This window comes from Chiroxiphia lanceolata, chromosome 2 (assembly GCF_009829145.1).
Source record: "Chiroxiphia lanceolata isolate bChiLan1 chromosome 2, bChiLan1.pri, whole genome shotgun sequence".
Lineage (NCBI taxonomy): Eukaryota > Metazoa > Chordata > Aves > Passeriformes > Pipridae > Chiroxiphia > Chiroxiphia lanceolata.
This window is the reverse complement of record NC_045638.1, coordinates 3,108,419-3,252,597: the sequence shown is the minus strand read 5'-3', so window position 1 is coordinate 3,252,597 and position 144,179 is coordinate 3,108,419. Positions and strand designations below refer to the sequence as shown.

The 144,179-nt window shown below is 43.9% G+C and overlaps 1 protein-coding gene across 7 annotated transcripts; it reads left to right on the top strand.

Moving 5' to 3' along the window:
* Positions 1–29,408: 29,408 nt before the first annotated feature.
* On the top strand, positions 29,409–136,209 carry ERG (ETS transcription factor ERG). Of its 7 annotated transcripts, none has more exons than XM_032678194.1 (10): positions 29,409–29,496; positions 102,170–102,387; positions 117,353–117,504; positions 120,466–120,669; positions 121,619–121,699; positions 123,648–123,719; positions 128,844–128,912; positions 129,258–129,314; positions 131,173–131,220; positions 134,151–136,209. In XM_032678194.1, exons 1-10 carry the CDS (start codon positions 29,458–29,460, stop codon positions 134,669–134,671), a joined length of 1,461 nt encoding a protein of 486 aa, XP_032534085.1. In that variant the 5' UTR covers positions 29,409–29,457; the 3' UTR covers positions 134,672–136,209. The 7 variants fall into 7 exon arrangements, with proteins under 7 accessions (XP_032534085.1, XP_032534087.1, XP_032534092.1 ...); XM_032678201.1 differs by lacking the exon at positions 29,409–29,496 and adding an exon at positions 40,528–40,558; XM_032678195.1 differs by lacking the exon at positions 29,409–29,496 and adding an exon at positions 70,616–70,733.
* Positions 136,210–144,179: the final 7,970 nt, after the last annotated feature.

The window sequence follows — 144,179 nt, the reverse complement described above, 5'->3', positions numbered from 1 at the left end:
TGCCCGATGCCCACCTTGTCCCCCAGCCCAGAGCACTGAGTGCCACGGCCAGGCCTTCCTGGGACACCTCCAGGGATGGGGACTACAAACCTCCCTGGGCAGCCCCTTCCAGTGCCTGCACACCTTTTCCAACAAGAAATTCTTCCTCCTGTCCAACCTGAGCCTCCCCTGGCACAGCTGGAGGCTGTTCCCTCTCCTCCTGTCCCTTGTTCCCTGGCAGCAGAGCCCGACCCACCCCCCAGCTCTCCCCTCCTGTCAGGGGGTTGTAGAGCCAGAAGGTCCCCCCCGAGCCTCCTATTCTCCAGAATGAGCCCCCCCCAGCTCCCTCAGCCCCTCCTGCTGCTCCAGCCCCTTCCCCAGCTCCGTTCCCTTCCCTGCACACGCTCCAGCCCCTCCATGTCTTTCCTGAATTGAGGAGCCCAGAACTGGACACAGGACTTGAGGGGCTTCAGCAGTGCCCAGCACAGAGGGACCATCACTGCCCATGTCCTGCTGGCCACACTGTTTTTGATCCAAGTCTGGTGCCATCAGCCTTTTTGGCCCCCTGGGCTCAGGTTCAGCAAAGTTTGGAAATCCTGGGTGCCTTAATCACCAGCACTGAAACAGTTTCAAAGGCAGATTAACCAAAACAAGAGGCAACACAGTGAACACACTGCGTAATGAAGAATATTCATTTATCTGTGGTCACAGACTGGGCACAGGGGTGGCCCTGGGGTGACAAGGGTCCCACTGCTCTGAGCACAGCCTTCCCTAGAGGGGTGCAACTGGTGATGTGCCAGGGCTTGCAGCCAGGTTTGACGTGCCATACACCAGGTTTTCCTCACCACCACACACGGAAGGGCACAGCTTTTACAATTACACCCCCACTTTGTGCGTGTTTATGTGCCTGACATTTGTTTGCCAGGGGGGCAGAGGGAACGAAGGAGGAACTTGGCTTTTAGGTAAACAAAATGTTGCTGCTGTAGTGCTGTAATTACAAGCATTTTAAATTAGGTATTGACAGTCCTTTCTCCACTGTGCCTGCTGGCAGGCAGTGAGATGCCTCCCAGCTCCCGAGGGGAGCCTTGTAGCAGGCTGGGGGAGTAACTCATTAAGCAGTTACTCCACGGTGGTGCTACTCCACATATGGTTTGAGGGGCTGCTGATGGTCTGGAAGACATTAGAAAGTGGTCTGAGAAATGGCTGCGCAAGGAAAGGCAGCAAATAACCCCACGTGGCCACATGCCCGTTCCCACATCGCGGGCAGGTACGTGCCCGTGTCACCAGGTCACCCGGAGTCAGCGAGCCATGCCGGGCTCTGGTTGCCTCCCCCTCCTGGGGTGAGCCCAAACGGGTGGATCTGGAGTAATTCCACGCGAGGGGAACCTTTGCTTGGTGGGGAGCAAGTGTTCCTCCGTTAAGGGGGATGAATGTTCACCTCTCCTTGTGTTTTTGGTGCATGGGATGGGCTCGGGGATGCTGTTTGCACATCCGTGTTTCCAGAGGTAATGAATGCCACTGGGAAACGGGCAGTGCTTGAGCCCATTTCCTTCTCAGTGGGAGGAAAGTAGTAATTCAGGAGACCATTAAACATTGGAAATACCTCTACAAGGTCCCTACAAAGATACACTCCATTTAGATTAGAGTCCCACAGGGCCAATTATCCTGGAAGAACACAAGAACTTAAACAAAAACTGAGTCAGGTATGCTGCCCACCAATGGATTGGAGCAAAAAATGGATGCGAGGGGAAAACACTCCTGTGTATTATGAAAGTGAGAACATTTAGAGTAGGTCTGTGCAATAACCAGCTTTTACTGTTCCCCCAGGATCAGCGTGCACAGGAAATATGTGTGGCATGCTTGCTTTTCCTGGAGATGACAGCAGCCCTTTGGCAACCACTTTGTTCAATACTTATCGAAATGTTGAGCTGTTGTTTTATGAATGTGGTCTGATTTTTCTGGTGCCAAAGCCTTTATGCTTGGCTTTCTACCCTTCCTAAACTTGTCCATTCCCATTCCAACCCTGGATATATCCCCACTAGCGCCAGTTGGTAGCTGTGATGATGGCTCTGTTTTCCTCCACGTCACCATTGGGATGGGGCTTGAAAGAAAGGGAAGCCAACAGAAATTCCTTATGCTCCTTGTGTGAAAATAACCTCTGTGACCCGTGCTGGTGTGTGTGGGTGGCTCTGGACTCCTGGAGATGGAAGGTTAGGGCAAACAAATTTGAAACACTTTGTCAATGTTTTCCAAGAGCGAGCGGAGCAATTTGCACAAGACTGCAAAGCAGAGCTTGATACACTGGGATTGAACCCTGCCTTTGCTTTAGCTGCTAGACCACAATTTTAATTGAACATTTAGCTATTTACAGTTAGACCTGAACACTAGAGTGCACTGAACCTTCAGGCAAGGGATTTTGAAAATGAGTCAGTTTTAAGACACCAGAGCAACATGTTCCTAAAAGTGTTTACTGATGCAAATTGCTGCCTGGTCTTGAAACAGCCTCTTCCATTTAATATCATAAAAGAACTTTCTGAAGAGAAGACACAATAAACAGTCTGAAGCCTAATAGCTGTACATGCAAGGCTGGAAGGTTTTAAAATACTTCTCGCTTAAATAAGACTCATTAACATTGTAACTGATAATGAGAAAAACGCTCTTGCCATTAGTGGTTCACCACTTTGGTTCCCAGAGGATAAAAACAGCTTCGTAAAAAGAGACCGCAGACTGTCCATTTTCAGCCTCGGCACGGGGCAAACGCTTCAGAAAAACACAAACCCCGTAATTTCAGATAATAATTTAGTGTTTGTGCTTGGGGAAACATGCTCGAGATGCCTTTTGAACACTTGGGAGTGTGGCGATGTGGGGCTTGGTGGCCCACGAGCGCTGTGGCTCGTGCTGGGGCAGCACTGGGAGCCCCAGCACTGGATGTCTTTTCCTAGGACACCAGCTCATCCACCTGTTGGGAGCAGTCCATGTGCATCCTCTGCCTTCCAGCCTGCCTTTGGGATGCCCACCTGGGTGGGGAAGTCTTTACCTTTGCCTGGTAATGGCACAGGACTCGACGGGTGCACGAGGACACGTGAGGGTGCATCTGGGATCCTTTCTGCATCAGTCTCAGTGTTTCCTGCTGCAGGAGTAGTTAAGTTTTTTTTAGAAATGGTTAAATTTCAGTCCCAGCTCAGTGTTCTGGTAGGGGAAATAAGAGATACTAGGTCTGGGAGGTACTGGGTCTTCAGGGAGCTGCTGGGACTGGGTGGCTGAGGAGCAGCATCAGTAGCAGTGGTCTCACCTTGTTTAACTCGTATATCAGATGCTCTTTTCTTCAAGGATGGCCCCTTCCCTTTCTTCTGTGCTTCTCCCTCCTCTGGGCAGACCAGGCTGAGCCCTGTCTCTTGCTCAGGTTTCTCACACCCTTGAGAACCATAGGATGGTTTGGGTTGGAAGGGACCCTAAAGATCACCCAGTTCCAACCCCCGAGGAGACCTGGTGTTTCCCCCTGAGAAAGCAAAGTTTGGGGCTCAGTGTTTGCTGTGTCCTGGCCTTGTCTTTAGCAAGAGCAGATGGAGGCTGAAGTGTTTCCTTAGACTCTCTCTGGCTGCAGATACAAAAACCAGGTTTTACTGATGCTTCGTGCAGCCTTTTTACATCGACCACAGCGTTCGTTCTTATGTAAAAATGGAAAGTTCCCCCAGCTCCCCCCATGAAAATGACTGTTGTGCCTTATTCAAAATGAGAACTCAATCAAGGAAGGAACACAGCTGGGCCAATGACAAGAGAAACAGAGCGGTGCCAGGCTGAATTTTTATGGAAATGCTCCCTGAATAGTATTTCCATGAAAAGGCAACTTACTCGCAGATGTAGCTGCATTGCATGAAGGAGAGTGTGTTGTACCACACCCTGAATCTGTCAAGGTCTATAAACTTTTCACATATTTTAAGTTCAGGCAATGGAGAGGCCATATTTAAGACACAAAGGCTTTCTTCTTTATGTCAGTGTAATTATGTTATCCCCAAAGGAAGAAAGTGTAAGCCAGGGGAAAATGAAAAGGGAAGTTTGTGGAAGAAACATTTCAAATATAAAGTTCAAATATAAAGTAAATGGATCTGTCAAAAAGGACATTTTCAGTACCATGAAAAGATTCTGACTTGACATTTCAACAGCATCCTAGTGATAGCAATGACTTGTAGGTCTGCGTCAAGGTGTCTGGTGGTCCTTTTAGTGCAGGAGTGGCTTAAAAACGGCAAAAAACTTTTCCCTGTTGATGGCAATGGGACTTTTCTTATCTACATTAGTAGAAAAAAAGATTAGGGGAACCATATAAAGAGCAAGAGATGAAGGATGATTGATGTTAGTGTTCAAAAAACGTGAGAGGGGAAAAAAGCAAAACGGTGAAAACCTCAGCGCAATCCTGAAACTGCCACACTTACATTTAATTAAACACCTTTTTTTTTTTTGGAGATGTCGTAGCCTTCTCAGTGGGTTGGTTTCCAAATGGCCTGACAGGTTTCACTGTAGACTCACTGGCTATTGGCAGAGCTCTTCCAAAGGTTGATTCTTGGAATCTGTTAATTTTCACTCGTTTCTCGACCTTTTTCATGTCACAGCAGTCGAGTTTAAAATGTGCTGAGAGAGAAGTTCTTGAGACAGCCTTGAAATTTTTCAGCCTATTTCTGCACATTGCTTTCTGAAATAGATGGGAATGCATTTTTTAATTTATGATAGCTTATAACTCGATGTCATGGCTGTTCTAAGAATAATAATCAAGGATTGTTATACTGACTTTATTGTTTACATTTCATTTTGGCACTGCCAGTGATAAGCCAGAGGTAATAATACTAAACATATTCTCCTGTCATCTTCTCAAAGCCTGTCTCCATGGAGTAGAAGATGACTGTGAGTGGGTTTTGAAGATGAAAACGTTTGTCAAATGCTATAATGTCTTTATAAAAGTCTGCAGTGGAGATCCCATTATGGAAAAACTTTGGAATGGCTCTAGCAGTTGGGAGTAGAGATGAGTGAGTGCTGTTTTTAAACAGTATTAGATTTGCCAAAAGGAAAACAAACAAACAAAACCAAAACCCAAACCAAACCAAAACAAAAAAATCCCCAAACTAAAAAGGAGTCTCAGCAGGGGATTATGAAACTGTGAGCAGGTTTGGTGGTGGCACTACAGAGAGTTAGAAGGTGGGCTGTGCGTGGGCTTGGTAGGGCTGTTGCTCCCTCATACTGATGTAAATCAGTTCCCTGCATCCCAGTCAGCTGTGGAATTGTGAATCCATGTTGTTTGAGGACTTTACAGCAAGGAGTGATGGCAAAGTGACAGGGAATCACCTGCCAGCAGCACATGGGAGAGCATCCCCCTCGCTCGGTGACAGTGGGCAGTGTCCTGGCTCCTCTCTCCGAACCTCCCAAGCCCATCCAACAAACTCAGTAATCCACGGAAAAGGCATCAGTAGCAAGTGCTGACATGGGTGGAACACCCCTGGGGATGGAGAAGGGGATCCTGTTACCCCTTGTTCAGCTGCACAGCCTTTCAGGCGGCGGAGAATGAAAGATTAACCCTTGCAAAGCTCTCGTGGCGAGCAGGGGAAGGCAATAAAGCGCTTCTTGCTTCCCTGGGGTTCGGCTTTTAAAAAAATCTGTGTAAGTAGAAGATCTGTGGGGAAACAAAAGTCCAGGTGGCTCAGGAAGTGTTGTGGATGGCAGTGGCTGTCCTGGGGCGAGCAAGGACGAGGCTGGGATCAATCTGCTGCAGGCAATAAACTGTTTGGGCTGAGCCAGAGGAGAGCATCGGAGTGAATTACAGCCTCCTGTTTACTCTGGGACTCTTTATCACCCCTTGTGTACTTGGAGGCAACTTTTCACTGCAAGAAGCAGAGGACATTCTCCTGAAAAAAAGCAGAAAAATCAGTTTCTATCAATGCATGACTTCCTACTCTTGCTGGTTAACCCCCACATACCCACAAACAGAGTCATGCCTCACTTACTTAGCACTAGAAAGGGGATATTACATCTCTAAGGTTATTTCCCCAGTACTTTTATTTTTCAGCCCACAACAGGAAGAGTTCGTAGAGTATATCCAGAAAGATGTTTTTGTTCCCCCACCATGGGTTTCAGTCTCAAGACTGCCAATTAAATTATCCCATAAATCCTCCATTATAGGTAGTAAAACCTAATTTTAGATTTCCTGCCCTCTCCAGTGTCCTGCCTGATTGCTACCAGTTGGACAGAGGCTCAACCTGCTAAGCAGACAATTGCAGGGAATTGGCTGTTCCTTTCTGTGCCACATGTGGAGAACTTTTTAATATCTGGCATTTGGTCATAATTCTCTCTGGCTATTTTCTACCTTTTAGTAGCTCAAATGGTTTTTTTTTTTTTTTGTTTGTTTTTTTGTTGTTTTTTTTTTTTTTTTAAGGCTGAAAAGTAGACATCTGTAATTTATTCTTTGGGCAAAATTGTTGTGAGAGAAAAGGTTGTTACCCTGTGGATTAGGAAGAATGTTAACCTGCCTGCCACCACTAAAACATTAATAACTTAAAATTAGTTTTTATATAATTCCTATTTGAAATTGCTGTATTAATAGAGCTAACACAGTTCTGTGTAAGCAGAAAATATTTCAGGTGGTCTGAATATAAATTCATTCTTTCCATTGTGATTTAAATACAAATATATTATTTAGCTGCAAATGGAGCTGATTTTCTTGAGGGCAGCTCTGTTAACCACATTCTCGTGGAGAAGCATTTATTTTACATACAGGAAAATATGCATGCTAAAAATTCCTATTTTATTCTGAGTATAAATGACTCTTAGCTTCATGTTTTTCTTCATAAGCTTTACTGGAGACAAATACTAAATAAAGTTGTCAGAAAAAGTGGGTTTATTATGCAAATAAGGAATAAGCCCCTTGGTCTTTGGACAAAGGGATATTTACATTCAGTGTTGAGCTTCTGTCACTGGGGTTGAAGTAGAATTCAAGAATCTGTATGTGAGGAAAACAAGCCTAAAACATTATGAGAAATTAACAATTTTCTTTGTCTCTCTGACAGATTGTTGTTGTTAATCTGGTAAAATTCCTGACTCATTCAAATCACAGCTTTGGATACTGTAGAGGTACCTGTGGGTATCTTGTGCCTCCACAAAACACTGTCTGTCAGAATTATTTCCTGTCTGAATAGTTTGGTGATGTTTTAGCAACTCTGTGTCAAATCAGGAAGGTGTGTGACAGTTGACAGGGGACTTTTTCACCTCCAGTGACAGGAAGTTCAGTTCGAGGTACCAGGGGCCTTAATCTCACGGGTATTTGCAAAAGAGAAAAGTAGTACTGGGTTGGAAGGGACCTTAAAGATTCCAGTCCCACCCCCTGCCATGGGCAGGGACACCTTCCACTAGCCCAGGTTGCTCCAAGCCCCATCCAACCTGGCCTTGGACACTTCCAGGGATCCAGGGGCAGCCACAGCTTCTCTGGGCAACCTGTGCCAGGGCCTCCCCACCCTCACAGGGAACAATTTCTTCCTGACATCTGTCTAAACCTACTCTCTGTCAGTTTGAAGCCATTGATATAATCTCAGACTAATGTAGCACAGAGGCTGGACCAGGACTTTCCTTTGACATCCAGCTTTGTTGATCCACCAACTGCCTCAGAATCATAAGATCAATAAGGCAGCAAAAGACCTCCAAGGTCATCAAGTCCAACCATTAATTACCACCGGCACATTCATCACTAAATCACGTCCTCAAGTGTCACATCCAGACATCTTTTGAGCACCTCCAGGGATGATGATTCCACCACCTCCCCTGGGCAGCCCAGTCCGGTACCTGATCACCCTTTTAGTGAAGAAATTTTTCCTTATATCCAATCTAAACATTCCCTGGCACAACTTGAGGCCATTTCCCCTTGTCCTGCCTAAGTCCTTGGCTTGCACAGGTAAACTTCAGCTGAATGTGTTGGTGACAGCCACAGCATGGATGCTTGGGAAGTGTCCATCCTTGCTGGCAGGCAGGACTGGGAGCACAGAAAGGGGGTGGTTCTGTTCAGATGGGCAAATTCATGTTTCTTAGGGATCCCAATCCATAGATACCAGCAATTTGTGAACTGCAGAATGAATCAGCCCCTTCCAGGAGTGCTGTCCTGTGTGGATTCTCTGCTGCTTCTCTTTAGCTTTCCCCTTGGTGGAGGCACTAACTGTATTTCCCTGCTTCACCCAGCTGTTTGATTCCCTCAATCTTCATGGAATACAGTAATTTTAGTCTATCAGCCCCCTGTTAAATTTGAGAAAAAAAAAATGATTCCTAAGCTGATGGGAAAAAATGTCAAGAAACGCTCCTTTGTGCACACAGGGAGATACTTCAAGTCTCACTGCTTGAAAAACTGGGCTAAAAATGGAACCATCATGGTCTTCTTGCTAAATAGATCTTCTCCTCCTCATTTTGTTTATTGTGCTGTGGCTCAGTGTGGGGAGATTATCATTTGCTGAGTGGTGCCTGAAGCACTGTATAAAAAATAAAACATACACAGAGACTAACAAAGAGTAGAAGAAAGGAATTTAGGCCTCCCAGTCACAGCACTGGGGTTGATGAAATATTACATGTATGTTTTCAGTTGTATAATTTGTCCCATTTGGGAACCTGGGAATAGGAGAAGGGATGGTCACAGGCAGAAAGTAGGAAATCATCTAGGTGTTTTCTGTACTGAAGTACAAGAGTGACAGACAGGACCTTTTTGGGGTACAGAGCACTGTGAAGTGCTGCTGAATTTTTTGGATGTGTAGCTGGCTTCAGGAATCACCCCTTGTGCTGCACAATCAAAACTTTAGATGCCCAAACACTGTGCCTATAAAGGAAACCTTGAGATGTAACCCAAGTGACTTAGTCACACCTGTATATCTGTAGACAGCATGGACAAAAAATCCTTGGAAGCAGAGATAGCTTGATTTATCCATGGATATAATCCTGAAATTTAATTGGTGTGTAAAATGTCAGTACTGTAAATTATGGCACCTTCATCTGTGCCAGAGATTCCAGCTCTTCTGTTGAGCATCTCCTGCACTTCAGGGCTTGTTTGTTGTACACTGAATTTCTAATTAAGAGGCAGCAAGAATCATAGGATGGTTTGGGTTGGAAGGGACCTCAGAGATCATCTAATTCCAACCCCCTGCCATGGGAACCTTCCAGGGATGGGGCATCCACAGCTTCTCTGGCCAACCTGTTCCACTGCCTCACCACCCTCACAGTAAAGGATTTCTTCCATCTATCTGACTCAAGTTTCCCCTCTTTCAGTTTGAACCCGTTCCCCCTTGTCCTGTCACTTCAGTTCCTGATGAACAGTCCCTCTCTGGCTTCCTTGTAGGGCCCCTTCAGACACTGGAAGATGCTGTGAGGTCTCCACACACCCTTCCTTCTCTTCTCCAGGCTGAACAATCCCAACTTTCTCAGCCTGCCTCCATAGGGAACGTGCTCCAGTCCCCTTTATCAACTTCTTGGCCTCCTCTGGACTTGCTCCAACAGTTCCATGAGAAGGACATGGAAGAAATGAAGACAATTTGATACCCAGTCCAGTAATACCAGGAATTCTACACTGATTGATTGTACTGGGCACTTTCATACTTATCTCATTTAAAAATATTTGCTTTTTACACTGAGCTGAGAATTTTGCTGAGTATCCAATATCTTGCATGGGAATGCTCTTAATTCTGGGTATCTGGCTTCAGAATTTGAACAAGGCTCGTGTCAAGCCTGTGCTGTCTTGAATATGCTACTGTTACCAGAAAAAAAGTCTCTCTGGTATTCCAAGAAAAGGGGACGTGCTGGGGTTTGCAATTTTAGCATTACAGATTCTTTATTATTAATAGATTAGTGGGGATTTTTCCAAAGACTCCTATGAGTCAGAAGAGCTCCTGTTACTAAATTTCATATATTCATTTATTTATACAACTATACATGAAGTCTTATGGTCTTTTCAGCTCTGAAAGAGCCAAGGTACTGTGAGTGTAAATGCAGTTCATTGAGTCCTGGAGACCATAAATATCTCCTTTAACATCTGATTTATCTTGAACTATGTGCATTGAAAGAAGAGTCTCACCATTAGGAAGGAAGGGGCATATGCTGCTCTTTTGGACAACCTGTGTATTCATACCCAGAGCAAAACTTTGGCAGAGAGTGGTTAGAATTAAACTGTCACCACCAGGGCATTTTTGCTTTATGTTCTACGGGGTTATATGAGTTTTATAGGTTCATTTATTTTGCTGATTAACAGACCAGTCCTGCTCTTGACGAAGTCTCCTGTTTTTTTCATTCCTGTGGCTTCCCCAAGACGAGCAGAAGAGATAAAGTCTCAGGCAGAGGGAAATGTGAGAAGAGGAATTTCAAGGGAGGAAATTCCCCCCTCCCAACATAAATTTGTCTGGACTCCATGACAACATTTTGGGTTTGTATGGTGAAGAGATTGTCCAGACAGATCTCAGCAATGCAAGGTTTCAGTACATAAGGGAGCCAGCTACAGACAGTGCCTTGTGGAGACTCTGCCATGCTGGAAAATCATGGAGTTATGGAATGGTTTGGCTTGGAAGGGACTTTAAAGATCATCCAGTTCCAGTCCCCTGCCATGGGCAGGGAAACCTTCCACTAGACCAGGTTGCTCAGAGCTCCTTCCAACCTGGCCTTGAAATAATCAGTACAATATTGAAGTTATCTTTGTCTTTCCTTGCTGTCTTGCCACTACTGAAGTGGAATAACAGGTAGATATTGTTTTCTTGGAAAACAATGATTGGAGAATGCCTCTATCTTATTTCTTTCAACAATAATAAAAACAAAAAATAGAGAATTAAGCTAATTCTCAATAATTGAATGACAGTAATATGAATGTTTTTGACAAAATGATACACTGTGGTTTTGTCTTCACAAACTAATACATCGAGATGTGCAGGTGATGGGGATAAAGGTGAGGAATATTGTACATAAAAGTGCAAAATGCAATGACAATTTAAAACATTTCTGAAAAAAACCCACCTTGTTTTGAATTAAAGTGGTAAACTAACCCGGGCCTGCCATAAAGGAAAAGGTGTTTTCCCATATCAGAGAGGATTTAAAAGGTCATAATGGTCATAATAACCTTGGGGCAACCTGGACATACCAGACTGTGTGTGCTTCTGACATAGCAGCTGGCCAATGCATTATTCTGCTTTTCCTTTGCCTTTATCTCTTCTTCTCTCCTGTGGAAAACAGCATCTTTTAGGAAACAAAATGTCTCCTTATTGCCTGTACATTCCCTCATACATGTTATGATCTTTTCCTTTACTTGCCTCTCACCTGCTGACTGTGTTAGAGACAGTCTGTGTCCCCGGGGTGTGTTAGATGAGCAGGGAATCCATCTATGAAATTACTCTCGGAATTACCTTTTTTTCCAGTGATTATGGAAAATAACAGCTCAGCGTGGTGGGTGCACTGTTTACCTGTTAATTTGTCTGGGTGCATGCAGGAAAATCAATTTGGCTGGGGCTAAGATTGCAGCAAATTTTATGACTGGTACCCAAGTTCTTGGTTTAAATCCCTAGTCCTGAATAATTTGAGGTTCAGTTACACCAAGTATCACGTTTTTTCTGTAGCTGGGATGAGAAGAGGGAGCATTTGTAGGGGCAGGAAGTTCTCTGTAAGGAGCTCTTGTTCCTAAGCCCAAATTATTATTTTTAAATCCCTTTCATTTGTTTCACAGACATTGTGGGTGTCCACAATTGTGCTTTAAAAAACAAGTAGTAGTTTTTTTACTCTGTGTGCTTCTTTAGCACTGTTGTGAATCCAACCATTGGAAGTGTTGTCCCTGAGCTCTTCCCATTTCGTCCTTTAAAGTTCACAAGTCTCTTTCTCTTATTGGTCCATGAAAATGCTTTTTCCAGGATGTTCTGATGCCAGACCTCAGTCCAAATCCCTGCTGTGGTTTGACTACAGATGAAAAGTCTCTCCTTTTTGGAATATCCTCACTGAGGGGTGCTGGCAGATGGGTCTCCCTCCATCCCCTCTGTAGAAGTGGGTCCAGTTTTGAGTCAAATGTTTAGTCACAGGGTGACAAAGTCTTGTAACTCCATGGTTGAAACATGTGGGAAGCAGGATGCATCCATCCAATCCCTGCTAGGATTTTAACATGATCTGCTTGTGGTTCCATCTGGCTCCATTTTGATTTTCAGAGGATGGGAGTGTGCTTATATTTTTAGGTAAACATCTTCCATTGGATTGTCCTGCCTCAAAGTCAAACTCCCAAAGACTCCAAAAAGCATTTCTTGGATTCTACAGGATCCCACAGCTTGCAATGGAAGATTTGCTCTTTATCCATGTAAAGGGTTTTAAGCTAAGGCAATGGCAACTAAGCCGCAGAACAATTGCAGCTCCCAAGAAACTTATGTTGAGCCCATTGCCTGTTTTCAGCCACATCAGTTAAATTCATTTTACTTATTTAGGTCTGCCAGTTCATGTGCAGACCCCTCCTCTAGTTAACTGCTGAACAAAAGCATGACTGGAGAGGAAAAAGAGTACCTTGTAGCTATACATTAAATATTTATCTCCTGAAGTGTCAGTTTGTGTTTTCTTTATATTCTGTGTCAAGAATTCCATGGGGAAAGAGAATGTTTCTAGATTAGGGAGAGAAGCTGCCCAATTGTAGTTATGAAGATGCTTGATCCAAGCTGGGGATTTGGTTACTGGTTTAAAAGTCTTCCCCCCCCATTTAGTGACTGTGATCCTGGCAGAGACGTGGGGGTTCTGTGGCAGATGGTTGTTATACATCCTGAAAGGACTGGATACTTCCAATATGCTCCGTAAGCCATTAAACGCTGGAAAAGCCTGGCAGACTTTATAGTTTGCATCCTGCCATTAGGGTTCCCTCTGAAGTCTGTCAGAGGGATATTATTCAGCTCCAATTAAAGCTATTCCCCTTCTCCAAATGTGAAACTGGCTTAATTAGTGACTAATTGTTTCACAAATGTAAACTAGGCCTAATTGTTCCTTGCCCCCTGACTGCAGGCCTTGCTCCCTCCCAGCTGAGCAGAACCCCTGTGAGGGCTGTTTTGTCTCCATTAAACTCCACCAGGACAACCATCTGTAGGCAGTGGAAGAGGGAAGATATTTGGAACATGGCATTTTTCCCTGGGTGGTGACCGTGGTCTCCCTGAGGGGGTGGTTGGTGGGTCCTCAGCTGCCCTACAGGCCTCAGAATTGGGATGAAAATTGTCAAATAGCTGTGCTTTGGGCACTTTTTAAACACCAGCTCTGCTCCCCTCCTGCCTTTCTGCAGGGAGAGGAGGAAAAGGATGTTGGGACCAGCTCCTTGAAGCAAGAGGGAATTAATGCAGGATCTGTGGTGTTTGATCTTTGTGTTTTATATCTGAGACTGAGTCAGCTGCTCAATTAATTCCTCGGCAAGGTATGAGCTGCTTGAAGATGAAGCACATGAATCATACACAACCCATCCTGCAAACCCTCTAAAACTAAACTTCCAAATTGCTCTGCTAAAAAATTATGGCACATTGCAACAGGTAGCATCAAAGACGGTGGAAGTGGCAACACTAATTTGTTTTTATCGTCCCAACTATATTTCCATTGGCAGGTTGCACGAAGATGAGTCACAGCTTGGGGTGGAAAGGATAATTATTTACTTTTTTAATTCTAGTGAACAGGCAGAGTCATTGTTAGAGATCTGGTAGCTGACATTTATACACACCTGGCACGTAAAAATAGTGGAAGAAATTGGATCTACATATAAAGGAAATATTTTGCATCACTCAGTTAAATTCTTTGAACTTGCAACTTGCTTTTTCTTTTTCTTTTTTTTTTTTAATTTTCTTTCAGGAGCATGTTTGTTTAAGGAAAAGCAAGACTAATGTTACAGAAAATATAAATCTAAATCTACATACCAGTGTGCCTTAAAAAAGGTCTTTAATGCTGGTATATCTGAATTTTTCTAACGGTTAAAAATTTCAGAGAACACAAAATGAACTTTTAGAGCTGCAGCAGGGCTTGGAATCCCTACAAAAGCTATGATCATACATTAGTTATGACATGGCATATTGGTGGTTGGAAGAACTCACAAGGCCACCACAACCAAATGCTGTTTATTTTTAATTGACTGGTGGATGGCAAAAAGGTATATTTTACAGTATGAAATATTTTTTAAAATATATAAGTATTTTTAAAATATTTAAATATTTTTAATATATTTAAATGTTTTAAAATATTTAAATATTTTTTTATAGTGTGAACTACCTACAATTCCTGTTTTGCCCTCAGAAATGGAATAAAGCCTAATTACCTATTTTAAGGGTTCATATGCTCTGGAAATAATGCCTTAACTTGTAACACTACCTATAGATGTACCAATAGAGATTGATATTAACTGTCTCTTTTTTAGCTGAACTGAATTATGTTAGTACCTGACGGTGTAGCACTGAACAAGAGGTCAAAAGCATGAATGAAAAAAGTCCAAAGTTTGCAGAACAGATACAAAAATAAATTAATATTATTATGGTCTTTGGCTGTGTAATGGGAAGGTGTAGAGAAGGCAGAGCTACATTTCTCCTGGAGGTGTGCAGTAAAAGGAGAAGGAATTGCAATTTAAGTTGCCACAGTGGAAACAGTGACTAGAAACAAGAAAAAAAAAGAATTGCTGCAAGGATGACCACAGCTGGAACAGGTGGTCAGAGCAGAGGTGTAAGTCACAGAATCATCCTGGAATCATGGAGTGGTTTGGGTTGGAAGGGATCTTTAAGATCGTCCAGTTCCATCCCCCTGCCATGGGCAGGGACACCTTCCACCAGCCCAGGTTGCTCCAAGCCCTGTCCAACCTGGCCTTGGACACTTCCAGGGATCCAAGGGCAGCCACAGCTTCTCTGGGCAACCTGGGCCAGGGCCTCCCCACCCTCACAGGGAGGAATTTCTTCCCAATATCCCATGTAACCCTACTCTCTGTCAGTTGGAAGCCATTCCCCCTTGTCCTGTCATTCCAGCCCTTGGAAATAGTCTCTCCCTGTCTTTCTTGGAGCTCCTTCAGGTCCTGGAAGGCCACAATCAGGTCACCCCAAAGCTTCCCTTTTCCAGGCTGAACGTTCCCAATTCTCCCAGCCTTTCCTCATAGAGCTGCTCCATCCCTGGGATCCTCTTGATGCCTCCTCTGGACTCTCTCCAGCAGCTCCATGTCCTTGCTGTGCTGGTTCCCCAGGGCTGGAAGCAGCTCTGCAGGTGAGGTCTCACCTGAGGGGGCAGAGGGGTAGAATCCCCCTTTCACCTGCTGCCCACGGTGCTTTGGCTGCAGCCCAGGACACGTTTGACTTTCTGGGCTGCCCCACACGTGTCCAGCTCATGTTCAGCCTCTCACCCACTAATTCTGGCCTGGGAGATACTCAGAGCTCGACCAGGCTGATCATCCTGCTGTCCTTGGGTCCTCCCCTGGGCAGAGGTTGGGCCAAATGACCCCACTGGTCCCATCCAGGGGTGAGGGGGGATTTCCTGTGTGTTCTAACAAGTGGAGAGAAACTTGCTGCGTGGTGCCTTATGCATTTATATTATCTTGTGGAAGGTTCCATTAGTAAGGAGTACAAAGGTTTCTTAAGGGTTGAAGGGCAGGGGGGGTTGGAACTGGATGACCTTTTAAGGTCCCTTCCAACCCAAACCATTCTGTGATTCTATGAATGAAAATAGAAGCCAAGATAAAACCTGGCCTGCATTGTAAGTTCCTGTCAAACAGAAAGCAGTTTAAAAGGTCACAGTTCAACACCACAGGGTTTTTTTGGTGGCCCTCTACCATCCAGATTGGTTCTCCTCTGCTAGATCTCCATGATGGGTCTGGAGTGCTAAAAACTGAGCAGTTCCTAAGTATAGTGGAAGCTGTGGAGATGTCAAAGGGAGGGCAAGAGGAAAAAAAGAAGGGAATTACTTGCTGTATTAAAACATGCTGATTGATCCTAATGTTGCACCTTTGGGGAAGAGGGGCTGAAACACACACACACACACACACACACACACAAAAATGCATAGGGGTATTTAGAATGAATAAAAATTCATTCTAAACTTGGAGTCTACAGTCAGGTTTGGCACCACCATAAAATCCCAACATTATTATGTGTCTGTGTCTCATAATTTTTTAGCAGAAGAATTTGAGATGGGATCTGTTGCTTTGGAGGCAGAGAACAAAGGAAAAATGTTGATTATAAAAATACTGGAAGAACATTTCCTAGAGAGCTGAGCAGTTTCAGTTGTGATGAGGTATCCTACGTATGGATGACCCGAAAGAAAGGGTGGATGGCCAGATTGGGGTGCAGGCAAAGTGTGTTGAATTCCTGTGGCAAAATTCCCATGCAAAGGCACAGCCCTCAAATACCACCCAGAATGTACCAGTTTCGTGGGGACAAGACATTATTTGCTTTCCCCTGGTAAAGAAACAATTAGAATTATTCCTGTCTCTAAAATTGCCATTTATTTCTGCCCACCCTGGCAATTAGCTGTTTTCTGCAGCAAAGGAATTGTTCCTTCCTTTGGAAGGAACAAACCTCTTCAGAAGTGGCACAAACCTCTTCAGAAGTGGGTGAAACACGTGTGTGCCCAGATAGTGGTTGGGAGTCTGATCCTGCATGGCTGAAATCTGGGATAGTTTTGCTCTTTCCCAGGAATGTCCTGTGATAGTTGTGTGCTTTTGGGAACCATCCTGATGGCAATAAATGTAGCAAGACACTAAACTTTGACCATATTTCTGTAGCGATGCACGGGACCATCTGTCCACCGTATGTCAATGAAAACAACTAATTACAGAATAACTAAATATAAAAGGCCCCTCTGCTTAAGAAAACCCTCCTGTAGCCCATTCCCAAACTTCCCCTTACATCTACGGAAAGTCTGGAGCACGAGCTGTAGTTGTTCTGTTAAATCCCAGTTTGGAATTCGAGCTAAGCAAGAGGGAAACTGCAGCCCTGTCCTTGCAAAGGCTGGTCCATTGTTGCCCAGAGAAGTTGTGGATGCCCCTGGAAGTATCCAAGGCCAGGCTGGATGGAGCTTGGAGCAACCTGGGCTAGTGGAAGGTGTCCCAGCCCATGGCAGAGGGTTGGAACTGGATGATCTTTAAGGTCCCTCCCAACCCAAACCATTCCATGACGATTCTCTGCCTTTAGACGTTAAAATTAATCCCGTTTTGGGGGAGACTACTTTCAAGGGGCAGGTGTGGTTCCATCTGTAACTCTCTGCCCCACCAGGGCCTTCCAAGGTCCTGTTGGAAAAGGGTGAGTGAATCCTGCTCAACTCTCAATCACTTTTCTTCTCCAGATGAAAGTAAAACACCCCGTAATTGTTAATAGTTCTTTTTCACTTGTCCACGTGCAAAACCTGGTGAGTTGCTTTTGCTGCACTTTTTTTTGCCTGCTGTGAATTCAGGTTTGATGAGCTAAATGCATTCCTGTGCCTTCTGTTTTTAAATAGTGTGTGAGGAGGAATACAGGCATTTCCCTTGCAATATATATAGAAATAATGAGTGGTTTTTTTCCATGTGAGATTTGTTTCTTCTCATTTTTAGCTCAAACTTGCATCTTTGCTTAGCACAGGTTCAGTAATGTGTTGTAAATTTAATATCACTGTTTCACACTCACTATTAACAAATACATTTAGATCCATAAAATATTACTTTTCTAAACACTTTCCAGTTTCACAAGTGACAGGCCTATGTTTCATCCAGCAAAGTACTTCAAAATCCAGATGCTGAAAAAATGAGCCTAAAATTATGCATCCAGTCAGTATTAGCTATTTATAGACATTCTTTAAATGCATTTGAAATAAAAAAAAAAAGAAAACAAAGCTGAGAAGGTCACAAATCAAAGCATTATTGAAGATGACTTATATCCTTCCAAGGTACTTTCTTGTTAAAGATATGGAGTATTTCTATATTTAGAATGAATGAATATTTTTTATTGATAAAGTGAGATTCAAGCTGCAATGGAAGTGCCAGTCTTTCTGATATGTGCTTTTGAACAGCTTTTGCAGCTCAAGTCAACACTTGATGGAAGTCACTTATGTCTTAAATAACTCGTGTTTTTACAGCTGCTCTCTTTTGCTTTTTTCTTTTGCTTTCCAACATCTGAACTGAAAATGCCACAAGTAAAAAGAGAAATCAAACCAATAGACAAAAAAAAAGGGGGGGGGGAAAGGATTTTATGCCAAGGACATACAAAAGAAGTAAAAAAAGTAGTAACAGAAAGGAAGGTTGGTCTGAAAAACTACAAAGTCTCTGCTTAGTTTTGTTCTCTAGTCAGGTGATCGTTTCCACTGGAAGCTGGATTAACTTGCTGATATGCTGGAGAAGGATCACCACATGCACTTACACTTTGTCTAAAGAGTGTTTTAAGAAAAAAATGGTGTTGCCAGTCATGTTGGCTGTGTCAATGTTCCCCATCTTTAGGGTGGAGTTTCAAAACAACAGGAATCCCGCAGGGGATTGTGAGGGTCCATCCACGCTCCTCCATCACCCTCTGTATTGTGTTTTCCTTATCTCTTCACAGAGGACTTACCCATTCCTGCTGCTCCTGACATCCCCTGCATTGTCCCCCCTCTTTTGCTGGTGCAGGGGATGCTCATGCATGTCTGGAGAAGGGAAGCAGACACCACAAATGTCTTTGGAAACAAAGCTGTGCTGGAGAAATGTGCTTCAGGCACCTCAGTCGAGTGTTCTTCCACTTTCAGTGAGTGTCCATGGCTGTGTCAGGTCCCTTTCTGGGAAGTTTTCACATATGAGACTGCTTTTCACACTCCTTGGAACACTTTAGGACCACAAACTTAGTGGCTGAGATGTGCCCAGATCCCTGTGGGCATTTTCTTTGGGATAGGGATTGAAGGTAAACTTCAGGAGTAGTTCACATTCACACAGTCTGCTCTTGATTTAACTTGCTCCAGAAAAGTTCTTGTCAAGCCCAATTTAGGGCTTGATATGACCTCTGCTCTCCCTCCAAGCCCAGAATTCCCCAAGGGAACCTGTCAGGGAAGGTGTTCCCACCCATGGAGGGTTAATTTGGCACAATGAAGTGCCACAGCAGAGGGAAAGGGTTGGGATGTGCAGGTAGAGGCTGAGCAATGACAGCAGTTTATCATGGAATCATGGAACCCCAGAATGGTTTGAGTTGGAAGGGACCTCCAAAGATCACCCAGTTCCACCCTCTGCCATGGGCAGGGACACCTTCCACTGGACCAGGTTCCTCAGAGCCCCAGCCAACCTGGTCTTGAACACTTCCAGGGATGGGAGTTCCCTGAGACACCTTCCAAGAAGATGTTCACTGGATCTGTCTCCTGGGTGAGCTCCTCAGGACACTCAGCTGCTTCTCCTCTTTGCAGCACCTTGGACCAACAACAGTGACCCCACATCCACAGGAAAAAAACCCCAACAACATTATTTTACTCTTTAAAACAGTGATTTTCCTCATTAGAACACTGAGCATCCCCCAGAAATCCAAAAGGAGAAAAAGGAGGACAATTTTCCAGGGCAGATTACAGAAACATTTGTTGCATCCCCAAAGTGAGCTCTTGCATGCAACAGATTGAGTGCCAGGACATTCTGTTCCTGAACAGCATATACATTTCTTGAGTATGACAACTGAGGAAATTTATTGAAAGCAGAGAAAATGTGAACTATTTTTCATTTGTTGCTCATTTCCAAGCTAAGTGTTGTTGCACTTTAGTTCTCCCAGAAACTGAATTGAAGGTTCTTCAGATTTTAGATACCGTTTTTATCTGCAATAATTCAGGACTATTCCAGGTTTGACAGAGTTGTTGGATGATATGCAGTAAATAATATACAGGTCTAATGTACTCAGTAATTATGGAGAGTGTATGGTGTATGTAATTTTTGATTATTCAAATTTAATCAAGTAGTTATCCTTGAAAACTCTGTGAGGTGTTCACACCATTATTTATGGCTTTTAAAAATTACTCCTGTTTTCTGCTTATTACATATACACCATCAGTTGGTGCTAGATGCTTAAATGTGGTTGAAAATACGAATGTATCACCTGATTGCTGTGTGTGCTGCAAAACTTACACTGATTCTTGCCTCCCACTTTCCGTGGGCTTATTAGAAACAGATCTGCTGTGAACAAAATTAAAAATAGAGACAGAGGTATCTGACAGATGGAGGGCAACTAGAGCAGCCAGTTTAATATTCTGTACATCATCTGTCCTTTGGGTTCACAGAGATACCTCTGGCCTGGAAAATTCAGGTACCAGAATGGAGAGCAGGATGACAGCACTGGCTGACCCACAAATCCTTCTCAAAAAAAATGGCCTTGAAGTGCAAGAGGCACTGGACAAGGAAAAGGTTGGAGGGGATGATAACAGTCACCATGGGAGGTTGGTGAGACCCCCCTGCAGAGCTGCTCCAGCCCTGGGGAACAGCACAGCAAGGACATGGAACTGCTGGAGAGACCAGAGGAGGCACCAAGAGGATCAGAGGGATGGAGCAGCTCTGCTGGGAGGAAAGGCTGGGAGAGCTGGGATTGTTCAGCCTGGAGAAGAGAAGCTTTGGAGTGACCTGAAGGAGCCAACAAGAAAGATGGAGCGAAACTATTTCCAAGGACTGGAGTGACAGGACAAGGGGAAATGGCTTCCAACTAAAAGAGAGTAGGGTTAGATTGGACATTAGGAAGAAATTCTTGGCTATGAGGGTGGTGAGGCCCTGGCCCAGGTTGCCCAGAGAAGCTGTGGCTGCTCCTGGATCCCTGGAAGTGTCCAAGGCCAGGTTGGATGGGACTTGGAGCAACCTGGGCTGGTGGAAGATGTCCCTGCCCATGACAGGAAGTTGGAATGACATGATCTCTAAGGTCCCTTCCAACCCAAACCGTTCTATAATTCTATGATTCTATATGTAATGTGTTATTGTTGAATTGAATCTTGTTATTTCACTTTCTAAAACACTTTCATTTGCTTTTATCTTTTCAAAAGGAGATACCAGTCTTTCTTCAGCTTGTGGCTTCAGCCTTGAGATAATTTGTTATTAATTCTTTTGTTAACAGTGTGTGCATCTTCCAGCAGATGTCATTTTATGTGCAGCATTGGTTAAAGTGTTTGAAACAGGTTTGAGCTTTAACAATGGGCTGAATATAAATTAGAAACTGCTCTTTGTCACTGTATATCTCTCCTGATGTCATCCTACTTTTCTGCAATGATCTTCTTTGGAAAGCCATAGTTCTGTAGAGCAGTCAGGAATGATGTGGTGGTTACTTCGTGGCCACGGGTCTTGCTCTTTAGGGCTGACTGGTGCCCACCTTCAGCTGAGTGTGGAGTTGAGCTGAGTTTGAATAGTTAAGCACAGAAATCTGACAGGGCACCTCTGGCATGAAACAGAAAGGCAGCAAAGTGCACCAGGTGGGAATTCTGACTTGATCTGGCAGCTTTTCTAGTTGCCTCTGTGGTTTTGCACTTGGAGGGCACGAAGTCTTGAATTCATTCATTAAGTCTCCCCTTGGTATCCCATGTGTGTGTCTGAGTATCCTGTAACAGGATAAGCATCAGGGAGTGATCACTATCAAACACCCTTACATGGTATTAAGATAGACAGTGAAAACCTTGAGCTGTGGAAAGTGGTTGGTGCAGTTAAATGTGTCAGACGTGACTCAAAAGTCTCCTTCCTTTCTGAAGATATTACTTCATTCATGTTTAACCACATTTGTAAGTGGCCTGGACTGAAGAGATAGCATTTGGGGAATTCCAAACTCTTTTATATGCAGTTGGGAGTTTCAGGAATAGCTGCTCTGCATTCCACACTGATATATAATCCTCATTATGGCTTTGAATAAGAACATGGTAATTCGCCAGAAAAATAAATAAAACAAGTTATTGGTCAGAGGCACTATATAGGGAGGACTAATAAAACCAAATATTTCTGGCTGTAGTTTAAAGTTCCTACTGTAAATGAGCTAATTTAGGGCCATATCCTCCCCTGAGATCAGGGGCTGGAACATGAGATAAGCAGTAGCTGCACAGATACTTTTGGGTGGTAGCACAGAAATGTGCCTTCTCCACCAGCTCCACATTCAAAGGGGAGGAGAAGAGGGATTACTGTAGGAGACCTGACCCCTCCAAAAAAAAAAAAAAAGTGGAAGAAAATCCATCTTCCATCCTAATGAACTCCAGGAGGGACAGGCACAGGCACAGATGGCACGGGTATGTTTTGAAGTTGTTGCATCTTTTACCCCCATGGATGTTGGGGTCCTGGGGCATTGCTGTGAGTGCAGAGCCAGCTGTAACCCCCAGCCCTCTGTGCTTCACACACAGGTGGAGACACATGGCTTGTGCTTCAGTTACTGACTTGCTTATTCAACTTGCTGTTGCTCAAGTTGTGGTTTCATGGTCGACTTGAACCACCCCAACCTCGTGTTTGTTCCAGCAGGGGCAAGTCTTGCCCACTCCTTCCAAGCTGTGATGTGCTCCCTCCTGCTCCATGTCATCCCAAGGTATCCAGGGGCACCAGGACTCTCTGCACTAGGGAGCTGGTGCTGCTGGAAGGGAGTCCCATCAGAAAGGGGATTTGCTACCAGTTGGACCAGCACTCTGATCTGACTGACAGAAACAGTGTGAACCTCGTGTGAGGGAGAGAGCTTTTCAGTGTGGTCATAAAACCAAATCCTCAGGAGGCTTTTCGGGAGGAAGGCTGGGTTTTCTTTATTTCCTGAAAAAAAGAAAAAAAAAAAAAAAAAGAAAAAAGAGATTTAGCACCTCTCCTGGGAAGACAGGCTGGGAAAGTTGGGGTTGTTCAGCTCAGAGAAGAGAAGGCTCCAGAGAGACCTTAGAGCCCCTTCCAGTGCCTAAAGGGGCTCCGGGAGAGCTGGAGAGGGACAGGACAGGGGGGAAGTGGTCTTAAGGTGAAGGAGGGCAGATTTAGATTAGATATTAGGAAAAAATTCCTCCCTGTGAGAGTGGTGAGGCCCTGGCACAGGTTACCCAGAGAAGCTGTGGCTGCCCCTGGATCCCTGGAAATGTCCTAAGTCCAGGTTGGATGGGGCTTGGAGCAACCTGGGCTAGTGGAGGGTGTCCCTGCCTGTGATGGAGGGATGGAACCAGATAACCTTTAAGGTCCCTTCCAAACCAAACCATTCTGTGATTAACTTTTTTATGTGTTTCTTGAAAGTGAAAAATCTGGCTTTTTTTTTTTTTTTTTTTTTTTTTTTTGCTGCCAGAATTGAAACCCATCAATCCACCAGCTCCACTCAGCTTTTGGGGTTTTTTCCCACTGATTTTTTTTTTTTTAAATAATGCCATATTATAAAAAAAAACCCACTCAAACTAACAAGAGATGCTATTGGAAAATTATCAATGAGTTACTCTTCTATTTAAATTCCTCTTAAAGAACTGAGCACATCAGTCAGTGCACAGAACATCCCTTCAAGGGCAGTGTGAGTATAAAAAATTTTCATTGAGAGTGGAAAGCTGTAGAAATGTTGGTTCACACACCTTTCCCTATCTTGATTTTCTTCTTCTTTTTTGTTGCTTTGCCCGTGGCACCCCCCTGCAACCACAAAGCCTTACCCTGAGAGCAGACACTCACTGTCTGCAGGTGAACTGCCCTGGCAGAAGCATTTCTTGAGTGAACAGGATCTTTTCCTCAGGGTTTTATTGTCGAGGCTGACAAAACACAGAGAGTTGCAGTGAAATAAGCAAAAAAAACCAACCCAAAATTGAAGTTTTTATACTCAATCCCAAGTTCAACATAGAAGTTTAAGCCTGTGTGGTGCAGCTCTGTCGTGCAATAACTCACTATGGCCCGGGGTTGGAGGAGCTGTGTTTCACACTCTGCTTATCAGTCTACAAATATTGAATTATAAATATTTATGTGGCTTCAGTTCGAGGCCTTTCTTCACTGGATACTGCTGGGTTTTGCTCTTTGAGCTGTCTTCCCCCCAGAAATCCATGTCTGCAGGGCAGAGCGGGGCATGGTCCTGGCAAACCCTGGTGCCAGCAGGAGCTACACTGCCTTCTCCTAAACCTGGAATTGTTAGAGAAGGGGAGGCATAAACTCACCCTGCCATGCAAGAAGCTCATTTGTTTGTTAAGCAGTTCCCAATTCTTCTCAATCTATAAGATTCTTCTGGCTCTGTCCACATCAACTAAGGCAGGATGGGTGAATTTCTGGATTGCTTGAAACAGTGGCAAAAGTCCTGTTTATGAGGATTTCACCTCTTCTCTTCTTAGTCCTGTTCAAGGACTTAATTTAAATAATTGAATAACTAAAATTAATAATTTCAGCAAAGCCCTATGATATGAATAAAGCAGCAGCACTAGGGGAATGACTGCACACTGGTTTTCTGTAAGTGCTCCTTGCAACTCTTGACATGTGTGAGCTACTTCTAAAGTGCAGCAAGCCTAAATTTGGTTTAAATTTGCTATACAGGGGCTCCCACCATAACTGAAATTATTTTAAGTGTCCAGAAAGGCTGAAAACCATATGTAGGGCACCAAAGAAGTGCAGCTTTAACCTCCAGCAGCAGGAGCTTATGCTGTTTCTGCACACCAGGTTGATTGTCCTTCTGCCTGTTGAATATCCCAACCTTTCTCTCTGTTACACCAGTGCTCACCAGTGCTGACACAGAAAAAGAACTTTCCTGAAAAAAAAACAATCCAGAAATGGATGTCTCAAAAGTTTTCCAACAGCTGAAAGACATCAGTTCTTATAAAATACGTGAGCAGTCCAGTTGCATGGCAGAGTGAGGGGGTCAGAGAGTCCTGCTGGCACTCACGTGGGATATTCTGCATAACTGTTCAGGGATTCACCTCCTGTGAGTAATGGTAAACATCCTAAGTTATGCTGGTGAAATTTGGTGCAAGGCCACTGTGTATTATTCATTGTGCAGCCTGTGCTTGGATAACCCTTTAATACTGTCCTTGATTTCAGTGCACCAGGAATCTGGCCCAGTGATTCGGGCATCTTGTTTGCTGTTGGTTAAGCAGCCCTTCATTATCTGGGGTTGGGTACACACTGTGGCTGTATTTTGCATATTATTCCCTGTGCAGATAAGGACTTTTAGCCTGGAGAAAAGGAGGCTCAGGGGAGACCTTTTCACTCTCTACAACTCCCTGAAAGGAGGTTGTAGCCAGGTGGAGGTCGGGCTCTGCTTCCGGGTAAAAGCAACAGGGTGAGAAGAAATGGCCTCAAGCTGCACCAGGGGAGGTTCAGGTTGGACATCAGAAAGGATTTCTTCGCTGAAAGGATGATCAAGCTTGGAATGGGCTTCCCAAGGAGGTGGTGGAGTCTCCATCCCTTGAGGTGTCCAAGGAAGGACTGGATGTGACACTCAGTGCTCTGGGCTGGGGGACAAGGTGGGAATCGGTCACAGGCTGGACTCGATGGTCTTGGAGGTCTTTTCCAACCTAAGTGATTCTGGGATTTGGGCCATATTCATCCCTGTCAGAAGAGCAGCACGGGCTGTGTTTCTTTATTTGCTGCAGCCAAGCTCTGCTCCATGTGGGCATCACTTTGCCAGGAGTTTGACCTGAAGCCTTTTTGTGTCGGCGTTGCTGACTGCCTGGTCATGCTTTCTTGCATTGCAGTAGTGCAGGGTGTAGGACACATCAGGAGGAGCCTGCTGGCTTTTTTAGGTGAGCACATCATGCCAAAATATTTAGAATGTACCTAAATTTCTGTCTGCAAGGTAACATGAGTTCAAAAATGTACATCAGGGCTGTGTAGTGCCCCTGGTATAGAGGGGACGTTCAGCCCCTCAGTAATCTGGCAAAATATGTGTGCATTAAAAGGTTTGATCCTTTTGATATGAATGTAGAAAGGAAGAACAATGCACTCACATCTGGTGAACTCTAGGGCTGTACATAATTTCACTTGATTCATTTGATGTATTTATATAACTCCAAAACCTCCAGTTGCACGTACAGAAAGACAACAGGCTCTAGAGCTTATCTGTCTCCTCTCCTGGGTAGTGCTGGCATGCCCAGCTCTGGCTGGTTTCGTGCAATAACTTGTTTTTATCTTGGTATTTTAATCTGAGAGGGGAATATGTGTCTCCCATCTCAACGGCAATATTGTTACTTCTCGCCAACTCCATTGTTCTTGTGTGACGCTTCGGATGCGTCAAGGGATGGAAACCAGCCCCAAAAGCCAGATCCTGGGGTGAGTGCTGCCCACAGCCTGATGCCAGCTCTCCTCTTTTCTCAGGGGTGTGCCCAGAACATGTGATTCTGGTCTATTGTCCCAGCGGTCTCCTGCCTGTTCTCTCCCAGATCCCTTGGGGAATGCTCAGGACACGCTCTGCCCCCCCCCAGTATTTAACTAAAATACAGTTTATTTGCATTTTGGGGGTACCTGTTGATTGTGGGGTGGGAGTGCACTGAGAAGCATCTGGCCACTACCAGCAGAAGCTTTAGGGTCCATCTTTGGGATGCTCCAGAAGGACTGCTGTGTCCCCACTGTTCGATGCCCTGCCCTGGGGATCTGTCCTGCTAAAGCTGGACTAATAAATGCTAATCTTGACTCAGGACACCAGGAACTGTAAGAAAACCTGCTCTGTGTTTACAGATATATCTTCCCATAGAATCACAGAATCACAGAATGGTTTGGGTTGGAAGGAACATTAAAGATCATCTTATTCCAACCCCCTGCCATGGGCAGGGACACCTTCCACTGGACCATGTTTCTCAGAGGCCAGTCCAAGACATCCTTCCAGGATAACCCTAAATCAGGAAGGCATTTAGGCAAGTGTTTAACTTTCAGTTTCCTGAGATGTCTCTCTAAACCAGGCTTTAGAGTCAGTTTTGGCTCTTGCCTTGGAGTCCTGCCAGCCAGGGGATGCAGGTCAGAACCTACAGCCACGTGCAGACCCTGTCACAGACTGTCAAGCACAAACATGACCAGCATGAAATTTGGGGTGGGGGTGGAGGAGGTTCTGGCAACAGACACCATCTGGTTCAGCAAGTTAGCACCAGATGTCTGGAAGCTTCTAATTCCAGCCAGTAAAGGTGGAGCTGAAATAATTAAAATTATATTTCTGTTTGGGGGAAAAATAAAAAAAGGCAAGGAAAACTGTCACAGATTTTTTTTTTTTAAACCATAATTTCCAGAGGTAAAAAGAGAAAACTCATGCATTTGGCAAACTAGGATTTGTCCCACTTTAGAGTAGCTGGAATTGAATATCCAGGTGAGAAAGAAGAATACACTGCCAAAGGTTGAGTTTAAAGCAGAATTCCCCCTTTTTAGGTTCACAGAAATACGGGGAAAAATCAGATGTCCAGAACAGTTCCATGTGCATCTTTCCAACTCATATTGGACAACATTTGCTCGTCTTTGATTCCCAGACCACGTGGTACAGAGTTGGCAACTGGTTTGCAAATGTTCTCTGTCATCTTGTCTTCCATTAAGAATCCATCTTCTTGGGGAAAGATGGGATATGAATGGGACTGGAAGAGTTCAGACAGCTTGTTTTTAACTCAAAAGCAAGTCGGAGCTCTGAAAGAAAGGTCTGTTTGCCACCCCAGAGCGACACAGGGCATTTTTGGGATGCAGTTCACACCTGTGAGCTTGACACGTGCTTCCTAAGCTAAATCCTGCTTCTGTCAGGTGAACCACGCAGGTCATGGGAGCTCTGGAGAGGCAGGAATCCCTGCCAGGCATTCCCAGATCGGTGGCTCTGTGAGCTGGAGCAGGATGGGCAATCTGGAGGTCCTGCAAGGTGGCCCATGGTTGGTCCTGGAGGGGGAAAAAGCAGCATTTTATTGGGGGACAGAGAGGGACAGAGCTCTGTAGGGAGCATTGGAACCCCTTTCCTTTGTCTGGGTGTTGTTGGAATTGGAGCAGAGATTGAAATAAACAGGGATGTGGCACAATTCCCCTCTTCCCTGGGTGGGCTCCTTTGCTGGGGGTGAGGTAACCACAGTGCTGAGAGTCTGAAAACAGCACAAACATGATCTGACACCGGGTTCAAAGCACTTTTCTGTCCGTTTTATGTGAAGTTTAGCACTTTCCAGATCCCGTGCATGATGTTTCCAAAGCTTAAAATACAAATCCCATAAATCCAGTGAATAACGTGGCAGGCATGGATTTACTGGAGAAGGGAGGGAGGGAACCGAGAGCCACGTCAGCAGCTTCAACCTGAACAACACTGCTGGTGAAATTTTGCCTTTGCTGAAATCAGCATCCATTGCTTTTGAAGATATTTGTGTGGAAAGAAAAACCTTTACTTAAAACCGTGATGTCATTTATCCCAATTGACTATCCACAGATAGCTGAGAAAATAGGGGACAAAATGGGAATTTGGCTTCTTTGGGTGGTTTCTTTAATAGGCCGTCAAATGAACTACTTCGTTTTCATGGATTTGAAGTGGGGCAAAACTGTTTTAAGTAATAAAGGGGAAGTGTACTATGATCTAAATGGTGATACCTTCAATTGCACTTTTTAGAGCAATTTATTTAAATTAAACTTGCGTAATTTATAGATGGTTCCCTTACACCAGTGCTTCTGGGGGGGGCTGCAGCTCAGTGTTAGTCAGTATTTCTCCTAAATCAATAGGTAAATAGGTATTTCTCCTAAATCAGTAGGTAAAATCTACCTGCAACTTGATTTCCAGTGTAGTGCAGATGTGAGAAGAGATAATGAAATAAAAATGGTTAATGCTGAATAAAAATCTCTTTTCTCTGAGAGTCCCTTGCTACTTTAAAAGGTAAGCTCAAGGTCACGGGCAGAAGAAAACATCTTGTGTGAGAAATGGGAATTTCCAGGCTTTTAGGGAGAATGGAGTAAAAGATTATTTTAAATAATATTCCTATTCCTGAATTTTCCACATTTTCTAGTGTCTTGAGTTACCAATCCCAATTTACTAGCAGTTGTTTGATGTTTGAGTTACTGAGCAGGACTTTACATTATTTACATTACATATTGTTATTTTAACTGGTTTTAATGGTTTTCCACCCCCTACCCATGCAGACAAATGCTCTCCACCTGCCCCAGCCTCTCTGTGCTGTATTACTGGACATGGACAGGGGATTCCAGAACATCCAAGTGCTGTTAATTGAACGGCTGGACCAGATTTGCAGCTCTTGTGATATGGTGCTTATTTATATCAACTCCAGATCTGTCCCAGTCCTGCTGCACGTTTCTAAATTGGGAATTGTGGAAATCCCCGATATCTCAGATGAATAATTGGGCTGTGCAGGGGCAGAGCACATCCCAGGTTCTTATTTCTTAATTACCCATTACGAATAAAGACCATTTTCCCATGAGGATTTCAGGGCTGACTGTTTTCTCCTGTATGAAATATATCTTAGACTCTACATAAACAGGTTTTCTCAAAGCTTCAACTGTACTGATTCTCAGGGAGGTCTGGGGAAGGAAAGGTGCTTATCTTATGAAAAGATAAGAGATTTCTATTGAAAACAAACTTTTAAAATGTAATGATACGACTTCTGTTTCTTTGGTTGTGCAGCTGCCTTGGGATCTGAGCTCCTGGTAACCACGTTGGCCTGTTAAAGGACATGATTCAGACTGTCCCAGATCCAGCAGCTCACATCAAGGTTAGTTTCCTGTTTATTGTGTGTCCTCAGATGTTTGGAGAGTCATAAAATTAAAGAATATGTATTCATACCCCCTGTTTTCTTACCTGTTTATAAATTGTGCTGCTGCCCAACACTGGCTCTTTCATTCCTCAATATTTACATGTTATTGTCTGAGTCAGTGCTTCAGTCTTTGTTGCTGACACCTGTGTGATCTGCTGTGAAGCCTGTGGATATTTTAAGGACAACTTTTTCTAAAATTAAACCTCCTCGACCAACCTTTAATATTTGGTGTGCTTGATAAAAATATACCTACCTGAAAAATGTTGAGTTTGTGTGTTCCTGGTTCCGCTCCATGAAAGCCAGTGGCAGACATTTGGTTCAACTGAAGAAGAAAAAAGAGCATAAAGCAAAAATTCAAACAAGCATCCCTTTGAAAAGATTCAGTGCATGGTTTAAAATGCCTTAAAACTGGTTTGCCACATTTTAGAAGGAGCTGTACTGTTTTTACTGTATTGTTTCTATTATTATTATTATTATTATTGTTGTTGTTGCTGTGTTTGCTTATACTTCTTCACTGAAGACTTGGAACTGCTGGACTTGGCAGGTGTAGCTGGTGATGTGTTGCTGAAAAAAAGTAGTTTTGAGGTATTGCACAGAAATTTCTTCAGGAACTGTAGTGATAAGACCAGTAGTAATGGGTTCACACCGAGAGAGAGTGGGTTTAGGTGGGATATTGGGAAGAAATTCTTCCCTGTGAGGGTGGGGAGGCCCTGGCACAGGTTACCCAGAGAAGCTGTGGCTACCCCTGGATCCCTGAAAGTGTCCAAGGCCAGGTTGGACAGGGCTTGGAGCAACCTGGTCTAGTGGAAGGTGTCCCTGCCCATGGCAGGGGGTGGCACTGGGTGATCTTTGAGGTCCCTTCCCTCCCAAACCATTCCATGATTCTATTCTAAGTAGCATCTGAGCCTCACAAAGTAACTGCTCTGGGGGACATTGTTCCTGCCTCATTATCCCATCATCTAGAGGTTTTATTTGGAAAAGTTTTCCTGGCTGCTTCTAGATAATAACAGTAACTTTTGCAAAGTAAAAAGACACTCTTACAGCAACGTCTTAGATGGGAAAAGTCATCAGATCCTTCGGTACAAACAATATGATGAAACTGTGTTTTTCTCATTCACATTGATTTTGCCATCTGAAAGTGCTGCTGGTGTAGTAACACTGCTGTAATCAAATAAACAGATCAACCACACTGGGCTGGAAGTGAAAATTTTTCTTTCATTCTTTCTGAGTGCCTTTTTGTCTTCTGTCTTTCCTTGAAGTTACATTTTCTGCAACTTCTTCCACGTAAATTCTTCTCAGTTGGCTTCCACCTCCCAGTCAGCAGCTCTCTGTAGAAAAGCTTCACTTTACAACTTATTTTTAACCGAGGCATAGAATAAAAATTAAATATTATTTGAAAGCACTCACTTCTAATGTAAAATGTAGCGAATGAAAGAACCTCTCTATATATTTCTCTGTGTTGTTTTTGGGTTGTGTTTAGATACTAGGATGAGTTGCAGTAGTGAGAGAGCTTGTCCCTTCCCTCTCTCCAAGTTTCCCAAGCCCAGTACTTTCAGAGCCTACTGGTCCTCGGCTGTTTTTATGGAAAGAGTAGAAAAACATACCCCCTGACTCCCCAAAAAGTCTCACCTCAACATGTCTCATCATCTGGATTTCAACCAGTAAGACTTCAAAACCCTGAAGAGGATTTAGTACCTCCCGGTGCTGCTTGAATATCCACAGCACCAGAAATAACCTCCAGAAGAGCTCAGTTTCGTGCTTTCTGCCAGAAACAGTGCCCAAAAGTAGGTTTTTATAACTACAGGAGTTATGGCATCTTATTACAGCAAGTAAAAGAGAGCTGCATTAAAATTTCTGTAATGGTGTGTTCAAGGGGACTCGTAGGAGCCTGTTTTCAGCACAACATCCCCCTGAAGTTGTTGTTAAATTGAAAAGGGGAGTGAGAGAGAGGGAATTACTCTGTGTTTGGGGTAGGAGAGCTGGCCAAGCAGACATCAAACCCTTCCCATTTCTGTTTATGTCATCAGGGTCTGCTGTGGTCTAAACACATTCTTTGGAAAGCTGCCACGGGTGCTCTGTTCATTTAGGCTTTTAAAGTGGACATGACAACATTCTTAAAAATCAGCCATGATAAAGGATAATTCATGGGAAAGACTGTTTGGTATGATGGTCAGGAACAGGTTGCCCAAAGATGCTGTGGATGCCCCATCCCTGGAAGTGTCCAAGGCCAGGTTGGAGCAACTCTGTCTAGTGGAAGGTGTCCCTGCCCATGGCAGGGGGTTGGAATTGGATGATCCTTAAGATTCCTTCCAACCCAAACCATGTTGTGATTTTAGGATTCTGTGATCTCTCATTGCTGTCATTACAGTCATCCTTGATACAGTTTTGTTTAATCAACTGTCACATGGTTTCTTTTCTTCCCTTGAACAGGCAGACACAGCCTCATTCATGCACATTTAGAGTGTGACTTTGGAAATTCACTTTCTAGGAAAAGTTGCCTGGATTATTAAGATTTGACAGATTCCCACATTTAGGTTTTCTGCCTGAACATGTGCAGAAAAATAATGCAAAAAAAAAAAATTAATATGGCAATATGAACACCCAGAGATGCCTTTTTTTTTTTTTTTTCTAGAAAGGGGGATTTCATTTGCTTTGTGTGACTTTTGTTATGTGCTATTTCTGAATCAACCTTTCCCCCTACCAGGAGAAAACGTAGCAGCTCTCCCAGCTCTTGTGCTCCATTCCCGAATGAGAAATGGGACCAGCTGATTTCCAGCACCCAGGCAGATCCTATCCAATTGTGGGAATGTTTTGAAAGCCTTAAAGTGTGCGTCCTCGTTCTGTTTGGGCAGCTTCATCCCAGGGTTACTAAGGATTTTTCAGCTCGAGTGGAGCACCCATCACTGAAATGGTCAAGTTGGGTTCCTGCTGCTCCCTAAGGTGTGATTTCACTTGAGTCACAGACTTTTGCCCAGGAAAGAAACATTTGATGTGGACAAGAAAAAGGCTGTATCTTTTCAGACTTTCAGTTCCAGTTCAGCAAAATTTGGGGAGTTTTGACACCTGATGTTCGAGCAGTTCCACACATGTTTAGTGCCTGTGAGAGGAGTGAAATAAGTAAGATTACTCACATTGATAAAATTGTCACTTTGTGCGGGCAAGACTGTTATTTACACATATTTTAATGTCGTATTTTTGTTTTTCTGTTATCATTAAACTCCAGTTCTTACAACCATGGTCACAGAAACACTCTGAAATGCTGCCTGAGATTTGCATCTTTTAGCTTTAGTGGTTTATGCTGTGTGAATATTGACCCTTCAGTAAACCTTTTATTTTTTTTAAGGGTTTAATTCTGGTTTTAGCAAAGATGAAAAGCTTGTTTGACTTTAGTTAGCTTGTTCCATCACTGTGAGGGGATTTTGTGGAAACAATTCTCAGAAAAAATGAGTTACTGCTGTTCTTTCGACCTTCACTTGGCAGGAAGACTCCAGGGTATGGCTTGTATGCAAAAAAATTACTGTATTTATCAGGAATGGTGTCTGTCCTGGGATAAAGGGGTGTGATTTTCATTGAATCAAGGTTGGTGGAAGATCTGGTCTGTTCGTATTGACATGGTCTGACTTTTCTGTTCCTTGGTGATGATTTTGGGATGACTGAAGAGGCAGGTGAGTGGCAGCAGCTTGTGGATTGCAACCCTCCTTTTGCACTGTAGGAGTTGAAAGATGGGAACACTTGATCTTCCAGACACCTTGATCAAAGAGGATATTTTTAATAAAAAAATTCTCAAAGGGCATCAAACACTTTGGGCCAAGTTGAGCTGCTCTGTGTCCCTACAACCTCCTTTGTTCTGTGGATGGAACTGAGGTTGTTGCCTCTGAATCTTTCAAACTGGGGTTGTCAAACCTGGAAGCTCTTCCTAATACTGCAGTGAGTGGTGTCTCAGGTGAAATAAAAGAATTGTTCCATTTCTGTAGCCATTTCTGACAATTACTCCTGAATTTTGCCTGGATTATGGTGGCACATGCACATTTCCAGGCACAGAATCCCATATTGTCATTGGAAGTCTTACAAAACCTGATCTCACAACTCCTTTGTTGGCCAAAGGATATGTTGGATTTCAAATTGGTGGCAGCTGAGAGATGCTACTGGATGTACCCAATCTGTTGTGTTAGGGTTAAATCTGATTTTTTTTTAGCTGGTATTATTTGTTAAGGAGCATATTCTGGATCTGATATAATCTGTTATTTTTCCTGGAATTGTAGAGTCTCTAAATAGGATCCAAGACTTTGTTGTGCTGGGAGTTTTGCATGCACAATGCAGTCTCTGCCTGAATAGGCAGAGGGACAAGAAGGGAAGGATGGTAGAATTATTATTATCCTCCAGGATAAGGAGGATAAAACCAGGCTTTTACTCCCACCTCTTTTTAGGGTCTTTACTGAGCTGGAAGCCTGGTCTTTTGCAGATTCTTTGCATTGCTAAAGCACTTCTTTCATTGCTTATAAAATGATATTTGGGCAGCTCAGCTGGGAGTGAGAGCAGGGAAACTCGAGCCAAGGCTACAAAGAGCTTTGCCCAAAGTCCCACGTGAAGTGAGCTAAGGGCAGACACATTGCAGCCCGGATGGATCCATATGGGATATGTAACACTGCTGGATCACAGGATGTCACCACCGGAGTCAGAGTGATAACATGCTGCCATCCTTCCAGAAAATACGGAATAACTGCTCCTGGGAGCTGTTGGCTAATGAGCCAAGCCTCCTACAGGTATGAATCGGTGGTGACCCCGTGGAGGAACGGCCTGCAGTGACCTCTCACTGTGAGAAGGTGCCTTCAGACCCAGTGCACAGGGGGGGGACAAGCTGCTGGGAGTTATCTGGGCTGCAAACTGGCTGCCTGACAGCTGCTGTGGGATGGGCTGCTGCCTGCAGGGTTACAAATGTCCCCTGTGACAGATGTGGAAAAGCACCAGTATCAGCGTTGTGAGTCCCACCCCCTTCACTCGCCCCTCACTGTGGCCTTCATTCCTAATTCTGGTGGAGCTTTCAAAGCTCTCCCCCTGCTTTTGTACTGACAGGGTGACACCAGTGGCTCAGTGTCACTGTGGTCCTTCCTGGTTGTGCTGCCTGGCTCACAGTTGTTAGGTCTTGTTTGAACAACAGCCACGGTTTGCTCCGTGCTCTCAGGGAGTAAAGGAGTTGAGTTTATCGTGAGTGTGGGGGACACTCCTGCGACCTGTGCTCATTCACCGAGCCCCCAAACTTCCAGGTTTCAAACTGGGTGTGTTATTTCCATCCTCCCCCAGCATTACCTGTAATAATTCCAGAATCACTACCGGTTTTGAATGCTAGAATGTCCTCATAAGCAGAAATTGTGATTTACTTCTCAGAAGCCTAGAATTCTGGCTTGTGACCAAGAGATTGCCATAGAGTTTCAGTGGGGAAATTCTTTCTTCTTTTTGTTTTTTTTTTTTTATTCTTTTCTCTTGAACTCTACCTCTTCTGTCTGCCTGAGCAAATACCTCCTTGCTAAAGGAAAAGGGAGATAATGGCTTCTGTGTGCTATAATTGATGAACTTTCAGCAATTCGGAGCAAATCCAAGACTGCTGCCAACAGCCAGATGGAAAACAGTGTCAATGACATGTTCAAAGAAGAGTATGTTTTTTTGATAGGGGATGGTCTAGAGACTTTAATCTCTATTGTTATAGGAACTAATGGCATGGATAATTCCTTAAGTGGGGCCGTTTTTAAACAAAAATTATCTTTTTCATAAGCAGGAAAGAGCAAACTGAAGAGCACCAAATGCATTTTCAATGCTCTGGCTGATAGCTGTGCTTTATACTAACCCTCTGTTACACGGAGTCAGATGTGTTTAAATCTCATTTCTGCAGTCTGCCAGACAGTTAAAAGTCTGGGCATTTCTGGTGCTCATGGGTAGAAATCATAAAATGGATGGTCGTGGAAAACCAGAGCGGGGGTGGGAAGCTGAGGGTGGGGAGAAGTTACCAGGAGTTGGGAAGGACAGACAAGGCAAACTGAGGAACAAAAACAGTTACACTTTGGGGGAACTGAGATAGAAGAGTCCTCCTGTTCCTATTCCTCAGTGGGACTGAGGGCTCCCAAATCTTATCGGTGTGGTGCTTGGGCAGCCTTGGGATTCCAAGAGGCTGCAAGGACAGTCTCCTGCTTCCTTGAAAAATTACAGAAACCACCTGCCCAGGACAGTCCTCGCACAAATCTGCAGTGCAAATGCTGAGGATGTGTGGGGATTATCTCCCAGCAAGTCAGAGATTACAGTTTAATATACACTGAGTTTGTATTTTGCCTTGATGTGGCCACAGATATCCCAAGCAATGGGTCATCTTTAGCCTTCTTCGGGGATGATTCCCCTTGACTTGTTGTCGGGAAGGATTTCCTTGTATTCAGCCACTCTGATTCCCTCTTTGTGTATCAGCTCTGTAGGGATTCAGACTCCCTAATTTCACCCTGGTTTTGCTCCTCCTCACCTTCTTGAAGAGGGAGATTTATAGGGAGAGCTGAGGGGAGGTTGCCAAGCATCCCACAGCCTGTCCACATTAGTTCTGGTCAGAGTCCCTCTCAGGTGGTGGGGTCAGACAGTCTTTCCCCCCTCCTCGCTGCATCCAGCCCTGCTTCTGGCTGTACTTGCTGCTTGGTCACAAATGTGGTCACAAATGACCACTTTGTTGTCCTTCTGGTTATCCCTTCTAGGCCTGAAAAGCATTTTCCAGAGGCTGCTGCTCCAGCATCCCAGACAGGGATAGATTATTCTCTTGGACTTGGTGATGTGCTTTGTCTGCTAAAAAATGAATCTCTCCCCTCTCTCACTCTCCCTGCTCTTCCTCCTCTCTCTCTCTCCCCCCCATTTAAAAAATCTCAAACTTGTTCTAAAACCCATCCTCTTTAAATCTGAAATCTTGTTTCATTATTTCTTGTTCCAGTCTCCTCAAGACTCTTTAGGATTATTTCACCAATCCCGTTGATGTCCCAAAGTCGACTTTAGGCTGAAATATCTTTTGCTGATGTGGTTTTTTATCCCCCTTCTTTAGATTATTAATACAGACATTACCTCATAAAGAGTTATGGGCATTTGAATAGATACCTTTCACCAACTTGCTATTTTATCATTTGCCATAAGAGTTTCACTCTTGTTCTGTAGGACATTTTCAGACTCTCAGAGTTCTTTCCCAAGAAAATTCAAATTCTTGTGAAAAATACTTCTTTGCCTCATCAGTAGCCAATATTTGGGTATTTACAAACATGTTTCATTAGAAAGACAAACTGATTCTCTGCAATAAATGTATTCATGGTGCAATTTTGTTCATTTATCAAATAAAGGATGACTGCTGTCCCCCTAAAATCCCATATCTGTCTTGCCAGCCAGCTCTGTTCCCAAGAAGCTCGTCCGTGTTCCTTCACTACCAGGTCCTGCTCAGAATTACAGCTTTTTACTGTCTGTAAGACCCAAATGTTGCCCTCCATGTTTACAACATGGTTAAACTCAACTAATATGGGTGAGTTTTACTGTATTATCATAGAATTATAGAATGGTCTGTGTTGGAAGGGACCTTAAAGATCATCCAGTCCCACCCCCTGCCATGGGCAGGGACACCTTCCACTAGCCCAGGTTGCTCCAAGCCCCATCCAACCTGGCCTTGGACACTTCCAGGGATCCAGGGGCAGCCACAGCTTCTCTGGGCAACCTGTACCAGGGCCTCCCCACCCTCACAGGGAGGAATTTCTTCCTAACCAACCCTAATCTTAAGTCTGAAGCCATTCCCCCTTCCAGACCCTTGGAAATAGTCTCTCTCCACCTCCTACAACCCTAAGCCAGTACTTCTGTTCCAGGCTTTGGGTTTTTTTTGATATGGAAGGGATTAATTTCTTCTGCTGCCAGGGCTTAAAAGAGTGTTTGACATGTGCACTGTGTATTTCATGTTGTCTGTGATTACCTTGGATCAAAGATAAACTTGCTGGCAATCATTATCACCTTCCTGCAGAGCAGTGAAAGTTTGGTGGGACACTGTAACCTGCTCTTGCAAGTTCAACAAAACAGGACTGGGAAGGAGGTAGGTAAATCTGTGGAGTGTCGTGAGCCTTCCAGGATGAGCTGACAAGAATTATTTGTTTGTGTTGGTTATATAGAGACATTTTCCAAGATCCCAGAAACCTGGCATGTCCAGGCTGTGAATAATGTGGGAGAAATCCTGGCACAGGTTGCCCAGAGAAGCTGTGGCTGCCCCTAGACCCCTGGAAGTGTCCAAGGCCATGCTGGACAGGGCTTGGAGCAACCTGGGCTAGTGGAAGGTGTCCCTGCCCATGGCAGGGGTTGGAATGAAATGAGCATTAAAGTCCTTTCCAATGCAAACCATTCATTCAGTTTAAGCAGCTTCTGGATTCCCTTTCTAAAGAAAGGGTGGGGACCTGTATTAGGAAGGGGTGAATTGTCCTTGGGAATTCCCCTGTGTTTTCCACCGTTTCCATGAGGACTCAGTGTAGGTTCATTGAGCACAAGGAGGACTTGTAGGTTACTCTTTATTCAATGGACTCCATCCCATCTTACGTGGCATAACTTCAATATGTACCATGGAACTGGGGGTAAACCCAGGCCTTTTTGAAACAAGCCAACTCCAATCCCAGAGCAATGTAATCATGTGAAGATGACGCCTTACACATGGGCAGTAATCCTTAGGAAAGCAGGGAGTAGACGGCAGGCTGTGTGGAAGCAGCCGTGTCCCAAAGCTGAGTCAGTACCTCTGGATGGCAGGACAGGATGGAGATTTGCAGGGCAGGACCACTGGTGATGTCTGAAGGCACTTGGGACACAGCCCTTGCTGCCTTCTTCCCTACCCCAGAGCATCCTTGCAAAGGAACCCATGTAGGTGAGCAGGTAGGAACCTGCAGGCCCCTCCTGTCTATAGAGAAAATCCGGGAACAAGGGCTGCAGAGCACCGTGGGCTGCGTGGCATGGACATGAGTGCCTTGGGAAGAGTGTTGCCAGCAGGTCAGGGAGAGGATCCTGCCCCTCTACCCAGCCCTGGGGAGGCACATCTGCAGGGCTGGGTCCAGCTCGGGCTCCTCAGGACAGGAGGGACATGGAGCTGCTGGAAGATGATTCTCCTGTGGAGATGCTGAAGGGATGGAGCATCTCTGGGATCAGGAAAGGTTGAGGGAGCTGGGGCTGTTCAGCCTCCAGAGCAGACACTGAGAGGGGGCCTCCCCCAGGTCTGTAGGGTCTGCAGGGAGGGGCAGAGGATGGACCAGGCTCTGCTGGGGGGGCCCAGCAATGGCACAAGAGGAACGGGCAGGAACTGATGCCCAGGAAGTTCCAGCTGGACATGAGGAAGAACTTCTTTGCTGGGCAGTGACCCAGCACTGAACAGATCACCCAGAGAGCGTGAGGAGTCTCCTCACTGGAGATATTCCAGACCCATCTAGACACAATCCTGTGCCATGTGCTCTGGGATGACCCTGCTGGAGCAGGGAGGTTGGGCCAGATGACCCCCTGTGGTCCCTTCCAGTGTGACCCATCCAGTGATTCTGTGTGACACAGCTGGCACACATGTCCAAGTCTGGGATAGCAGAGCTTTACTGCCCAACAGTTAGACTAAGAGGCCCTCAAAATGAACTCAGAACAAACAAAAAAAAAATTATTTAAAACACAGTTGGAGGCCAACTGAGAATTCAGTTAAATGGACCCACTGACTCCTCACTTACAGCTTCAGAAAATCTTTCCAATTTTTCCAGAATTGTCCCAGAACTGCAGCCAGCCAGCAAAGAGTGTGTCAGCCATCACAGAGACATTATTAACTCAGACAGGGGAAAATATACTTCCAGTTATTACATGCTAATAAAGCACAAACTAAACAAATTTAGGCAACAGAAGCAATTATACCATTAAACATTTAACTGCAAGATTGATTTTTAAATTACTAATAATCTAAACCAAAGTATGCACACAGAGAGGGAGGGGAAGGAAGGTAATTTTACCAGTTGAATCTAATCAGTGCCTCGGTTCAAATGCAGAGCTATAAATGCCAAACTATGTAAGATCTGATGCAAGAACAGGAGTGGAACCAGAATGGATGAACATTCCTCACTTGACCAGATTCTTCTAATTGGGAGGAAGTTAAACACATGGAGTGGGGGCACTGGGTGAGCTGGGTTATCTGCAGAGCTGGTCTGTGTTCCTGAACTGCCTTTTGGAAGCAGAGAACTGAGGCACAAACTGTGGGCTCAGCCTTGAGCTTGCACGAGCCCTTCCACATTCTGGGCTGTGGAAGGAGGAGGATGAGCTGGATCCTCACTCAGTCAGGAGAGGGCTGCTGGGAGGGAATGGAGAAATTCCCCTCTTCACCTGGAAAAAAAGCTGTTCACAGGAAGGTTGGGGCTGTCCTGGGCTGCAGCAGAAGGTGGGTCTGGTGGTCAGTGCTGTTGGGGTGGGACGCCCTCATAGTTGCAGTGTTGGGTTTGTTTCCATGGTGTTTATGGCAGGGCTGCTCCCTCCGAAAAAAGTATAAATCATAATCAAATAAAACTGATGTGCTGCCACATTTACCCAATCTCACTGGTTGTCCTACATCATGTTTTAGCATATAAGTTACATGACAGAGTTATCCAGGGGTTGCCAGCTGACACAGAAACAAACCCTCATGTTAAATTGCCTGCAGATGTCCTCTTCCAACTCCTGTAAGGAACTTCTACCAGTTCTCTCTCCCCCCCCCCCCCTTTTTTTTTTTTGTGTGTGTGTGTTAAATAAAAGCAGCAGAAGAGGGGGAAAACAATCTCAGTTGAATCTCTGTGCTAGTGCCTCTGTTTTCAGGACAGGAAGCCTTCAGAAGACAATGCAATTTATAGGCAAGCGCAGCAAAAAGCCCTGTAAGGATTTCCATGAGCCTTAGTGGACCAAAACGAGTCGGGGTTATTTTTTAAGCCTGGAGCTGACTGAATAATGCCAAGCCTAATGCTGCCAAGGTGGGCTTCTAAGAAGATTCAGACCTGAGGAGGTGAGAAGATCTTTGTGTTTTGTTACCTGTAATTTATCTGATACCAAAATTTATGGCTTGAGAGTTGCGACTGGGCATCCCTTTTGTTTTGATATTGATCTAAAGAAGTCGGGATTTTATCTGATGGACTCGAATTCTTGTTCTGTTTGGCAGAAATCTCCCAAGTAAGGCTGTGACATTCTTGAAAGCATTCACTGTTTTCATTTACATAATTAGGAATTTTTGTTTTGTTTTCATTGTATGAATTTACTGGAGTTTGTGAACTTTTTGCCTGGCTGTCTCCCTTGGTTGAGGAAATCACAGAATGTTGTTTCTTTTCCCTGGCTGGAGGAGTAGGGGCTATTTATGCCTGGTTTTAAAATAGACTTTCTGTGAGTGCTTACACTGCTCTTTGCAATGGGATATTTCTGGATGATCAGCCCAGCCAAAAGCAATTGCAAAAGGTTAGTGGAGAGCAGAGCTCCCATTTAAACACCTCCATGAAGTATCAGCCCTTCAAAAGCTGTGAGTGCCAAACAGCTCCCACTTGGAGCAATGGGAGCTGGTGAGCGCCAACAGCTTCTGAAAATGTGGCCTCATGTGGCTTCAAGAAGAGATTGATTAGCAAGTCCAGCAAACTGGTTTTTTCTGTACTTACTTAGCTCTGCATGGAGAATATTGTCTGTACTTATGGAGTGCTCAGCAGTGGCAGGTGATGCAGGTTCCTCCTGGGAAGGTGGAATTCCAGGTGGGTTGGCAGGCAGGGGAGGAGGCAGTTTTTTCCAGGTTTGCTTCAGGAGAGCTTGGGCCAGGAATGCTGAACTTCACTGACCAGGTAGAAGGAAAGCCCTGGAGAGCTCCCTCTGTAACTGCCCCACATGGATCTATTTTCTGCAAGAAAAGTAGTTTTCCCATTTGTCTTAAACGGCTTCGGAAGTGACATAAATGAAAACAGAAAAGGCCACTCTAACATTACTGAAATAGGGATGTCCAGATGGGAAATTACAGGAATATCACTCGTGCATTCAAACTTCACGTCCTGTGTAACTTCCATGTGGGGGTAAAGCAGATAAATTTGCTCTCTGGAGCTACATGGTGCACTTCTTTCTTTTGATTAAGCCTGAAACACATTTCTCTTCCCTTCTGTGGTGATGGAGTGAGGTCTGCAGGAAAAACAGGATTAGAAATTAATGTTTTGGGTGCTTCATTTCCAAACTGAGTTATCCTTGTGGCTTTCTGCAATGTTGTGATTTTTTTTTTGTTTTGTTTTAAATTCTCTCTATCACAAATCACGAGCCATTTTTTCAGCAAAGCGGACCAAGAGCAATAAAGCTGTGCTAAAATGAAGGAAGATTAATTCTGAAAATCAGATAATGGGCTTTTCTCATTGTTGCTTTTTAAACATGGCAAACAGGTTGGGGACCAATATGTTCGCAAACGACCTAAGTCTTCCTTTCCAGTGGTAATCCGTATTCTTTTGAAAAGCTAATAAAAGTGGTGTATGAAAGAAATTCCTGGGGCACTGCAGAACTCACCCTCCTAGGGAGAGAGCCAGATGTGCTGGTTAATAACCTAGAAAGCATTCAAAGCCAGGGCAGCAACCGCTTGGTATCACCTAAGCCAGACGTTGTGTGTCGACGCAAGGCAATATCACACACTGGTCACATTCTCAGCAGAGCTGGGAGACATGTGTAGTCTTATTAAAGGAAGGGAAAAAAAAAAAAAAAGAAGAAGGAAAAAGAAAAGGAGGGGACAGGGAGAAGGAGAGGGAGACAATGTGTCTGTCCTGAGAAGCAGCAAAGGAGCAGACACACTCCTCCACATGTGCATTAGTCTGTCGGCCTGGATTCTGTTCTCCAGATGTTGGGGTGGATCCTATGGCAGGGGCTTTTAAAAGAAATCATATTTCAGTGGTGAAATTAACGTTACCAGATTTTTCAGAAGGCGATCACCCACTGTAATTTTTCAGGACGTTTTAGGAAAATAACAAATTCTGGGTTTAATGGGTTTTACAGGCTCGCTTGGCAGCACCTCTCCCAAACACGAGTGTCCGTGCGTGCAGCTTGTCAGTCGCTTTTGGGACCAACACGCCTTAGAGTAAACAGCACGTTAAAGTTGTTCTCAGGCCAGTCCTACTGAACAGAAAATTGTTTGTGGCCGGGGTCCCAAAGTCTGATGGGCCTTTCTCGAGGCCCCACCCCTCAGCACCAAACCCTTTGAGAGCTTTTGGCCGTCACATCAAAACGCTGCTTATGCCTAACAAAAACATATATATTTGCAGTGGCAATCAGAATACATCAGCATCAGAGGAGATTTTTTTTTTTTTTTAAAAAGTGCCAAATTTGCTCTCCCAGGCACGGCAGAAAAATAAATGACTTATGGCATTTATGGTATATTTGTAATTTGAAACTGGTGGCTTCGCGTTACCGGGCGCGACGTGTGCGGCGGATAAACAAACACTGCACAGAAAGACAAGTCCCAGCTTTGTCTCTCTGACACTTCTCCCCGGTGATCGGGATCCCACAGGGAGTTCCACACGTGTGTTTGTGCTGAGCTGGTGTTTAGGCTGAGCTCAGCTCAGGTCTCAGTGTCGCGTGGTAGGATCGGGCTGTTCCATGAGGAACTGGGGTGCAGCGACTGGACATGATGTTCATTCCTGACCAGCCATGGCCATCACCAGAACATCTGTGAATAAACATTTATTTGAATGTGTTAAACAACGTGGTTGTTGTTCTTGCCTGTGCATTTTTCACGAGGCCCAGGAACGCAGCGTTTACGTAAAAAGATGGTGACACACAAATGTTGCTGAACCCCGTGTTCATGACTGATGAGGAGTCACTGCTTTCAGCTCTTGAAGAAAGCAGAGTGGGGGTACATGAAGACTTGAGTCGTGGATTTGTGATTACATTTCAAGCAGAAACAAGGCAATTTTATATCAATATTAAGACAGAGTACTTTGGAAGCAGTCTGGATGTTTTCATACATAATTACGGCTCCAGTAAAATTGTACATTTATAGAGACAGCTGGCATATCTTTCCCCATGTTGGAACAGTATCAGCTGAGTAGGTCTTGTGAGAAATCTCAGTTTGTAGTTCTGGTAAAAGCCAGAATCACAGATATATTTCTTTGTGGCATTTTGCTGTTGGATGTGATCTTGACTCTGCTCTGAATCTCAAAAATTAGTGGATCTCTGCAGTCCGTTCTTGCTAATCCATCACACAAAGTCCATGGGGAGGTGCAGCACCACCTAACGGGGGTGAAAATAATATTTTCCTTCCTGATACAGCCAGGGTGTATCGCTCAGTGCCCAGCAGAGATAACCAAGCTAGGGAAGCATGGACCAGCTCTGGTGCTGCCCATGGCAGAGGCACATTGGTGTGACATCAGCCTACAGGTCCCTGAGGAGCCAAGTGTTATCTCAGAGACCCATTAACCTCAGTCTGCTCCAGAACTGAGCACACACCTCAGAAGGGGCTGAGAGCTGCTGGGGCTGGTGGGTGAGAGCTTTCCAGGCAAAGCAGCACGTCATCACACACTGCAGTTTGTCAGAGGGAGAGCCTTGGAGCCAGCAGGGTGTGATTCATCCGTCCCAGCGAGGTCTCTGAGGCAATCTGACATTATTCGGACTGATATCATTAATTAATGAGGGCTGAATGTTATTCTTAGACACTGGATTGAGTTTTGGGGAGAGGAGCCTATGAAAGGGCTCTTTGATTTTTTGGAAAATTCCTATGGCGCTGTTGTCAAATTTGCTAACAAAATTAAATCATCTGCCAACTTTCCAAGTTAAGGAGCACATCCCTTCTGGAGTCTTGACTGAGCCTCCTCAGTGCCTTCTTGGGATCAAGGGATTTTTTGATCTATATTTAAGCCAAACGAAAATGACAGATAGCTTCCAAAAACCCCAGCCATATTAAATGTATCAGGAGAGCTTTGGAGAAAGCAGTTTTGTTTGCTCGCCTCAGCACAGGTTTGATCCTCCCCCACCTTTGCTTGGCTGTGTTTGGTTTAATGTGCTCAAGGCAGAAGGGAACCAAACCCCCTGAATTTTTCTGGAGCCTGGGAGTTGGTCGCTGGGTTGTGCGGCCCCCCATCCTCCACGGGACAGGGGACCTCAAACAAACCCCAAACTTAATGAGGTTTGGGGCTGGTCTGAAAAAAATATCACTGTATGCTCCAGAACAAATGAAGGGAGCAGCTCCCTTCTTGCTTCCAGCACTCCCATCCTCGGGACTGCTCTTCCCGGTGCTTTTCCTCCCTCTCGCCCCAGTGCCGACTGGCTGCTCCCTTCATGGACCTTGCAGGTGTCCAGAATTAGCAAAGCCTTGGTGGGGCCCCTGGCGGCAGAAATATAAATAAAATGCTGTCATTTAAAACCCCGGCCCCGGCAGGGCTGGGAGCGCAGGAAGCACGGAGCACATGTGGGCTGGGATCACACATGGATCCCATTGCGGCCCTAATAATGCCGGGCTGGGGGGAGAAGGGTGAGGGGGCTGCTGGCAGGTCAGCTCCTCTCCCTGGTTTGTCTGTCTCCCCAGGCTGCTCTTGGTCTTTGTGGCTGGACACGAGCCCGGGTGTGCCCAGGGAGGCAAGAGGCCAATGGCACCTGGATCAGGGATAGTGTGGGCACAGCCCAGGGCAGGGATTGTCCCCATGTGCTGCCACTGCTGAGGGACCTCCAGGGCTGTGTCCAGTTCTGGAACCTCATGGAAGAGAGACATGGAGGGGCTGGAGCGTGTGCAGGGAAGGGAACGGAGCTGGGAAGGGGCTGGAGCAGCAGGAGGGGCTGTGAGGGCTCATCCTGGAGAAAAGGAGGCTCAGGGGGGACCTTCTGGCTCTGCAACCCCCTGACAGGAGGAGGGAGCCAGGGAGGGTCGGGCTCTGCTACCAGGGAACAAGGGACAGGAGGAGAGGGAATGGCCTCCAGCTGTGCCAGGGGAGGCTCAGGTTGGACCTCAGAAATACTTTCTTCATGGAAAGGATTGTTAAGCATTGGAAAGGGCTGCCCAGGGAGGTGATGGAGTCCCATCCCTGGAGGTGTCCCAGGAAGGCCTGGCCATGGCACTCAGTACTCTGGTCTGGGGGACAAGGGGGACATTGGGAACAGGTTGGACTTGATGTTCTTGGAAGTCTTTTTCAACCTGAATGATTCTGTGATTCTGTGATTCTGCACTGTGGATCAGGTTCATATTTGAGCCTGCAGCATGTTGTCCTCAGGGCAGCCACTGCAATCCATGTGCCTGCACAAACACACACAGCTGGGAGCAGACCAGCAGCCACCTTAACTGAATAAAGCTCATGAATATTTACCATTTGGGAGAAAAAAAATACATCTGCTTTGGATTGTGCTAATTATACAGAGGTTTAACGTGGTACCGTACGTTCAGCAGCACAAAGACCTGAGTTATTTGGATTCCCTGTTTGTTTTGGTGTGGCTCATGTCCATGAACCAGGCTGTAATCTCCAGTTCTGGCTGCTGGAGTGAGAATTTTTTTTAGGGATGTGTGTGTGACTTGCTTTAGATATCTGCTCTAGAGGCGCCCTTAAAGCATTTTTCTTCCATTGCCAGGATCAACAGACGGGGTGCTGGAAACAAACTGATAAATTAAATAGCAACAAGTTACCCAGACCTAATGGTATTAATCCAGGAGTTGGGAAAGGCTTGGAGAATGGAGTGGCTGAGCTGCTCAGGACAGAAATGTATGGACTCAAGGGAAGTGGAGAATTTAAGTGTGACAGTCTTTGTACTTAGTTTTGAAAACAAACATGAGAGCGGTGCTGGGAAGCACCTCCAGGCCTTTCTGCAGGGCAAAAATAACACCTAACCAGTCTCAATAATAAACAATGGCAAAGTTATAAATACAGCTCCTACATCAATGATATGAAGTGGGATGTATTTTCCAAAGGAAAATTGGAAGTCTTTTTTGTACCACGTTTTTTAGAACGTGCACACACACACACACACACACACACAAAGCGGATCTGAAATAACGAGTTTGGTTTTTTTTAAAAAAAAAAACAAAGCTCAAGAAGTTTTCTTGTCGAAGGAAAAAGTGACATCCAGTCAGCCATTAGAAATGGATAGGAAAGAGAAAACAAAGTCATAGTTAACATTAATTTTCCAGCCTGGCACTCAAGATCAGTAGCAAGGGTGTCTCCAATCACATCCTAAATCTGGCATTTAATATGCTTAGTAATGAGCTGGAAAACGGGAAGCGAGGCCCCAACCAGATTGGAGATGATATCCATGTTCATGGTTTTTTTAGGTTATTCAAGATAAGCTGAAGGAAATACAGAATGTGTCACCAAGCCAAGTAGAAAGCACTGTGCTATGACAAATCAATCTGCAAAAGTAATGTGAAAAAATACGTGCCGTTGAGTAACTACCACTGTGATTAAACATACTGAAAACTGCTTTTGAGACACACTGTATTAATCTCCTTCCATGCTGAAACCTGGTCTCTGACTCTTTGCTTATCAGTTTTTAACTTGTGGTGAAATATGAACTTGCATCCTGAGACAACCCTTTGTCTTGGATAACTTTTCTTGAAGTTATTCTGCAGAAAGTCCTGAGCTTCTGTTTCATTTGTCTTCTGTCTGGACCAGCCAGTGATCCATGTGGTGCAGTGGCTGACAAATGGCAGTGGTGGTAATTAATACCATAATCAGCTTTTGGAGTGTCTAATCAGTTGTGTTGGGTCTCTGTGCTTGTGACCGAGCTTGGTGACTGGAGCAGATACAGGATTAATGTGTGTCCTGGTACTGCTTCTCCATGGAATCATTCCTAGTGCTGCTGCTGGTGGGTTTGGTAGAGTTTGGTGTCAATGTATGTTTTTTGAGATAGCTGTACAAAATATTTTTTACTGGCTTACATTTATTGTCTCTTGCAGTATAAAAATGTTCATTTTTCAACTTGTATCGAGAGAAGTACACAGAATCACAGAGTGGGCCAGGCTGGAAGGGACCACAGGGTGTCATCTGATCCCACCTCCCTGCTCCAGCAGAGTCATCCCAGAGCACATGGTACAGGATTGTGTCCAGAGGGTTCTGGAATATCTCCAGCGAGGAGACTCCACACCCTCTCTGGACAATCTGTTCAGTGCTGGGTCACTGCCCAGCAAAGAAGTTCTTCCTCATGTCCAGCTGGAACTTCCTGGGCATCAGTTCCTGCCCGTTCCTCTTGTGCCATTGCTGGGCCTCCCCGAGCAGAGCCTGGTCCATCCTCTGCCCCTCCCTGCAGCCCCTACAGACCTGGGGGAGGTCCCCTCTCAGTGTCTGCTCTGGAGGCTGAACAGCCCCAGCTGAGAGATTTCAGAAATAGAGAAATGGAACATGAAAAGGAAATACAGAAGAGCTGGTGCTCAGTGACTGATTAGAAACCCACCTCTTAACTCCTTCCTGACCGAGGAAATCTCTTGTTCTGTGACTGTAACACTGAAGGTCTCTGGGCACATTGTCAAGTGCTGTCCTTGGAAAAATGCTTTGAGGGAGCCTCAAGGTTTGCTGTGGCCCTGCAAGGTGTTGTATAAGCCTGTGAAGTTTCTTCTCAGGTATCATGTCTGCATTTGCACGTGGGGTGGGCACTGGGAAGGGACTGTGGGCCCAGATGATCCCTTTGGCCCAGGAGAATGGTATGGAGCAGGAAGAAGCTGGGTGAGCACCCTTTCCTTTACACTGGTGCCTCCAGGCATGGCCTTCAACATTCACTTGCAAGATGAGAGAATAGTTTGGTCTCTGTCCCTCGAGGAAGCCTTCTCCTCTCCAGAGGAGACTGCCAAAGTTAACAGCCATGCATGGGTGTAACCTGAAGTGAGGCCAGCATCTTGTTTTCTGGGGCCTAGGCTAAAACCACCACTAAAAAAACACCTGTCTGCTGGTGATGACTTCTGGTTGTTTCCCAGCTAAGCTGGATCTAAAATGGGAATGTGGATGACCCAATTCCTATTTACAGTTTCCTCAGCTCTCCAGATATATCTTCACTTGGGGGAACTACATAAAGCAGTTGCCATGGGCTTCATTCAGAGTTTCCATGAGTATCACTTGGTGCAGAGGGTGCCAAAGCCCTGTCCTCACTTATGTCAGTGAGATCCCAGTGCTCTGTGAGTTCCCTCGGATAGGGAGGTGGTGTGGCTGGTGCTGGCTGCCCAGTACCACGTGCTTTGTAGGATGTGTTTTCCGCCTTGCCTATCCATTAATTGTGTCTTCCTGATGTCCTGCAGATAAGGGCTGTGAATCCCTTCTCTGACTTACATGACATGTCTTCATTACTTTCACAGAGTCACAGGATAGCTGGAGTTGGAAGGAACCTCTGGAGCTCATCCAGTCCAAGCCCCCTGCCCAGGCAGGGTCACCTGGTGACACAGGACTGTGCCCAGGTGGATTTGGAATGTCTCCAGAGGGAGACTCCATGCCCTCCCTGGGCAGCTGTTCCAGAGCTCTTCACCCTCAGTGTAAAGGATTTATTCCTCGTGTTGAGGTGGAACTTCTTGTGATTTAGTTTAGGATCATAACTCCTTGTCCTGTTGCTGGGCACCGAAAAAAGGGACTTTATGTCACTGGGATCAAGATTCATCTCACCTAACTCATCTGTGCCTTCAGAACAAATGGAAAATGAGTCATATCCAGAGGGTATTTAATCCCATTTAAAAGTAGATCTCAAAAGAGGCAAAAATTTTAGCCTAGATGTCGAACTTTTAGGCAGCTCAGTTAAGGTAATGATAATCTCTCTAAAGGATTTGCATACATTGCTGCTTCTTGACTCTGTAGTGGAAGGGAGCATTCTCAGGCTTGAAGAGTTTTCTTAAACTTCTAAAACAAAATTTAAACTTTATAACCGTGGATCAGATGGAAGGAAGTTTTTACCAGATATGTTTCAAACTGGGATCTTGGGTAGTTTTAGCACCCAGTCAAAGATATCAGAGATACAGGGATTAGCAATTTGGATGTACAAATTACTAATTTTCTTTTTTTTATGTTCTCTGTGGTAGTTAGGAGGGCAAAAGTGTCTCATGGGACTGCAAATTTTTAAAGTTTCAAAACTCACTTTTGTATGTTAATTTTCCTTTCACGGACATTTGTAGAATTACACATAATTTTAAAAGTACCTTTAATCCTGTTTGTTTAGGAGTTCAATGAAATATTTTGTTTTAATACTTTGTGTCTGCATGGCTCTGCCTAAAAATGAAATAATTCTATCTTTGTTCTTTTTCTGCCCCAGAAAGATGCCCTTTAAAATAGATTCGAATGCACAACCTTATTACTCAAATTGATGGTATCATTCCTAGATAGGATCCCTGTGGCTCTTGCAGATTTTAGCTTTTCCTGACAAGGAGGCACATTATTCCTGGCTATTTGCAGCATATGGTGTAGCTTTTATCCCAAAGCAGTCTCTGAGAGCTTTTCAGACAATTTTTATAGGAGTCACTTCATTCATCACTGAAGTGGAGCCAGTGCTGGGGTAAAACATGTCAACCACTCAGAGGTAACAGGAGTCTGCAGCACTTCTGAAAAACTGGGAACATTTGGCACACTGTCAGTATTTTGATGACATTGGTCATGGGAGGCCAGGTCCTCAGTGTGAATAAACAACATATGAATAAACTGCAGCTGGCTCTGCACCTTTCTCACTTCAGGATGAGGGGAAGAAAAACCAGCTTGATTTTTGGCTTATCCTTAGAGCCAACACCAGGTGGAGGTAACAACCCAGGTGGCCTCAGTTTCAAGGAATATCTTGAGTTGGAAGAAACCCCCAAGGATCATCCAGTCCAAGCCCTGGCCCTGCCCAGGACACCCCAACACTCCCCCCTCTCCCTCAGAGCGTTGCCCAAACCCTCCTGGAGCTCTGGCAACCTTGGGGCTGTGCCCAGTGCCCTGGGGAGCCTGGTCAGTGCCCACCACCCTGTGGGGGAAGAACCTTGTGCTGAGATCCACCCTGAGCCTGCCCTGTCCCAGCTCCAGCCCTTCCCTGGGTCCTGTCCCTGCTCAGAGCAAGCAGAGATCAGAGCTGCCCCTCCAGTGCCCCCCGGGAGGAAGCTGCAGACCCCAGTGGGGTCAAGTGACCTCATTTGTTGATCCTGTTGATCTTCAGGCAGATTCTGCATCTCTACCAATTTCCTGATCCATCCCAAGCATGGCATGAGGTCTCCCTCTGCTTCAGTCACCTACTCTGCAGTGGGGAGATGGCACCTCACCAGCAGCAAAGGAGGTAGCAGTATTTTCCCACTTCAGACATGCTTTAGGATAGTAAATTTATGAATTAACACAGGCAGAGAGCTGCCAGGTGGGTGCCAAAGTTCCAAACAGAGAAACACGAGGTAAAATTTCTGAGGTGAGCAATAGAAGGCCCCCTTGGATGCCTAAAGCTAGAAATCAAAGCTTTCTGCTGTCACTTCAGACAAATAAAATCAGTGATTTTTCCCCCATGAAAGCTTTTGAAAGGAAACTCTCTTCTCATGGCCCTCTTTAAAACGTGTGGGATGTTCTAGTCTGAGCCTTAGGGCCTGGCATACATTGCCCTCTACATCAGAGGGAAACCTCACGCTGAAGAGAGGAAACAGCAGCTCCAAAATGATGGGCTTTGTCTTTTAGGAGGTGGAAACTCTCATGATCTTATAAGTGCCTTAAAGTAGAGGCTCTCCAAGGCAGGTTTAATGTGAACACTGGGATCTGGGGATGCAGGACTTCCCACGGTGTCAGCTGGGCCCTGCTGAAAAACGCGATAGAAACGAGGGCTGGGACACGATGGGTGGAGCTGTGTGGAGGAGAGAGAGTGTCTGACAGCATTTTTCCAGGAAACTGGACAGTGGGCTTGTGATTTCAGACACTTTACTGGGTACTGCTGGTGCTCCTGATGAGCAAACCAGGCTGCCTTTGTGCTGGGTGAGGTTCAGCTCACGCCTCGCCCCGCTGCTACACCCTGTCATGTGGTTTAGATATAAGACATTTAAATTTATTTGAATGAGAGACTTTAATGAGAAGGCAGTTTTGGAAGTGCTGGCTGTAATAGCACTGTAAATATTCCTGGTTTTGGCGTGGTAGAAATGGGAAAGCTCTTTTCAGAGCCAGACATCTGAGAGGCTTCGCAGGGGGTAGCATCTCTTCTATCTGTCTTGCTCTGTATGTGGTTCTAACTCGAAACCATTATTTCCCCCAGGCCAGCAAACAATTTTGGCTAAAAACTGACTTGGATGTGGGAGACAAAGATCAGCTTCACACGTGGAGGCATAACCTACAGCACATCATATTCCTCCCTCTTCCCGAGATAAGCTGTGAGGGAGTTTCCTGAAATATTTCCCTGACAGGAGCAGAGGAAATGTTTTTTGAAGGGAGAGGTGCCTCAAAAGAAGGGAAGGAATCTGTAATTACATCCCTTTCATCGCTGTCAACATGCCTTTTGATGACTTTCATTTTCAGGTAGCAAATCAGCAATTCATTCTCAAAAAGACTGTTGGCTGCATTACTCCAAAGCATAACCACAATTTCCTTCTCCAATCTGTATATTTACATTTGAAAACAAAACTGTATAAGAAATATCTTTACACTAGGGATATTTTTTGGGTGGGTTTTTTTTTTGGAAACAAAAAAAGATGAATAATTTAGAAGGGACTGAAGATATGAAATCGCTGTTTTAAAGCTATATATCACTGAACATGCTGTCAGGAAAGCAATACAGCATGTTACACTTCCCTGCTTTGAAGAGTTGTGCTCTCTGAAAGGAATAAAACTGAAGTAATGTAGAAGAATTACCTTCCAAACCTATCAAGGAAATAGAAAAAATGAAAAATAATGACACAATTCTTAAATTAAGTGTGGTGACATTTCACAACAAAAGACAGTCACGTTCAATCTGCAGAATTTGCCTGAGTTTAAACAGCTTGGGGGGTTTATCTGGAGAAGAGGAGGCTCAGGGGGGACCTCATTGCTCTCCCCAACTCCCTGACAGGAGGGGGCAGGGAGGGGGGGTCGGGCTCTGCTGCCATGTCCTGAGGGAAAGGAGGAGAGAAATGGCCTCAAACTGCACCAGGGCAGGGTCAGATTAGAGATTAGGGGAAAAAAAATCCAGTGCCAGAGTGGTAAGGCCTTGGAATAAGTGTCCCAAGGAGGTGGTGGAGTCCCTCCTCCCAAGGAGGTGTGCCTGGGAGTGTTCCAGAGGTGTCTGGATGTGGCCCCTGGGGACATGGATTAGGGGGTGACTGTGGTGGTACTGGGTGAGGGTGGGAGTGGGTGATCTTGAAGGTCTCTTCCACACTCAATTACTCTGTGATGATCAGCTTCAATGGGCACCAAGTCTCAAAGATTAAATTTTGCAGCAAGTTCTGTCTGGACAGTGACACAGACATTGTGAGCTTGACTTCAGGTTCAGGACTTTGCAGTAAAGGTTCTACCAAGAGGAAATGAAGAAAAAGCATATTTCACAATGTAGACATTTTTAGACTCATGTGAGGCATTTTTTTTTTTTGCTACCTGAATCTAGATCTTAATCCAATATACAGGCACGTAACTTGATTTTCTGAGTGAAGGTTGGTTATATGGATTGGTGACCCTTTTTAAATCTGGGCAGCCTGAACACCATTTAGGAGATGACTTCAGAAGGAGCTGGTTTGACCAGCTTGGAGCTTTCAGATAACCAACATAACCAGAAACATTTTCCCTGCTTGAATCAGCTTTAGCCTGGTAGGCCAAAAACTTCAAAACTGACAGAAGTAGTCTAGTTTCAACACTGAGGCCGTTTTTAAATCTTCCCCCCCCTCACACACACGTGCAATTTGGCTGCTATTTATCACTTTAAATTGGTCCCTATCAAGTATGAGAAGTGTTATGAGTAGCTGGGATGAAGTGCAGGCTCTAAGGAAGACAGTGATAAAACTCCTCTGGCTTCAGCAGAGACAGGATTTAACCCTCACTCTCTCTTTTTTTTTTAGCTCTGTGTATATACTTTTATTAGTTATGAACTGTATCACTTCTTGCTATTTTATTTTGGCAGACTGCAGTGCTAGATAATAGCATGCATTTTTTGAAGTCTAGTTGCTAGCTTTGTAAAAGGAAATTAAATAGTCACTTTTAAGTATAATTAGTCTGCTAAAAAAAAATAAAAAAGGAGATAGTAGAGCCACCCAGAGGGAGATGACAAGATAAACTGGTGAGCAGAGCTCTTAAGGCAAAGTGCTTGAATATGTTTTAACAAACTATTCAAATTCTGAATATTGTCTGTTTTTCTTCCATAGTTGTCCATGAATATGAAATTATTTTCTACATATTTGTACGTCCTCTGAAGTAACTCACACGTGACATCAATCCATTCATAGTCTTCAGGAAGCTACAGCCTGAACTCACTAAGTTGATTTAAAAACCTGTACTCCAAGTGTATGACTGGTCTGGTCCCTGCGTTTCCTGTAGTACATTTTGTGAATGGATAATTGAAACCATCTAAGCTACAGGCCAGAAAGAAACCCAGCAGTGCTCATCTCTCACTGAAATCATCCTTCAGCACAGAACCAGTCTTGTCATATTTTCGTGTCAGTCACTTCAAAATGTGCCACATAAGAACTAAAAATGTGTACATTTTTACAACTGTAGAATATATAGATTAGCAATAGTTATTTTAGAAGGTTGATGCAGTAGCACAGGCTGGTAATTTCTTTTCTGTACTGAGTTATAAATACGGTAACTAATTGTGCTACATTTTAAGGGAGTTTGCAAGAAATTCTCCTGAATTTTTACTAGCAGTGGTTATCAAACCTCAAAGATAAGTGGGTAGAAATGAGCTTGTGCAGTGTCAGAAACGCCAAACTGAACATTTTTTAAAGTATGCAAATGTTTGCTTCAGTGTCTGCATTTATCTAAGTATTTTGACACAATGAAAAAACATTAACTTGAGAAACACATTACATAAAACCACAGTAATCACTGAGATCTCGTAATGTTTTTATGACCTTCCAAAATCAAGTTGATATAAACTTTGTTAAGCTGGTGGTGGTGATGTAGTTTGTTGTGTAAACAGCTTGAGAGATTTGGATGAAAAGCATTAACCTTGGCATTTGAGGATTTGGGGTTTTTTTTAAAGAAAAGCCATAAAAAAATGTACACACAAAGTCATATCTTCGCTTTTTGTTGGTCGGCTTCATCTCACCTTCCTTCAGGCATCTGTAATGTCTGAATTCAAGCTGTTTATCTGAAACTCCCTTTACAGAATCACAGAATCACCAAAGTTGGGAGAGACCTTCAAGCTCATCCAGTCCCACCCTCACCCAGCACCACCACAATCACCCCTAATCCATGTCCCCAAGGGACACACCCAGACACCTCGGGAACACTCCCAGACACAAGGACTCCACCACCTCCCTGGGACACTTATTCCAAGGCCTGGACATTCTTGCAGGGAAAACAAAATTTCTGATCTCTAATCTGACCCTACCCTGGTGCAGTTTGAGGCCATTTCCTCTCCTCCTTTCCCTCGGGACATGGCAGCAGAGCCTGACCCCCCCTCCCTGCCCCCTCCTGTCAGGGAGTTGGGGAGAGCAATGAGGTCCCCCCTGAGCCTCCTCTTCTCCAGATAAACCCCCCCCAGCTCCCTCAGCTGCTCCTCACAGGACATGTTCTCCAGACACTTAACCTGCTCTGTTGCCCTTCTCTGGACATTCTCCAGCCCCTCAACATCCTTTTTTTGAAGTGAGGGAGTTTCCTCCTCCAGTGTGAGGGAACCACACGTCATTAAAGGCAAAAATAATCTCTTAAATTTTGCTGAAAATGAACCAGAAGAAACCATTGCTGCAGAGCACAGCCCTGATTCCCTCCAAAGACGCTCTGGAAGTGGTGTTTCCCTGGGAGAGGGGGCACCTGCAGAGGTGGGGAGGCCTTTGGGAGGTGGCCCCGGAGGAGAAGCGGAGCTGTCCAGCACCACCAGCTTGGAGCACCCAGCTCTGCTCGGGGCACTGCAGCTGCTCTGCCTGGCCCAAGGGGACACACACACACGTGGGGAGAAAGCCCTACCTTTCCCATCCCACCAGCAGGCATTTGCCTGCTCCACAGCTGCAGCCAGAGTGGCTTTTGAAGCCTCCTTGTTCGCAGGGGCCGAGCACCGAGCGTGTCTGACATCATCCACAAATGTTAAACACAAGTGGAGCAGGGTCGACGGAAGTTCCCCTTTGAAAGATGCTTTTTGAAGCACTGCAGCCTTCAAAGCTGGGTTACATCCCCTGCCCTGTGATACACGGCCTTTGTTTTGCATAAGTGTTTGTTTTAATGAGGCAGCTCATCAAAATCAAAAACATATGATGCACCCTAGGCAAGAGAAAGGCAATAACTGTACAGATTTTTGAAGGGGGCTAGTCATACCACAGGCTACCATTATAACAGAAAAAACAACAAGAATTTTAATATAGCTGTCTGGCCAAATATATTAATTTAAATGGAATGGCTTTTTCTGATATTATAGCTGTGAGGCACAATGTTCTACTGGCAAGCATCTTCAAAACCTTTTTTAGAAGATTTGCTTCAAATTATTTCTGTGCACCAGATCTTGATGGTATGTGCATTTGGGAGTCTAACCAAAGGGGGGAAAAGAAAAAAAGCTTTTGATTAAATCAATGACCTTTCCTGGAGGTTGAATGGAATGGAGATTGTAATACAAAAAGCTACGTCCTCCAAACAGTGTTTTCTTCAGAATATTTACTCTAAGCTCTACTCCATTAACTTTACCCTAACTTTTTCACCATGTCTGTATCCAGCACAGAAATATATTTTCCCATTAGTAAATCCTTCAAAATAAATTTTAGTCATTTTCATGATTATTTCCCAAAATGGCTTGCTAACCACCAGTTTCAGTTCTTTGCCAGAGAATCCTGTTTATTCCTACAAACTTGGTCCTTGTTGTGCTCATGCTTTGCTGTGCTGCTTCAAAACCTGGTAATACTTGTTTCCCTCAGCTAATTGCATCTCTTCCCACTTGGCAAACTAGAGACATTTTCCTGCTTGCTTGGAGAAGAAAAGTGTGATCATTTCTTAAAAATTATTTTCTGAGTTGATTTTGCTCGATAAAAAATAGCATCAGCTTATCCTGGCAAATATCTTCGCACTTTGTCCTTGAAACAAAAAAACTTGTTCCATGAAACAAAGCTTTGGGAACCCAGTGAAGCTGAGAACAACATGTAACATCCTTCCCAGTTGATGTTAATGGAAGTGGAGTTCCACAAGGAGGCCAACAGCTTGTATGATATTAGGTTGCCTGTTATTAGATTAGACTTGCTATAAAGCCATCACAAAATTTCACCAAAAGGCACAGGGTCAACAACAGGTCCTGTGCAGAGATGGTGGAGGACAAGCATTGGTTTTGTGCTCACCTGGGTGGCTTCATTTTCACTTGGGTGTGGGGCAACCCACAGCCCTGACACAGTTTGAAGTGGTCTCTGAGGGTTTGTTCTCATGCTGTCTGGGCTGATTCTTTATGCCCAACTTGCCTTCTACAGCAAAAGAAATCTTAAATAACCCTTTTAGGCTTGTGCCTGTTTGGTGCACCATAAATCACCACAGAATCATAGATGGATTGGGTTGGAAGGGACCTTAGAGATCATCTCATTCCAACCCCCTGCCACGGGCAGGGACACCTTCCACTAGCCCAGGTTGCTCCAAGCCCCATCCAACCTGGCCTTGGACACTTCCAGGGATCCAGGGGCAACCACAGCTTCTCTGGGCAACCTGGGTCAGGGCCTCCCCACCCACACAGGGAAGGATTCCTTCCTAATATCTAATCTAACCCTCCCTCAGCATAAGGCCATTCCATAATGAGTAATTCCCTCGTGACTAATAAGTAATGTCTGTTTTCATATCCAGACATACTTTTGTGAAGTCGTCCACTCACCTGAATGCTTCCCCGAGTTTCCAGCTCTGCCACTGGTCACCAGATCTGGAGTGGTTGTAGTCTGGCAAACCTGTTTTTCTTCTGCCTTGGATGCACTTGAGTACTTCATTTGAAGTTCTGAGAGTGCTGGAGGGCTCAGTGCTCTGGTCTGGGTCACAAGGTGATGATGAGTCACAGGTTGGACTCGATAATCTCGGAGGTCTTTTCCAACCTAAATGGTTCTGTGACTCTGTACAAACCTGTGCCAGGTTTGAGCATTTTCCAGAAAAATGCTCTGATTTACAGGCCTGATTTTTATGAAACAGAGATATATTTTTCTATCATCCATGCCTCCAGCTGTAACTCCCAGGGCCAGACCTGGAGAGGTGCTAGTGCCCCAGGATTTCAGAGGCACTGGGCTCAGCACAGCTTGGGACTCAGCCTGCAGTGTGACAGCCCTTTTGTCTCTGTTCAGAGGTGAAAGGGGCAATAAGGAACAGCTGATTGATGGATGTGATCAGATCTGTCCCCCAAATCACCCGCTGGCAGCACAGGGTGCTTCTGCTCTGCTGCTCTGTTAACACTACATGCAGGGGTGATATTTGTGATCCTGGCTAGGAGACCTCTTTTCTTCTAGTCCTGCTCACTTAGGTTTTCTTCCTATTTTTCTGGAAGCTTTCTCAATAATCACTGACATTTCATTAACTCCCCATATAAGGTTTTTGGGTTTTCCACTCCTTTCTGCAGTCACCAGTAGCAACATGCATTTCTACCTCCTGATCTGGGATAAAGGAAGTAGCCAAAGTATGTGCTTAACTTTGAGGCTAAGCTTAAAATTCCCCAGTTTTCGTGGGGTTTAGGCATCTGCTTAAAGTGAAACCTAAAATTTCACGTCCTTCCTGAGTGAGGATGTTCTCCTGAGTCAGACCCTGCATGTGCTACCCCAGAATAGACCCTGGCTGTCCCTCGGGTATGTGAGACACACCGGATGCTTTCAGAAGTGGTTCATCTGATGAAAGAATTCATCTCGGAGTCAAAAAGAAACCACAAGTTTCCTTCACTTTTCAGTCTGCTGCTTTGATATCATTGGTCAGCAGTTCTCCTCAAAAACCATCCCCCAGCGAAGCCCTGCTCCACAACAGTCTGCTTTACACAGCCTAATTTACCCACTGCCTAAAGACGTTTGTCACCCCCCTGCATTCTTTGCATTTCCTTCCCTGTATACTCTGAATATTTGGGGAAGGATATTCCTTCCGTGTCTTGCCCAGGGAATCACCACGTAATGAATGAGACTGAAGCCCAAAAGAGCATGAATTTATCTGTATAATTTCCATAAGACACTTTAATGCATGAGGTCTGTTTTAATCTATAGGTGTTCCAGCTTAAAAATGGTTGAATAACTTAAAATAACTAAACTAAAAAAACAAACAAACAAAGAAACAAATAAAACAACTCTAGGAAAAAAAGGCACCCCACACAATAAAAAAATTAGCCTGAGGGAGAAAATCCTTCCAGTGAAACTTCACCCACAGCAGCTGAATATTTTGTTAAGAGCCAGACATGCTAAAATCATCACTGTAATTAAAGAGTCAACTGTTTCAATTACTTTTGTATGTAACATAACATAAATGGCCATGTATGAATCTGGATATTCACAGTGCAGAAGATTCTGTTGCTTGGTAGAGGAAGCTTGAAAAAGCCATGTGTGTTTTCCAACCTTACTTGAACTAACACACATCATTTTATTTGTTATCCACCACAGTTTTGCTTTAAAGGAAAGTTTCTGGAATGACAGCTCAGTAACGTCAGAATTGCTGTAACTTTTGCATTTTTTTTTTTTTATTATTTTTCTATTAGAAGCTCAAGCCAGAAAAATATCCCCCTTCTTGGCAGTTGATTAGAGCCATTGACTCTAATTTTTGACACTGCAATTATATGGTTCTGTGTCAAATAATGCATCCCAAATTCTTTCCTCATGGAGGGAGCTGTGTGGCTGGCAGTGTCTCGATGGGCTTGCTTGGATCATACTTGTGATATTGGCAGATGCACAGCTTTGGTTCTGCACGTGCTTGGCTCGAGCAAAGCCTACACAAACAGAGCTTGGAGAGAAGTGCATTCCTTTAGAACTTTATTCCTGTGTGTTGTTCGTATTCCAAGGGCAAACAAAGCTCCCCCGACCCCCAGATCTGGGGCTGCCGCTCTGCAGGACCCGGGATAAGTTTAGGATTGAAGCTCCTGGTCCAGGAAAGCATCTGAACAAGTGTTGTATATTGCAGTTCAGGTGCTTGTAATTCCTTCTGTCCTGCTTCCCACAGGACAACTGAGGAGCAAGTGAGAGGCTGAGCTGGGGACTGAACGCTGCTGGTAAAGGATGAGGTGATCCGAGTGCTGGGCTACTGTGGAGAAAGGAGGGGGGTTCCCTCCTTGAAAACTCTGAGAATCCTGCTTTTTTTCTTCCTTTGCTTTCATGGCAAGTGCCCTGAAAACCAAGGGTTGAAACCACTTAAAAAATATCAGTTCAAGGGAACATCTGATGTTTTTCAAAGCCTGTCTCTTTTTGTGTAGGCCAAAACTGCGCAGCAAGTTTGTCCTGAGCTAACAAATGTCTTCAGCTGTCCCCAGACCACATTCTTTGGCAAATAACTGCATTGCCCATAAATAAATAGGGTTTCACTGCATTGTGATGGAAATGGTGCATATGGGAAGAGGCCTTTGACAGAACTGCAGCTTGGCCTTGGAGGGGAACAAGCCCTGTGTTTGAGTGCTGGGGTGTTAAACCACCTGGGCATCTTAAATACCTGTGGCTGGTTGGAGAAGTAGCCTGAATAACTCCTTAGGAAGTACTGGCACTGTTAGTAATATTAGCAGCTGAGGGCTGGAAGGTTGATCCATCTATACAGGACTGTTTTTCAAATGGCAATTTTCTGTATTCTTGGTAAGACCATTATCTTGTCTGAAAGAAGTCTGTTGAAGACTGTTTGCCACATCAGACAGTAAAGTCCATGTTTTCTGAAAATACCTGCATATTTTCCATCTGGTTTAGGTCTCCTAAAACTCTGAGTGTCTGATGACACTGGTGAATCTCACAGCTGACTGACCTGCATTGGACATATAAACTGGTGGCCTCAAGCGTTTGCACCTATGGTATCTGAGGGAACAATTACAGGCTTAGTTACAGCTGCAGTGAAACATCTCACAAAAAGGAAAAAAAAATTAGAAAAATAAAGTCCCAAACCTGCGAAACCACATCCATAAATTTGTTCCTTATATTTTACGTAGCCTTCACTGAACTTGGTGAGAACGTTGGGTTCAGTTGTGTAAAGATAAACCCGTATAAAACTCTTTGCAGGACTGAAGTTCACGTCTGTGGTGCTATTTTCAAAGGCAAAATGAGATCATTAAAAAGAAATCGAGTAGTTACAGTTGCTAAGTGACAACAACTCAGGTACCAGTAGTGTCCTATATTGAAATAAAGAACTGAAAAATTAAGAAATATTAACACTTGAAGAAAACATAAATCTTGGTTACTTTAAGGAGAATTTGTCAGGTTTTCCTTTCCTGTTCCGTTTTCCTTTTCCTTTTCTTTTTAATGCCAGATCATTAAAAAAAAATTACAGTGCCATGAGTAACATTTTTGGTGCCTTCTCATCATAACTGATTTGCCATTTACAAGCCAGAATGGTTCAGGTTGGAAGGGATCTTAAAGATGACCTCGTTCCAACTCTTTGCCATGGGCAGGGACACCTTCCACTAGCCCAGGTTGCTCCAAGCCCCGTCCAACCTGGCCTTGGACACTTCCAGGGATCCAGGGGCAGCCACAGCTTCTCTGGGCAACCTGGGCCAGGGCCTCACCACCCTCACAGGGAAGAATTTTTTCCTAATATCCAATCTGATTCTATTCTCTGTCACTTTGAAGCCATTCCCCTTTGTCCTATCACTCCAGCCCTTGGAAATAGTCTCTCTCCATCTTTCTTGTAGCTCCTTCAGGTCCTGGAAGGCCACAGTCAGGTCACCCCAAAGCTTCTCTCCTCCAGACTGAACAATCCCAATTCTCTCAGCCTTTCCTCATTGCCTTGGTTTTTAAATTAGAACTGTGATGTTGGTTACAATTTATGGGTGAAAAGAGGATCACCCCTCCACCGAGGCAGCCATTCAGTGTGGGGACAGATCTGACTGGAGGGACAGTTTGGGACTGGCTTAACTCAAGGAGATCCTACCCATATTTCACAGGAAAACAGAGCTTCACAGTGGAGGGGTTGACAGCTCAAAGTTCATCAGCCTTCTATGAGGACGAGGGAAGTGAGAGAAAGAGGTTGTGTGCTCGCCAAGGGAAGGGCAGGAGGAGCATTTTGTCCTGCACCAGGTGCATTTTACCTTGCATTTGGCCACAGCTGCTCACACAGGAACCCTCAGGGACCCAGAGTTCTTGCACAGAGTCTGTGAGTGGCAGGAGTGAGACCAGGAGTCCTTGGCAGTGGGAAGGAAGGATTAGGAGGCAGCGAGGCCAAGGAAACCAAACTGCCTCCATGCCACTGCTCCTTTTGGGGAAATGCAGCGGCACTTTGGGTAAAAATGTTTTAACCAGGAGCCTCCTGACCATTCTGCACTGTGGAACATTCTGAGCTAATTCCAGAAGGGTTAAGATCAAATCATTCAAAGTCAGATCCAGCCCAACAGACGAAGGGATAATTTAAGCATCCATCTTTCAGCTGATGCAGTTGAAAACAGAGAAGAAGCAGCAGACACAACATGCACTTGGAGTGCCATGGGCTGGAAGAGTTTGGCATCTTCTAGGGCCTGGCCCAAAACACAGATCCTTTTAGAATAAGTGCCTCATTCTGTGGGAATAATGCTGCACACAACATTTCACTCCTGTCCTACTGGATCCCGGCTAATTGTGAGTGGTTGTTGGGAAAGTCACAGGCCACCAAGGTAATTCAACACACATGTTTTAGCAAGTTTTTCACACATGTCTGGCAAGCCTTTCACAGTAGGAGAAGGCTTTAGGGATTCTTTCCCGGGCCTTAAATCATGCATTAAATCCTATCAATTATTGGTTCCCTCCCTGTTTCCACTGCTGCTCATTTTTTGTTATTGGACAGGACTTTTTGTGCCTTGTAACATGATCTGCTTAGAGCCCTTTGAAACTCAGAATTTCCAGTTTGCACAGAACACTACAAAGTGTTTCAGATAGGGGTAAAAAGATTGTGATGATCATGACAAATCCCAGCTCTGTAAAAAGTCTGAGTTAGAATTAACTTGGCAATTAATTATATTCAGTGCCTTTTTCCCCCCTGAATGATAAGCATTTTATGCCTACAGTTTTTTATCCATTAAAGTAAATGAGAACTCCTTTGCTCTTTCTTGCCAGTGTATTTATTCCCCAAGAGAAAATATTTTGGTTTATCGTTGCCAAGTCCTTTGATTTCACTGTAGTACTTTTAAGATAATAATCTCATTTTCTTGTATGCTGTTGGAAATGTCTTTCTCTCAGATGTACTGAGCTTTAGAAATGTGATCATATGGAAATCAGATCAGGTAGGACTTTAACAACGTGGCATTTCTGGTCTGTTGGAAATACCTGGTATTTGACATCAAGCCTTAGAGATCCAAGGTGATGAATATTTTTAATTTAAATTTATAAGTATTATAAAACCATATAACTAGTTGACAGTGACTTTTTTTTTTTCTCACAAGGCATGTGGTATTACAGGGTCTTAGAGAGAGCCAGAAATATCAGACAGTTACAGATATGTGGGAATCTTATCCCTTTTGGACCACACAGCTTAGCCTTGGGAGTATTCCTAGAAGATGTAACATCACACTTCCCAAGTGCTTAATTTCAAATGATTCTTTGAATCTTATTGCAAAATATTTTTTTTAATTATTGCTTGTTTGATGGTTTCAGTATTTAAAAGGATGAGATAAATGTGTTCTTCTGTCCTAGATAGAAAAAGGAAAGGAAAATGAAAGAAAAACAAGTTGCCAGTGCAGTGGAAGTAGTTGATTTTTGCCATTCCATATGCAGCAAACATTTAGTTTTTGGAAGCACTGATGGGAATGGCATCTCCTGCAACCTGAATTTTGCCTTCACCATTTTGCCCTGAGAAGACTGTGGAAGAGTCCAATCAGTGCATTGCTCCATGAACTCCCACCCCGTTGCTTTTCTACCTGTGCCCTGTCACCCCAAGCCCAGGGTGGCACCAGGGCAATGATTTCACTTAAAAAATAATATAATGTGCAATTCCTGGCGGTGTTTGAGACAAAGTAAGTGGAACAAAGTGGTTTTTTGGCATGTCTGTTGTTTCCTCTCTGAAGAATTCACCTCTGGGGGAGCTGCCTAAATGGAAAGAGGCTGATTGATGGTGGGGGAAGAAGACTGATGGGGAATCCATTTTTTTTGCTGTTGTTCAAATACTGAACTACATCTGAGTTCATAATTAGCATAAAGGTGTTTAACAGTGCTGAGGGTTTCTTTTTGTGTCTGTCTGTCTGTCTGCTGGGGTGGGGGTAGGGTTCTTCCTCAGTGTGTGCCTGTGCCTCAAGGTGGTCAAAGGGTGGCAGATTTCAGTTATTAAGAATGATCTGGATTAGCCCTGGTCTTTCTGGGTCACTAAGTTTCAAACATAGACATTTCACATCTGTTTCTTGTTCACAGCCACTAACAAAGAAGTACAATGTCGAGAGAGCCCCGATTTGAGATATGTGTCTGGTCCTTTAAGGAGTTCAGCTGGTCACTCTGAGAGAGGAAAACAAAAAGCACAGCTCTACCTCCTATTCAAATTTACAGATTAGGCAAAAGCCCAGAGGTGAAAGGTCAAATAAAACAGTTTAAAGCATTTTCTCTAGACTTCCTGGTCGTGGAGGGGGAAAAAAAAAAAAAAAAAAGAGTGTTCAGTGCTCCAAAGCAAGCTATAAAAGCCAGGAGAGTGTGAGAGACACTTTAATAGGTTCCATTCTTGATGAAAATCCTGAAACAGCCTCACTAATACGATGTGGAAATCCAATATGCCAGATATACTTGCTGTGTGCAGTGGCTATCAGTCTAGGGGTGGAAGGACTGTGAAGGACAGTGGCCAATAACCACTTCAGACTATTGTGCAGTTCAGTTAAAATTATCAAAAACACTTGGAAGAAAGCGAGGAAAAAACGTTGGCCTTTGCCCTCACAGTTGCTTCTTTTTTTCCTTGCAGGGAAGTTGCTTTTTTGAGGCATTTTGGGGTTTGTTTGTGTGTGTGTGTGTCATGTGTTATCATTGTCACTTGACCAGTTTTAAATTAGTATTAAACATAAACCAAAAAGCTTTTGTATTCATACTTTGAGCTGAATTGATAACTTTGATTATCAACCCGTATTATCAAACACCCCTTTGGGATTTGGTGTTGACATTTCAGAGATGGGAAAATTAAGGAAGAATGAAAGGCAGGTTTAGGTGAGATTCAGCTCCTATAAGCAGAGTTATCCAGAAGCTGGGTGTCTCGGGGTATGGTACAGGCTCACTTTGTAGGTGATGGAGAGAAAGAACTACTTTAAAGGTGCAATTCATCTCACCACTTTCAAATAGGGTTGTAAGTGAGACTGAATGAAGTGATGAAGATATTTTTATTGGGAACTGCAGAGGTCTTGGAAAACCAGAGTAGTTCTGACACCTACATTTAAAACCACTGAAGTCTGATGCAGTGAATTCCCCTTGAGCAGAGAGTGATTCAGTTCCTTATCTGCAAATGAGTGTCAGCACTTCCCTGTTCCAAAGTACTACTGAAAATAATTCCAGTGTCAATCTAATACTGACTGTGACAATTCAATTTACTTAGACAGAACTCCTGTTTCATTTCCCATTTCTGTGGTATTTGTTTCATGGAGAGTCTACAGGCGGTCTCCAAAGATGATTAGAACAGAAAAAATGGGCAAACAGGTGTAGCCACCAAAAATATTATGGCTGATAGGAGCTTAAATAGCTTGAGTCATAGATAAGAGTTGGTAAATGAAGTACTTTGATTTTCACTTTGAAAACTTCCAAGACTTCTTTTCTGTAAAGCTTTGGCTGTAGGAAAACAACCTGTTCTTGACTGCTGTTGTCCCATGGAGTAATGTAAAAATAATAAATAAATAAATAAAAAGGTGTCCCCAAACCAGGCTCTCTCCCAGCTTTTCAGCTTTGAGAGGGAATTCATTGCTGTGAGAGGAAGGAGGGTGGGGATGGGGGAAAATACGGGAAGGGACTAACTGGGCAGTGAGAGGGGTGATGAAGGGAAGCAAAGACAGGAGAACAGGAAGGCGTTAAGTCATAACCAGCCCTGAGTGCAAAAATAATGGGAGGGGTGCCACTGAAGCAGGAAGAAGTGTCTTTCATTTGCTTCTGTTAAAGTATTCTTTTTGATAAAAGGATTAATTGCTGACTTGGGAAAGAGCCTCGTGCTGGAGGGAGCAGCGCATCCCGGCCAGCTCCGTTCGAGGGGCAGGGAGCACCCTCTAGTGACCGCTGGGCTGGGCTGCCCACAGGGCATTCCCGGCCCTCGGCACCCTCCGGGAATGTGGAAGGGTTCAGGACATCTCCCTCCTCCCTCCTCCCTCCTCTGTGGTGCAAGGCCTGGCAGTGCGGGAAATGACGGGCACAAAAGCTTGGAAGCAGCGCTGGAGGGAAGGATGCTGTGAGCTGTGCTGCCCCCGTGGCCAGGCAGCGATAATTAGTGTTAATTACGTGGCCAGGCAGTGATGATTAGTGTTAATTACGGGGCTTTACATGGGCTGCAGGCTGCCACTTGGATTTTGGGCGAAGCAAATGCCCCACTCTTCTCATAGTGCTTCCTCCCAGAGCTGACCTCCACCTTTCCGGCCATGGATTAATGGGAATGAGCCCACCCCAGAACTGAACCCCATTTTTCCCAGCATGGATTTTGTCCTGTCCCCTCAGACCTGGTGCTGAATCAAAGCTGTAGAAGGAAGGGGTCCCTTCAGCAGCCCCAAAGGCACAACATTCCAGAGGGCAGGGGACCAGAATCCATCATCCCTGAGCTGCTGATACCATAGCCCCTTAGAGCAGGTTGTGAAACTCAGTTCTTTTCCTGAGCACCTCTGCTTGTTCCCCTGGTGAAATCCTAGTTGTGAGAGCCTTCTTTGTGGAGAGGGCAGAATTTCCCTGATATTTTCATCAGAGCCGTGGGAAAACTGGGAATTAAAGGGAGACTGTCCTACTGAAGGGCTTGGTAAGAGCGTACTTGACCCTCACACACCAAACTGGTACTTGGAGCTACATTTAATCAAAATCCTACATTTTTTTAGAGGATTGAGACCTTTGCAAATGTGTCTTCACATACTCTGAAGTAGCAATAATTTGCCTGGATTTCTTAAAATCTGCTTCCAAAAGCTGCAGTGCAGATTCTTTTATTCTGCCTGCTCAAGTTTTTGGATTTTTAGCCTGGTTCTACCTAGAGGACAACCTCCTTTTTACCTGGAATGCTGGTAAGAGGAACAAGAACTCACTTTTTTTCTCTGTTTTCTTTTATACCCAAATCTGCAGACACTCTGTGTGTGAATAGTAAGCATGACACACAAAGTGAATCTGTCTCCAGTTTTCCCAATTATTTTCCTGGAGGAATTTGTACAGTTGAAGGGATGAAGGTCACATTATTAACATAGCAGAGTGTGCCTCTGTTCTTTTGATCAGCCCAGTCTTAGAGCAGAGTTCTTGTTTTACCTCCCAGACAGCAAGATGGATTATAAATCTGTTTACATAGGGAATATTGCAATGTACTTCCTACATCCCTACACTCCAGTGGATACGAGATGAAAAAATCCAAGGACAGGATTGTTTTTTAGAGTTACTAGTGGTGTTTCAAATAGCATGAAGAATAATCTTTCTGGAAGTATTTTATAGAATCATAGAATGGTTTGGGTTGGAAGGGACCTTAAAGATCGCCCAGTGCCACCCCCTGCCATGGGCAGAGACAACTTCCACTAGCCCAGGTTGCTCCAAGCCCCGTCCAACCTGGCCTTGGACACTTCCAGGGATCCAGGGGCAGCCACAGCTTCTCTGGGCAACCTTGGCCAGGGCTTCCCCACCCTCACAGGGAAGAATTTCTTCCCAATATCCCATCTAACCCTACCCTCCTTCAGCTTAAGGAGAGAGAAAATGAGAGGGGAGCATGGGGTGACTTGTGTGGATTTTTAGTACTTTTTTGGTGCTTTTATTCCACTTGTTGACCAAGTTCTCCACACTCACACAGCCTTATTTCAGACAATAACATGTAGTTGCCTAACATAACAAAACCATTTTTTCTTTCTACTTAAAAAAAAAAAAAAATCAGAACGGAGAAAAATATTAGGAGTGCTTGGACTATTTTTCTTTTGCAACTGGATGATGGTGATTTGATAACCCAATATTTTCCTTCCCTTACAATACCAAGGCTCTGCTTGCAATTGGATCAACACAAGCATAAGCACTCAGAAATCTGCCTGTGGGTATTAGTTTGAAAGTCAAATAAACTTCATTGAATTCTTTGGCACAGAACCTGTGCCAGTTTGAAATGGCAAAATCCTCACCGGGCTGAGGGCTCTGTAGAACTTATATAATAATAATAGAGCTCAGCAGTGCCTTATGCTTCCAAAATCCCTGTATAAACCAAGAGGAGCTTTGTCTATATGGAGGTGGGGTGGAAAGGAATCATTACTAAAACCTGCTTGTGAATGAATTTGTTAGATCCTCGCCACTGGAGAGCTGGAACTGATGCTTGCAGCCTCTCAGTATATTTAAGTAAAATAAAATCAAAAAACCCCAAAATATCATGGGCTTAACTGGGGTGGAAGTCACCCAACTGAAACATTATACAAGGCTTTGAAATGTCAAGAAAAAGGTTCTAATCTTTTGGCTGTCTTGCTCATTGTTTGGAGATGAAAAGGGAGGAAATCAACATCCCCATGAAACACAATTACTGTAAATTGCTTTCTTTTAGTACTGTTGGTAACTGAAAATAGGAAAGTTACCAGGAGTTACCTGCTCTACAGGAGCACCATAATTCCATAAGTGTAGGCTCCAAGAAGACATTCAGCAAGTGCAACACTGGGTTTCCATATGAACCAACTAATGGAGAATATAAAATGTTGGATGGCAGTACTGGCTCTGGATTGCTCTGAAACCAAATCTCCTTGAAGTGAATATAAAATTGAATATAAAATCAAGCTGATCTTGAGCAGGGAGTTGATCCTGTGGCACCTCAGGGTCAAGAGCAGGGAGGGGAAAAGCAGAGTGTCTGCTCTCCCATTCCCACTCTCTCTGTTAGGATCTGGAGGCTTGCTCAGCCCCTTTGGAGGGGTGGTGGGTCCCCAAGGATTGTGAGGCAGCTGGAGATGAGTTGGGACAGAGGCTCAGCTGGGTGTCACTGCCAAACTTGGAACAGGGTCTGCCCTGGGGCAGCTCTGCCAGATCCCAGCTGTAGTGATCCTGTGTCCCAAAGGTTGGACTCAGTGATCTGGGAGGTGTTTTCCAGCCACGCCGATTTTAAGATTGTGTGTGTCACTCCGTTGCATCCAGGGATTTCCAGCTCTGCACCTGGAAACAAGGATTTCCTAGGATCTGATGGGTGGCAGAGCCATTCCCATGAGCAGGGGAGGGTGGGTGAGCCTTTCTTTCCTCTGCCCTGCCCTGGGGGGACATGGAGCAGCACCTGCAGGAGAAATTCCTGAGGGCCAAACAGGCAGCACTTCATGTCCTCTCTGTGTGTCTGGAAAAGTGCATTTCACCTTCCTTCGGGTCAGGAGAGGAGGGGAAAAGTGAACTGGGATTTACTGCTGTCTTTGTGTGGAAAAAATGCACGTTGGATGCCAACAGACATCAGCAGCTACACAACAACGCTCTGATTTCCCTTTTGTTTTTCCTAAGGAGCAGGAGGAGAAGGCGTCGGGAGAGGGAGAGCTCATCTGCTCCCACTAAATAATGCTGCACCAAGCCATCGTTATTCCTTGTTCTTTTTATCATACCAGAATCCCTGGTCAGAGGGCAGGACCTTTTCAGCTGGAATGATCTACCCAGTGCTTCCAACTGTCCGTGGTTGGACGTTGTTAGAGGGAGCAGTGAGAAGTTGTAAACCTGTTAGAGTAGGACCGTCTTTTTAAAATTATAAGGTTTTTAAAAAAAATACTATATTCTGATGTGGTTTCATTTTTCATTCCATTTTTAAGGATTCTATTTTCAAGCTTTTCTCTTCTAGCTGAAAGTTCAGAATCTCCTGACACCAGGGATTATGTCTTCTATGAAAACACAAAATGCTGTGAGACTCCTAAGGGCGAAAGGGTTGTGCCAGCTCTGGATCCTGAGTGGTTCTTTACTTGTGGGATTTTACACTGGCTGATATGATGGAAGCCCTTTGCCTTTCTTACTTATTTTTCCTTTTAAGCTCAGCACTCCTGAGCAAAGGCCTGGGACAGGGACGGTGTTTTGTTTGCACAGCTGGGAGTTCTGAGGTACCCTGTGACTGCCAAGTGCTACGAAAGGACAAATAAAAATATAACACCGAATAAAAAATGACTATCACACTCTAACCAGGAAGGGAATTGCCAGTGAAACCATCTCCTTCTCATGCATGGAGAGGGCTATGAAATAAGGGAAGAACATGGGATATTTAAGACTCTTTATGGCATTTGCTTTTTGTCTTTTTGTGACTTCCTTTCCTCAGTAAGAAAGACACGTCAAAAAGAACTGATTGTCTCCAATCTACTCCATTCTTCTCTAAGGAAAAAAAGAAAAAAAGTGCTCAATCAGACAGGCCAGAGAGTGTCAATAGCTCAGGAATCCAGGAATGAGGCTGATGGACAAATATAGATGTGGTGTAAGCAGGGCTAGACTTCATTAACATATTTGGAGTTACACCCCTTATACCCAGCCTGGCTTTGGCCCTGAACCAACAATTCCCCAGTGAACAGCCTGCATCAAACTACTGCTGAATTTGGCCCATTTCATCTGACATCTGCATCCTGCCTCAAAGTGGCCTGTCACACTTACTGCACATCACATCACACCTGCCCAGGCAGCCACAGGCAATTGGCTTTTTTGTTTTTTAAAAAAAAAAAAAAAAAAAAAAAAATTTAAAAAAAATTTAGTCACATATCATCAAGAAAAACAACATTGTTTTAGGACTCTTATCTCTTCACTCCCAAATATCCTGTTTCTTCGAGCTGTGGTGGCCAGGACCAATAGAAACCTCTTCCTGCCATTGGCTGACTTCATTTCCCAGAGTTAGCACAATCTCATCCGCTCTAAACAACCTCATCAAAACTTCTTTCTGGTCAGAGCGAAGCAATAATTATTATTAGCAAATAATTTAGCGATCAATAACCTTGATCACATTATGGCAAGCACTATTAAGGTAAGAAAGGGGCACCTTTTTTTTGTCGGCGTTTTTTGGTCACTTCTGCGTGTTCTTTGGTTTCCTTTTATCAACCTAGATAAGTTAGAATTGGGCAACACCCCCACTGCCACAATAGAGGACAACAAGATTTCCTTTGTACTGCCTAGTAAATTTCCTTTTTCCTACTCCAACCATCCGCAAGGCTTAAAAACTTCAAACTCGGACAAAAAAAAATTGGGTTTTTTTGAAATTCGCTCTTCGGTGCCGCGGGTCGCAAAAAATGCGAAGCCCTTTTTTAAAAAAGGGGAGCTTCTGAAATTCCTTGGAGGTATCACTGGGACAACTTGGATGTGTTTGTGGACTGCCAGGAGGGGAGAGGGTGTGCGCTGGAAGGAAAAAGCGGGTTCCCTAAGAGCGCTTTTGGATACTTTGAAATGTTTCTCTTGTGGATGGGGAGTCAAATTTGAGCGAGCGGGAAGGAGAGGCACCGGCTCTTGTTTCTCTCTCGTGCAGGTGTTAATTATGTGCTTTTCTAGAAACCCTGATCCTTTTACTGGGGACTTTTCTGAATGTTATTTTGGTGGTGGTGGGAAGATCTCCTGGGTGTGTTCTTTTTTTGCTTTAATTTCTTTGGACAATAAAATTCTCTTCTTGGCGTTTAACTTGACTTCGGTGCATGGTTTGTTAATTTATCTTTTATTATTTTAAGACTGGCTTTGCTGAGTGTTTTGGGTTGTGCCACTTAGTTGAATAAATCTATATGTGTATCTGTCTAGTTTTTGCTTCTCTCTGTGTTGCAGTTACTGCCATAGCAATAGCTGTGATTAATTGCAGAATAAAACCGTAATTTCGTGATAGTGAAACTAATTTTACATAAAGAGCATGTTCGGGGAGGACTCTGCGGTGTTGTGTTATCAGATTCGGGGTCAAGGTATTATCAGATTTGGGATCAAGGTATTTGTTTTCTTGGTGGTATTGTCTGTTTCTGCACTTTTCTGATTATGCCAGAGATTCAACAGGAGATATGGAATAGCCTGGCTGTCGGCTCAGGGGAGCTGCACTTGGATTTCTCAGTAGCTTCTGCCTCGCTGTTTATGTTTTAGAGATCATTTGATGCTTTTTTTTGTTATGGTTTTTGAGATCTGAAAGTCTTGCCCGAAGTCAAATGTGATTAAAAAGTCTAATGAACCTCTTCTTTCTGTGATCACTGATGTTTTCATGGGGCTATCAATAGAGACAGAGGTCTGGATCTCCTCTGCATTGCTGAGCATCTGTTAAATGCTAAGTAGCTCCTGAAACTAAATTCCCTGTGGTTCCTGAGGTTCAGGGAGCTGAGTTTTGGCTAAAAGAATGGCTCTGTGTTGAGGTGGTAGCGCTGCATTTTTTGTGCCTATTAATCAGAATAAACTATTGATGTTGATAGGAAATTCACTTTCAAATATAACGGCACCCTGAGTTTGAATGGTGTTTGCATTTTGAGGAGCTCTTGTTATTTATTTCTCTTAGTGTTTCGTATTAGGTGAATTGTAATTGGGTAAAAAAAATGGTAATAAGATAAAAGATTGTAAATAATACCTCATGGTTATTATTTTACCTTCACCTGACACTTAGGGAGATGAGAAGAGCCGTGTTTTATCCAGCCTGGGAATGCAGTGCAGTCAGAAAAGCCTCCTGAGTGGAAAAACGTGCACTTCTCTCTCCTCATCTGGAGTGTGAAACTTGCAGGGGGAAACACACCCCAAAAGGTTGAGAGTTTTGGTGTCCAGGGTGCTGGGAAGGCCTTACATGCTGAAGCAAGGATTTTATTTATGCAAGTGCAAAAACGTAAAATGACTGGGAAGAAATGGCAGGTGCTTTGTGCTCTAGATCCAGGAAATCTGCTCTGACATGACCCTAAGCCAGTCCAAAGAGATTCAATTCCTCTTCTGTAAGGAGTTCATAGAGAAGTCATTTAACTGAGAGGTTTCTGAAATAAGGAAATTCCAGCTGAAGGCCAAACAGGTGTTTGTTAACTTTTGCTAAACAGTTATATTTTTATCTCTCTCTCTATATATTCAATAATATAAATATATATAATTAATATAATATAATGGCTTGTGTTCCCTGCTGGCAAAGGGTATCCCAGCTATCCCAACACTGGGATACAAGGGGCTGTGGTCATGGAAGGTGGAGACCCTTGTCTGGGATCTCCGTGCTGGGAATTCACTCTCTTCTTTAGCGAAGCTGTGGAGTCCTTAAATGTCAAAATGAGGCTGTGAATGGTTATGGAATGATGTTTTTGTCCACAACTGGGTAGAAATTTCTGGGAATGCACACACATGAGCAAAAGTGGCCTTCCAGTAAGACTCTCTGATCCATCCTTTCCCTATCCTAAACTTTCAGACAGACCCATGGGACACTTGTAATTCCTGAGGGATCAGTCTGGCTTCACTGGGGTTAATTGGTATCTGTGAAGACAAGCACTTGTGTGAGATATTTGGTGCTGGGTTTGACATCACGAGTGTGGTTTTCCCAGGAGATACATCTCTCCTTGTCCCCTGCCCTCCTTCTGCTGCCCCCTGTCCCTTCTCCGCCGTGAGGGGGAAAGTGCCACAGTGGAAGGTTTGTCCTAAAAAGGAGGAGGAGGAGGCAGAAATGCCTTTTTGCCAGGCTCTGACATGGATGGATAATATTAATCCTGATTTTCTCACTGTGAGGGCAGCTGTCCTTGCTCAGGCCAGGGATTTCTCCCCCTTTGACGGGGAGCGGGGCCGGCTCCGGAGTGAGAAACAGCAGAGAGGGGAACGGTGCAAAAAGGTTCCTCCACACCAAGGATTTTGGGTTTGGTACAGTCAGGGGGCTGATATTTCTGATCCCAATACCTGGTGCACGTGCAGTTGATCTCACTGTTACTTTTTTTTGGCATTTGAAGGGGAAAATGTGGGTTTTCAGGTTCAGAAAGTCTCTTAAGATCCAGGATTTCGGTGCTAAGGTGACATGTTTCCTTCTGGCACAAGCTGTGTGTGCAGAGCACTGAAACTAAAGACTCTCAAATCAATACAACTCTTAAGTGTCCCTGTTACTGTATGTGCAATTTTAGAACATATCAAATGCTTCTGAATTAGGCATCAGCCTTTTTTTTTTGGTGGTTTGGTTTTGGTTTTTTTTTTAATAGAGTGGAGCAAAAACTTATTTAAGCATTACCTTGGGATGAAGTAAAAATAGTTATCCTGAAGGTCAGTTTGGGTTTCTTTTTTCCCCATTATCCTATAGTGGAGGAAAGAACATTAAATAGAAAAGTGCAACTGGAATTCTATTTCCTTGCCATGTTCAAGCCTGGTTATATTTTTCTCCTTGGCTACTTACTAAAACTCTTTGTTGTAATTATTCTTATTAAAACTCTTCAGTAAGTGATCTTGACTTTTTAATGGTTTATCGATTATACTTGTGGATATTTCTTTTACTTTAATTTACACCTAATTCCGCTCATGTCCACCTTTTATTTTTGGTTTCTACTGTGCTGTTCCTGAATCTGCGATTTCTGGGAGAAAAAGTCTGTGTATTTGATAAAGGACAGGAGAATCTTTGTGGTTTCTGAGGCTTGAAAGGGTATGGACATGCTGATTAAAGCAGAATATAGGGGCAAGATTTATTTTCGAGGAATATTGTGCTGTGCTTCTCTCTTTGGTATTACTTTTCTCTCACTTTCTTTTAGAAAATCTAAGCACTCCCTCAAATATTTCTGAAGCCAAGGAAAGCTGGAGACAGTTAAGAAATAAATCTGTCCTTGGCGTATGGAAATGTTTAAGCCTTTGTTTAAAGGTTTGCATCTGCACTGAATCCAGCAGAGCTGATACAGTAATTTGTACATTTGTTCCTTGCATTAAAACAATTATAAAGGTTATTATCTTTTTTTCCCCCCCCTCGTCTCAATTAATGAGCCAATGGTATATTTAGTTTTAAGCCTGTAAATACTTCCCCTGACGTGGTACAACCCCCTTAAAGCAGGGAACACACCTGAGTGCTCAGGTGAATCAGAAGCAGGAACAGCAAGAGGGCTTTAAACCCCTTATCCTCATCCTGCCCTCCTTAATTCAGAGTTTCCACCAATTCCATGAAGATTTGGTTCCAATAAAGGCAGCAGAATCAGACCCATAATTATTGCCAGGTAAAACGGTATTTCTGACTCAGGTACAAATGTACAATTTCAAGGCAGAAATAGTCATATAGAAGCAGAAGAACATATTCTGGGGGATTTTTGTGCTGTTTTCTTTTGCTTTTAATCAGCAGCCATTTAACTCGATTTGGTTTGTGTCTTCATATGCCAAAATGAAGTGAAATATAAGGGTTTTGCTTTCTAGAATTAAGTCCCCAGGCAAGGAACAACAGCTGGAAAATGCATATATTTGACTGTCTGAGTTTGTTGCTTTGTTTGTTTTTCCTTAACAAGCACTATATTATCCCTTAACAAAACGTTTCTCAGCAAGTTCCCCGAGTTACAAAAGGCCTTTCAGAAATAATGTTAAAAGAAACAAGTGCTCTTGGAGAATGACTTGCTGAAAGACAAATACAGAAGTAGTTTTGCAAAATGCCAAAAGGGGTTATTTATTTTCAGAGGGCCAGCTTGTGATTCACTAAAAATGTATAATGCTGTTTACTTAAAAAAGGAACAGCCTTTATTATGCAGGTTTCTAAATCAAACCAACAGAATTATTTGAAAATCAGCAAAAAAAATAAGAAAAGAAAATTTGGGTTTGTATTATTGATTGCATTGAAATGAATAATACTTGTATTATCAATTTTAACAAAATAAGTGTGATAACAATAGAAAATATCACATGCAGTGCCAAACCTTGTCAAGTTAACAAGTTCATTGACTACAATGTGATTTCTATCAGATTCATCTTTAACTATTGAAAAATTAATTCCTTTCGAGAGATAATCAGTCATCCTGCAGTCTTGGATAGATATTTATGTATTATGGAAGAAATTTTTGCATAGAAAACACCAACAAACATAAAAAAAACTTGGAAGAATATGTATGAAAAAGGTCACAGTCCTTTCTTTGAAGTGTCTTTGTTGTCGAAGGGATTATTTTAAATGTTGTAACCAAGCCTGCCTTAGGTTGGATAACTCTGTGTCCCTCAATTAATTCCTGCTCCCTTACAAGGACTGTAAATCCTGTAATCAACTTGTCACAGTGAACAGAGGGAGAAGTTTCAGGAAATCTGGGCAGATGCAGGTTGCAAGCCTGGATCACAAGGATCTTGCTCCTTGGAATGCATCCTTAGGCACTGCCAATTTTTACCATGCACAGAGTCATCCTATTAGAGAGAATGGAAAGGGAGATTAGTGGGTTATAAACAAGTAATATTCAGAATGAATTTTAATAACTACCGTGTGTGAGCCAGTGATTGCCACTTCTGGTAATTATCATGTCATAAATCGAATTTATTTCAAAGAAAAAAGGAATAAATTTGGCAAATACAAATAAACGTGACAATTATTGTCTTAAAAATGTCATTGAACTTTAAGAGGTAAAGAAAAGAATGATGAGTAATAGTGATTTTTTTAAGGCTGAAGGACACACCAAGTGGTCACTCACTTGGTCCACACACAGTGCCCGAGGCAAATGGCCTTTTGGAACGGTGGATTTCGGGAATAAATGAGTGGAAGGAATGCCTAGGATATGATGTCTTCCACTTGCAATGCGTGTTTACACGAAGTGTAAATCTCCAGTGATGGGTGGGAAGTGGTGTCACCAGGCTGGGCAACCTCCTCACACCAGGAAAGGCTCCGACTTGCTTAGTCAAAGGTGTGCGTTGCCAACAGATGACAAGGACTGGGCATATGCAAATACCTGCAGGAAGGGGTGGGTCACTGTTTTTGGGAAGTGGCAGAGCTCTTTAAAACTACCTGCCTGGCCTAGGAGAGATGAGGGGAAAAAAACCAACAACAAAACACCCAGGAGACTGGGAATGTTTTGTTTGCAAATCCCTGACTGCAGCTGTGATGAGAGAAACAAGGAGAAGCACGTTAATTCTCCGTGGAAGGTTTTGCATAACTGCAGTGCCTGTAAGATTTTTTATTTATTTTTTTTTTAAACTGCATTCTTCAGACTTGAAAAACATCTTTTTTTAGACCGTATGTTTATTACCTTGATAAACAGCAAAATGCTGCCACAGCAATTACCTTGATGATAAAGGGTCTGTAGACAGATACTTCCTGCATTCATTTCCTACCCAGATAAGTTGCCAAAATCAGGGACTACCAATACAGGAAATGCTTTCAATAGGAACTTCCTATCTGTTATTATCTAATTCACTGGAAAGATCTAAGCCCTTCTTGTTTGATATAAAGGTAATTCTCTACCTGTTACTATTTAAACACTTAAACCACAGCACAGTGCATCTGTTTGTGTAATAACTTTAAGACCAATGCTGTTACCCTGGGCTGTGAAATAACAGGATTTTTCTCTGCAATGGTAGGAAAAGTAGCTCTGCATTTTATAATATTGGAAATTGGGATGTTTCATAATCCATTAGCATTGTCAGATGAAAAACAAACATCCTTCCTCCAGCTCTGTGTTGCCTGAATCCTTATTTGTGTGTATCATCAAATAAAATACACATTTCTCTAGGACTTGAGGTGGAATTCTCCAACAAAGTTCCAAGCATGTTCCAGATATCTTAAAGGTTCATGGCCATCTCTTGCAATCCATGTATCCATATTCAACCAAAATGACTGAAACAGAGATTTTTGCCTCGCTGTAAAGAGAAATAAAACCGTGACCAACCTGCATGTTTGAACTTCTGCTAGGGAAAAGAGAAACCTGGAGCAGAGGGAAAGTAAATACAGCCAGAAACCTCTATTGCCAATTGTAACTTCAGGGTAATTGGTTTCAGGCACATCCATAGGATGAATGAGGATTTATGAAACCTGAAGTGAAGTTGAGCAAAATGAAGGCAAAAGTATGGCCTGACTGGGGCCAGGCTTGCACCCAAGTTATTCAGGAGCTCAGCCCAAATTTTCTGTGTTGTTTTGCCAGTGATTCCCCTGGAGTCATTCCAGGTTTCTGCCACCGTGACTGAGATTGGGATGGTGGCTTTTCCCTGGATAATTGAGTAGAGCTTTGCTGCTGTGGCTTCACACACATCACACCTTTTTGTCTGGGAAGAGCAGACCCAAGTCCAGTTATCTCCTCTACGTTCATGTTGTGGTCTAACAGGCTGGGAATCTGAGGATGGGTTTACAGACCCTTCCAGAGACCATGGAAGACATCAGACATCACTGGAAGCACCAGCTGTCAGACAGGAGGGCTGGTCCTGCGGGTACCTGACCCAACAGCCCAGTTCTGCAGGTTGGGAGTTAGTTTTGACAAGCAACTTCCACAAGGCCAGGGGGGAGGAAGCTCCAGGAAGCTGCCCCTTGGCTTTGGGTTCACAGGGATGTTGGGGAGGTGCACACTTGGTCCTGAGAGCAGCGTTCCCCAGATGTGGTCGCTCAGCTCTTATCTGCTCACATACATTTTCATTATTGTTGGTCTTTGGCATATTCCCACCAGCTTTCCTCATGCCTGAGGTATTCCCTTGGAAGTGCTCAAAGTTGTTGCTTTTTACTAATCAGATCAGCTCACTTTAAGTGGTGGCCAGAGACATTTTTCACATTATTTCCACACAGACATTACCTTTTTAAAAAAAATTTCCCTACGATTTGTCATCGGGGCACTGTTACATCCACTGTTGTCATGGAATCCAGAACCTGATTGTTTAGTCTACGTAAACGAGGGGGGGAGGAAAAACGAGAGGGATCCTGTGCCTTTAATGTTGTTTATAACGGTTGGACAGAGCTTGTCAGGTGAAGGTTAATTGCCCTCCAGTTAAAGCAGTTCTCTGCACAGATGGGTTATCAGGGCTGAACACTCGTTACAAGATTAATCTCATTTCCGACAAGACTTCCCTTTCCTTCAACTGATTTTTGCTCAGCCATTGGACCTGTCAGCAGCCGTTAAGAGAAGGGTGGGTTACCTCTGGGATATTAATGCTTGTGTGCAGCGAAACAATGCAAAGTGTGTGTCATATCGGTGGGGAACATCTTTAGGAGACAGCACATTTCAGTGCTGCTCTGAAGGTCGAGATTCATAAACAACAGAAACAATCAGGAACACTCGTGTTAACCCTCCTGGTGGACACGAGCTCCAGCTGAACCATCCACAGGCTTGTTTGGTGTTCCTGTTCTCTTCCAAATGTGGTATTTTTTAGTTGCAAAGGCTTAATTTTGGTGTGAGTTTTAGTCAACAAATACTCACTCATGAGATGTAGAACTTCTGTCCAGTCAACTGATGGGTGAGGCCTTCAGTTAATGTTTTTTTAAGCCAAAATGTTTTTTTTAACCATGTTTTTTTATCATGGTGACCACTCAAACTTTGGGAGTTTTGTCTTGGGCTCTAAGGAAACCTGTTAAATTTTCCTCTTTCTCGAAGCCGGAATAAATCAGAACTGGATCCATTATATCCAACAGGCTACAGAGGTATGAGAAAAGTGAGAGAAGAACCAGGCACATCATGTTCTCAGCATAATAGTGCCTTGCAAGCCAAGACTGCAGCAGATCTGCCAGTCCAGGCTCATCCTGAGCCGTTGGATGAACCGAGTTCAAGGAGGCTACGGCACGAACACAAAAGTCTCACTGGAGTTTGGGGTTTATTTCAGGAGTTCTGAGACAACCAAAATAACACAGCTTGGCAAAGGTCTCTGCCTGCCAGGTTTCTTCCACTCAGCTTCAGTCAGTAAATTCCAAAACACGAAACAAATATTCAAGGCAACAAACAGGGCAAGCTCTTATGTTTCCTCAGAGTTTCCTGTCCTGGCTTGGGATCAGCTCCATCCTGTCGATGCTGTTGAGTCTCTCCATTGACTTCAGTGAACTCTGAGCCAGGCTGGGCTGCCCCAGCCAAAAAATCGGGCTCTGTGGAGGGTCTCAGGCTCCATGTTATTCATTGGATGCTTGTTGGAGATGTGAGCCATCAAACCATACGGAGCTGTGCTGGGCTGGAAGCATCTGAGCTGTTCCCCTGATGGTTTAGATTAGGGGTGTGCAAAGGGGCCTCCCCGTGCTGGGCTCTGGAGTGGAGAGGTGACATCCCTCACTTGCTTTGTATTAAACTAATAAGGCAAATCCAGCCTTATACCATAATATAATTATAATTTTGTACACCTGTAAGGTCAGAGGTGCCTGCACATGTACAGCGTTAGACAGGTTGAGTAGTGAGGAGATTTATGTCCAGGGAAACATCAAAATATCATGTTTTTTCTTCTCTTTTGGGGTAAAAAAAATAGGAATAGGACAGAGAAAGAAAGATCATTGCCTTGTCTGATGGGTACACAGCAAAAAAAGTCATCCTTGTTCCCATGCCTGAGGCTCCTACATAGTGAGAAGAATAAATTTGTGTGCATTGTGAGGAATATTAGTTATTCTCCTGAAGGCCTTTATTGAAGCAGTTTGTTTTTAATTTCTGTTTTATAAGCATTTAACAGAGCTAATAAATGATATTAAAAAGTAGGTTTTGTTAGAAAACATCTACCTACAAGCTTTTGACAATTCCTTAATTTTCTTTTTTGTCACCTTTCAATCATCAGTCTCTCTAATAACCTTACTGCTAAATTCTTGATTTTTTGGGGGTTTTTTGTTAAATATTCATGAGATTAAAAATACATTTTCCTTTGATTTGGAATCCACAGGATTTAAGGAAATTTACTTGATGCAGTTATAAAGCTGAAATGAAAGGTAGACAGGAATGTAACCTCTGGATGTCATCCTCCTCAGCAGTTCGCACTCAGAGCCAAAGAAATTCAAGCGAGTGAATTCCATGACTGGTTCTAATAAGATAGGAAAAGTGCATAGTAAATCTTTACAATGCCAGCTAAATCATTGGTGCTCTGTGCCAAAGGAGGCAAGTTTAGTAGAAGGTCTTTAAATGGACCAGGTTGAATTTATTTTTTTTTTTTTAAAGAAAAGAGTCCCTAAGGTTTGGTTGTTAAATCTCTGCTTAGAGCTTTGAATAAGGAGCTGGATTTTTCAAGATGCTGATCAAATTGAGAGTTCCTGCTGCCTCTACTCAGTGAGAAGAAACTCACTGAGAAGTGCTCCGTGCTGTTCTGATGGATTTTTGGAGATGGATGTTTGCTCACAGTTGGAAAGTGTTGTTACACCACTTACCTGATGTGAGAAAACCCCTCCTTGACAATTCTGCCTTTCTAGGAAAAGGAAGGGAAATTGAAAGTGGTCAGATCTTGCTTTTTCTTAATCAAAGTCTTTGTTGAGCAAAATAATATAATCTTTACTGTGAGGGTGGGGAGGCCCTGGCACAGGTTACCCAGAGAAGCTGGGGCTGCCCCTGGATCCCTGGAAGTGCCCAAGACCAGGTTGGACAGGGCTTGGAGCAACCTGGTCTAGTGGAAGGTGTCCCTGCCCATGGCAGGGGATTGGAATGAGATGGTCTTTAAGGTTCTTTCCAACCCAGGCCATTCTGTGGTTCTGTGGTGATTTTGGTTTTGTTTTCTCACTTAGAATGGGAAGCTTTAGCTGCAGATGTTCAAAATGGGATAGCAATGAACTAGGAATTGCAAAACTGCTTGTAGGTTATAGATTTACAATTGCAACACCGATTTTATATAAAAAAAAAAAGGGCGTTTACATGTATGTTAAAAATTTTGAAGTAAAGCACAATCTGTAACATGTACATGTAGATTACTGACTTTTAACTTTCCCTGTAATGGTGCCCAGGTCCTGTTCAATCAGCATGAATGTTAAATATTACAGAATCAAAGACTCATAAGATTGGAAAAGAACTCCAAGACCATCAAGTCCAACCTGTGCCTGATCCCCCCCTTGTCCCCCAGCCCAGAGCACTGAGTGCCACAGCCAGGCCTTCCTGGGACACCTCCAGGGATGGGCACTCCAAACCTCCCTGGGCAGCCCCTGCCAAGGCCTGACCACCCTTTTCAGCAAGAAATTCCTCCTCCTGTCCAACCTGAGCCTCCCCTGGCACAGCTGGAGGCCGTTCCCTCTCCTCCTGTCCCTTGTTCCCTGGCAGCAGAGCCCGACCCCCCTGCCCCCCCCCTCTTCTCAGGGAATTCCAGAGAGCAGGAAGGTCTCCGTTATTCGCTGTCTTCAGATTTAGTTTTTTTCCCCCCACACCTTCATCACACACCTCATGTGACCTTTCAGAACCCAGATCAGACCAAATTCACTTTCAAGTGCGTTTCTCTTCTGAGCTTGGCCCTTCATAATACTGTTTTCCACTTTCATAGAGGTTTTGTGAGGCCTCAATCTCTATCAACTTCCTCTGCTTCTTGGAGGATGCAATTCTTGCCAACCCACGCAATTTTTATCAAGAATATTGTGATATTTAATAATTAAAGGGCAGTTTCTTGAATTGTATGACCATTTGAAGCCTTCAGTTTTCATTGACAAAAGGCTGTAGTTCTAAAGGATTTTCCTTAAAAGCCAGGGTACAGACCCAAAGCCCGTTGGTTTTAAGCACTTTTTTTTTCTAAGGCCTGACTAAAAAACTTGGAAGACTTCATGGAACAGGGCTGAACTCAGCACAGGGCAGAGACCCTGCAGAAGTCAACATAGCACCTGGACACTGCTTACCTGCTTCTTAAGGGGCTGCCTGTGATGTCACTTCTGCTTAGGTCTTGACCTCATCCCACAGGTAGATCTGACACAAAATAAGTGCCCTGCCTAAGGCTCTGATGAACACTCAGTAACCTGGAATTTTAAGGTACACTTTTTAATTAATGAAAGCAACAAGGCAAACACGTTTCTGGTGGTGTTTCAGGTTTATAAGCTGGGATTCAGGTGGTTTCTTGTCTTCAGGTGTCCGGCATTAAACCTCACTCCTGAAAGTGTTAAGCAATAAAGCTGTTGGAGAAATGTACTGTCTGTGTAGTGACTGCCAAAAGCTTCAGCTCATATTTTAAAATATGAAAATATCCAAGTTTTGTAATATCAAAAGTAAAGATAGTGCATCTCTATATATCTTAGTTGGATTTTGCTCTCCAAATATTACAATTTAGGGAGCCTGAAGGTTTTTATGGTTCTGGAGAGGATCAGTTAAGGGGGCTCAAGGTTGCTTGAGAAAGCTCAAAATTAAGTGGGGTGTCTATGAGCCCCAAGACATTTTTTTCCTTATTTTTTTTCCCTCTCAACTGCTTTCTGTTCCTTTGCTTAGTGAAAAAAGGAGAAGGTTGAATAAGACAAGTTAAATTGCTGCAAAAAGTTCTGTATGAAAGTCTCAAGGTGGAGGTAGAAAGCAGTGGGATGTGATACTGAAATTAAGGTGACAATAAAGAGTATTATACTTTTTGTCAGTAAAAATATTCAGAATTCATAGTGACATGAGCTTAAAAACCATGGAATTTCAGGGAATAATATATATTATATTGTTTGTCTTATCTGCCTTTTAAACCTTGAAAAATCACACTTCTTTCTCTGAAATGAAAACTAACAGCCTTATTTTTTAGCTGACTGTAGAATTTAGGTCCAAAGGAACCCGAGGTTCAATAAGGTCATGAAAGTTGGCAGCTACTGTTGTTAAAAAGGAAGCTTGACAAATCCTCAGAATTAACCATTTTAAAATCCTGTTTAAATAGGACTGGGATGATGCTGAAAATGAAATTCTTCACTAAAACTGGATGCTGAGAGGAAGCAGGACCAGTGGAATTCGATTGAAAATAATTTTCTAACTCTTGAATAAGCAATTGAAACAATAATAATCAGTGTCAATCAGTGCTGAAAAAAAAAAAAACAACCCCAAAGTGAAAGGTGGGAAAACAAAATCTGGCGAGGAAGTACTTTGAGTCATGAAGTGTCCTAAGGAGGACAAAGTTTTTGAGTTCTCAAAACTGTCAGGGACATTATCAGAGAAGAAAAACAAAGTCATTATACTCTGAATTTTCATGACAGTGAGTATAAACTGTAACCCCCAGTATTTCAGAGACCATTTACAGTCACCAGGCTTGTTTAAATAAATGAGAAGATGGCCAAACAAAGAAGAGCAGAGGCCAAAACTTCCAAAAAAGTCAAACTTTGCAAGCAAAGAAGTCCTATGCAAAATATTGCCTCAATTGCTTCTGAGTTTCTCAGTTTCCCTGGTTGAATTTGTTGTATTTCCTTCCTTCCCAGTGCTCCAGCCACCTGCAGACTTCTCCACCCTCACAAACTTCATCCTGGTTTTTAATCATTAATATTCTTTTCTTTTCTAAATGTCTTTAATCTCATTTTGGACTCCTTCATCTCTATCTCTTTTTTGTTTTTCACTCAGATTGGAGTTTATTTGCTTTATTTAATCCTTGGTTACCCTCAACTCCTAAACAAATGTTTCTGAAGGATAGAGGTGGTTTCACTCTTTGTCTTCTGCATCTTGGAGAGAGACATTCTGCAAGGACAGGTGGTGACAGGACAAGGGGGAATGGCTTCAAACTGAAAGAGGATAGTGTTGGATTGGATATTAGGAAGGAATTCTTCCCTGTGAGGGTGGGGAGGCCCTGGCACAGGGTGCCCAGAGAAGTTGTGGCTGCCCCTGGATCCCTGGAAGTGTCCAAGGCCAGGTTGGATGGGGCTTGGAGCAACCTGGGCTGGTGGAAGGTGTCCCTGCCCATGGCAGGGGGTGGGACTGGATGATCTCTAAGGTCCCTTCCAACCCCAAGCCTTTCCATGATTCTGTGATCTTCACACAACCATCTTACATCCCTTTCCACCAGAAACACTGTTCATCTGACTCTGCAACTTCAGGTCTTGTTGAAAAGTTCATAAGAGCAGTCTGCTCGTGTGGGAAAATCTTTCCCACTGAATAATAAAAATAAGGCAGGGAAAAAGTCCCAGATTTTCCTCTTTGTGTGATCAGCAGCCTGCTCTTTACTCATGTAGTTGCTGGACAGGTCATTTTGCCTTTTTTAATTCCTGTGTTGTAACCCCAGAGGGAACAAAAGAGTTTCCAACTCCCTGAGAGGAGGGGGCAGTGGGGGGGGGGGGGTCGGGCTCTTCTGCCATGTCTTGAGTGAAAGGATGAGAGGAAATGGCCTCAACTTGTGCCAGGGGAGGTTCAGGTTAAATATTAGAAAATGTTTCCTTGACAGAATATTCAGGCCTTGAATAAGTTGCTCAGGAAGGAGGTGGAGTCACTGTCTCTGGAAGTGTTCAGGAGTTGTCTGGATGTGGCCCTTGGGGACGTGGTTTAGGGGTGATTCTGGTGGTGGCACCGGGTTATCCCGAAGGTCTCTTCCACCCTTGGTGACCCAGTGACTCTGGGATGTGGTAGCAGTGAATCACAGTGAGTTTTGTGCACGATCTGATGGGCAATGACTTGATCAGAGGACTGAAAGGGAGATTTTTCAGTTCTATCCACAGATCCTCGCTGTGACTTGAAAAACCCCCTCTGCATTTTCAGAAACAGCTGGGTTTTTTCAGATTCCCACCTGAGACACTTCCGTTGTGATTTTCAGAGCTTTTCTATTTCCCACAGAATTGTTGTAATTAATAACTTTTAAGAGCTTTTAATCTGACATGAAATGGGACATTATTCTGGTAAAATTGCACAGGCTGCCACTAAGCTTAGTTATTGTTGAAGTTGTTCTAGTGCTTTAAGAAATATCTGTCAATTAGAGGCTCTTATTTGCAAATAGTCCTGCTTATGGCAATAGAAATGCTTATATAAAAGATCAGTGTGGAATGCAAAACTTTTAGCTACCAAGATTTAAAATGAGTGGTGTGGTTTTCATTGCAAGAATTGATGATTGCACTGACAGCTAAAAAAAAAAAAAACAAGTTAGGAAAATATCCTCAGGAATGTTAAGTGAAATCCAGAATCAGGAGCTCTGGACTCTGAAAGCTGCATAAATAAGAAGTGACTTTTCAATTAACTCATTTAAAAATATTATTTGTGCATGTTATAAATATAATATTTAGTGTACTCAGTGTACAAAAACTGTTTTTAGAAAAAAGTAGAATACAAGAAGATGTGGCAGGAACTTTAAATGTTTCTAACAAACATTTTCTCCACAGTTGTGACTGAAGCCTGAAGCTTCAGAGGGTAATAAACAGCTTTAAAACATGCCTGGTCAGTGATGAAATACTCAACATGAGGAAGCAAAAATCTTACTGAAGCCTTAGATCTGTTTTCCATATTCTTACAAAAGAGTTGGTTTCTAAAGATCTGTTTTCGATTTCAGTCTCACTGGAAGTATCTCATAAGAAAGCTTTTTATATATTTTAAAGACATTCTGAAGAGTCAGCATTCTCCTGATAAAAAACAATTACATGTTTCTGATGGAGCAAAATTAGTTTGCAGTGAACCGTAATTTTCTTTTGGTAAAAGTAACGTTTGAAATCCTCAGCAATGGGTTTGTGTTGGGCTGGTTGAGGAATTACAGTCTTGGGAAATCTGTGCTTTGAACAAATGCTTAGTTCAGACATAGATGATACTAAAATAAAGATGGAAAGAGGCTATTTCCAAGGGCCTGGAGTGACAAGACAAAGGGAATGGCTTCCAGCTGACAGAGAGCAGGGTTAGATTGGATATTAAGAGAAAATTCTTCCCTGTGAGGGTGGTGAGGCCCTGGCACAGGTTACCCAGAGAAGCTGGGGTTGCCCCTGGATCCCTGGAAGTGTCCAAGGCCAGGCTAGACAGGGCTTGGAGCAACCTGGTCTAGCGGAAAGTGTCCCTCCCCATGGCAGGGAGTAGGAATGGGATGATCTTTAAGGTCCCTTCCAACCCAAACCATTCCGTGATTCCATGATATCCGAGGCTGGGCACTTGTGTGTACTTGTGCATCACAATTACCTGCTTGACTTGCCAGTGTATCAATCCCCCCACAACTCCAAAAGCCTCATTAACTGGATGTGTTCCAGCTGAACTGAATGATGTATTAAGTAAAGCCTAGGGTTTTCCTTGGTCAAATTCCAATCTTCAGGCTGTCAGGCTCCCAGAGGGAAAATAAGACATAACAAGCCCACCTTCCTGCTCTCGTGTCTAGTGCTCTTACCCACTTACTGTTGCCTTTGGCTTGTCTCAGCTCTTGGCAGCTCCTGACATTACCAAAACCAAGCCCCAGCATTCCAGTAGGGCTGGAGGACTGTGCACACGAGGGGTGAGAGTCCTCATTCCTTCCCATCCCATGGCAGGGAGGGTTCAGGGCCCTCTGGGGAGCACAGGAGGGCACCATCAATATTGCATCAGTTTGCTCCTGCATGTTCTCTCCACTGTGTGGTCCAGGCATAGTCCTGGTCAGTCAAAAGGCATCTAAAAGTGGAAAGATCCCTCCAATTTCCTTGGGAACACAGGAATGGATCAGCCAGAGCAGAGCCAGAGAAAGCAGCTTCAGGAGGAGACTGAACAGGGATGAGTTGCTTGTCTGCTTTTATCTGATTCCAGACTGTTCCAAACTCTTTGCTTTTCCTTCCCCTTTCATCAGTCTTTTCACCTTCACTCCACTTCTTACTTGCCATTCATAGTAGCCTTCCGTTATTTATTATCTTCTGCTCATTCAAATTGAAAAATAACCTCTGACACAACTGAGACAGTCACACTGGTCACACAATTAACTTGTGCTTTGTATCTGTTTCTCTCAACTTGTGTCTCTGTCAGCTGCAAGCATTCAGTGAAAGGTTTATCTAATGCTTTCCCTTATTTCTGTGTCCATTTATTTCTTTCATCTAGGACTGCATAAAATTCATGGTTAGTAAATACTATTGAAAGGTGCTTCTTGCAGCAGTATTGTGTCAGTTTAATACAAGTCCACAGTAGGAAGTCAGTACATTGTGACATGAGTGTTGCACCACATCTCCTTCTCTGTAGACTGCACCTTTCATGGTCATACCAGGTCTTGCTGACACATTGTAGTGTTTGGGACCGTGGGTTTGAATTGCAGTGACTGCAACATCTGTGGGGTTGCATCTTTTGTCAACAGAAAAAAGAAATGAACCACGTTATTTTTTCGCTGCAGAAGCAGCATCTCCCTACCCAAAGATTTCAAAGCTGGTCAGATTCTTGATTTCATGGATTCACAGAATGATTTGGGTTGGAAGGCACCTTAAAGATCATCCAGTTTCCCTCCCCGCCTACCATGGGTAGTGACATCTTCCGCTAGACCAGGCTGCTCCAAGCCCCATCCAGCCTGGCCTTGGACACTTCCAGGGATCCAGGGGCAGCCCCAGCTTCTCTGGGCAACCTGTGCCAGGGCCTCCCCACCCACAGAGGGAAGAATTTCTTCCTAACATCCAATCTAACCCTACCCTCTTTCAGTTTGAAGCCATTCCCCCTTGTCCTGTCACTCCAGACCCTTGGAAATAGTCTCTCTCCATCTTTTTTGTCAACTCCTTCAGGTCCTGGAAGGCCACAATTAGGTCACCTCAAAGCCTTCCCTTCTCCAGGCTGAACAATCCCAATTCTCCCAGTCTTTCCTCATAGAGCTGCTCCAGCCCTGGGATCATCTTCATGAGCTCCACTGGACCTTCTTCAACAGTTCCATGTTCTTCTTATTTCGGGTCCCCCAGAGCTGGAGGTAGCTCTGCAGGTGGGATCTCACCAGAGCTGGGCAGAGAGCAGAATCCCCACCACCACCTCCTGCCCACAGTGCTTTTGGTGCAGCCCAGGACACAATCTGGGAAAAAGCATTCCAGTTGTTGTGTTGACTCTAAAAATTATGTTTTTCTTACTTGAGTAATCCTCATGGACGGAAAGGCTGAAATAATTTGTTGCTTCCTTACTTTTATTCCTCCTTTTCTGCTTTTATGTCCTTGGCGAGCCCAATACAGAAAGAGGATTTTAAAATGGCATAGTGACATTTATCATTGGCTTTTATCACATGTCTCTCAATGAGTGGTGTCATTAGGAGTTTAGTGGGTAGGTTTTCTTGGTTTACTGACTAGCAGGAACTTTGGAGATTGCTCAGGTCAGCCAGGAACTAAATGAACATGATCATCTGGTTTTCCCTTCTTGCCGAACGACATCTATCATTTGGCTTTATTTAGTCCATGCTTTCATTTTATTAGATTGCAGAGAAGCATAAATGGTGTCTGTTTACATTCCTTACTGATTCAACTTGAAAATATGACCAAGTATGGCTCGAGTAGTCTATAAAAAGATATGGTAGTTTCTGGCTCTCAGACATGTAAAGGTGTTCCTGGAAGCTCCAAACCCAGAGCACAAATCAGTTGGACTCCTTGACGATTTTGAAACCTCAAATCCTTTGAAATAGTTGGCAACTTGCCTGTTGCATATTTACAGTTACACAACTCACAGCTCTTCCCCACTGTGACTTCTAAAAGTTCCTCCTTCCTTTTTTCTTGAAGTCCCTTGGCAGCATCAAAACAGCTTCACTCCTTCCCTCTCTCCCTTCCCCCCTTCCCCTTCAGCCTTCCTCCCCTCCAGCTCTCCCTCTCCTTGGTATGGCACATTGTTCTGGGGAAATGGGTTGTTTTGAGTTCACACTTTGTTTTCCTGCTGTTTTTCTGGGAAGCTGGACGTGGCACAAAAGATATGGGAACAGCTTGTAGGAAATGGGTTTGTTTGGGGAAACAATAAAAGAGAAACAGCCTGCAGACCTCTCTACCTCTCCTGTGTGTTTGAAGGCCTAGATTGCAGTATATAAAGACATTTTGGGGGTTGTTTTTCAATGCAGTCCAAAGGAAAGTAAATAAAAATATTTTCTTTCAGTACGTCTTAAGCTTTGCATCCTCCCAGCTTCATTTCCTACAGTAATGTGTGTTAGACACTTGGCCTTATTAGTGAGGTGTGGGGGAAAGCATCTTAATGGTTTCTGTTGCTGTGGTAAATGCAGGTCTCACAATTTGGGGCTTGAGATTCTCTTTATTTGCATTGACTTTCTCAGCTCACTTTTCATCAACGGCAGAAGATGATCTTTTATGTCCTTCCAGAGTTAATGTTGGTGCCATTGCAAAACAGAGCCAACACCAAGAGCTGCAGGGCCTGGTTTTTTGAGGGATAACTCTGGTAATCAGCAGTTTGGAAGAAATATTGCCACGGGGAAAAGCTGCAGGATTGTTCTTGCTGCCACATCAAAGATATCAACATGTGCATTTTCCTTTTCTTCTTCACATGTAAAGTTAAAAGTGGGCCACAACCTGTTTCTGCTGTGGCTGAGTTTCAGCAGAGAGAAGGGTCACAGAGCCATGAGTTCATAGAAGTGTAGAATGAATGGTTTGGGGTGAAAGTTTGAATTTGTGAGGCAGGTCTCCTAAAAAAGGGAGAAAAGAATAGAAACAGTTGAACATTTTCTGAATTAATTGCTTGTATTTTGTGGGTTTGGATTGGTGATTTTATTTAGAAATTTGTTGCTTAAATAAAGTAATAGGAACTCAGTTTAAAAGCAAAACCACAGGTTTGGATTAATTTTTTTTTTTTATACTGTCATAAAGTAAATGGGTTTGTTGTGTTGTGTGAGAGTTTCCTGTTGGGATGGTTCTGTTTTGATTTATCTGGGGAGAAACAAAGAACATTCACTCCAACCTCTGTCAGTCATAGGTATGAAACAACATTTTTCTTCCAATCCATTGCTCTGGCTACTTCTTTAACTGCAATATGTCAAACCCCATCCCAATCTCTTTGATCTCATGGTTAATGTTTGAGCTAAAACAACTTCTTATTTTTACTGGTTCAGCAGAGCAGGTTAAATATCCTTAAACAAAAGCAGACACTTTATTGCTATTTTATGAGCAGTCTCATGTGTTACTCTTTGCACCCCCAGAAATTACTTAGTACTGTGACATTCAACCCTGTAGTAATTTCATTAGTCATGTTTTGTGGCAGATGACTAAAATAACGTGTGCAGAAGTATGAATCAAGATATTCCTTATAAACAATTATAGGAAAGTATGCTGGGCTATACACTGGAAAGGTTATCGTGACAGGAAGTCATATTTTACATACATAGTGGGCATATTTGGAAAGTTCATTCTGAATTTAGAAAGATTACCCATCCAAGCAAGATTCCATATGCTTGTAAAATGGGGAATACCATGAGAAGCATATAATACTGTGTATGTATATAGTCAATGTATACATGGAGGATCCAGAATAAAAGGTGTCTGAGGAAAAGGAAGGGACAATAATGTAAACACAAGATTTTCTGCTCCAGTGTTGTGGAGAAAGGGGGAGCACTGTTAAGGTAGGGAATGTTTTAAATAGCAATAGACAGTTGCCTTTTAATTCCAGTTACTTAATGTGGGGGAAGTCAGTACAAAATATAGAATCATAGAGTGGTTTGTGTTGAAAGGGACCTTAAAGATCATCATCCAAGCCAACTTCCACAATCCCAGGTTGCTCCAAGCCCCGTCCAGCCTGGGCTTGGGCAATTCCAGGGATCCAGGGGCAGCCACAGCTTCTCTGGGCAACCTGTGCCAGGGCCTCCCCACCCTCACAGGGGAGAATTACATCAAGACAAATACATTTGGAAGTGAATAAAAACATGCATATAAATAAAGATGGTTGGAGCAGCATTTGCCAAAAGATCAAGCAAGGAAATTAATAAGTGCTGAGCGTGGCAAGTGCTCTCTAAATGGGAAGGTGAGGGTTTTAAATGTGCATGGAGGTGAACACAGGGAAGCATCTGAGACCTGGCCAGCCTGGTGCAGCAGGCAGGAGGATCTCCAGCTCTAAGGAGTCCCTGAGGAGGAGCCTGAGCTGCAGGACAGCAGCTCTGCAGATGCCCAAGAGCACATCCCGCTCCCTCCTCTCCCTGGGTGATTCCCGTTCCTGGCTGCTGGGTGGATGCAGCAGATAACACACCCAGTGGGCAACCTGTGGTTCTCCTGTGATTTCTTTGGGCTAGCTAATATTTGGAGCTAAAATTCCCCTGGAATTGAAGTCTTTCCAAGCAGAAGGTGAGTGATTCACTCATCCTGCTCGTGTGTGCACGTGCCCAACCACCACACGCAGAGACACTGCAGGGAAATGATGGGTCACTGAGAAGTTCAGTTGATGGCCACCATCCAAGTGTTATTTCCCCTAATGCTGTCAGGCATTCATAAAAACCTAAGGGTCAGTGGAAAAGAAACTCATTTGGATGCTGTTTTTCAGTTTTACCCTTAGTATTTAACTTTTTCATCGATATAATGACAGTAGAAATCTCTTCATTCCTTCCTGTATGTTTTTATTTTTAATCACTTTGCTGGTGAGCTTGTCCTTGATCCATAGTATGCCCCAGAGAAAAGTATTTTGATGCCTGAATTATTTTTACTTTAAAATTTGTTCAGAGATTGAGGGTGGGATTATCTAAAAATGTGTGTCTGTACATATACTTATGCATATATATATGTGTGTATATATATATATATATATATAATGGGAATATGTAATTAAATATAAAGATATATAAGTGGTGAGTCAACCCACCACAGTGAACAAATATTAAGCTAAGTATAAATGTACTGTACAATCTTTTTGTGGTTTTTGCTTGGATGGTAGGAAAAAAGAGTTGCAAATGTTACCACCTGGTGATAACACTGCAAAAATCTTCTGAATAAGGCTAAAAAAAAAAAATGTTAAAAATTTTCTCAACAGAGTTTCCAAACCCAGTATACCAGGGTTTGTTACTGGGTACAAGCAAAGCCTCTAATTGTGGACAGGAGACTAACTGTGATTAACACACAATAACTCTTGAAGACAACCCAGCTGAACATCTGGGGCTACCCAAGATGCAAAAGATTGTAAGAAGAGACACAGAAAGGATAGGATGGTCTTGAATGAGATCAATATCTTGTTTTGGGCAACTGTTTTGTTCCCAAGACTCTTTCCCCAATATCATTTTGATCTATCAACTAAAGTTCACAGCAGGTGTGGTTGTGCACCCTCAGTTCCCTCCACTTGGGCTCTGGGCCACTTTACAAACCTGCCACCTGTTTTGCCAAACAAATCTTTGCTTGAAAGACTGCTGGAAAAACACACAGATGTTTATATTTTTCAACAAAGTAGAAGGTTGGCTGCTCCTTCAGGTTGAGGTAGGCCTATACTAGAAAAACAACAGGCTTGCCCTGAGCTGAGACAGAAATTCAGGTTTTATATCCAAGTTTTCCTGATTTTCCAGGCATTGTGAAGCCCTAGAAGTTAACAGCCAAGCATGGAGGAGGAAAAAACTTCGAGCTTTCAAAGTCCTCCATAATTGACAATACTCTCAAGATGAAAAGGAAGAAAAGTCTATTGTACTGACCGAAAAAATAGTCATTCAGACTTCTGTGTTAAGAGCTCTTTACGTGGATGGAAGTGCTAAAATAAGCATACAAAGCTACAGTTTCTTTAAAAATGCTCATACAATATACAATCTGCAGGATATTTTGTATTGTTTTTAACACTGGGGATGTAAGGGTTGACATAATCATTCAGGAATATGTATTTTGATCATTGTGCTGCTCCAGCCCTGCAGCCACCTCTTCGTTCAGCTGACGGTGCACTTGATAAAACCTGGTGTTGCCTCAGTGTTTGAGTGATTTTCCAGCACTCTGCTCATGCAGAAGGAGAATTCTGAGGTGCAGGTGCAGTTCTTTGGTGGTTTTGCATGGACAGAGCTGGTTCCAAGCAGCTTGAAGTCGCCTGGGCATTGAAATTCAAGCAGGTGCAGGGTGGAGGGTTTCATTGCTGCATTTGTACCAGGCCACTGGGTTGCTTTGACGGTGTGCAGGGCATGTGACATGCACAAAAGAGTTCCCTACTTCCATTAGTTAACTCCTGGTTTGGTGTCAAGCTGTTAATTTGCATTTTACTGCCAGATAAAGGCTGCAGATGAAACAAATCATTGTGAAATGGCAGCTCTTCAAATCAGATGTTTCCTGACCTCTGGAAGTTGCTCTGCTTGGTGTGATAATCTCAGTGTGTGAGATTCAGGGTAATCCCCAATAGGACACAGAGCTCGGCATGAAGGAGATATGTTTGCTAAACCAAGACCCTTTTTTAGTAATTCTTAACCAAAGTTTCCCCATCTGCAAGAGTGGAACGGTGATTTTTTACTTTATGAAGCTTCTAGAGACCTGGATTTGAATGCTTTATGCTACAAATATTACCTTGTGATAATAGGACATGTCAAAAATAGCCTGGGCAAAAATAGGGTTAGCTGACATTTCAGGAATGATGGTTTATATATTAAAAATTGTGATAAAGCAGCACAGTTTACATTTGAATTTATAATATTTCAGAATTTGTTCATCGAGGCACAAAATATGAAGCCTTTGGGCTTAGCCATGAGGCCTCTGTTCACGTTCCTGGTGAAGTCAGGAGAAGGGTTTACGCTGCAGGATAAGGCCTCAGACATCTGCTGTTGTTTCCCAGAAATGAGCCTTGCCCGAAATTCCATAACATCAGGTTTGATGGATGCTTGATTATTCCTTTTTTCAAGTGGCACTCCAAACATCCTTGTGTTTTCCTCAGCAAGAGGTGAAATGGCTGATAAGGGGCAGCACCAGGCCTGTGTTTGGGTTAACAGGGACCATCCAAGTGCTCCCTGCAAAGAGGTGGGGGATGTTCGCTGAGCTGGCAATCAGGTTCTCATGGGTGGAGGTGAGGACAACATCTGTCTTTCCTATCTTGTACTTGCCAAGGCTTTTTGTTGTTCCTGAACTCTCTCATGAATAGAATATGTGGATTTTTGTCTGATCTAATGAGTCCAAGGCTCGGAGATTTAGAAGGAAAACATATTCCAGATGTGTATGGCAATTCCTGACTCAGGTGACTGCATTTTGAGCAGCAACCTTTTCCAGTATGTTCCACACACTGTATTGAATATCCTCCTCTTACAAATGGTCAGGAGAGAGTTGTATGAGCACAGTGATTAATACGCCCCAGCAAGGCTAAAACATCAATCATTTGTCTTTTATTCCACCGATTCCTGCTGGATGCCATGAATCCAAGGCTCAAAAGACTTGGCTTTAAAGCAGGGCTGCAAATTTAGGCTGGAAGCTCTTTAAGCAGCTCGACCACAGCTTGTTCCATCGTGCAGTGGTGCCTGTTGCAGACGTGAGCAGGGTTTCAGGCTGGAAGGCTGCCCGCTGCTCTGAGAGGTTCTGGTGTCCAGCCTCGCGTGTGCTCGCTGTTCCAGCGTGGAAATGACATTCCTGGCCTGTTTGGAATTAGGCTTTCGCTCCAGATAAACAGTTCCTAGAGAATCAGGAGATGCAGCCTGAGGAAGAACAGAGAGTAGCAAGCAGGCTTGGTCAAGGTGTGCACTGTGTGCTGTCCTCCACGCTGTCACCTGTTCCTTCCCTCAGTAACAGTCGTGTGTAATTCCATTTAAACAACCTCAGTAACAAATGTCATCGAGTATACAAAGGATAATGAGTGAAAAAAAGCATGGAAACGCCTACAGGTCTAATTGCATGGTCTTAATCAGAACAATCTTCCCTCAGAAAAAAACAGGTCCTCTCCAAATGTGTTTATTAGAAAGCTGTAACATCTGCGAAACACACGCCAGCCCGTTGCAATCCGTCCTTTTAATAAACAGTTGGGTGAAAGTTTTCTTATAGCAGCTTTTGGTCTAATTTAAGATGAAAATAAGTCTCAGGATGTCAGAATTCTTTGCAAAATGGAGAATTAATTTCTCTGACCGACCGTAGACATGCGAGAAGTGATGGGAAACAGCCCGTGTCTGAACTTGTGGCTGTGTGGAGCTCTGAGCTTGTGCTTATTTGCTATAAAATCAGATTAGGGAAGAAGTAAAAGTTGTTTACGTTAATGAGGAGAAATATTAAAAAACCGTGTGTCAAAAGTGGACATATGGCAAAGCTAATTAAAAGTTTTTAGTTGCAGTTGTTGCAAGCCAAGGGTAACAGGTCCATTTGGAGTCCTGAGTGCTGACTGTCCAAGCAATAAATGCATTTTAGCATCTGTACCATCTCAATGCACAACCAGGGTTGTTGCTGTATTTGTGTCTCTTCATGCATCCTCCTTTTGATGTGCACTTCTTGCCCAGTATCCTGCTGGTTTGTGGACAGTGTTTCTCATCATACTGGTGTGATATTGTCTGCTTGGATTTTGACAGTGTTGCCCAGTAAGTTCTTGACTTTGAAAGTTCTTGTAGCGGTTTTTTTTTTTTCTTGAGCAGGAAATCACTTGATAGATTTTGGATAGACAAGGGGGCTAAAAAAGATCTACTAAACCTTTTCTGTTATGGGGATTGAGCAGTAAACCATGGAAAAATCTGAAGGAATGAAGAAAAAACAGAGCTGAATATTTTGAGATCATAAAATCATAGTCACAAAGTGGTTTGAATTGGAAGGGACCTTAAAGATCATCCAGTTCCAAGCCCTGCCATGGAAAGGGACACCTTCCACTAGACCAGGTTGCTCCAAGCCCCATCCAACCTGGCCTTGGACACTTCCAGGGATCCAGGGGCAGCCACAGCTTCTCTGGGCAACCTGTGCCAGGGCCTCTCCACCCTCACAACCAAGAATTTCTTCCTAATGTAAACTCAGTTTAAAACATTGCCCATGAAAACAAAAAGCCCAACACTTTTCAATTTAAAACCATTGCCCTTTCTAACCCTTGGGTTAGAATGGCCTCCAAAGTATTTTAACATCCTGCTACTGTATTTTTCCCCCAAGATCCCTCTGCACAAGCAAATTATGCTGTACAACTCCACACCTTATTGCCTTTTTTAGCCATTCCTTAATTTTGATCAAGCTTTAGTAAAAAAAAGTCTTTGTCCTTAGTTCCTGACATTGCAGTTAAAGGACAGGGCAGCTTGCATATACTTCTCATGATGGGAACTACTTCAATCACATTTCCTGTAACTTCTTGCTTCCAGGCCAAGTAATCTTGCATTTGATTAAGTAAACACCTTTGTCCTAATGACTTTATGACTACTTTAAAGGCGTTGCTGCACCTATTGTTCTACAAATTTGTCAGTCTGTTATTCTTTTTCTATTTTAAAAAACTTATCAGTGAAGCATAAGTCAAAACCAAAGAGAGAAATCATTTTGTTCTTTTATCATTAGTACAGAAAGTCCAAGGGAGAAGCCAGGTTTTGCACGGTACGAGGGATTATAAAATAAAAGTCTTAATGAAGGAACAGGGGATTTTTTTGTTTGTCTTGCTGGTGATGTCATGAGAGGAAAAGGAAGATGAAATAAAGAAAATCTGTGTTCGGTGTTGGCCTCAGATACCAACAGCTCTGCTTCACAGATTTGCATGAATTGCCTTTCTCACCTTCTGTCATAAACTGCATGTGTTGCTTTCTTCATATCAACTTTAGGCAGCGGTTACTAGAAATGAAAGGTTTTGTTTCTGAGCTGCCCTGAGAACATGTTATTGCCATGTGAAATCCAGGAAAATGACCCAATCACTACTAAAATTGTTGTTACAAAGGTACATAACTTGTCAAAAATGAAAAGAACCCTGTAATGCATCTCTTTGGTAATGTTAATGTTTACATTGCTTTATCCCACTTGTGGCTTGATGTTGCCAAACTGCCCCAGAAACAGCATTAATATGGATGAGAAAAAAAGGATTAAGATGTGAATGAGTAATGAAAAGCCTTTACTAGAAATAGAACTGGCATCCATATGTAATAAAACCTTGCCAAACATTGTCAGTGTTAATAGTTTTGTTTACATTTCTACGTGGCCAGGCCATGCCGCTGTTTTTCATGATTGTGAATTCTGACAATTTTTACATTCTGTTCAGCCCAGGAGCTTTTGCATGTGCAATTATAGCAGAAAACACACTCCTAAGTCCCTGTATTCAAGGAAGAAATACCCACAGTGCTTTCTCTGAGCTGTTTCGGTGCAGCAGTTTGCTGCTAGAACTCTCCTTTCAGAGCTCACGTTTGAAGATCCAAAATTATGCCAATTGTCAGCCATTCCTTCAGAGCTGAGAAATACTTCATATTTCTTGATGCTGTTTCTATGCTTCCCCACAGGATGAGTTTCACATGAGGTTATATCAGGTTGTTTTGAGTTCTGATTTTTCAGCATCACCGTGTCTTGCAGGGTCAGTGGACTTAGAAAAGCCTGGGCCAGAAATCCTCACCTTTTAAGTAGACAGGCTGGGAGGGCTGGGGCTGTTCATCCTGGAGAACAGAAGGCTCCAGGGAAACCTTAGAGCCCCTTCCAGTGCCTAAAGGGGATACAAGAAGGTTGGAAAGGGACTTTTCAAAAGGGTATGGAGTGATAGGACAAAAGAGAATGACCTTAAGCTGAAAGAGGGCAGGGTTAGTTTAGATATTAGGAAGAAATTCTTCCCTGTGAGGGTGGAGAGGCCCTGGCACAGGTTGCCCAGAGAAGCTGTGGCTGCCCCTGGATCCCTGGAAGTGTCCAAGGCCAGGTTGGATGGGGCTTGGAGCAACCTGGTCTAGTGGAAGGTGTCCCTGCCCATGGCAGGGGGTTGGAATGAGATGATCTTCAAGGTCCCTTCCAACCCAAACCATTTGGTGATTCCGTCATTTAAGATCACTGAGAGGAAGAAAGGCAGCAGTTACAATCCTGGACACACAACTCCCATCCCTGAGTTGCAGAGCACTTTTTTCCCTGTGTGTGAGGATATGCAAGGACCACAAATATCATCTGTAGTGGTTGATGGTACGTTGACATCAATGGTCCTGGTTGCGTTTGGAGGAGAGGACAGTCAGTGTGACTGCCTGAGTCCTGGCTCACAGGAGGAGTAGAAGAGATGTTAAACATATTTTCCATATTTCTCACTCTGAAATCTCAATCTCATTTAGGTGTGAGAAGAGAGAAAAGGTGGTTTAAGAGGAAGTAAGGCTAATCCCAGCTTAGACCATGTTCTTTAGTTATGCTGACTCCTCAAAATTTTGCAAAGGCTTAGCTGGCCAGTTCAGCTTTTATAATGTGCTCAAGAGAGGGGAGGATACGTATCCTACTGTCCTTAAAAACGGGACAGCAAAGATCAGTGGGGACTGGGAGTGAAATGTCAGAGCTACTCACAGTTGCAGAGTGCACATTAATGAGGCTTCCACATGAGGACCAACCCAAGAGCACACAAAGCTGGCAGGGACTCAGTTATTCCTCCAGAGCCTTCACAGCCCTGTCAGCGAGCACTGACTGATAAGGATGGAGTACAGATGAGTGCTATTAAACCAGAACAAAACCCCAGCAAGCACATTGAGCTTTCTTTGTCTGTGAATAACTAGGAATTTTCTTCTGAAATGTCTTAAAAGTTTAAGCCTGTCTCTTGGGTTCGTTTATGTGTGTCTTGTTTTTGCCATAGTTGTAGGTATTTGCACAGTATTTAGTAATTGGGCTCATATTTCCAGCATTTTGCTGTCCTCCTCAGGAAGTTAAAATGTGTAGACTTTCCCTATTTTTGCAACATAATAGGCATCCATAGCACAAGCAATATTTGTTGTCATTAGAAATGCCAATAATGAGAAAACCCATATTTTTTTGTGTGTGTGTTTGCATTTATATTTACCCTAAGTATTCATTAACTTTTATCAGGTGCACTCCTCTTTAATAGGAAGCAGAATTCACCTTTGTTTCACTTGTGTGTGGGAGAATGAGAAATACATTATATAGTGTTTGATGCTTGTTTTGAAAAGGTCTATTAGTAAATGGCTTAGAAAGTAAAGTAATACTCTGTTATATTTGCAATCTTGTATTTGCTTTCTCCTGTATAATACACACTTTCATGTATTTGCTGGAGTTCCCTCTTCCAAAACTAACTTTTTGTTAGGTGGGTTTTTGGCTCATGTGTTTACTGTACAGTGGGGCAGAAAAGAGGAAAGTGTGGATTAGATAGTCTGAGGCGTGGGATGCATTGTGACCACCTGGCTGTATTTGTGAATATATATATTTAATTTTGTTGTTTTTTTTTTTTTCATGAAAACTCTCATGGACTGCTGAGAAGGAGCTTTTCATTTTCTTTCCAGTGTTACATTTTCTTTCTCTAGTTCTTGTGATATGATCTCTGCTCCTTTCCTGCCCAAGCACATCAAGCTCCCTGCTGTCTCTCAGCACAGTGTAGCCAGGGAGGAATCTTTGGGGGAGCGAGGGACCAGCAGCCACCTCCTCCCACCTCTTGGTCTGCAGAAATTTCCCAGAAATGGCTCATCAGAAAAGCTTCAGACCACCAACAGCAGAGGTTTCTGGCAGATCAGAGACCCAGAGGAGCACGAGAAGCATGGCAAAAAGGAGAGAGGTGTTATTCTGGCATCCTTTTTGTCTCACAGAACCACGTTCACATCACCAGAAACCCAAGAAGCATCAGTTTGGTAGTGGGGTGGAGGTTGGTGGGTGTGTAGAGCAAGGAAGCAACTGGGGAGTCAGTGGTGATACCCTGGTGGTGATCTTTGCACTCAAATGCCATCTGAAAATCAGCAATGAAGTGGTGCAGATCGCTGCCTGAACTTAGTGATGCAATCACAAATCTCACAGTGGCTTGGCTGCTTGAGATCCCATTCCCCAAGTCCAGACATTAAGGGAGGATCTCAAGTTTCATGAGCAGTAAGAAGCAGAAAGTGATGTTCCCACCTTTGCAGTTGCAGAGCAAAGTATGAATATTAACAGAGTGCGCTCTGAGGGCTCACAAACCAGGTAGGTAAAAGGAATGATAGAAGCAGAACCACAGAATCACATCATTGGTTGGAAGGGACCCACCAGGATCATCGAGTCCGACTCTTAGCCCCTCACAGGACACCCCCAAGAGTCACACCATGTGCCTTAAAATGAACAAATACAACTGCTGATTTTTAGGGCAGCGTGTGACTGCTGGAGCTTGTACAAAGTCCTCTTCCAGCAGGCAGGGAGAGTGGGAGCCTGCAGGCAGCTGGAGGACTCCGTGTCTTTTCTCTCTCCCTTCTCCACCATCCTCTGCTGACAGGGCCACACGGTTTTATTGTCCTCCTGTGGGCCATCAGCAGCAGATCTGGCAGCAGCACAGCCCACACACGCTGCCTCGGGAGGGTGGGGTCGTTCACAGAGCACCCTGCCCCAAAATCTGGCTCGGGCTCCCCTCGTCACCCCCACCCTTGGCCCCTGCACCTCCAGCCACTGCCAGCTGGCCTCCTCCACGGCTGCTGTCATCTCGTGGGCTGCACACTGAGCCTCCTCACCAGCCCAGGGCTGGGGGTTGTTCCCTGGCTGCTGGTGAGGGCTGTGTGGTGAGGAGGGAGGTGCTGGGCTGCACCCCCTGCTCCATCCCTGCCTCGCTGCCAGGCTGGGAGGAGGGAGTCGTGCTGTGCTTCCTGTCCATCTCACAGGATCACAGAATCATTTAGGCTGGAAAAGCCCTCCGAGATCACCAAGTCCAACCTGTGACTGTGTCAACCAGAGCACTGAGTGCCACGTCCAGTCCTTCCTTGGACATCTCCAGGGATGGGGACTTCACCACCTCCCTGGGCAGCCCCTTCCAGTGTACACCCTCAAGCACCATGGTCACCCTAAGTAGCCCCTGGAGAGGGGTGCTTTCCTTGGAAGCTTGCTTTTCAGGGGTGCCCCCTGAGCCTGTGCACTGCTGGGACAGAAGGAGTGTGGGAGCCTAGACCAGTTCTCATGGCCCGGGAGCCTCATCTCAGGCAGGATGTGTCCCCTCAGGAGTTTCAGCTCTTCCCACAGCTTCCTGATGGATGTGGTAGACTCACCACCAGCCCAAGCCTGGCCCAGGCATCACCATGATAGCACAGGGAAGGAATTGGTGCCAGCATGGATGCATGGCACTGGGGATAGAGGATGACATTCCCTCCCTCTGGAGTCTGTCTGGTCCCCAACCAGACATGATGGCAGTGGCCCTGTCACTGAGGGGCCTGGTGAGCCCTGCTGCCCTCAAAGGGCATAACCACTGTGGTGAGGGAAGGGGGCTGGGGAAGCCCTTCCCACAGCTCCAGAGCAGGATGCCCAGCCAGGAAGGGTTGCCACGAGAGAGAGAGAAGAGGTTGGTGGGCACTGTGTCCTCTCGGGCCTGGGGGTGGGCATCTCTGCTGAAGCTGGTGGTGGATGCTGGCAGAAAGGGCAAGGTCCCTGGAGGTTGTGTCCAGATGTCTCAGCTCCTGGTCCAGAAGGGACCTGGCCTGTGTCCCAGAGGAAGAAAGGGGAGCTTTCAGGGAGTCAGCAAGGCCTGGCTTTAGGTCGCTCCTTTCAGGGGCAGTTAAAGCAGTGGTTTGTCTGCACCCCTGGCAGATCTGACCCTCTGCATCACTACCTGGGACTCCACAGACCAGGCTTTGCTACCCATCCTGCCTTCTGCTCCCTCCCAGCTCCTGGCCACTGTTCCCAAGTGTTTGGTGGTGTGTGTTTGCCCATCAGCTCAGCCACTGCTGGGGTGGGTCTCCCCAGGGGAGAGCTGACAACACGTCTGTCCCCAGGGGCCCTCACTTCCACCAGCACTCGTGGGCCTAAAAAGTAATAAACAACTGATGACTTCATCTCCTCGTGCGAGGGACAAGCCCCTTTTCCTGGGGGAATGTTGTAATACCTGCTCTGAAACGTGGTCCCACTGACCCTTCTCCTGTTTGCAGGAAGCGTTATCAGTGGTGAGCGAAGACCAGTCCCTGTTCGAGTGTGCCTACGGATCACCCCACCTCGCCAAGACAGAGATGACGGCCTCCTCCTCCAGTGAATATGGGCAGACCTCAAAGATGAGCCCACGTGTCCCCCAGCAGGACTGGTTGTCACAGCCCCCGGCCAGAGTCACCATCAAGATGGAGTGTAACCCCAACCAGGTTAATGGGTCAAGGTAATGAGGCTCAAGAACACTTTTTCAAAGGATGGGTGTAGCTCAGTTGTCTAAATCTGTGAATCTGACCCCATTTTAGATGCCCCAGGTGGCACCTGGACACCAGCTACCATCCCAGAAGACTTCACATCTCCTCATCACACCCCTCAGCCCTGTTCAGGTGCTAGGAGCTCTTAAAAAGTGCTACAGGCACAGTCTTCTCATGAGCTTGTGCAAGACTTCTGTGTCTCCTCTGACTGTGGCTGATTTTTGGATGTGAACTTGCTTTGAAAGAGCACATATTTGAAATTAATAAAATGAGGGTTTGCTGTAGGCTGGAGCAGCACCACTGATCCATCAAGGGCGTGGGGTGTGTGATCTAACACTCAGTGGAAGTTGTCAAATGCAGTAATTTGGGCAGTTGCCTTTGCTCTAAAAATAACCAGAGAAGCATAGGGGAAAACAAAAAGTAAATCTTGTAATGGCAGAGGGAGTAAACTCTTGATCTTTGCTTTTATATTTACTGTAAACACAGTGCCAAAAAGTGGAGTTGTATTTAAGAAGAATTCATGCTGAAGAAATAACATGTATGCAGGCAGGGAGGGGAGTAGGAAGGAACAGGAAAAGAAATTACTCAGCTCAGCTGGCAGTATCCACAGTGTGTCTGTGAATTAACTGTTGCCTCATTACTTCTTTTGTGAATGTCACTACGCAGGAGAATTGTATTGATTAGGCTGAAAGAGTAATACAGTGAATTTTTGGGTGTCAATTAGCAGCTTCCCCAAGCTTAGGAGCACTCTCTGGGCCATCTGAAAAAAACACAATGGAGATTTTTTTTTTTCAAGGAAACTATCCAAACAAGGGTTTTCCTGTTTAAAATGCCTCACTGTCAAAACAGTTTTCCTTTGGTGTTGTTGAAGGGCAAAGGTCCAGAGAGTCAGTTGCTCACAACTGGTGGTGATGTACCAGTGAGGGCTGTGCTTCACATCTCTCTGTCACCAACAGCTGCATTCTCATCTCATCTCCCAGCACCAGTTGTTTAGAAAAACCTCAGCCATGGGCTCTGTGGTCGCTGTTCACACTTGCTGTGTTGATGTGATGAGCACCACAAGCAGGGCAAAGTGGTTTGGCAGCTTATCACACCTCTTCACTGGTAAAAATGGAAATTGTGCTGAAGCCAAATCAGAATTTCCAGTGAATAGTCAAAGATTTGAGGTACGTGGAAATAAACGGTGAGTTGAAGTTTTAAAGAATTAGAGAAAGTGTTCTTGTAAGCCTAGTTATTCAGAATTTCAAGTGTCTTTATATCAATTTTTTTTTTTGTGCTAAGCAAATGTACAGGTATAATCACAAATGGAATATTGATTCAAAACCAGCCTTACCTGCTTCCTAAAACTGCCTCTTAAGTACTTGTGTAAGCAAACTGATCCCAGTTTTCCTTAGTGTAAATTCCATAAAGTGCGTTAGAGTAGATAATTGGTGTTGATTGTTACTGAGATTAGTGGTAATAATTTGTAATTAGTGGTAACAATTTGTAACTAACATCAGTCATAGAGAGACTCCTGCTTTGACATATTCCCAGATCTTAAAGAAGAGTCGAAATGGCACAGATCCATGTGGAGTTGTTGGGCAATCACATTTTAAAAGCAGTCAAGCCAGAATCCTGAATTTGCTGCCTAGGGTTCCTGAAATACATAACTAGACTGAATATTAGAGCTCAGTTTGTGCATCACAGGAATTTGGCTGTTGCTGACATGGGCAAAACCATGGGCAGCAATACCACCTTTTATTAACTGAAACCTTGTCCTGCCTAGTCCTTGTTAGCAACCCTGGTAAGGATTATAGTTTGATTTAAGAGGTCAGGACCCCTACCAAACCCAAAATGTGTGCCCAGAGTCAGATCAGTTAAACTGAGTCTCAGGCAAACCCACATAACCTGTGGGTGAGGGCTTGATGTGGAAAACCTGCTGTCCCACACCAGCATCCTCAAACCAGTAGGGAGTGGTAGGAGCCCTGATTTGGGAGCACAGACATCTCCAGGCACTAAATCCTCTGTCTCCTACCTGGTCCAGAGAGAGCCAGGTACCCTGAGACACCCTGACTTTAGGGCAGGGCAGGCTCATGTTCAGCCTGTTTTACAGCCTGGAGGCTTGGGGGCATGTGCTCGGGTTGGGGTGGAGGTTTGCTGCCCAAAGCCCCCCGATTTAAGTGTGTTCACCTTCTATGTGTGAGCTCAAAATACTTCCCAGGGATGGATAAGCATTCAGAAACCCTGAATTAAACAGGCTGTTTGGATTTATCTGCGAAATGTCTATCAGTGTAACGCAGTGTCACATTATAAGAAAGAGATGAAGCTGTTAGAGAGCATCCAAAGGAGACTGTGAAGATGATGAAGGGTTCAGAGGGGCCAGACAAGATGCAGCTGAGGGCACTTGGCTGGTCCAGCTGAAGCAGAGGGCACTGAGGGCACAGCTCATCAGGGTCTGCAGCTCCTCCTGAGGGGCAGCTCTGACCTCTGCTCTCTGTGAGCAGGGACAGGACCCAGGGAAGGGCTGGAGCTGGGACAGGGCAGGCTCAGGGTGGATCTCAGGACAAGGTTCTTCCCCCACAGGGTGGTGGGCACTGACCAGGCTCCCCAGGGCAGTGGGCACAACCCCAAGGCTGTCAGAGCTCCAGGAGGGTTTGGACAACACTCTGAGGGACAGGGGGGATTGTTGGGGTGTCCTGGGCAGGGCTGGGAGTTGGACTGGGTGATCCTTGAGGGTCCCTCCCAATTCAGAATATTCTATGATTCTATAATTCTCCCTTCCTTTATACTATTTTCTGTTAGTGTGTTGAATCACTCAGGGTGATACTCTGGCTCCCTGCAGAGCCAACAGACAGGAGCTGCTGCTGGTTTAGGCTGCCAGAATTGCCCTTTGTGGACAGGGCTGTCTGCCTTTCCTGCAGAGGTGTCTGCACTATCTGTATAAAATACCTGTGCATGTGGAGAGGGGCTCTTCATCAGCATCTGGAGTGACAGGACAAGGGGGAATGGCTTCACACTGAAAGCAGCAGGGTGAGATCAGATATTAGGGAGAAATTCTTCCCTGTGAGGGTGGGGAGGCCCTGGCACAGGTTGCCCAGAGAAGCTGGGGCTGCCCCTGGATCCCTGGAAGTGTCCAAGGCCAGGCTGGATAGGGCTTGGAGCAACCTGGGCTGGTGGAAGGTGTCCCTGCCCATGGCAGAGGGGTGGAATGGGATGATCTTTAAGGTCCCTTCCAACCCAAACCATTCTATGTTTCTGTGATCTGCACTGTTGCAAGCAGAACAGGCATCTACTCCTGCAAGGATGTGTAATCTGAACACTGGGGAATTGTCTTCAAGAGAAACTTCTTCACTTAGTCATGGGGCATAATTTTGATTCAGACCTTTCCAGCAGAACTGTTGTTACAAAGATGAGACACCCCAGGAGTTTCCAAGGAACCCCAGGACACACTTCTGCACCACCCTGGTCACCTTTACCACCACTGCAGAAGTAAAGAGATGAAAAGAAGCAATTTTGTGTGTCCCCTCTCTAAAAATAAATAGCATTAGGTCTACCTACTCCATCATTTGGAGTTTAGTGCAAATCAGCTGAGCAGCACATGAAGAATAGGTTCTTAATTTTGCTCTGAACAGCATCACTCAGAGGTTTTTAATGTGACCACCACTGGGAAATGAACAGCTCAGCAGTGACTCTGGAAGAGGTTGTACAAGTTACTGCTCTGAACTGCAGAATGATTTTGCTCAGAACATTGGTTTCCTAAAGAAAATACGATGGGATGCAATGTAATTCTTTCTATATTGTAATTCTTTCAACCCTGAAAGCAGGGTTGCAGGTTATTAATCTTGGATTTGACAGCCTCCCCTGTTGAAAGAGCTCCTACCTGGGACAAAGAAATTTCATACTTCACTACAGTTCCTAAGACATGACACTTGCTGAAAAAGAAACAAAAAAATTTGCTTACAAGCTACCAAAAAAGAAAAAGATTAACAGAACAACAACAACAAAAAAATTGTGTGCATATATATGTTTATACTATGCACACAAAAAAAATTATAATTAAAAAACACCATTTATTTAATCAAATAACTATTATTTTATAAGGCCTAACTCATGCCTGAAAAGATAAATCTTAAATAATACACTTTTAATGGAGAACTAACACTGCCAAGTAACAAAAATAAAGGCATTGTGGCACTTCTAAAACTCACATACACATGTGTATGTCATATGTAGGGTTTTATTACACTTTGGGGATTGGAATCTTCCTAGTATGTGAAATTCCAGCCAGTTTTAGGGGGACAAAAAAGTGTGTATCAGATTGGTGGTACCCTGTGATTCTGTAGGTCACTTTGCATTTTTCTTTTCTGCAGGAGGTTTCCCCACCCTGCTCTTTTGCAGTGCATAAATTTGTTGCCTTAAATGAAATGCTCACTTGTTAAAAAATACTTCCTGTGTTGAAAATTAACACGTGCAGTAGCTGGAGCCACTTTTCATTTTTAGTAAAGCTGTACCTGCTCTGTTTACACCCATTTAAAAATCTGGGTGGTCCCAAAGGAGTCTAAAATATGACACCACTTTGCTGAGCCGTGGAAGTGCTACCTGGAGGATCCCCAGAGTGTATCCTCTGGAATTGTCTTCCTGGGCACCTGGGTCTGAATAATTCAGTGTAAAGAGGATGCAAAGTAGGATATGAGACCCCACAAAGGGGTGAGCAGGGAGGAGTTAAAATGGCAATATTTGCTGTCCAGTTCTCCCTTCTCACTTTATTTCCTGGCCATATATTCTGTCATCTGGGAGAGGGTGTAAAATGTTAGGAGCACACTGAACTCTTTAGACATCCACAATTAAGTAGAAAAATGTGCTCGTCTGGTAGGACTTTTCCCACATATACTTTACCTGTAATTGCCTTACATTAAACCTCAAATCATAACTGGCATTCCTGTGAATACCAAAAAAAAATACCATTAGAATAAAATTAAAGGGTTATTTTCAGAGGGATTAGCTACCCAGTTTCCTTTAATAATAACAGCATTTTTAGAGCTAAACCCACCAGAAAATACAGCCTGAGGGCCCACCTTAAATTAAATAAAGCCTGAAAAGTTTAAATTAAAGCTGTCATTTACCTTGCTGTTGTTGCATAAATAATGCAGATTGTCACAGATGGTATCAAATTGAGTTTCTTTAAATATGTTATGTAGGTACAACCACTATATTTCTCCCAGGTACATAAATCTAATGAGACCTTTTGTGCCCCCATAGAGTCAATCTTTCACCTGAATGTAATAATAGTGTTTCCTGTTATTTATTGCTCTTGAGTCAGACCAAAAGATTCACCCTGGTATAGTGTTTTATATATATATATTTATTTATATATATTTTATATATATTTATAAATATATATAAATCTGTAGGTTGCATGTGCCACACCGTTATTTATTGTTCTGTTTATCATTCTTTACATATTTTATCAAATTAAGCACGAGCAATTCTACCACAATTCATGTTATGCATTTAGGGAGAAATCCACTCCTGTGAAAATGCTCTCAGGAGGACCTGGGTGCTGCTTAAACAACATTTAAATCCGGGGATTGTCCAGGAATCTTGGAATACACTCGCCCATGGGGCTCTACCGTGCCCAGGGGTGGGACTGTACAAAGGTAGCTTGGAATAACCACATTTACTGGTAGATAATCCTTTTTTTTTTTAAGGCAGGCCGAGGTGAAGCACAGAGTCTTATTCAGATTTCATTTGCAGCGTGATGATTTCACTGAGGAGGTATTTTTGAAAGTGAACTGCAGTGAAAGCACAGCAGAAGCTTTCCAACATCAGCTTGGCTGATCACAGGAGTTTTAAATAAATGCCAGAAATAATTAGTTGCCCTTAAGATTTAATAATGTGCAAAATGTTGATTTAAGTGCTACCAATTGTTGCTTGAAAACCATTTGAGAGTGAAATTATCACTTAATACATCTTTTGTGCTGACTCTTTTGGGAAACACCATTTTTTCTTTGCCTGAATTTTCATCAAAGGGCCTCTGTACTGGCTGGGTTGAGCACATCTAACACACAGAAGGAGTTTTCAGAGCACAGGGTGACCTCAAGTTTTCTTGTTGGGGTTTTTTTTAACTTTCCCCTTGATGTAAAGTCTTCTAAGGAGTAGCTATTTTGTGCTATCCAAGCCAGCAAATCAGAATAGGCAGCACTCGAGGTACATTGCACAGTCTGGATGTGTTGACAGCTGCTGTGCGTGGGCACTGAGGAGGGTGCAGTCATCCATGTGGAGCTCTGAATTCCCACCACAGCAGAGCCATCCCGCTCCCAGGATCCAGGCTGGCGGGATCTGCATCACATTCCAGTCTGTGGTTGGATACTGATGGACCAAGTTAGAGCATTTGCAAACTTTCACAGAATCCCCGAGTCACAGAATTGTCAGGGGTGGAAGGGACCTCTGGACATCATCCAGTCCAACTCCCCTGCCAAGGCAGGGTCACCTGGAGCAGGTGACACAGGAACATGTCCCGATGGGTTTGGAATATCTAGAGCTTGAGGAAGTTTCAACGTAAGGACGAACTTCTTTCCATGGAGGGTGAAGGGCACTGGAACAGCTGCCCAGAGAAGGAGACTCCACACCTTCCCTGGGCTGCTGTTCCAATGGTCTTCACCTTCCAGGGAAATAAGTTCTCCCTCATGTTGAGGTGGAACTTCTCGTGTTTTAGTTTATGGCCGTTGCTCCTCGTCCTGTCTCTGGGCACCGCCGAGAAGAGCCCGGTACCACCCTCCTGACACCCACCTTACGAGTGTCCAGTACTTGGATAAACAGGGCTGAGCTGCAGCAATGCCCCTGACATCACTTGTTTTTCAAGGGCATGGCTTTTTCCACCCCTGGAGCACAACCCTGCGGCGGGGGCGCGGCGCCATCCCTTCCACATCTGGTGGTGCACCACTGGCATGCAGCCCTGGTATTCCTGGGAAACCTCAGCTCAGACTAAACAACAGGCATGGTCCAAACCCCGCTGCAGTCCATGGGACTCTCTCCTCAGTCTCCAGCAGGGCTTGAGTCAGCCCCTCTACGTCAGCCCAGGGAGATCTGTCTTAAGAGCAGGCCTTTCCTAATGCACTTATTGGAGCTGCCTGTATAAAGTAATGTTTTTCCCATAGTCTTGGGTAAAAAGACATCAGTTATCTCAGGCTGATAATCTTTTTTCCCACTGACTGGGTGGCTGGTGGAGTGGCTGCCAACCAAACTGGAAAAACTGCAAATTCAGGATCTTCTCCGTGTGTGACTGCTCCAAGAAGTTTCTGTTTGCTCTGAAAAATCCACCAGTTTAGCACCAATACTTACGTGTGTGTGTGCATGGTTTGGCTCCATCCTTGAGGCAAACATGTTGCCAAAGAGAAAAACAAACTCAGCTCACTGATACTATAACTATGTTTGTTTTTCTTTTGCAGTTTTTTGGGGGTACTGGGCTGGCAGGTGCTGGCTAAGGAGCTTTCCACTCTGGGATAAATGGGCTCATTCAGGATTGGCATGGATACATTTTGGATTGGCCACCGAATTTCAAGCAAAGTGAAATACATAAATAGGCTCCAAATAATGACAGAGGACCCCACAAGAGCTGTGATCACTGTCATTTTTTAGGACTATTGGTATCATTACTTCTTGATTTCCGATAGAGGATTTCCTGTGTCTGCAGGATTTAGAGCTGAGGGTTGTGGTGTCCCCCCTGGCTGGCATGGCACAGTCAGGTTGTCTCTGACTCCTCTCCCCCTTCATTAATAGGTGTTTTATTTTGATCAGGGTGACATCGGTGGGGCTGTTCAGTATTTAAAGTTTGGGAACAGCTTTTTAAGACAAAACAGAAGGTAAGAAAAGGGGCTGATCATTGGCTTTACCATTTTGCACTCGTCGGCCTCACAGCCCGATAAAGTTAATCACGAAAATCAGCAGACATTCCACAGACACAGGGGATTATGGTTTCCATACAGGATGTCACTTCTGTTTATGCCTGGCATACTACTTTACTAACTTTCTATATGATCCCTGCCCACAAAAGAAGGCACATGTGGTTTGGGAAGGGCCCCGTCTCCCTGTATTTCATATTTCACGAAACCACAAATACAACAGTCTTACGAGCTCTTGAAATGAAATACAATTTGAGAAATGTAATCCGTTACCATTATAATAGAATTTCTATAAAAATAATAAAAGAAAAACAAGAGAAAATAGGTCCTGAAAGTTATAGGCCAACTGGGAAGTCGTTGTGGCTTTGGCCTAGCTATCACCATGTCAGACCTCAGCCTTCTCCCAGGCAGCAATCTAATTGTAAATTATGTATATATACAGAACATCATTTCTTAGCTTTGGCTTTTCGTGACCCCCTTCCCTTCTTTCCCTTTCTTCACTCCAACCTGACACGTAAGAAATATTGAAGTGTTTGCGCTAATGGAGAAATGACAACGTGCAGTCAAACTTAAACCAGCTGTTTCCCCACACTGTGAACACAAAGAGCCAGGCTGGTAATATTTATAGCTTGACTGGCCTCTAGTGAGCCAGATGCTGACTGCCTTAATTTGCCATGATGGCCTTAAGGCTTGGAGCAGCTGTGGGCTGCAGGATAGCCAGGGAAAGCGAAGGGGAAAAGAATAGAAAAAGAAAAGATTGATTTAGTCGAAGTTGTTGTTTGATTGGAAATGAACGGTTGCTGCATGAGCAGCTCGATAAATGTGCACCTCCCGTTTCGCCTGAGGAAAGCCAAGGACGTTGTGTGTGTTGGCGTGTGGTGTTGGCTTTCTTCTTTCTCTGGAGAAAGGAACCAGAGGCACCTCTAGGTGATGTTTCCAGGTGACCCCTGGGACAGCCCCGTGTAGCCCTGAGCACCTACCGAGCACAGGGCACCCCACACAGTGATTAATCCCCGTGTTTTGGGTGCTGCAGGGTTGTGTTCGTGTGGGGCTGCCCCAGCCCCAGCCTCTCCATTGCCATGATCTGTTGGGGCTGCTGAACACTTTTGGTTACCACTGCCCATGTGGAGCTGTGCTCTGCCATGACTGAGTGGACCTAGGAGGACTTGGTTTGTCACAGAATCCCAGAATCATTTAGGTTGGAAAAGACCTCTGAGATCGTGAGGTCCAACCTGTGCCCAACCTCCACCTTGTCCCCCAACCCAGAGCACTGAGTGCCACATCCAGTCCTTCCTTGGGCACCTCCAGGGCTGGGGACTCCACCACATCCCTGGGCAGCCCATTCCAATATCTAATTCCAGTATCTAATCACCCTGTCTGCAAAGAATTTATATATCTTGTTTATCTTTTTTTTTTCTTCTGTCTTCTTAGTCCTACTTTTGACACCATATAGCAAATATAAACAGCCTGTCACCGTGGCTTCAGCATCACTTTAAGCCACTGGTGTGCATCCTTAGGGGCTTCCCTCCCTTCCACAGTCCTCAGCATCTTTTCCCCACCCCGGCCATCCCCTTTCCTGAGGGGAAGCATCCCCTTCCCACAGCCACCACACACGGGTGGGGGAGTGACTCAGGTTTTAACTAGCCCTGAGTTATTTACCCACCCACCCATTTCTTTACTTATTTAAGTACTTGCTGGGGAAGCAGCTCCCCACCCTGGTTCACTGAGCAGTTGAGCAGGAACCTGTGTGAGCACCCCAGGCAGCATTTTTAAGGGCAGGTGCCTGCCCAGGAGCAGAGGGTTTGGTGCATGTGCAGGACTCTGCCTGGTGTGTGCACAGAAGATGCTGAGAAGCCACGTCCAGGTGGTGGGGGGTGAGTGTGTGTGGTGGGCACTGAGCTGCCAGAGCAGCTGGAGACAGTCCAGAGGAGGCACCAAGAGGATCAGAGGGATGGAGCAGCTCTGCTGGGAGGAAAGGCTGGGAGAGCTGGGATTGTTCAGCCTGGAGAAGGGAAGCTTTGGGGTGACCTGATTGTGGCCTTCTAGGACCTGAAGGAGCTGACAAGAAAGATGAAGAGAGACTATTTCCAAGGGCCTGGAGCGACAAGATAAGGGGGAATGGCTTCAAACTGACAGAGGGCAGGGTTAGATGGGATATTGAGAAGAAATTCTTGGCTATGAAGGTGAGGAGGCCCTGGCACAGGTTTCTCAGAGAAGCTGTGGCTGCCCCTGGATCCCTGGAAGTGTCCAAGGCCAGGTTGGATGGGGCTTGGAGCAACTTGGGCTAGAAGAAGGTGTCCCTGTCCATGGCAGGGGATGGAACTGGATGATCTTTAAGGTCCCTTCCAACCCAACATTTCTATGATTCTGTGATTCTGTAGCAAGTGTTGGGGTCTCTAATATCCCCTCTGGAAACTCTTTTCAGAGTCTCACTTAATACCCACAGAGATCACCTTCGATGCCAGGCAAGCAGCTCCCGGGCCTTGCAAAGCTGCTGGTGCATCCCTGCTCCTGCTCCAGTGGCTGGGAAGCACAGGCTCCTTCTCCCCAGGGAGGGTTGGGTTGCCCCCAATGTAAGTAAGAAATCTCTACTTACCTCTAAGTAAGAAATCTCAGGGAAGTTTTGAGTTTTCTCTTCATAGGCCATTTTTTCAGTGACAAACCATTCTGGGAAGGAAGCACTGTCCAAATCCACCACAGCTTGAGTAGCTGCAGTGAGTGGAGATGAGCCTGAACGTGCTTTGCAATCCTCTCAGTATGAGCTGACCTTTGCAGGATGTCATTTTTGCTAAATATGAATTTGAATATGTTGGCCCAAATCGTGGGAGGGAGCTGGTTTGTGGAGCTCTCCCTCCTGTACATAAGGATGGGGTGGGGGCATCACAGTCCTGCTGGGGTCCTTCCCCTTTTTCTCAGATCAGTGGCATTGCAAAATGACAGAGAAGAGGTGAGGAGATCAATCTTTATCCTGTAGGAAAGTGTCATGATTGGTTTACAAGATCCTCCCAGAAGGAAAGTTCTGGTAGCTCAGCCTGTCCTCTGACCTCACATGGAGACCATGCATGGAAAGCTGCTCAAAGATATCCTTACACTTCTCTACCCTCCTGAAACCCCTTTTCTATAAGTAAGAAAGTTATCTAAGCTTGGATAATTAAACAAACTTGTAAAGACATATAGATATTTGGACAATACAATTTTTTTTTTCATTTATTTCTCTGTGAACTTTGGAAATATTAAAGAGAGGAGTTTGTGTTGTAGGAATGTCACAGAGATCAGGCAGAATTTTGCTGATTCTTAATCTGTATTTCTCTGACACCTTGCATTTTAACACAACACAGGTGTTCTCTGTCACATGGGGAAAATAGTAGCATAGTGAAGGGGAAAAAATGTGTTTCATACACTTATTTATGAACTTACATCTGCTTTCATCAGAGTCAGTGGCTGGCAAAACTCCAATAAGCTTCAGTAGGAGTGAGTGATAAATTTAACCATCAAATCAGCTCAATTTTAAGTAACCCTGCCTAAAGGTGATGCTTCCAGGTCCGAGGTCCTGTGGGGAAATACTTTCTCAACAGGCATTTATCAGCAATCAGAGCTGAATCAGCTCAGACCTGGACTGTTCTTGGGTGCCATGATTGTCTGAAGTCTTCCCTCTTTTTAGGTTTTTAAATGTTTTTCGTGTAAATTCCAGGTGTAACACAGTATATTTACAAAGGGTAAGAATAACATGCAACTGCAAAGAAAAACATCTTGTGTTTCATTTCAGACCCGGAGCTGAGGATGAATCACTGCAAAGCTGCACCTTTTGCACTGGACACGCTTTCCAAAAGCTGCTTTTCCACCCTGGTGGCTCAGAAATAAAGCAGACTCACAGAAAGTCCTAAAAAAAAAAACAAACCACCTTTGTAGACAATCACTCTCTTGTTGTTCTGGGCACTAGAAAAACCATTTTCTAGTGTCTGTTTGCATTTTCAGTTTTCTGTACTGTGGAAGTCCGTTCCAGGCAGTTGAACTAAGCCCTGACTCAGTGGTTTTGAGCCCACACTCAATTTGAAATATCTGAGTAGTCCTATTTAGTCCCATGGAGCTACTTAAGTGCTCAAAGTTAAGCTTGGTCTTGGGAGATTTGATGAATGAGATTTGATTTGCTTGTCCACCCAGTGAGCTCTTGACCATCTGCTTCTGAATCTTGATGAAAAGTTATGACTTATTTATGATCTTCTCCCCCACCCCTGTGTGTTTATATTCAGATCAGAAAACCATGTCAGAAGCCCTGTCAGGTTGCCAGAAGTTGTGTGCTACTGGATCTTTCACATCATTTGCTGTTCAGTGTTTACAAGAGTGTTTTTCATGTACAATTGCCCCTAGAAGTGGTGTGGGCTGTGCCGATGGGATATTTCACATCAGCAGAAAGACTTTGGGGTTCTTGTATCCCGAGTTCCAAGTGAAAAACAATAAAAAAAATAACGGTGCCAGTTAGATTAAAGGATGCTCCTGGCTCTCCATTTCCCCAAAACATCCCTAAAAAGTCAGTGAATGGGCCAAAGAGTTCTTTGTACCATAATTGCTTTTGGAAGTCATGGTGCACATCTGCACAGGTCTAAGGGCAGGAGGAGGAGGATGTTTCCTAATACACATGATTTAGTGTGCAGACTCACTTATGCATACATGCCATTTCTGTTCATTAAAGTAAATAGAAAAATCCAACATTTTGGTCCCAAGGAACCGTCACAAAAGCTCTTTTTCAACGTTTTATGTCCAAAAGAAAACGTTGCTTTGTTTTGCTCAGCTCTGCTTAGGCAGAAATAGCTACAGCCCAGGATTATAATTAGTGGTGTGTAGTAGGAGAGCAAAATTAAACCTGGGAGAGTAGTGCCCAAGTGCTCTGGTTTTTAGAGGAAAGGCTGAATTCCCCACCTCCCAAGGGCAGGTGCTGACTGTATCTTCCTTGTGGTTGTTATTCATCCCTGTGGCTGACAGAGCAGTTCCAGGGCTTTACACAAGGCACATTTCATATGGAATATGAATATATTTTATTTTTAAACTGAAAACCATCAGCATTTAAATTTTCTTTTATATATATACATTAAGGGGGTAAAATTAGTAGAAACACTGCATAGAAAAAACCTGATATATATATATAAAAAATGTAATTTTAGTATCTAAGATTTTCAAGAAGTCTTCTCAACTTTCCAAGGGCTGGTTACTTTTTTTAAAGCACATGTGTGAGAATTATAATTGCATTACTTCCCTAGCCATGGTAGTGCTGAGCAGTCAACTGAGTCGCTTGGGAATGGGATAAAATATCTGCCACATCCTTTTGTCGTATGTTGGACAGATGTTGATCCAAACTATACATAATTTTCCCTCTTTTGCCTTCAAACAATAGCAAAACCCTTCTGGGAAGACACGTGTGTTCTGACCACTGGTGGGCTCACGGTGACGTTGCTGCTTGCAAGGATTTCCAATGGAATTTCCGAGCTGGGGAAAGCAAGAGGATCTGGGTTAAACACGTTTTGAGGGGCAGATCCTGAAAAGCACTTTCAGCAGTCTGGGTCTTGGAGGGTCTCTTGGTTCTCTAGACTGAAAATTAATTGGAAGCAAATGAAGCATCACAAGCTGACTTAGAGTCCAGAGGAGGCCACTAAATTTATCCCAGGGGTGGAGCACCTCTACTATGGAGACAGGGCAAGAGATTTGGGATTGTTCAGTCTAGAGAAGGCTCCAGGGAGACCTTGGGGAACTTTCCAGTGCCTAAAGGAGCTACAAGAAAGTTGAAAAGGGACTTTCCTATAGGGCCTGGAGTGACAGGACAAGGGGGAATGGCCTTGAGCTGAAGGAGGGCGGGGTTAGATTGGATATTAGGAAGAAATTCTTGGCTATGAGGGTGGAGAGGCCCTGGCACAGGTTGCCTAGAGAAGCTGTGGCTGCCCCTGGATCCCTGGAAGTGCCCAAGGCCAGGTTGGACGGGGTTTGGAGCAACCTGGTCTAGTGGGAGGTGTCCCTGCCCTTGGCAGGGGGTGGGACTGGATGATCTTTAAGGTCCCTTCCAACCCAAACCATTCCATGGTTCTAGGATTCTGTTATTCTGTGATTCTGTGACTTTCTGCTTGTTTAGTAAGCCCACAGTACAGTTTCAGGAGTTAAATGGTAGGACTAAAAGAAAGCTTGTCAGTAATGAAGTATCACTAAAAAACCCCAAACCCAGCTAACACCCTCCTTCCCTTGCCAAGCAGCCCCTTTACATTTCCAGGTATTCCCCATGGCTGTGTTCTTTGTTTTGATTTTCGTAACAATTTTTCTCTCCCTGATGAAACACGTTGTAGACATTAAATTAAGGGACAAATATGTCTTGTGTCTGCCAGAAAGAAAACTGTGATGCAATTAAAATGCCATTAGGGAACCCCCCGTGGGACGTTAAACCTGAAGGCTCTATTCAGAAGGCAGAGCCAAAATTAAAGAGGTGTCTGGTTGCAGATCCTCTACAGGTTTCCATTCCCTGACTACAGTGCCATGGAGACTGGGCTGGTCGGGAGCTGAAAGGTTTTTCCAGTCGTGTGTGTGGTATTAAGAACCGTGGCTTTGGCAAATGCTCCTTTTCTGGGAGCCACACGTGGAAAAGTGTGACATTGAGTGGCATAAAGCGATGGCAGAGGAGATGGGAAGCTGTCCAAGCCTTGGACTGCTTGGACAACGGCAACTAATAATAGTTTTCCCTCAGAAAATTCGCGTTGGGTGCAGCTCTGTGTTTGCTGAGTCGCCTGTGAGGTGTTTGGAAGGAGAAACGCAACCACCAGGCCGAGCAAGCTCATGGACAAGCCTCCATTCCATGTTGGTCTCTGAGAGTAAATCATTAGTGTTTGTAGTTTTGGAGACATAAATATATGGTCCACTGAGTGAAGGAATCAGCAGAGTCACTGGGTCACTGAGTTTTCCAGGGGCAGCCCAACCCTGGCGCTCAAGTCCTGTTTTTCCACTTCATTCAAGGTGATTCTTTGCTAACAGCATTAATAGGGATTGGAATAATAATAGAAGCACACCTTTCCTCTCTGTCTAGGAATTCTCCTGATGACTGCAGTGTGGCAAAAGGAGGGAAGATGGTCAGTGGCTCAGACAGTGTTGGGATGAACTACGGAAACTACATGGAAGAGAAGCACGTTCCACCCCCAAACATGACCACCAACGAACGAAGAGTCATTGTGCCAGCAGGTTAGACCCCCTGCTTGAAAATTTCAAGCTGGAAAAAATTGCATTTCCCTGAAATTTGCTAAGATTATTTAAGGAGATTTGAACAAAAGTGGCAATCAGGAAGAAAAGAGCAGTAATTTCCCAGGGTTAGTGAGAGAATGAGATGAGAAGTATTTCAGCAAAGCCACCTCCTCAACCTATTCTTATCAATTCACCAGCAGGACTGGCTGATGACAGACACTCAGATCTTATCTGACTTCTCCAGCTCCTTTTGGAGGATTTCACCCTAAAGTGGGCAAAAGAACCACTTGCATTTCCTGGACCATGGACTAGCTGGGTGCAGCCTGTGTGGGAGAAAGGATCACTGTAGCACATGAAATCCAAATACCAAACCACCCTAAGCACATGAAAAGCACAATCCACCAGAGCATCCAAAGCCTTTTATCTGGGTTGTCTCCCCTGAGTTTGGGCAGTGTAAAACATTTTAATAAGCAAACTGACAACTCCACTGCAATGTAAGAGCCCAGTTGAGAAATTCCTGGTTAGCCTTGGCAGGCTTGGCTGTGGGATCCAGCAGTTAATGGGCCAAGAAGGCACATCCACTTCTTGCCCTCCAGACAAACCTCTGCTGGAAGACTGGTTTGCAAAACAATTAGCAGACTCATTTCCAAAATCAGAGGCATACGTGGGTGTTGATAAACCACTGGATGCACACTGGATAAACACAACACCTGCAAGCAGGAGGGAATGTTTTGCTGCTGGTTCCTCCCCAGCAGAGATGTGCCTATCTGAAATATTGCTGCCTCTGCTCTGTTGCTTAACATTCTTACAGTTTTTCAGTTGCTAAGACGTGCAAGAGTACTGACTGTGGCCAATTTTGCAAGCTGTGATTATTTCAGTTATTTGTCAAGATAGGTGTGGACAAATCTGTTGCAGTGTCCTCTGCAATGGTATTGTCAATTCTGTCCTGAAGACAGAAGAGTGATACACTTAGTAATGAGTGTCCTGCCAACTGGAAGGAGACCACACTGAAATATGTGACATTTAAATATTCTTCTAAGATATTTATCTTCCTGGTGTTTGGCATTTTTTAGTCTTTTAGCAACCCTTAGCTCAGCAAGGTATTTTTTTCTTAGTGTGTTCCTGGAGGTGTGTTTCAAGGTGGATTTGAGTGACATTTAAGGAATGTCACAGTCACTATCTTGAGGCCACTGGAAGAAATTAATGGGTAAAAATCAGTAGGTTTTGATTACTGCATAGGCAGTGTGCAGTTCATGTGGCAACATTCACAAATGAAAAAGAAAAAGTCGTATTTCAGCTGTGGCAACTTTCTTATTCTAATTATCATAAATAAGAATTTAAAAATTATGGGCGTAATCAAAATGTTTTGATAAACCTCCTGGTGTTTGGTTGCTTACTTCAAACCAAACTGAAGTAGTTGTCAGAGTTCTCTGCTGTAGGTGAGGCCAATCCCATCCACACCCCAGATTTACCACCAGATTTGCATCCTCTAGTTTGCTACACATTTTATACCAGATGGAGGCATTCTTTTAAGTGTTTTTTGCTGAAATGCAGAGAACAGAGAAGCCCAAGACTTAAAATGCTGAGAGAAGTATTAGAAAAAGGGAGGTACAAAGGGATGAAGGATTAGGAATGAGCAACAGCATGAGAGTCTCTCGGTATTCCCTGTGGAAAGAGGTCTTTACCTCTTTCAGACCAACCTGAATGGTCAAAAGAGAGGGAATGGCACTGAAGTTAAGCCACAGAAAAGCTATTTAAGTTATCATCAAAGTCCCAACCCTTCTGCAGACTTCCATGTCATGGACAGCAGCCAATCGATCTCCATGTGCTCCATTCTCAGTCTTCAGGATGTCACAGAATCGCTGAGTCTTTTAGGTGGGAAGGCAGAAACTCTTGAAGAATTTGTTTCCCCTTGGCTTTAATACTTTTCTCTGCACAAAGTATATACTGTTCATGGTAGGAGATGGCTCCTGTTGTGGGGAGGTTCACTAAAGGTCCTGAGGGACCTTCATGGTGTTGGGTCCTTACTGAAGAGCAGCGAAAAGTAAAATGGAAGAGAAATGGAAAAGGAGGAGTTTAGAGGGGGAAAAAGAGTTAAAATTAAGGATTCATTAAAAAACATTTTGCTGCAAATCTGGACTGGTTTTTGGTTTGTTTTTTTTTTTTTCCCCAGATGGTTTTGCCAATACTACAGGTATTAAGCAAAAACCCAGGCAGGTGTAGCAATGTACTCCAGTACAACACAGCATCCAGGAAAGAAAATGTGGAATGTTTTAATATTAGTTATGATATTACCCTAGTTTATGAAATAACTGGTCAAATCTGTGAGTGCTTACTAAGCCTACACCCAAGAAAGTGTAGATCTGACATGAGTGGAAATTTCACTTGAATAAAGACACAGATTCAACACGGAGCTTTGAAAATTGTTCAGCTACGAGTTGCAGAGCTGTTGGTGGGTAGAAACCTCTGTTAATCTGTGGGTAAAACTTATGAGACAGAAGAACTAAATGAGAGGAGGAACTCATTCAGCAGCAGAGCTTTTGTTAACACTCAGCTCACAGCTCTTCCCTATCAGTTTCCCACAGACAGTTATTCTCCCTTGAGACTGGAATGGGCAGAGGAGTTACGACCTTCCAGGTGTGGACATCTTGTTCCAGAACAATCTGTTAATCAGTGGATAAAACTAATGGCATGGGAGAAATAAATAAATAAATGAGAGAATGAGCTCAGGGATTGTTGGTAACACTCAGAGCTCACAGCTCTTCCCTAACAGTTTTCCACAGGCAGTTATTCACTCTTGCACTCAACACGCCAAATTAATTCCTCGTGCACCTCCAGCAGTCAACAAACAGGGGATTAAGGTGTCTCCAGTTTGTCTGTGCCTACATTTATTTTGCACTGGTCCAGTGCATCAACACTCACCCTTCTCTCCCTGATTTTTGTGGTTTGTGCCACCCCCAGATCCCACGTTATGGAGCACAGACCACGTGCGCCAGTGGCTGGAGTGGGCGGTGAAGGAGTACGGGCTCCCGGACGTGGACATCTTGTTGTTCCAGAACATCGATGGGAAGGAGCTCTGCAAAATGACCAAAGATGACTTCCAGAGGCTCACCCCAAGCTACAATGCAGACATCCTCCTGTCACACCTACACTACCTCAGAGAGAGTAAGCCAGTTCTCCGTCACCGCGGTAGAGCCTGCGGTCGGTCTGTGGCTGATGCCAGTCTTAGATTTCGTGGTGTGGATAACTTTGTGGATGACTTAACTGGGTTTGCAGATGTTGCTGTTCCTAAGAACACAGTAGGGAACATGATCCAAGGCCTTTTGAGTTTGATGGAAAGATTCCCATTAATTTCAGTTGGCTGTCGCTCATGTCCATCGAAGGAAAGAGTCAGGGAATCTTTCTGCGTATCCATCTCAGAGGAAAATCAAGCTGAAATTCAGCATATTCATCAGCATCATGTAGGAAGAAAATCATATGGGATTCAGTGCTAATGTTTTTTCTGGTCACATACTCATTTCTTTCCATTTTAATGATGAGGATGCTAAACAAGAGCATAAATATTGATTCATGAAGCGAATTCCAGGCATGATTTGAAGGACTGGCAGCAGTTTGCTGCCCTCTGAATAGGATCAGGGAGATTTAACTGAATTGAATTAAAATTCTGTAAATTCATGGGAAAAAAAGGAACAGTCCCTGGAGTCCAAATGCAAATTGATTGTGGTGCTTGGTTAGCATTTCAAAGGGAAAGAAGGGATGAGGGTTTTCACCTAAGCTTGAGGAAAATTTTAAGAAGTTAAAATGAAGATGGTTTTTAGAATAAAAAACAACAACCAGCATTGCAACACCAGTGCGGTGCAGTCTTCTCCACACGCACACTGCCAGGAAACCAGCTCAGAAATACTGTGCATTCATAATGTGGAATAAATTGAATAAATGAATGCCCTGGTTTAAGCTGTAGCAAACACCCCTCCCTCCAAAGTGCAGGTTGGAACTCTGGACAGACTCGCATTCAGACAATCCTGTCAGGGGAAAAAAAATATGGTTTAAAAAAAAGATAATTCACAGATTTTTTTTTTTACGTTTTGGTGTTGCTTTTTGTTTTGTTTTGTAGCTCCTCTTCCACATTTGACTTCAGATGATGTTGATAAGGCCTTACAAAACTCTCCACGGTTAATGCATGCTAGAAACACAGGTAATGCTGGCACTGCTCCCATTGCTATAGGGCATCTTGGAAAAGCACAGGATTCCTCTTTATGGGTTGCTTGCTAAAAAAAATGGAAGTGGTAAATCCAGGAGGGAGACAAGTGGATCCTCTCCTCGCTGTCTGTGTGAGTTTTATGCGCAGACACACGGAGAACAGGTGGGATCACACAGGGCCAGATGGCACAAAAATGGTCTTGCTGGTGATTTCTTGTGTCCTGCAAGAGAAGGGGGTCCCTCACTCACGATAAACTGCAGGTTTGGGGCCTTTTATCCTTTTATGTGAGGACTTTTTTTTCTCATTCTGTCTCATTGTACTGTCAGATCTACTCCACAGGTCCCTAGCAACCTGTTGGAGCTCAAAAGTGCTTCAGCACTTGCCTGAGTGCTTTGGGCTCTGGTGAATGGGGATGTCTCCTTCCATGGAGCAAATATTGTAGTAATCAATACAGTTGCTATTTAGGCAGTCTGCTTATCTCATTTTCTAGCTATGTGAGCTGGAAATTCCACTAAGTTTGGTGTTGTAATCTCCACTAAGTATGATCCGGATGTAAAACAATTTTTGTGGATATTCACCTTTCTGTTGATTTGGCCCAGAAAACTGTTGAGTTTAGGTAGGAGAATGACACTTGCCTCAAAAGCATCTGTCTTTCAGGATGTGGCTTAAAATATTTATGAGAATAATTCAGAATACATTTTACCTTTAACAGTTGTGCAACAGAGGATGGCATGGAATTGTACATACAGTATGTTGTACATGCTGACTAAAGATGTTTGGAATATTGCATGATCATGCCTGAGGGTATTAGTTACCTACAGTGACCAGAAATAACAATCCTTTATGAGAAATGAAAAAGATAATACAGAGGATAATGCAAAAGAAAAAGAAAACAAGACTTGGATTTCAGTGCTTCTTTTATATTTTATTTAGTTTTTCACTTTGAGTGAGTTTTCCAGCAAAATTCACCGGATTAAAGATCTCTCTCTGAGAGCAGAGGTTTGCCACCAGCCACAGTGGCAAACACAAAGTCCTACTGTGGGTTGTAATCCTGCTGCAAACCCCACCAAAGGCAACAAAAAAGCAAATTCCATTTATTTTGATGTGGTTTGGAGTAAGCCTGAAGTCCTTTTTAAAAATAGATGGACTTTTCCATCTCTGGCTTTTGAGATTCTAATTTGCCAAACAGCTTCCATATACAGAGATATCCAAGTGTTGTTCAGCAGTTCTCTGTGTTACCTTTTTCTATATATGTGCACTGACAATGATAGTTGGACATTCATTTCACCAAAATAAGATTGTCTGCATCTCTGTCCTTGGGAGTGGGAATAACACCATGCTGATCATCAGCACAGGGAAATTAGCTGATCGATTTTCAGTGAATAAAAAAAGTTAGAAAGAAATGATTCTTGAAGTCAACAGTAATTACACAATTCCTTATGACCCTTTTCAGGTTCCTGGAGAGGGTCATGAGGAGCCCATTGGGGTAGTTGGAGCAATTTCAGTGCCTGAGATATGTGAGGGACTATTTTCTACATCAAGTTCAACATTTTTAATTTTTCCACTCTATGAGTATAATGAAATTTCTGGGGGCCTGGCCCAAAAGTCCCTGTTTGAAAATGTGAGCCTGTTTGGGGAATGGCAAAGAAGTTTTATTTCAGAACGTACAAAGCCCAGGTGGAGGTGGTTGTGGTGAAGAGAGGAAGGATTTCCTGAACTTTACTGCCCTTCCTTAAAACAGATTTTTGCAGAGTTTTATCCAGTTATTTGAATGGATTTATACAGGTGTAAAGACTTTAAGAATGAACTTTTATGTATAACAGTCCTAACAGAGAAATTAGTTATTCATAGTCTTTATTCAGACACAGGAGGGAAAATGTCAGTGGGTTTAGGGGCTGTGGAAATGAATCTTTAGGTGTTATTTCATCTTCTCTCTCTTTAGGAGGTGCCACTTTTATTTTTCCAAATACATCAGTTTATCCAGAAGCAACACAAAGAATTACAACCAGGCCAGGTATGAACAATGACCACCTTTTGTATGCTGTGTTGTTACTCTTTTCATCTCTTGAAGTATCTCATTCTTTTTCTCCTTTAACTCTCTTTTTTCATAAATATTGGGCTGTATTTTGAATACACACACATATATTATATATACCTGTATTATATATGTGTGTTTACATAATTGTGTAGAGTGAGTTGATTAAATAGAGCAGTTTAATAAGTCCGTTTCTTCCACATATCTCTGCTTTTAGACAACTTTATTTACTGTCTAAAGCACCAGAGAATGAGGAAAACTGAGTTCTGTTCAGGTTTTCTGCTGCATTGTCCCAGCCCAATCACTTTTCACTGTGCTTAAGTTCTGTGTTTGTAAAATGAGACAAAATTTCCCTCTTCTATAATCCTATTTGAAGCATATTGGGTAAAAACGCTCTAAAACTGCAGGATGCATGTTTCTCCTGCTATCTGCTTTTTATTTATGTTTGAGGCAGGCAAACCCCAAAACATCTGATTGGGAGTTTAAGAGACTTCAATAAGAAAAATCAAGACATAAGAAAGTACTTCTTGCTCAAATGTTTAAAGCCCATGAGAGTTTGTTGTGGATGTGCTGGTCGTGAAAAGCTAAAGGGAATAATTAAAGAACGTGAGGACGTGGATAGGAAGCTCAGATTTTTCTTTATATTACCAATTCACCACAAGAAATTCTGGAAAAATGCCTAATCTGGACGTTTGCTTTACTAATAATGAGTGCAAAGTACTATGAGACATCAAGAGGAGTTGCAGCAAAATATTAAAGTTAAAGGAAATCCATTACTGAGCCAGAGACATAAACCCAAGTGTTCTGAAGGGACATGCACTTGAATTGACTAAGCTCTTGTGAAAAGATACATTTTTGCCTTAAAACCAGGGGGGTTTGGATAGCAAATATTTTATCTATTCTCTAGGGTGTAATCAAGATGATGCATACAAGAAACTATTTTATATACAGTTTTATACTTGTATATATGCATGTCTGTAGATTTGTTAATTGATAATTAAAAAAGATTAAGATAAGATAAAGAAACCACTGCCAGGCCATTATGGGTTCAAATCCACCCCGCTCAGGTTGTTGGAGAACAAGCTTTTCTGCTGCATTTATTTGTCTACAGGAGTGAATAAAAAGGCTTTGGGGTGACTTAATTGTGGACTTCCAGTGCCTGAAGGGAACCTGCAAGGAAGATGGAGAGAGAGATTTCCAAGGGCCTGGAGTGGCAGGACAAGGAGGAATGGTTTCAAACTGACAGAGGGCAGGGTTAGATGGGATATTAGAAAGAAATTCTTCCCTGTGAGGGTGGGGAGGCCCTGGGACAGGTTGCCCAGAGAAGCTGTGACTGCCCCTGGATCCCTGGAAGTGTCCAAGGCCAGGTTGGATGGGGCTTGGAGCAACCTGGGCTAGTGGAAAGTGTCCCTGCCCATGGCAGGGGGGTGGAGCTGGATGATCTTTAAGGTCCCTTCCAACCCAATATTTCTATAATTCTATAATTTTGCCATTACCTAAAAGCAGAGATTCCTCTAAAGGATCCCTGTGCAGGCACCCAGGAAGCTCATTAGAGAGAAATGACTTGGCCATATGTTAACAGCTGAAAATACAAGTTGATAAATAAAGTCACAAGTTATTTGCATATCTTGCTGACTCCAAATTAGCCCTCTTCACTCATGAAAGAACAACTCAACGTAGTCATCTCTGTTTCTGGCACAGTGACAGCCACTGCTCTAGTGAAAAAAAAGGGAACAAATGAAGAAACACGGTGGAGGATCATGTGGGAAATCTGACTGTGCCATAAAATAAACCAGCAGTGTGGCCTTGCATGGAAAGCTGGTGAATCATCCCTTATCAAAAAGGCTATTTGCAGAATTAGAAAGGGAAAGCCATGGGAATGTGGAAAAACTTCTGAGCATGTTGAGAGATAGAAATGTTTGTTCAAATCAAGGCCTGGGGTTGAGGGAACACGATATAATTGTCTAAATAAGGAATGTCCCAGGGTACCTGCTTTGGCTCAGTGTTAGAAGAAAGAATATTCCAAAAAAATCAGATATTTTCATGAAATGTTAAAGCAATAACACAGGTTATAGGAGCACCCAGGAGCTTTGAGTGGCACAGGGGAATGTTGACATGATTATGATTAAGAAGACAAAGGATAGTTATAGAAACAATTATCAACTATGCCATGTAAATCCTGAGGCCCAAAACTCTCAGGAGTTCCCAAGGGACATGAACATATAACGTAAGACCAGAGGGACCTGGGTGTCCTGCAGGAAATAGGCTAGAATAATTCTATTTTATGGTATTTTCCACTACACATGAACAAAAACTGGACTTCTTATCCCACGAGAAGTTCTATGATTTCAATATTTGTTTCATTCTGGCATGGATGGAAAAATAAAATACTATTTTGTTATGAAGGAAAAGGTGGTAAACCACATATCAGACATGGTGAACTCCTTAATTTCAGCTTTTTTATCTAACCGGTGTTTAAAATGACACATAAAACAAAAAGCTTTACTCCAGCATCTTTCTGTTTTTACACAATTACCTGTGGGAATTGCAGTTTGGATACATGGTGTCTCTGTTCTTCTGTGCAGAGCAGTGTATCCTAACTGCATGTTTTCTAAAAAAAAACTATCCTGTGATCTTGGAAGCATTATTTTATTTTATCTTTTCCAATTGCGAGCGGGCAGACATCCTCGAAGTCAGAATTATTGCGCAGAAGGAAAAAAGCTTTTTGCAGAAATTCAGTTTTCTTTCAAGAAACTGTTTTGTTGGCTTATCCTGTGGCTTTCCTTCTGGTTAAATGTCACATTTCGACCAGACTGCAAAGAAGCTTTTCCATAACAAAGCACTGTTCGTGTGAGAGCAACAGCAGGCCCTGGGGACAATCACTTGATGATATGAAAAAGGTCAAAAATGAGGAGGGGGGAATAAATAATGCCCAGTGGGAGTTAGCCAGATTCTAGGCTGCAGTTCTGGAGAAAGCAATTAAGCATTGTCATTGTTAAAGCACCACAATAGAAAATGGGAAATGAGCAGGGCTTACCATGAGCTGCAGTCAAAAAAAGGAGAATTTCTTCAGTCACCTTTACAACAGAACATGAAGTTTCAGAAAATAATTAGTACCAGGAGGCCTGTTGGGAGCTCAGTGAGACCTGGTGTGGGTTTGTCTACATGTCTCACCAGACAGGAGCATTCCCAGAAAAGATCTTTCCAGGATAAGCACACGTTGTACTGATATCTCATGGACAAGAACAGATCTTCTTATCTAGAGCAGCAACGTGTTTATCAAGGCATGGCACTGAACTAAGAGTGAAGTTGGAATTTTGCACTATTTCAAGAAGGGCTGATAACTGGATTCTTCTTCCCATGGGGAGGGTGTAGTAAACAACAAAAAAAATCATCTTATGGTGTGTTGAGTTAAAAGGCAAAACATTTTTCTCACGGTACTAAATTTGTACCAAATGTATTTCGAGGCTGCAAATGGCACCAGGTACAGGCACGTGGCATCACAGAGTCCCCTCAGGGCACAGGGTCTAAGAATTTGGAGACCCAAGAATAAGATAAAGAGAAGAGAAAGAGGGGAAAAGAGAGGAGAAAGAGGGAAGAGGAGGGAAGGTTTGGGAAGGGAAGGTTTGGGAAGGTTTGGGAAGGTTTGGGAAGGTTTGAGAAGGGAAGGTTTGGGAAGGTTTGGGAAGGGAAGGTTTGGGAAGGGAAGGGGAAAAGGGAAGGGGAAAAGGGAAGGGGAAAAGGGAAGGGGAAAAGGGAAGGGGAAAGGGAAGGAGAGGTGTTGCACAGTGTCTTTCTGGACAGGGAATGGAAGAGCTGGAGGGAAAAAATATGAGAAGTCTCTGATTAAGATGTTAATAGAATAGCAATGGTGATCTCAACCTGGTCAGGACATCTGCACTGTACAATGATTCACCTGCACACCAGTACAGTGCAATTGTACAGTTCATGTTATTTCTGAAGGACAAGGCTGTGGAATAGTTCTCAAGAAATCAGGGATACAAGATCAGTACTTTTGAAAATGCAAAAGCAAAGGTTTGAGGTGTGAGTTTCTGGGAGGTGACAGTGCTGGGAGTGCCAGGCTGCACCTTTTAGCCAAACAGATTAATAAATTGAAGGTGTTTTGCTTGGGAATTTCACATTGCACTTTATTTCCATTCAGTATTTCTGCTCACAGTGCTTGGAAATGGGCAGATACATCTGCCTTGCACAGAGCCAGTCTGTGGCTATTTCTTTGCTTCCCAACTGGTTTCATTTCCAAACATAAATTCCAAAATAAAGCAGTGATAAGAACCAAGACATCCACACCAACTTAGTTCCACCGGGTGGGCACTGCTGCCTTCCTGAGGTCCTGGGCAGGCTACTTAAGTCTCAGATTTTGGCAGCAATTTTAACTGATGTCTTAAAATCAGCCATGGAAAAGCACAGGAAACTGCAAAGATTTCAAAGGGTAAAGCAAACATTTGAATTTACTACATTTGCTTTATGAAGAAAGCTTTTGTGGTTTAGTTTCGTCATTTTTTTTACATTCCAAAGCATTTAAGTAGAATAGAAGTAATGAGCAACTGAAAGAAGGGCAAATTAAATTAAGTTAAGGAACTTGTCCCAAGAAGCAGAAGGGAATAAATCAACCAAAGCCCATCTTCTTAAAAGGAAATAGTTAGATGCTGAAATTGGGAGGGAATTTTATGCACAAAATCAGCTCTGACCTCTTGGGGGACTTTTCCTGCAAAACTCTAACACAGATTATTCATTATGTCAGTGTTTGTCGTTCCTTGTTGTCCTGGGCTGAGGAAGAGGACTGAAGGGAGTACTCTGAGCCTTTGGAAGTGATGAACTCTGTATATCCTCTAAATATTATTTGTAGCAGCTATTTCAGTGCAGTTTGGACTTCTAAGAAGAACAGGCACCTCTAAAGAGCAATGCAGATAGCAATGTGGTGCTGTTATTTTTAGAGACAATAAAGATGATAAAGGTTTAAACAAGGAATATCCTTCCTGGTTCAGTGATTTTTCAAATCCAGAGCCCCCTAGAAACATGCCCTTTATGGACATAAGCACTTTGTGCCATATCTGCATGAATAAGTGTCTTTTTCCTCCACAGATTTGCCTTATGAGCAAGCCAGGAGATCAGCATGGACGAGTCACACCCACCCCAGTCCTCAGTCAAAAGGTAAAAAGCATCTGCACATCTGGGGCAACCTGGATTAGACTCCAGAATGAACTGTCAGGAGCTCAGCACTCAGCTCTGAAGGGTTTTTACCTGTGCATTGGCTGGAAATCCTGTTAGCAGTGTATGGGCAGTACTGGGTGGTGTCACTGGGCAGCCACAGCCTTCCCTAAAGTCCTGAAGTCCACAAAGTCCATGAAGTCCATCACCATTTAGTCTTGTAAAGCTTAAATCCTTTTGTGTCCATCATGGAGAGGTGAGCAGCAGGAGTTCCCGGCCTCTCATAGGTCTGGTGACCTACTTCCTACCTGGAAAAATAACTACATGGAGTTTCTTTTCCCTTTTCAGCTACTCAGCCATCATCCTCAACAGTTCCCAAAACAGAAGACCAGCGTCCTCAGTTAGGTGGGTGTCATTTTGTTTGAACTGTGCCTGGGTGTGGTGGGTTTGTTGAACGTGATGAGAAGGAAAGCTCTCACCTGCATCTTCTGGTTCAGACCACTAATGAGATCCCCAGGTGGTGGCCACTAAAACCCCAGATGTGTATGAGTTGGTTCTACAGCTGGATCTGAGATGAAGGTTCCCTTGGCCCCTAAAAGTTTCTTTTAGTGGTGCTTAAAGGCAGTGACAACCTTGCAGGGTGAAAATGCTGCTAAAAAAAGTCCCTGTGCACAGTTTAGCCACAAAGGTGGAAGGTAAGGATGTCAAAAGACCCCAGGAGTTGAAATGCCAGCAGCTGGAAAATGTGCATGAGCAAAGGAATGAAAATAGCTTACAGTAAACAGAAACCTATTTGAATTTGGCTCCTGGAATACAACAGGAATATCAGAGGGATTCTCAGTCTATTGGGAAACTGAGGAGAAAGTAGAAGTTTATGAGTTTGTAGACTGGTGGTTTGAAAAATGGGTGCCTTTTGTGTTTTCAAAGCAGCAAATCCCTGCAGTAGGACCTAATCCCTTAGTATGTTTTGCACAGGTAGCTGGAAAGCACTACAGAGATTTCGAGTCTGTTATGGCTTTTGTTAAAAGCAAAAGGTTAGGAGGAGGAAATAAAAGAGATTTAGAGGATATTCTTAGCTCTGAAGACTCTGAGCCAGTTTTTATCACATGGATTTCAAATCATTATTCTGGTTTTTGTTATAGCTAAATAAGACTGTGCACATGACTACATCTCATTAGCTCGTGCACACGTTGCCTGGGAAGGATTACACTGATTTTTTTGCCCGAACATTGTTTTATCTAACCTGGCCTTCCAACCACGAGAGTCATTCTAGAAATGCACTGATGATTTATGTAAATCCTTAGGACCATTTAATGGCTGTGTGTGAGCTGCACAGATTATTTAGATGTATAAGGAATGTAACCTGATTGTCCTCCCGGCTGTAAAACCGGCGGCTGTTCAGGAGCAGCCGCCCAGAGCCGAGGCAGTCCCAGGGACAGGGATGGCAGTGAGGGGCTCCAGGCTTTTGTGCTGCTGTCACAGCTTTCTCTTTTTCCTGTCCTACTTCAGGATAAACTAAGTTTTCATTCCCAGAGGGAATTCCTCGAGGAAAATATTGAGGTGCTACGGGCATTGTGTGGCCTTCACGGGCTCTTGTGGAAACCCCAGTTGAGTTCCCCTGTGTGGGATCCCTCACTGGACTCCAGTGACAAAGAAGAATCATGGAATCATTTAGATTGGAAAAGATCTCCAAGACCATTGAATCCAGCATGTGCCCCATCCCCACCTTATCCCCCGACCCAGAGCATTGAGTGCCATGTCCAGCCCTTCCTTGGACACCTCCAGGGATGGGGACTCCACCACCTCCCTGGGCAGCCCCTTCCAATGCCTGACAATCCTTTCCATGAAGAAATTCCTCCTGCTGACCCAGCCACATTTCCAGGGTCCAGCCATGCCACTCTCAACCCTCTCCTGGAACCCCTTTTGACACAGAAAGAGCAGCCCACAAATGTGGCCTCACAAGAAAAGAGGCCACTGTCCTATTTGGAGGTGGCTCTCACCCCATTCCCTGCTGTGCCTGTGGGCCCTGGCATCCTGAATATAGACTGGTACACACTGATACACTCGAAAAGGCAAATGTATGTCCTTGCACACGGGGTTTGAACAGAACACATGCAAATATTGTGATGCAGAGAGAGGAACTGCTTAGGTGTTGGACCTGCTGTCCCATCAGGCAGCACACACTGTCCAATGCAAGGTTAAAAAATGTTTAAAATGCTAAAAATGTTACATGATTTTAAATCTTGCTTTCACAATTTTGTAGATCCTTATCAGATACTTGGACCGACCAGCAGCCGACTTGCAAATCCAGGTGAGAAGGGGTTTTTGCTGATTTAGGAGGAATTCTCTTCATTCTTAGTGTCCCCACTTGAGCTTTCAGACCACACCTGGGAGGTGATGTGGTTGATTTTACCACTCTTCAGTGTGACTCAGTGGGAGCTGATGTTACCCAGTGGGTTGCAGAAATTAGGCTTCTGAGTTACACAAGGGTTGGACTGAGGTCACAGACTGAAACAGAAACTCATGTACCTTAATTTGGGTGTCTGGATGTCAGCTGGGTGTCTGATTTCCCATGATATTCACTGGAGATACACTTAATATAGGTCTCTGTAGAGAGCTGTTCAAATCATCTTGGAGTAATAGTTACACTCAGTCAGCTGAGTACCTCATTAGAGGTATTTGAGCTTCTCATATCAACAGGAATCATGGAATCATTAAGGTTGGAAAAGACCTCCAAGACCATTGAGTCCAGCCTTTGAAGCTGGAGTTCACTTCAGTTGCCTAAACATCGGGATTTTATTAAGATACCCCATCTGGCCTCCAGTTACCCCTCCAGAAGGGAATGAGTCTCTTACCAATCTGCATCATATGTGTCCCAGATCCTGTTAACCCACAGCACAGTCCCATACTGGCCTTGACAAATACAAAATTTTGGGATGAGTAACCCAAGCCAGCAGAAATAGATAGGAAAAAAACCCCAGAAAAGCATAACGTATTTGTAAAGAATAACTGGGTTAAACACTTCCAAAATGTTCTCCCACTTGAAGAAGGCAAGGAGGTGAATCATGGATGGGGACTTGTAGCATAGAATAGTCATAGAACCATTTAGGTTGGAAAAGACCTCTAAGATCATCGAGTCCAACTTTTGACCATAATGTTTTCACTAAAGACGAGGGACTTTCTGGGTAAATTATTAGCTTTGGTTGGGAATTGTGTGGATTTCACTGGAGCTGCCCCGAGTCAGCAGGACACTCTGTGGCTGTACAGAACCATAATCAGCATCATAATCTGCCACAAAGGATTGACACTGTGTGTTCCACTTCCTATTTCCCTTCTTGAACAGTCACATAGCACAGAATTTCTCATTCCATGTTCTCCTCAACCCCCGGTGACAGCGTTTCTTTTTACAACAATCGTGCGGCTTTTCAGGGCCTCAAATCGCCAAAATACTGATCCCTTTCCTTTCACTTTATCCCAAGTGACATCAAGCCCAGTTCTAGATTAGCTGACTTTCTAAACAGCTTTGTGTGGCAGAGGAAAGTAATTAAGTAAGTGTTAAGAACACGATTTTCCAAATGGCCTGGGGGCGGTGGGTTTCCAGATAACACTGGTCTTAACTGGGAATAGGGGTCTACGTCCCTTTAATTTGTCCATAAATCATGGCTTTTTAAACTTTTATCAAGTGTCCATTTGGTAGACTTCATTACTGTGGATGACACTAACACGATCTGGATTGGGATGCTTTTTTAACATTTGGATATGGAATTCCTACACGCCATCGTTCCCGTGCTTTACCACATTTTGTGTGTTTATAAATCGGTGGAATTACTCTCTCATTAAAAGGAAATTGACAGCAACCATTTATTTTCATAGGACCATATATTACATTTGGAAGGCAAGTGTTTATGTTAGAACATGTGTTGGATTGCTTATTCAAAAAATTTGTGTTTTGTCCGGTGCTGAACTGTTTATTGATTTTCAAAGGCTAATCCCCTTGTTATGTTTCGTGCATTAAATCTTGCATGCCTTGCTCATACCACGGATTCTTCTGTTTGTTTGTTTATCTAACGCATGTTAATGGAACAGAAGAAATTCATTAAGGACAGTTTGGATAAATATAATTGAAACAAAGATGGGTTTCAGTTGCACTGAAGTATAAACTGCCAATGGATTTCAGATGCTACTCTAGCTTGATATTGTAATGGCTACTATGAGCTCTCTAAAGAAAAGTTTGTTTATTGTACCCATAAAGCTGGTTTGGGGGGATAAAATAAAAAGAAACCAAACCAATTCCTGGTTAGGGATGAACTTAGAATTAGCACATCCAGGCTGGTTGGCAAATTCTGCTGACACTGTGCTTGTGAAACAGATTGCCCTGCAAGCTGCTTTGGCTCGATTTTGCATCATTTCAGTGCTGCTTTGTTAAGAAACGCTAAGCTTTTAACAGTATCAGTGGCAAGGCCCTTTGAAACCTACTTTCAATTGTCTAAAACAGTCAAATTTTGTCGCTCTGGCTCAATTTTGTGAAGTTTACAACAGATTGATTATTTTGATTTCGAGATTAAATTGTCAGAGAGCGAGAAAAATGCGACGGCAGCATTTTGAGTCTTTACCTAAAATTTAACTCAAACTCATTTAATGAAGCAGAATGACGACAAGAAATATATTTTGTGGACCTTTTCACTGTTCTTGCAAGTGTTTTGCCCTATGGTTGTATGCAGTGCAACAGCAAGCTAATAAGTTTCCGTTCTGCATTTCCCCAAACGCTGCAAATGGGTGATATGGTTTGGCACCAGCTCAGCTCTCTCTAAACTTCTCCATTTTGTGGGGGCTCATTCCATAGCAGGGAACATTTAGTTGCAACATAATGCTGTGAGAACAAGCGAAAATGTTACGCAAGTGAAAGCTGTTTGTCCTGAACTTTAGAGATTAGTTTCCTAAATGAGCGCTGGATTATTTCCCCATCAATTGTCTGCGCTGAGTGACATTAGGTAACAATTAAACCTCCGTCTAATGGCATTCTGCCACTCACATGAGGGAAAACATGACACATAACAATTATCCCTGCTCTTTAGGATTTCGTGAGGCAGTCCTGGGAGAAGGGGGGAATGGTTAAGGGTAAGAATTAGGAACCAACATTGCAACATTTCCTAGTAGGGTCCTCTGTGAGAGACAGAAGAATTGATGTCTTGCCATTGTTCGTCGCCAGCCCTGACATTTCTGCTTTATTTCTCGGCGCAGGGAGCGGGCAGATCCAGCTATGGCAGTTCCTGCTGGAGCTCCTCTCGGACAGCTCCAACTCCAACTGCATCACCTGGGAGGGCACCAACGGGGAGTTCAAGATGACGGACCCCGACGAGGTCGCCCGGCGCTGGGGCGAGCGGAAGAGCAAACCCAACATGAACTATGACAAACTCAGCCGCGCCCTCCGCTACTACTACGACAAAAACATCATGACCAAGGTCCACGGCAAGCGCTACGCCTACAAATTCGACTTCCATGGCATCGCCCAGGCCCTCCAGCCTCACCCCCCGGAGTCCTCCATGTACAAATACCCGTCAGACCTCCCCTACATGAGCTCCTACCACGCGCACCCTCAGAAGATGAACTTTGTAGCTCCCCACCCTCCCGCTTTACCCGTGACATCGTCGAGCTTTTTCGCCGCCCCGACTCCCTACTGGAATTCGCCAACTGGAGGCATCTACCCCAACACCAGGCTGCCAGCTGCTCATATGCCTTCTCATCTTGGCACCTACTACTAAGCGTGGGGTGGGGTGGGGGAAAAGAAACGCCAGAAAAAACAAAGACACTTCTCGCTGGGATAAAGGAATCGCAGTGAACTCTGTGGGAGTACACAAATTCAAAGTGCCTAAAGAGACAAGGGGAGGTTTGGCTGGGAAAAAACCATGTTAAAAATAGATGTCAAAAAGACTCTTTGTAGTAGGGTTTTAAAGGAAATATCCAAGAAGTATTAAGATACTAAAATGTAATGTATATGGGCATCGACTCTGCGGACCAAACAACAATAGACTATTGTAGGTGAAAGCATGAAATGATAAGGAAAACCTACGGAAGCTGGTGGTCTTAAAAAGTTGATAAGCTTATGTGTAAAGTTTGATACCTTGCTAGTGCAAAACTGGGACTATACTACAGCAATATAAGGATAAGTCTATAGTGACCTAACATACAATATATGGATCATTAAAAAAGAGGAGGGAAAAGGAAAAAAAAAAAAAGGAAAAAAACCACACCTGTCTGTATTTAAAAAATAGAAACATATCAACAAAAGAGACTGGTTAGTGTGGAAGCTGATTTGGAAAATAGCAGCATTGTTTTGCTTAAAAGCAAATGAGTTCCATTCATTGGAGGGAATCAGCTACTCAAACTGTGAAGACAACCCAAACTTTCAGATTCCTTGACAGTATTGCAGGAACCCTGAGCCAAACATTGGAAATGAGAATGTGCTGAAGGGCGAGTGTATGATTGTAACTCACAGGCCTGTACCTGACAGAGGAAGCAGGAAGGAGAAGGAGAGGGATGAAGGTGGTGAGAATGGGAGAAAAGAAACTTCTTCACCAGCAGAGACTGAAAAGACTGAAAAACTCAATAGCGTTGGGGACTGTGAAGAAACACTTGTTTGGACTTGTGAAACGTATTGCTCAGTATTATACCATTCCCAGTATTTCAGGTGGAACAGACTTGATTTCCTAGTAACAAAAAAAAAAAAAAAGGCAGGAAAAGGGAAAAGCAGAAGAATTCAGAAATCAGAACACGCATCTCTCTCTCTCTTTTTTTTTTTTTTGGTAAAAAAAAGAAGCAAAACTGGAATTGTGTCTGATATTTAAAAGTTACCAGTTAGAACCTCATCACTGCTAAGGGAGTTTTGTTTTCTAGTGGTTAAAGCAAGAGACAAAACCAAGATCAGAAATCATCTAAGTATTTTTGTGAGGCGGGCACCAGTTTTTCTTATCGAGTCGCGAACGCTGTGCGTTTGTCAGAGTGAAGTATACAAGTCAATGTTATTTTTTTTTTTCCTTTTTATATAATTATTATATAACTTATGCATTTATACACTACGAGTTGATCTCGGCCAACCAAAGACACACACACACACACACACACACACAAACACACACACAAAAAAACCAAAAAGAGGGACAATCGAATAAAAACCAAACTATCGTGGCCTTGAATTTTAACTCTGTATGCTTTAATGTTTACATTATGAACATTATTAGTACTTAGAATGCAGAATGTATGTAATAAAATAAGCTTGGCCTAGCATGGCAATTCAGACTGACACTGTGGTTTGCATTTGTATTTGCATTTTTAGTGCCTGGCGCCCTCATCAGATCTGCTGCTCAAAATAAACCAGGCATTTTGGTTTGGGGAATCTGGCAGTCTTGGAAACGTAGGACCAAACAACCAGAGTTCAAAGTGGGCACATGCTTTTCTTCTTTTCCAGAAAGTTCTGCCAAAACTCTTGCAACCCTTCTTTAACAGTGCCTTGCCATTCCTGTCCTGAGCTTCTTTTGCCCAGGGATTGCAAACACACCCAGTTCTTTGACAGCTCCATGGCCAAGGTGGAAAGTGAAGCCTAAAAGAGGCCTCTAAGGAAGGATATTGATAATGAGAAATTATCTTTTGTTACCATCAAATTATGCTGCAAAATCTCAGCCTGAGATGTATCTTCCCACTGAATATGCTGAATTAGCAGACCCCCTTGCTCTTAACACAGACTGTATCATTATTAGTAAATAAAGTGAATAACGAATAATTTCCATTATTCCTCACTTTAGAATGGAGTGTATGGTAGCTCATTAATTTGTCATTGCAGTCTGTCCTGGCTGTTTACAAAGGGTAGGATTTTTTTTTTTTTTTACTCAGACTTCCCACACTGTGCCCTGGGCCCCAAAAAACTCCATCTGGTGCCTCATGGCATGGCTCCATTTTTTTTGCAACACCATCTGAAGGACCAGTTTGGAAAATCAGCACTGACATTTATGAGTGTTTACTGCAGAGACCCCAGACAGCTCAGACCTCTGGGTCCCTCCTTTTTGCTGCTCTTTTCTCTCTTTTTTTTTTTTTTTCTGACAAAATGGGTGTGGTTTCAGGTTTTGCAGCAGATCCATTTTGGGGAGCACTGTGCAATGGGAGCCAAGTTGCCAAGCTGTCATGTTATGGGGTGTCTTGGTGGCACTTTATAAGCACAGGATTGTGTTACTGGTGTGTGAGACCTTGTGATCATCTGGGAAGTAAGCACTGTAAGTCTGTATCTCTTAAAAATAATAGAAAAAAAAAAAGAAGTCTTGGAAAAGGTTAGTCACCCACTATTTTAGAAAGTTATGGCAGGCACACCTACATGTGAGGATGAGGATAAATAATTTGCCTTTCAGTGGAAATACATCTACAGATGCCTCACTGTCTGCTTCATGTGTGCTTCCAACCCAAAACTTGAAATGATAAGTGTATTTTTGAACCAGCTCTTAATTAAGCACTTAAAAATTCAGATAAAACAACCACCTTTGTTTGGATTGGAGAGGACATGCCCACAGGCCTCCAAGGCATCCCCGCTGCTCACAGAGCTGCCTGCGTGATTTCCAGCTTGGGTTGCCTGGCAATGGGAACAGCAGCCTGACACTGGAAGGAAGGATCTAAACCCTGGGACAGGGGTGGAGTCCCAGCAGGTGGCCTGATGGAGTCCCCTCATGATGAAGAACAAAATCCTGCAGTAGGACACGGGAAGGTCACTGGTGAATTAGAGCTACACCTTTCTCCAGGACCAGCTCACAGCTTTCCAGGAGCCTTGGAAAACCTGGATATTGCAACTCTGAGGATGAAAAGAGTGAATGACGGAGAGACTCTTCTGCTGCTACATCAGGACTACTTTTAGGGTCTCCCTATCCCAGGGAGCAGCCACCCCATGGTCTCTTCCCTCTGGATGTCAAGGACAAGCCTGGTGCCTCAGGGCACTGACAGAGCCAACACAGATCCATGGCAGTGTCTCTCCTCTCACTGCCCAGTCTGGTCCTGCTTCTGAGAGCCAGGAAGACCACAAGCAAGGCCAGAGTTTTAGGAGCTGGTTCCCAGTTCAGTCCATGCGTATGGATGGGCCCAGCACAGCCAAAATTCTCAGGGAAGCTGAGAAACTCCATGTCCACACCATGAGAGATGTTCACGTGAGGCTCAGACAGACCCCAGGACGTGGCTGAACATTTTCTTTGCCATTTAGGTACCTGGATGCATGGACAGCATGGCCCTGATGAGTCCACATTTGTACAGGTTGGTCATGTTGGCAACTTTGGCCCTTTATTTAGATCAGGACTTCTTTTAAAGTCAGTTGTCAGTCAAGTTTCAAACTTTATTGCAGCACTTCTCACACTCCCAAGAGTCCACGTTGGGTACCTCAAATCCCACACGCCTTTTAAACTGCCCATAGAAACACAGGGATCATCAGTGATTTAGACTTTCTTCTGCAAACTCTTCTGTCTCAGACTGTTTCTCACACCTGCTAAGATGTAATTTTAAAATAAATTTTTAATTACAGATGCATTACAGAAAGGTAAAAAAACCCTAAACAACCAAACTTTTTACCTGTATTATATGATTGGTGATCCCATGATCTTTTTCTGTGCCATCTTCTCAAGTTTTGGGCACATCAGTGGAATGGCCCTGAGAACAGTCTCATCCTCATCCCTCCAAAGTGTTCAGTTAATTTGTGACTGAATTCTACTTGCCTCCTGAAGCAATTCTGATGCAACACAAATGCTTTGTTCCCTACCTAGTGGGTGGGAGCATTTGGATACCTTCACAGCAGGAGATGAGGAGCTACCATGGATGCTCACATTGGACAGTGGCTATCCCTTGGGATCTTGCTGACTCCCAGCAAGACAAGCCCTTTCATGAGAGGGACAGGTAACCCAGACATGTGGCAGCAACATATGGTGGAAGAAACTACCTCCCTTGTGTTTTCTTGGCAAAGATATTTCTTCTTCTGTTGCCTTGACCGGAGCTGTCCCATCCCTTGCTGCATTGGGAACAGCAAGATCAAACATGACTATGAAGGCTCAGTAAGCTTGAGTTAAACTTTTGGGAAGCACATGAGGCTCCTCAGAAGGCTGTCCTGGCTCCCTGCTTGTTTCCAGGCTTCAGCTGCAACATCCAAAGTGTCTTTGCTCCACTGCTGTCCCATGGGTGGGATGACCACTCCTTGGAGGCAGCAGCAGCTGAGACATCATCAGATGTGTGACCCAGTGTGAGCCTGGATTGAAGAACTTTGAGCTGGGTAATGAGGATATTAGGCCAACTGGAATGTGGAAAATTGTTTCAAAATTTAATCACAGAATGGTTTGGGTTGGAAAGGACCTTAAAGATCATCCAGTTCCACCCCCCTGCCATGGGCAGGGACACCTTCCACTAGCCCAGGTTGCTCCAAGCCCCATCCAGCCTGGCCTTGGACACTTCCAGGAACCCAGGGGCAGCCACAGCTTCTCTGGGCAACCTGTGCCAGGGCCTCCCCACCCTCACAGACAAGAATTTCTTCCCAATATCCCATCTAACCCTACTCTCTGTCAGTTTGAAATCATTCCCCCTTGTCCTATCACTACATACTCTCGTAAAAAAATCCCCTCCCCTCCTTTCTTATATGGTCTCTTCCCATCATTGTTTAAAAGGGCACATATTTTCAAGAAAACTAATAAAACAGGCAGGGGGAGTTAAACTAGAAATTACCCCTGAGACGTACTTTTAAATCAGTGGAGTGAGGTCTCCTCAAAACCAGGCTCAGAAAATTTTTGTGTTGTATACCAGAGTATCGATCTGCATATATTTTATAAGCATAAGAATAAGGAACAGAATAGTTTTCAATGCACAATCCTAGAAGCAGTGAGAAATTCCACTTGGGAAGCCCAATCCATCTTCCTCAGTTAAACAGAAGTATTTTCAGTTGTACACTCACTGATATTTCCTGAACCTTCTTCTCATTTGAAAAGGTCTCAACTCCAGGGTATTTCCACCCATTCCCGTAACACAGAAGATGATACATCTCATTGTCAAAGGGGTTTTTTTTGTTGCTTTCCTGCTGCTTTTGTATTTTGCAGCTTCATCTGATTGCACTCCCCATGCATCACACTCCACAGTTCCTTGCCTGCCTCAATGTTTACAGCTTTCCAAATATTTGTAGACTGTTATCACGCTCCCTTGGACTGGGAGTTTGCCAAGCTTAGACATATTCCACTTCACAGACCTATCCCTCTTCTTCTCTGATAATTGTTAATGGGCCCTCTTTCTTCTTTTTTCCTTTTTTTTCCCCCCTTTTTATCCCTGTTTCTTCACATGGCCAGGCCTGATGTCTCCTTCTGTCTAAACTGTTGCCACGTAGGACTTCTCTGGCTGCCACCTCCATCCCACTGGAGTCTGTGCCTCTCTCCGCAGCCATGATCTTCTTATAGTCTCACCTGACTGAAAGGTGAGCAGCTTGAGCAGCTAAAAGATGGACTTTCATGCTCTTCTTTCCTTGGAGTTTCCTTCTCATGAACTGAAAATCCTCCTTTCCTCAGGTCTTTCCACCAGCAGACCACCGAGAAGGTTTTTCCAAACTGTTGACTGCAATAGTTCCACCAGCTGAGAATCATCAAGGTTGGAAGAGACCTTCATGATCATCCAGTCCCACCATCAACCCAGCACCACCCTACTCACCCCTAATCCATGTCCCCAAGTGCCACATCCAGATGCCAAAATGGGTTCTTAAAATAGGTACAAGCACTTGAGCTAAAAGATTGACGTGGCACTTTTAGGCTTCAGAGCAGCCCTAAGAGGACATTAAAGGCAAGTTTTAAATTTTAGGCACCCTTTTTACTTGATTCTTTCACTTTTTTTTTTTTAAATTACTGGTTTGTGTCACAAAACAGCCCTGTAGATCCTTTGGCCACCTGAAAGACGGGCTCAGGAGTGCCAGGGATGATAGAAGGCTTCAAAGAGCATGTTCCTCCACCCTCCTGGAGAAGAGCTGGAGGGCTTGTGAAGCTCTCCAATGTGCAACCACAGTGACCACTGAACTGGTAAACTTTAAAAAAAAATAATCTCCCTTTTCCCCTGTGGGCTGGGGAGGGGTATATTCACCTGCATCACTGTAGTCAAAACACAAGGAGAAGAAAAAAAAGAGAAAAGTCAAAACATCAATTTGTTTCACGGTTGAAAAATGTCCCTGTGCTGTTCCCAGAAACACTTGTCAATATATTTCAGTTTCCTGGGATGAGAATGGCATTCAGATGACCCAGCCATGAGTCTGATCCCATTGTGCTGGATGTGGTAAATACAGATCATGACTAACAGACGCTGCTTTGAAGTGCTCGTGTCTTTAAATACACAAGGCTAATAAATGCTGGAAAATTCTGTATTTTCTACCAAGGCTGGCTGAACATTTTCCATTCAGCTCTTTCTTCAAGGAGGGAGCATGGAATTTTGGGGTTTTTTTTAATTCTAGAGTGCTCTGAGGATAAATTCAGGAAATGTGTAGAAGGTGGTTGGACATTGGGATGGGGTCATATCCTGGCACAGATAGACAGATCATAGCCTGGCTCCCAAGGGACTGGAGTGTCTGTTGTTTCCCTGCATGGCTGCTGGTTACAACTATGGAAAAGTTCCAGGTGCCTCTGCGTGGTCATAAGCAAGTTGTAAAGCTCCCACCGCAACTTTCCAAGGGAAAAAAATGGCAAATGAAGACTAAAGCAAGTGGCACACAGCCTTTGGAGCAGAGCAGGGCTTGATTCTCTAAACAGGTGGAAAAAATAAAGGTTGTTACTTTGGCTGTTCCTGGAAGATTAAAGTGGAGGAGATGGCAGGAGAAGGGGCGTACAACTAAGGATGGATGGAAATGAAAGAGGTACTATCAGTTGGGCTTGGAAAGGGGAAGGAAAAATAGGAGAAGGAGGTCAAAATCAAGAGGTAAAGAAGAAGAAAAAGAGTATTGAAGTGCTGTCAGAGAGGTAGGAAAAATGTCATGACAGAGCCCCTTATTAGCAATTTATAGAAGGGGATGGAATGAAGATAGAAGGGGAGCTTTAGGACATCCTTGCAGGGATTACTTGGTGCTGAGTGTTAGACCTGATTTGATGATGGTGAGATGAGATCAGATCTGAGTTGTCAGTAAACAGAACTCCAACCAAAATATCAAACCATGGGTTGACACAGTGAGGGCAACAATCCAGGAGGATGATTTAGCCTAGCTCACCCTTATGGAAAGGGAAATTGCAGATGGTCAGGGGATGCCAGGAAGGCTCCAATACCCAGGGAAACCCAAGCAGGTTATCCTTCTGTATAGGCTTGGAAAGTGAAAGATGGATCTGAGGCGTGTGGGGAAGGAAACAGCTACTGGACATCAGGAGGTTTGCAAAAAAAGAGATGAAAGTGGAAAAAAGGAAGAGCTTAACCCCTTGGGAATTTTGGTTCAGGAGAACCAAAAAATGGCCTTACAAAGAAAATAAGGTCAAGTTTAATTCAAAGTACTGAACCCAGAGGAGTTGCTGGAGGGCAACTGGGAGGTGCAATTCAATAGGAAAGGCAGATCAGCAGCAGTTGAGTCGAGGAGACAGCAGAGTTTGTAAATGTTAGACTTCATTTCTCTTTCTACACTTACCACTTTAATATATTTTCAGCTAACATTTCATTACAATTTCCACAAACATTTCATGTCACGACTTCATTACAATGCAGACTGAACAGCTGTAAAATAGCCCTGCCAATGCTGGCAGTTTGCACTGGGAATGTAATATCCAGTTCCAAAGGCTGGTGAGAGCTGTGCAAAATGAGCTAACAGGCATTTTTCATTTCTTTAACCACTTACCTCAACAATTAAATGTATTGCAGTGCTAAATGTGTAGTGTGTAATCAGTCATCCTAGACTGTATAAAAGCATCAGACCATACATCTCTGTTGTTTTGTCGGAGGCTGTACAAAGTGCTGGCTTAGCACTCTGCAAATGGTTTTGTTCGCTTTTGTGATTTTAATTGTGTAACAAAAAGCAGGGAAGTTTCATTCATACTGTGTGTGTCTCCTGTCAGGTGCCAAATCTAATATGCTCTCCTTTTCCTACTCAGTGCAGATAAAACTGAAAGGTTTTATCACAGCAGTCTGTTGCATTTCTATTTTCCTTCTTTGCCCAAAAGATGAGGCATTTGGCTTGTGGATCAATCATCTATGTCTCAAAAATGTCTGTTGAGCTTTAATTATAATTATAATAGAGTCATAAAATGGGTTGGAAGGGACCTTGAAGATCATCCAGTCCCACCCCCTTGCCCTGGGCAGGGACACCTTCCACTAGCCCAGGTTGCTCCAAGCCTTGTCCAACCTGGCCTTGGACACTTCCAGGAACCCAGGGGCAGCCACAGTTTCTCTGGGCAACCTGTCCCAGGGCCTCACCACCCTTACAGCCAAGAATTTCTTCCTAATATCCAGTCTAACTCCTCTCTGTTTCAATTTGAAGCCATTCCCCCTTGTCCTGTCATTCCAGGCCATTGGAAATAGTCTCTCTCCATCTTTCTTGGAGCTCCTTCAGGCCCTGCAAGACCAACATCAGGTCACCCCAAAGCTTAGTTTCTCTAGCTGAACAATCCCAGCTCTCCCAGCCTTTCCTCCCAGCAGAGCTGCTCCAGCCCTGGGATCCTCTTGGTGCCTCCTCTGGACTCTCTCCAGCAGCTCCATGTCCTTGCTGTTCTGTTCCCCAGGGCTGGAGCAGCTCTGCAGGGGGGTCTCACCTGAGGGGGCAGAATTATTTACAGAGAGTCACTGGGGCTGACTTGTGTTTGTTCCCCAATTTTGGCACAGTGGAAAAGCAGAGAAATTGGAGGAGGCAAAGCAGCTGCATTCAGCCAGAATACCTGGCAAAATGTAGTTCAACCTGTGTCCCATCCCCACCTTATCCCCCAGCCCAGAGCACTGAGTGCCAAAGCCAGGCCTTCCTTGGACACCTCCAGGAATGGGGACTCCACCACCTCCATGGGCAGCCCCTGCCAATAACTGACCACCCTTTCCAGCAACAAATTCCTCCTCATGTCCAACCTGAGCCTTCCCTGGCACAGCTTGAGGCTCTGTCCTCTCATCCTGTCGACGAGATCAGTCAACTCCCAACCGACCAACCCCCACAGCCAAAGTTACCCATGGAGCTGTGGGTGTGGAAGGGACCAAGCATTTTTCTATTCAGCAAGTAAAATAAAAAAATCTGTTTAAAAAAGTACAGAAGCTGGTATGTGAATGAGTGTTGACAGCTGGCTG

Coding starts and splice junctions, on each gene's coding strand:
- ERG (XM_032678194.1), top strand. CDS start 29,458: ATGATTCAGACTGTCCCAGATCCAGCAGCTCACATCAAG. Junction 120,670..121,618: donor CCTACACTACCTCAGAGAGA/GTAAGCCAGTTC, acceptor TTTGTTTTGTAG/CTCCTCTTCCACATTTGACT. Junction 129,315..131,172: donor AGACCAGCGTCCTCAGTTAG/GTGGGTGTCATT, acceptor ACAATTTTGTAG/ATCCTTATCAGATACTTGGA.